At 38.0% G+C, this 144,179-nt stretch overlaps 1 protein-coding gene across 1 annotated transcript; it reads left to right on the top strand.

Annotated features, from left to right (window-relative positions):
- Positions 1–30,262: 30,262 nt before the first annotated feature.
- On the top strand, positions 30,263–138,384 carry LOC146003241 (coagulation factor IX-like). The gene is made up of 7 exons (XM_083141416.1): positions 30,263–30,406; positions 44,469–44,508; positions 55,326–55,488; positions 82,777–83,012; positions 89,444–89,646; positions 94,665–94,728; positions 137,918–138,384. The coding sequence occupies exons 1-7, from the start codon at positions 30,347–30,349 to the stop codon at positions 138,037–138,039; spliced, it is 888 nt and encodes a 295-aa protein (XP_082997542.1). The 5' UTR covers positions 30,263–30,346; the 3' UTR covers positions 138,040–138,384.
- The last annotated feature ends 5,795 nt before the right edge of the window (positions 138,385–144,179 follow it).

The raw sequence follows: 144,179 nt of genomic DNA, 5'->3' as shown, positions 1-144,179 counted from the left end.
GAACCTTTCCGGGAATATTGGAACCCCGTCGAGAACAGAAGAACCAGCGAGGAGAAGGGGGTATGATGGTCAGCAGAAAGGCGCCACCTTTGCCGTTTCTAAAGATACCGCTAGACCAGAACAGATAACCCCGGTTCTTGCACACGTAGAAGGAAAGCAAAACAGAGGTAGGAATAGGGAAATACGCAACTGCAGAAATTTCACTTCTGGCGACAAAAAACCGTTAGTCACCTGTAAGGTTCAGGGAAACGACTTCTCGCTATATTTGGATTCCGGTGCGTCTGTGAGCACCGTGTCTGTTGAGATCGCAAGAGAACTGGAAAAACAAGGAAATAAGATTAACAATAAATGTATTAATATTTCTTTGGCAGTAGGCTCTGTACAATCATGTGGGGAAATGTATCTTACAGTACATTTGAATGGGATGAAATTTAAGCATAATTTCGTCGTTCTGCGCAATTGTTTCACGGGAGTTATTGCAGGTCTTGGGTTCATAAGGAAGGCCGGCATATCACTACATTTGAAGCAGGGAGGCTACAGTTTTGAGAACACTAACGTCATTCATTTATTTTCTGCGGAGAAGAGGGAAGTGGGAAAGAGGCTTCCGTTCTCGCAGCAGGGGAGGACGTCGACTGTGGAAGCTGGAGCTGGGCTAACCGCGACGATGACTGCGACGATGGAAAGAAATGAAACTGTAGCTGAAGCAACCGCGACGATGGGAAATTGCAAACCACACCCCGAAACTGAGGACATGATTGACCGTGTGGAATGTTCGACTGACACTGTGCTGAAATCAGTTGCAGATTTCAGCGCTTTGTGTACTGCAGAAAGTGCGAAGCAAATGAGGAAGAAACAGAGGGAAAATTTGCTTCGGAGCACAAAACTGCCCATGGTTCATCTCTCTGGAAGTAAAGATATGGAAGATTCTTCATTGTTGCCATTCTCTGCCACTGAGGGAAATGAAGAATACAATTCTGAGGAGCCACGTAGGCTTCTGGACACAGCCTCCCTCATTTCCGAGCAAATGAAAGACAAGTTTCTTGCTGACGTAGCGAGGGCTACAAGGAATGAGGAGGTGGAAGGAACGAAGAAGTACAAGGAAAAGGTGAAGACCCAGGCCAAATCTTCCTATTTCGACAACGAGGGAATTCTTAGGAAAAGTTTGCCTACGGAAAAGTACAAAGAGAAGGGAAAAGGGAAAATATGGGCACCTACTTCTCTACGTTCGCAAATTCTCGTGTCGTTGCATGATAATGCATTCGTTTGTCATCCTGGGAGATTGAAAACGTTAGCGAAGGTTAGGCAACAATACACTTGAATAGGGCTAACTAAAGACGTTATCCAGTATTGTAAGTCGTGCCAGCCATGCTGCGTATTAAAAGATGACAGGAATAAGCGAGATTTCATGTCAAGTAAGGAGGAAACGAAATTCAGGATGGAAGACGCCAAGAAGAAAGCTTGTGATAGGAAACGCCGCAAATGCACGTTTCAGGTGGGGGATAAAGCTTGGCTTAAGGAACATCCTATCTCTGGTAAGGCCCGCAGAGTAACCAGTAAATTCTCGGGGAAGTCCTCTGGATCACACGCAATTGTGGAGCAAACTTCGGCAAATACTTTCAAAATGAAACACAGCGGGGACGGAAGAATATTGAGAGCCAACAGTGACCCGTTAAAGCCTTATTCTTCGCCACCTGACTTTGAAAGGAAAGTAGCCTAATCCAATTCAGCAGAGAGAGCGCACATAACTTCGGCAGGAGGAGCAAGACGAAGATATATCCCGGATGCGTTACAAGCTGAGAAACAGATTCTAGTCTAATTTCAAAGGGAGATTTTTTTGTAAATATTGTACATAGGGACTTATCTATCTTTTCTTTATTCTATCTTTCACTTATTTTCTCTACCTCATACCTCATACAGTACTGATACAAGAGTGTCGTTCCGCAGTCAATTTCATCGCGAAAGTAACGCAAAGTTAGTGCGTATTCTTTTACCGTGTAATTTCGTCGAGAAGTCGCAGTTCGGTGGCGAGTGAACGCAGTTCTAGCGCCGGGCATAGCAGTGACATCTTCGGATGTAGAGCCACTTCGATCCATTCATGTGGAAACCGTTCGAAGCGGTGTCTTCCGATCTCGGGAGGAGCGCAGACCAGTGGCGTTGCCGGGACTCGAACCAGCAGCCTTGATGACTTGGATGGATTTCCAAGAGACTGTCTCTCATTGGTCCAGGAGGAAGGATGGAAGAGATGCTGAGCGGGTAAGAATCGACGTGTGTTAACCAGCTCCAGTGCTGGGGGAAGATCGCGGATCTCGAAGTACACTTGTGGACAAAATTAGGGTGAACATTGACTGTCAGTGTCGTGTGATCTAATGAAAGTGTGTTTGTAGTGAACAGAAACTGCGGACAAGTGCCTTGTGTATATTATTATTATTTTTCTAGGTTACAGAACTTTGATTTTTCTCTCTTCAGGAAGGGGGGACTATGTAATGATGCGATCTTTACTGGATCCTTTTTTTTATGTTATAAATTGTGTATGGCTATGTATTCCTGTACTTTTGGGTTCTTGGCCGTTGGGGGAGCGGTAAGTTTCCAGTAACGGTTTAGGTCATTAGCGGGGCCTATAAATAGGAAGGGCAGGGGAGCAGTGGCTCTCAGATGTTTGGCGGAGTACAGCAATGTAAGAGGTATCTTTTTCTCTAAGGGGAGCGGCTGGGCGAGCTTTCTTTCCTTATTATGTGAATCAACGACGGGGATGTTAACTTTCTTTCTTTTAATACACACACTTGCTCTTTTCATATTATTCCAATAGTTTATTTCATGTGGGAAACCGGGTACACAACACACATACCTTCAGCCACCTTTTTTGGTACTGAGGGTTATATTTTTTTTTACTCGTGGAGCCAGTGGCTACGCGAGTCTACACACTCTCTTCGGGAAGGGGGGACAGGGTACACCGGAATGTAATTTTGTGAATAACGGCCAAGAATTAACTTCTGTAAATATAATATGAATAAACCTATATATATCTAAAAGGAAATGGGCGTTAAGTTGTAATTTGAAGAGGTACGTGTCTATTGCCTAAATTAGCATCCACAGAACTTCAGGTACTGCAAGTTTTGAATCTCGGGACAAGGATTCAAAAATGTATGGTTGTGTATATTGTGTATGTTGCTGAGAATCAGCTTAAAAGCACAAAATATACCGCTACACAGTTCATTATAATGAAACCCTGAATGTGCTGGTATATATGCAAAATGAATTGTCCTTCCCTCTGTAGTTAACTTATCATATAATCTTATTATGTAAAGTACCAATGCTGATGCCTTATATAACTTTTTATATGAAGATTGCACACTGTACAAAAAAAACACTTTTAGCATCTGTTAATATTAATATCCTTTTATCTGGAATATTATTAATGTACATGCACGATATATTCCATATGCTTCTGCCGAGAAAATAGAACGCTCTCCAGGTAGTCTAAACTTTTTAATATTTCCATTTGAAGAGTCAATAAAAGCACATCCTACTTCTTCTTTATTTTTTCATGCATCTGTTATTTTAATCTATAATTCTCCCAATTTTGTAAATATAATTGAATATTTGCATAACTTATTAATGAAACATTCCTTACCGGTATTTGATCATATGAAATTTCATAAATTGGATGTTTGCTATGCGTTATTATTGTAGAAAATAAATCTTGAAATTCTATTTTACATTGTAGGAAAGTTGAATATTGTCCCTTTATTTTGTTCTCTTGATATAAAATCCATTGGTCTGGCATAAGTTTATTTACTGGATGTTCTTGTGTTTCCCAGCACTTGAAAACGAATTTATTTGTAATCCATTTGCATCTATACTTAAAAGGTTTTTCTATGGATTCTAAATAAACTCCTACATTGGGAGCTGAATTCATGAGACCCAATGATCTCCTCAAGACTTTTCTTTCTAAACTATCTATCTTAGATAGAATTCTTTCTGTAGCATTTCCATATATGCTGCATTCGTATTGTAGCTTAGGCCTAAAAAAGTTTTTGTAAAATAAAAGCATTATTCTTGGGTGAGCACCCCAATTAGTATTTCCTAAAATTTTAAGCATGTTGAAAATTTTTTCACCTTTAGCTTGTAAATACCTTATATGATCCATCCACATTAATTTTCTGTCAAAATTAATTCCTAAATATTTTATTTTATTATGAAATTGAATACCAGCAATTTGTGTCAACGTATTTGGATATTTATGTTCACTTTTGTTATTAAAACATACAGCTGCTGACTTGTTCTGTGCAGGGACTGCAATTGAAACCTACTTTCAGTTTCAGTTTCAGTTCGGCTCGGAATGAAACATTGCAGTTCACTTTCAGTTCTCGAACTGAAACTGGAATGAAACCGGAGTATATATGTCCGAACCAGAACTGGAATGATCTGGGGTTTTAGTTTCAGTTCGGCCCGGAATGAAACCTTTCGGTTCACTTTCAGTTCTCGAACTGAAACTGGAATGAAACCGGAGTATATATGTCCGAACCACAACTGGAATGATCTGGGGTTTTAGTTTCAGTTCGGCCCGGAATGAAACCTTTCGGTTCACTTTCAGTTCTCGAACTGAAACTGGAATGAAACCGGAGCATATCTATCCGAACCGTAACTAGAATGATCTGGGGCTTTAGTTTCAGTTCGGCCCGGAATAAAACATTTCAGTTCACTTTCAGTTCTTGAACTGAAACTGGAATGAAACCAGAATATATCTATCCGAACCGTAACTGAAATGATCTGGGGTTTTAGTTTCAGTTCGGCGCAGAATGAAACCTTTCGGTTCACTTTCAGTTCTCGAACTGAAACTGGAATGAAACCGGAGTATATATGTCCGAACCACAACTGGAATGATCTGGGGTTTTAGTTTCAGTTCGGCCAGGAATGAAACCTTTCGGTTCACTTTCAGTTCTCGAACTGAAACTGGAATGAAACCGGAGTATATATGTCCGAACCGTAACTAGAATGATCTGAGGTTGTACTTCTAGTTCGGCCCGGAATGAAACCCTTCTGTTCATTTTTAGTTCTCGAATTAAAATTGGAACGAAACCGGAGTATATCTACCCGAACTGTAATTGGATGATCTGAACTTTCACTTCCAGTTTGGCCCGGAATGAAAGTTTTCAGTTCAGTTTCAGTTCTCGAACTTAAACCGTTTCCAGACCCAAATGTTAAGGATCTGGGCGCGTTTTGCTATGTTTGAGATCGAGAAAAATACTGCGTAACTTTTACATTTTCTTCATTTAAGAACTGTATCTCACATTGTACTGACAATTGTACTTTTTTGTAATTATCTGTGAAATGAAAACGAAAAGTTTATATGAATCCACCGCGTCACTTTTACATCAGTTGATTCAGTTCAAAATGGCATCAAAGAATGGGATGAAAATTAACTGTGCAAAAAGTTACGTATCTTCATTACAGTAACCAAATTGTAGTTAATCAAACATACATTTCTGAAAGTACCGTATGACATCACAGCACAATAACCAAATTGTAGTTAAACAAATACATTTATGAAAGTAGCGTATGTCATCACAGTACAGCAACCAAATTGTAGTTAATAAAACAGATACAAGTCTATGTGAGCTGTGGCTAGCTTCATAAGTATGTCCATTTTCCCGCAAAACTACATCAATAAGATTAATACACATTAGATTTTCCTATGGTTTGGTTTTCTGAATTCCTGAAAATAGAAAATTAAAATAGTGTATGAACTGTTAATTTATGAAAAACGCAATGAGCATCTATCCTCGATGGATATTTTCACACCTACAAATAACCGTGGATTAAAGAAAAAGCACTCAAAAATATGCTTCACAAACTTTGGTTGATTGTAAATGATACATGTCATAATTTTGTAGTACGAGTTCCTCCTCCTCGTATGTAACATAGTATTTGCACTTTAACAGTTATTATTTAAATTTTGAATAAAAAAGGAAATTAGGTCATACATAAATCTTACAATGTTAATCTTTTAAATGTCTTTCCAAACGAGAATTATGAAAAACGACAGCAAACATGTGAGCATGAAAGACAATGTATATTCACCTTCCTCCTCGACGAACTCGTAAACACTACTGGAGCTAATAGAGGAACTGAAAGAATTTTCATCTTGGTTTAAGGCTGGCAAGTGCTGATCAGAACGCTTTTGGAATAAAGCATTCCTCCGCAATACCATGAGATCATCAAGTGTTGGAGAGGAAAGGTTGTACCTCAAATCTGACATTACAAACTTCACACTTGAGAACAACCGCTCCACGCTTACCTGGGTGGCTGGTGCAGCCAAAACCACCGGTGTCGGGAAAAATGCGCCCGGGAAAAGTGTGCTCTCGCAATAAAAGTGGGAAAAATGCGCCCTCCCAAGAGTAACTACAATGAAAAGTAGGGAAAATGCGCATTGCACTTGCCTTCCACTTGGACAATGCCGATATGAGAATTGTTTCTTGAATTGCGCTGCAGCTGTGGTGAAAAACATGATTCCAATGTGGATTTGACTAATATCTTGTATGAACAGGGTTATTTATAGTACCTGGATTTAAACATTTTGTTGGCATGGCAGTCGGGTAGGAGGCCACGTGATTGGTTGGGAACGGGAATGCAATGCGATGTAAGGCACTGTTGGAGAATACATACTTCCTGTTCCCTTCCTACAGGTGGTGACGCAATAGGAACTGGACCGGATTGACGTAGTGACTAGTGAGTCACCTACTGACTATTTGAATCAACAATGTTATTCTTTTATGTTGTAACAATATTACATTTATTTTGTTATAATTGAAATCTGGGCTATAAAATATGAAAAATGACACCAAACACGACCAAGATATACGAATTACAAACATATTGCCACTCAGAAGTAAAAACTACGTAGGCTATCCATATTATTATGTAGCGTATTGGAAGCAATGAGTTCGTGTTTGGTGTCATTTTTCACACTTATTTCATACAATTTTTAGGTATATAAAATATTGAGAATTCAGGGGGTACACAGAAATATTTAATTATGTCAAGGGGGTCTCTCAGGCAAAAAAATTGAGAAACACTGCCTTAATGGCATTTCGGATCGTATCTATTTCCAAATATTCGGATCTGGCAGCCCCCAAAATACAAAATTGTTCACTACGAAGTTTTATTCCGAAACAAAACTTAAACTGAAAGTACAAGGAGGGTTATGGTGCACCAGAATGTAGCGAAACATTTTAGTTCAGGTTCGGGTTCGAACCGAAAGTTTTCACAATGAGGTTTCATTCCGGAACTGAACTAAAACTGAAAGTACAAGGAGGGTTATGGTGCACCGGAATATAGCGAAACATTTCAGTTCAGGTTCGAGTGCGAACTATAAGTCGAACTGGAGCATGTTTCAGTTCGAGTTCAAATTCGGTTCGCAGTCCCTGGTTCTGTGATATGATAAAGTTCATTCTCTCCAGCCAACAATTCACTTTATAAAAATTATTTTCTATTTTCTGAATACCTTCATATGGATTACAAAATGATCCTAATATACACAAGTCGTCTGCATACTGAATTATTTTTATTGTAGAATTATGAAATTGAAATATTCCTCTCATATATATATTAAATAATAATGGACTCAGTGGACTTACCCGAGGTAATCCTTGTGAAGTGGTACGGGACCCACTAAGTGTGTCCTGAAACCAAAATAATATTTTCCTATTTATCATCAAGTTCCATATTATCTTCATAATTAGTTTCGGAGTATTTGTCTGATTTGACATATCAATTAATATATGAGGATCAACGCTATCATATGCACCTTGTATATCTATAAAGTGTATGTTTCTTATACATTGCATTTTGAACATGCAATGTTAATGTTGATAATGCATCAATACAACCCTTGTTTAGCCTAAAACCGAACTGATACTAACTAACTAACTCTCTAGCCTTCTTAAACCCGAAGGTTCATGGCTGCAGCAACACAGGCCTTCCATCTTTCCCTATCTTGAGCAAGATCTATATACTCTTTTCCATCCCTACCGATTTCCTTTAGGTCCATCTCAACGTTGTCCCTCCATCTATGTCTTGGCCTTCCTACAGGTCTCTTACCATCAGGTTTCTCAACAAGAATCCTGTAAACTCCTCTTTCCTCTCCCATTCGTGCCACATGGCCTGCCCACCTAAGTCTTCTTGATTTAATTATTCTAATAATATCTGGACATGAATACAAATTATGTAGTTCTAAATTATGTAACCTTCTCCACTCGCCTGTCTCCTCATCCCTTTTAGGTCCAAATATTTTCCTAAGGATCTTATTTTCAAATACTCTCAATTTATGTTCCTCTTTCAATGTAAGGGACCAAGTTTCACATCCATATAATACTACAGGCAAAATTACTGTTTTGTATATTTTAACTTTTAGTTTCTTAGATATTAAACGAGAAGATAAAAGTTTATGAAGAGAGAAGTAACATGCATTTCCTGAATTAAGCCTACTTTTTATTTCCTCTTTAATATAATTTTCATTTGTTAATATTACTCCTAAGTATTTGAATTTGGAAACTGGTTCAAACGAGTTGTTATCAATAATTAGATTTTGATTATTACCTAACACTTGGTTTCGGCCTGTAAGCATATATTTAGTTTTCTCTTTGTTAACTTCCAAACCTATCTCTTTAGCAGTTTTGAAAAATATTTTAGCATTATTCTTAATTGTATTCACATCATCCCCCAGTAAGTCTACATCATCTGCATATGCTAACAACTGAGTCACACCATTTAAGTTTAGTCCTTGTTTAGTTTCTTTTACCTTCCTAACAGCATATTCTAAGGCAAAATTAAAGAGCAATGGAGATAATGCATCTCCTTGTTTTAACCCATCATGAATTGTAAATTTGTCAGACATATTAATACCCACACGAATTTTACTTTCTGTTTTACTGGTGCATATTTTTATCATACTAACAAGCTTCTTAGGTATTCCAAACTCTACTAATATATTATATAGTTTATCTCTTTTGACCGAATCATATGCTTTTTTGAAATCAATGAATAGCTGATTGACATTTTGATTATATTCCCACTTTTTTTCAAGTGTCTGTCTGATGTGAAAAATTTGATCTGTAGTTGATCTGTTACGTTTAAATCCACATTGATAATCACCTTTTGATTTGATTTAGTTTATTTTACTTCGCGTTTTGTGCCTCTTGGCTAATTTGCGAAGATGGGGATGAGTGATGAAATGATGAAATTGATGAATGGACATTCACAAACAACCAAGCCCGACCGGGATTCGAACCCGGGACCCTTGGCGTCGCAGCGCGATGTGCTAACCACTCATTGATAATCACCTATAATTTCATTAGCATATGGGGTTAGTCTTGTTAAAAGAATTTTAGATAATATTTTATATGTTGTTGAGAGTAGAGAAATTCCACGGTAATTATTGCAGTTCATTTTATCACCTTCTTTAAACACAGGAACAATTATGGATTCTTTCCACTGTTGAGGGATTTCTTCTTTATTCCATATTAAACAAATTAATTGATGAATTTGACATATTAATGAACCGAACTGATAGGAATAAAAATATTGTTCTTTCTCAAAATACCACTCTAATCTTTTAAATAATAATCTTTCAAATATCTTCTCAATTGTAAGAGCCAACGTAATAGGTCGATATGATTCAGCTTCTTTCGGATCTTTAGTTGATTTAAGTATAGGTAGTATCAGATGTGTTTTCCAGTTTTGTGGCACATTTCAACTTCTCAGAATATTATTATAAATATTTAAAAGTACTTTTAATGCATTGTCCGATTGATGTCCTATCATTTCATACGTTATTCCGTCGTATCCTGGAGCAGTTGATTTTATATTACTCAGAATTTCTCTTAATTCTTGAAATGTTATTTTTGAATAAAATTCATCACTGGAACTTGTATTATTTATAATCTCGGGTTTTTTATTTCTTACATAACTAGGTGTAAACTTTTTTTCAAAATGTTCTTGCCAAATTGTTGTTATAGGTGAAACTCTAGTTTTATGTCCCTTTTTAAGAATTTTTTTTTCCAAATTGTGTTTGTTTTAACAGATGGTGATAATGATTCACAGAATTCTTCCCATGCTTGCCTTTTTGCTTTATTAAAGATACGTTTTGCTTTAGCAATTACTTGTTTTAAATTTATCCAATTATTTGGCAAAGGTTGTTCAGCAAATATTTCAGACAATCTTATTCTTTCTTCTTTTGCATCTTGACACTCATCATTCCACCAACTTATAGTAGGAAAGTTGTTTTAATTATTAATTTTCTTCCGTTTGGCTACAATATCCATTGCATTCGTTATTAATTGTAAATAACGTTGACACGTTATGTTTTGTTCCTGTTTAATATCTTCCATTGAGATATAAGACTCCAAAATTACAGAATATAATTCCCAATCGATGTTTTTAACCTGCCACCTTCTAATTGGTAATGAATATATTTTAGGTACTGAGTGTGCATCATTTAACAGTGTAATGAAAATTGGCAAATGATCATTACCCCTATTCACAAAATCTACTTCCCAAAACAATTTATTTATTATATTATTTGACACAATAGTTAAATCTATGGCTGTTGGTGATTTACCATTCCATGGATAATGAGTAGCTGACCCATCGTTCATGAAATGTAATGATCGATCACTAATCCAGTCCAAAATACTACATCCTAATGCATCTCTATAATTACAACCCCATGCTTCATGATGAGCATTCATATCACCTGTGATAATGACATTGTCATGGACATAATATAATAATTCATTAAAGTGTGTTACTTTAATATGTTGAGATTTATAACTCGATGGAATATACATTGAAACTATTGTACACTCTAATGTGTTCATCTTAATTTTCACTGCTATTAATTCTACATTAAATAATTTTATCAACCCTAATGATTCTGGTAATGTTACTCTCTTAAATTTTATACTTTCATGTATATATAAACCTACACCTCTTGTATCTTTAGTATGTAAATTAGATATTACCTGGTAATGAGGTATTTGATAATATTGATGCTGTCTACCACGAAATTCGGACAAACTCAATATACCTGGATGATGCTCATCTATAATTTGTAATACTTCTAATCTTCTAGCTGTAAATGAATTTATATTCCATTGCACTATAAAAGACATACCTATTTATCCTCTTTTACAAGTTTAACTTTCTGATAATATTGCAATTATCTTTCCTATAATTTGTTGCATTGAAATTAAAATCTTCTGTTTCTTCCTGGAATCATTTAAATCACGAACTGAGTCAATCATGTCTGGTAAAAGGTCCAACAATGACTGATATATTTCCTTTTGTCTACAAGAAAGTGATTTACGATCCGAATATCTTCTGCAATTTATATTGTCCATATCTTGTTCTTGCTTACTATAAGGGGATTCTCTCAAATATACTGGATATTTGTATTTTATTTGTTCTTTTTCTGTGTCTGATGAGGATGAAGAATCCACATTCACATCCTTTTTGTTTTCCCGTGGGAGTTGTACAATACGTCTTGTAGCCGTTTTCATAATCTTCTTTGGAGGTGATGTAACAACTTTGCTGTATTGTACTCTCATTTTTTGACCACTATTCTCTTTTGATATTTTCTTTTGTTCCGCCATTTGAGTTACAAAACTCGCACAATAACTCTCTCTGCCCTCCTTGCAACTATCACTTGTTGGTGCATTCTTCTCAATCACATAACTCTTTTTGATGGGAAGGAATTCCAATCCGCTTCTTCGAACAGTTTCGTGTTGAAATTGATCCCTAAATAATTTAATTTTTTGTTCACATGATATATTTTTTGAATTATTTCCCGTCACCATACCTTTTGCTTCATAGTATGAGATGTTTTTCTCGGCCATAATAATTTGAATTTGCTTTTCATCCTGATATTTTGAGCACATTTTGTTGCAAGCGTTATGATCTCCTTTGCAATTTATACATGTTTCACTCATTTCGCAGTTTCCTTCGTGATAATCTTGGCCACATTTATATCACAATTTTTTACCCTTGCACTGTTGACCTGTGTGAGCAAATCTGAAACATCTATTACATTGCAACACTGGTTTCACACGTGGCACTACCTCAACTATTTGTTTTCCAACTGCTATGTATTGTGATAAAACTGTCCCCTTAAAGGTTACACATAGGACTTGAGTAGGTTCAAGCTTAAATGACCCATCATTCCGCCATATTTTCTTCTTCATTCTTTCCATCTTAGTCACTAGCACTGGGCTTTCTATACTGCTTTCCAAATACTGCATTTCAAATTCTGTTGGTATTCCAAACACAAGGCCTTCCTTCTCCACTAAAGATTTAGGAATTCTGGCATTTACTCCTAACTTGTCTAATAACACCTTATTTTTCACAAAGTTATTAGCTTCTTGTGACGTGTTGAATAATGCTCGAACTCTATTTCGTCCACTTTGATCTACATACTTTACTTTCACATTATTATCCATCAACATATATCCAACTTTAATTTCCTAACTGTTGGTTTCTACTTTCTATTATCACTAAATAGTGTTCGTTGGCACCTATGTCATACTGGTATATTTTTTCTTCATGATTGGTAGTGGATTCCATCCTAGATCTTTTGTTACCCATTTCATTTTGTATTGTATTGTTCTTTCTTTTATTCGGCCCATTTACTTTGTGTGAAATGTCCATAACATCATTTACATCATTTTCTTCATGTTTTGAATCAGATGATATTATATCAATATTATCACTGGTTATAGTATTATTGCATATAGCACTATGTCCGTCCTCAACAATATTGCTTCCCTTTTGATCCATTATGATAAATAAACGAGACAGTTAAAGCACATCTCTAATACAATCCAAAGGGATATTGAACGTCTTAAATTGTAATCGATTTGATTATTATCAATCAACTTTTGTCCTTTTCTATCACAATAGATAATAATCTAAACACTACTTAATCTTACTACACAAGTCCTTCAATTAAATCCACATAACATTCGATTCAATCTAGCGAATAATCTTGCTTATTGAACCAATACGCCATTTTTCACCTCCGTTACAACATCTATATAATATCTCTCCTAACAACCCACAATCAAATATTTTAAGGTTAGTCCATAACCATAACAGACTACCCAATTGAACAAAACAAATTACGTCATCATAGATAATTTACATATTAAGCACTTAAAATGATACAATAAGTGGGTGCGTATCACGTGGCTGCGATTCTTATCTGCGCATAGGTCTTGCTGGTAGCGAAAACTTGAGTCCCCGTTCATTAAACTAGTGCAAAAATATTTTTTTCAATATTTTTTCAAAAATAAACATAAGTTGGATAGTTCCGACGTCCCTGCAATTCTTTGTTCTAAAGTGTACTTATGTTGCTGCATTATAACAACACTAATAACACATAAAAAACACAACACATACCATTTATCGCCTTAGCAGACCACACAGAAGCGAATTATCGGGCAGGAGAAGTAATGAAATTAACATAGATTTTGTTAAACTAGGATTTGAGCCTTTGTCTTCATCCCTTAAGCCCTTCTTCAACACGACATATCCGCCTCTACGAAAGCAAATATGGATATTCGCCGCAGAGAGAGAGATGTCACGTTCAGAGAGCATGGACATGATGTCCATGCCGTGTTACCTCTATTGCCATGTTCTGCAGTGAGTTTACTGACGAGAAACTGGACAAACCGTTGGCTTCAAAAGCTTCCAAATGCTCTATGCGCTTGAGGTTGTGCTCGCGGTCGCTACCAGGCCGCGTTATAGCGGCAAAATACCCAAACGAAGGCACTGCATATAGTATTACAAGTGGCGTGCCCTAGGAGTTGTTACCACAATTAAAGAAATCGTCTCTTTTGAACTTTGAATCTTGCGTCATACTCTTTTAAAAAAGGGGGGAAGGATCTATCGCAACACTTCCTCAGACGTTGTGAAGGTATGAACAGGTATTATCAGTGATTACGCGATCGGACTTCGCTTAACTCCTACCACGCATTCAATCTGCTTTATGTGGAACGTCAAACTGTTTTTTTTCCGCAGTGAAATACTAATCACAAATATCAATGAGGACAAAATGGCTTTAATACAATACAAGAAGTAGCACTTATAAGGGAGGCCGCAGGATTTTCTCAGAAGGACAAAGTCATAGAAACGTTTTTTGTTTATTATTATTATTATTATTATTATTATTATTATTATTATTATTATTAGTTACTACTACTACTATTTTACATATCATAACATTCAAATTGAATTAAAAATACTTTGGTGTTGTACACAAGTTCAGACACGAGTATACTATTTAGATAGAAACTGGATTCTTCTTTCTTTTCAATAAACATCTAGCCTATCACTTTGTTGATGAACAGTTCTTTTTTTGCACTATTTCACAATGAACAGATATCAATCAGCGTCAGACACCACTGGTACCTTCATGGCACCTCTGCTACATGTTTTTACGTGCCCGAGGGTACCCTTATCTGTGGTCCTTCTGTACTGCTACCGCGTTCAGCACTTCTGTAGACATATAAACGCTACTTGTTATATTTTGTGATATTAGAGCTGTGTTTTCAGATCTGCTAAAAAATCTTTCCTCCCATTGTTTTTGGATTGGGGCTGATAAAGACTCGTATATTTGTACTGTATAGATTAAGTGTAATGTAATGTAATGTTCCTTTAAAGATTTTTATGTTTGAGGATTTTCACTAATTTAGTAACGGGATACGTTCATGCACGCTGTTGTAAACGTTTCGAAGAATTATTTGGAAGATCTCTCTGTTCACTATATTTCAACTTTTTAACTCCGTTATTTATTTTTCAATAATAGTTTAAATCAATGGCATACAGATAACACTATTGTCACATAACATTAATTCTTTTGATTTTACTAATAAGCAATTAAAAAGAACTAATTGAAACAAGAGCTGTAGTCGTCTAAAAATGATGAAGAAAGGTGATAAAATTCAAGAATAGTGTTACAAGTTTTTTGTTGACAAAGCGTCACTTTTATTTGTTGCATGTCAATGGATAGTAACTCGATTGTTACATTTTTCCCATAGTGATGAGCAGACTTTCATGACACGACTATCTGAAGTGTATCCATTATAGCTCTCAATATCTGAATTGAAGATACATGTATTTAAAAAATATGGCTCTTGAAATTCTGCCAGTATTTAAGTTGATCAAATTATCCGTTTTCTCTTTACCTATTTCGAGATTTTCAAAGAGCACAATGCACTAGCACGTGCAGTTTCCTGAGCCTCGAGTCCTTTGGAATCCATTAATTGGCCTGTATCCTCGTGCATAGACTTCCCGCTATTCTTTTTTGAATGCTTGTTGCTTACTTCCAGACACGAGTAATGTGAGGAGTTATTCTTTCCCTGTACTGCGTTATTTCTCTGCATAGTAGTACGGGTGCATGCTTCGAGAACGTGTAAATCACGTCGCTATCCTTGAAAGACCAACTGTTCACCTCAATGTGCAAATTAATCCCACTTTGCCTCAAAAAATCCCTTTCAACCATCACGTCACGGAAGCAATGTTCAAGAACGATAAATTTATGCATGAATTTCATGCAATTTATACAAACGGTAGCATACATCTCGTCCTCTGACGAAACGCTGCCTAGAGCTAATGAAATGTTCCATTTTCTCGTCTTCATAAATTTATTTCCATCCCTCTCTAATAACTTTGCTGCTTTCAAACTTAGCATAGAGGCTGAAGCTCCCGTATCTAAAAATAATACAAAAGGCTTCTTGTTTATCTTACAAGGGATCAGATGTTCGATTTCTCGCTGAAAGCTGCTCTTTTCATTCATAAAACGTCTCTTGTCTCTTCGATTTTTTTCTCGAGGTCGAGATAAAGTTTACTTTGGGACCCTGTTTACCTCCCCCTCTAGGAGCTTGGTTGTTTTTATTACTCTGTGTACAAACTTTCATTTTGTGACCCTGAGAATGGCAGGTTATTTTTGCAGAATTTTTATTTCCCTTCTCTTGTCGAAAGGTTCCATCAAAAGGGTCTCTCTTTTGTCCAAAGGTTTCACCATTTCTCCTCTGTAGCCCCGGATTGACAGAACCTAACGGTAATTGAAGGTCACACTCGCCGTGTTTTTCGCTTTTTCGGGAGGAAAAAGCCAAGTGTTTTCCTTCTGAATTGTCCGCTTCAGTCTTGCCAACTTCAGAAAGAGATAAATCAGTCTCACCGAGTGGCGAAAAGTTAAGTCTTTCTGAATACAACCTTATCAGTACAGTTGTGGCTTCTGATTCCAAATTATACAATGTGTCAAATTGCATTCCATACAAATGTCTTCGGAAACAAGGGTGTGCATGGGACAAGATATTCTTGATAAGTTCACCTTCTACTTCCTTCTGTCTTATAGAAAAGAGATTCCTCATACGACGAAATATACAGAACTAAAGGCCCCTCCCTCATCTGGAATCTATTCTTGATCAATCTCCCTGTCTCATTCTTATAATGAAGATAATAATACTCTTCCAAAAACGCATTTCAAAGCTTTTGAAATCTTTAAACGGACGTGAAAATCTATACCAATCACCTGCAGATTGTCTGAGCGAAAACGGAAGAATATTGTCAAAAAAATACTTCTTCAAAATTTCTATAACATACTTAAATTTCGCAAGTCCTGCAAATAATCATGCGGCGAAATTTGTCATCGCCCCCTGTGAAAACTGGAATCGGTAAATTTGATTTATGAAGAATTTTCTGTGCTTCTTTCTCCTCCTCCTTAACAATTTGCTGTTCATTGCGAGATAATGCAACATTACTTAACTCCCTAACAATTTCTTCCTGAGACTTCTTGCTTACATCCTGATTTCACAATAGCTGTCAAAGCAAATGTCTATCAATTTGTACTGCCATTTCTCCTACAATGTTTTTTCCACTTCTCAATAACATTCACATTCACTTCTGTACAATTTTCGTTGTAAAAAAATAAAAATCCATCTGTCCTTCAATCAGTCTATCATTCCGACCTATTGACCTGAATTACGAAAAGGAGGTTTACACATAAAATTTAAATTTTTAGTCCCTAGGTTCGTTACACATGTACACGTTTTTACAACGTCCAGGAGGAAGAACGGGAAACATGGGAGAGGACGGAGGAAATACTACGCCAAGTGATAGAAAAGAATACAGGCATCGCGCTAGGAGGAAATTCGTTTGAGAGGGTCCATCGCTTTGGCTCAAGAAGAGGCTGCCGTCCGATTGTAGCCAAGTTTCTCTCGTTCAAAGACAGGACGAAAATACTGATGAAATCTAAAAGTTTCAAACAGTGCGGTGTAGCGGTTTCGGAGCATTACTCTGATCGTGTGCGTCAGATTAGAAACGAGCTAAAACCTCATCTCGAAGAAGCCAGGAAGTGCGGTGACAGTGCGTTCCTTCGTTACGATCATCTCGTTGTTAACGGTGTGCGTTATTCCTTGCAACAGTGCGAAGAATATGCAAGATCGCGTTCCGTTGAAAGAAATATGGCAACGCAGGAAATTCCTGGAAATGCATCTGTAAATGAGAATATAAGTGTCGAACGTGAATCACGAGTGTCTGCTGCTATCCCCACCCCAACACCACGTCACCCCCGGCTATCGAACTGCGAGGATTCCAGGATGCAGCTGAGGAACCGAAACAAGTGAGTCCTGTGGAGTGGGAGATCGGGTCAAAGGGGAGGTAAGAATCCGTCGAGCAGTGACCTAGCATTAGAAACTATCACCATATTTCATAGCAACGTTCAAGGTTTGATATCAAAAGCGTCAGAGATAGATATATTTTTCGAGGAACAAAAAGAAAACAACAATGAAATTACTATTTTTTGTTGCACTGAACACTGGTTAGCGAAAGATGAAACAAAGTTTAATTATATTGATAATTTATGTATTGCATCTAGTTACAGTAGGCAAAATATAATAAGAGGCGGGTCTTTAATTTTCACTCAGAATGAACTTAAAAGTAACGTAGTTGAAATAAAACAAGCTGTTGAGTTCTCTGTAGAACAAGACTTCGAATGCACAGCAATTGAAATAGCTATTTACAACTTATGCATAATATCAATATATAGAACGCCTAGTGGAAACATGGATGTCTTCTTAAATAAGTTAACATTATTACTAAATCTCGTAACAAAAAGCTCCAAAAAGAATATTGTTGTTTGTGGAGATTTTAACATTGATGTAGCTAAAGACACTGCAGAAAAAAATAGTTTTCTGGATGTAATGAACTCTTTTGGTCTGTTTCATACAATTACAACTCCAACTAGAATCACCAAAAAAACAAAAAGTACAATAGACAATATTTTTACCAATATAAACGTTAATAAATATTCAGTAGAAACTTGCATAGGTTTTTCTGACCATGATTCTCAGCTTATTAAGGTAAACGTAATAGAAGACAAGCGAAATCATAAACCACGCGCAAAATTCAGATTTGTCAGACCCACAAACAATGATGAGAACATTTCAAAATTCAGAAAAGCTCTTAAATCAGAAACATGGGATTTTATAAACAATATGGCTGTACACGTAAGCGAGAAATTCGAAAAATTTCTTGATACTGTAAGATACCATTTTAATAAATGTTTTCCCATAAAAAAAGCACGAGTTCACAACAAAAACAATTGCCTATGGATAACCAAGGAAATTAAAAATCTTAGCAAATTAAAGCGATCATTGCATAAACAGAGTAAATATGCAAACAGCCCTACCCTTAAAGATCATTACAAACAGTTCAACAAAAATTACAAGAAAACATTAAAACATTGCAAACAATTATATGTTGATAAAAAGTTGAATAATTCAGAAAACAAAACTGCAGAACTATGGAAAATAGTTAATCATATTACAGGTAAAAAAACGAACACGAATCAAGATATCATATTAGAAACAGGTAATGTAATAGAGACAGATCCGCAAAAAATAGCTAATACTTTTAATAATTATTTTGTTAATGTAGCACTTAACCTGCAACGTAACATCAGCGTAACGGACACATACAAAGAAAAGTTAAATAACGTCAAAAGATCTTTCACGCATTCTTTTTATATGACCCCTACTACAGACGAAGAAATTTCCAACATAATTCGAAATATGAAAAACAAAAAGTCAACAGGGCTAGATTCAATGCCGATTAACGTGATCAAAGAGGTTTGCACGTACATTAAGGAGCCCTTGGCTAAATTAATTAACGAGTGTATGGAAAATGGCAGCTTCCCAGATTGTCTAAAAATATCAAAAGTAATACCCTTGTATAAGAAAGGAAATAAAACAAAAATTGAAAACTACAGACCAATTTCCTTATTGTCAATTTTTTCAAAAATTTTCGAAAAATTAATCTATAATAGGATAATAAAGTATGCAGAAGATAAAAAGATACTCACAAAGCAACAAAATGGGTTTGTGAAATCGAAAACAACAAAAAATGCCATTTTTGATGTAATTGATAATATTCTTTCTGCCATAAACAAAACGTATTCTGTTGTTGCAATTTTTTGTGATTTATCAAAAGCGTTTGACTTTGTGAATCATCACTTACTACTAGAGAAATTAAAATACTACGGAATCCGCGGTGTATCAAACAAATTAATAGAATCCTATTTATCGAATAGAAAACAGAGCGTTGCAATAAATAGCATATCCAATAATGGGACGCAAACAACATATTACTCCGAATTGAAAGATGTGGTTATTGGAATCCCCCAAGGATCGATACTAGGACCCCTGTTGTTTTTATTGTTCATAAATGACCTTCCAGCAAATGTTGATACCGCCCAAATTACTCTTTTCGCTGATGATACTACGGCTTTGGTAGATTCTGTTAACGATGTAACATTAATCCAAAAAACGGAAGAAGCTCTTACTGAACTACAAAGCTGGTTTTCAGCAAACAAACTTTCTATGAACAACGAAAAAACTAATATAATAAAATTTGGTGTATCTAGAGCCAAACACTCTTCTATTAAGCAATATAATTTCACAGTAGGGCATGCCGTTATAACAGCTACTAACAATACAAAATTTCTTGGAATATTTATAGACGAGTGTCTAAACTGGAAAGTTCACATAGATCATTTATGCAAGAGGCTAAACACCGTATGTTACCAATTAAGAACCTTAAAAAATAGTTTCAATACAGTATGTTTGCTAAATATCTATTTCTCAAACTTCGAAAGTATTTTGAGGTACGGTATCCAATTTTGGGGAAACTCGGCTCAATCGCAGAGGATTTTTAAAATTCAAAAAAGAGCATTGCGTATTTTGGCAAATGCACATAAAACTGATACATGTAAACCGCTTTTCAAAAAATTACGTATATTAACACTTCCAAGTCTGTACATACTTGAAACACTTACTTTCATACACGAAACAAAATCGAACTATCCAAGGAACATAGACACTCACGATTACAATACCAGACAAAAAGATAACTTCCACATTCCCAAAGTGCGGCTAACTGCATTCCAAACAGGACCTTTTTACTCAGGCATCCAGTTATACAATATATTACCAAAAAGTTACAAAAATTTTGAGAGAACCACAATCTTTAAAAGTAAAGTGAAAAAATTGTTATTGGAATACGCATTATATTCAGTTCAAGAATTTCAAGAATTAACTAACTTTATAAAATAAATTTAGATTGTATACACTATATAACATGTACTTTTACAGCACTAGTTCACTTCAACAAATAATTTGTCATTGTGTGTTTTACTATTATATTATGTTATATTATTATTAAAAAATTGCCAAATTGATGTATAGATATATATATGTGCGATGTCAACATGTCTTTTGTAATGTACATGCACCAATGCCCCCAGGGGTATTATCGGTGTGAAAATTGCTCAATAAACTTGCTCAATAAAAATTGCTCAATTACAGAGAGTGAATAAAAGAACTGGTAAAAGTAGTACTATTGCTCAGGGAGCTTAATTCAGCAAATCATACCATTACCTTGGAGGATTACATGGGTTTATTATACCTTGCTATTATATACATATTGACATAGTGTTTATATATGTTCACTTACAAAATCAACCAATTTCCGTAATTCAAACAAAGGCGTACCCGTACCTATGGCCAAACCATTGATACTTTCATTAACACAGAGTTAGCCTAACTATCTCTGTGGCCTAACCTCGACTTAGTTGATATTCCGACCAGTCTTGCGTTTCTTACGCATCATCCTTATTCAGCCCGCTAGGCATTATGATGCGACTCGGTAATATCTTACAGATGCAAATATTTTCTAATCTTGAAACTTGGGGATTTCAAACAGGGGTTGGCTTTACCAAACGCTACATATACGAGGGTTGCTGGAAAAGTTTCTGCAAACTACCACCAACATTGGCGCAAGTGTTCCGCTATTATAAAAATCTGAAGAATAGACCTTTTTATGTTTAAATTGTCTTTGATTGTTTGTTTAAGCCTACGCGTATATTTTTTACAGCAGTTTGAAGAAGTAATTTCGTGTGAGAAATGGAAATTTCTCGTGAACACTTTCGGGCAATAATTTCTTTATGATTTCAAATGCAGTTTCACACCAAAACAATGCATCGAGCTACTTCATTTGGCTTCTGAGGACGAAACACCATCCAATAGGACTGTGTACAATTGATTTTCCGAATTCCAGCGTGGTCGTACATTTCTCAGTGACGAATTTCGTGAAAGTCGTCTATCCACATCTGTTGTTGCCAGTAATGTTGATGCTGTGCGTGAAATCATTGAGAGAGTTCGGCACGTGACATACTGTGACATTTAGGCATCCTTGAACATGGATATGAAAGCAATACATACGATTTTGCATGGTCATCTGAACGTACGGAAACTTTCAAGCCGTTGGATCCCACACAACTTGACTGAAGCTCAAAAACAGGCTCGTGTAAATTGGTGTAACGAAATGCTCAAAAAATTCAACCGAGGCAAGTCAAATTTGGTGTACTACATCGTTACAGGGGACGAAACTTGGATCTATTCATACGAATCCGAAACTAAACAGCAATCCACTCTTTGGGTGTTTCAAAGTGAGCCGAAACCAACAAAAGTTGTTCGTTTGAGCAGTGCTGCCAAGCAAGTGATTGCTTGTTTCATCGGTTATACCGGACATGTGGCAACAATATCTTTAGACGATCGAAGGACTGTAAATGCTGAGTGGTATACAACCATTTGTTTGCCAGAGGTCATCAATGAACTGCGCAAAACAAACCCAAATCGTCGCATTATTCTTCACCGGGAAAACGCCAGTTCCCACTCAGCACACCAAACTGTTGAATTTTGTGTCCAGTAAAAATGTCGAATTAATGACTCATTGTCCGTACTCACATGATTTATCACCTAACGACTCCTTTTTGTTCCCACACATGAAAAATAAAATGCGTGGCGAGCGATTTGTGTCGCCTGAAGCAGCTGTTGACGGATTCCGAACAGCTGTTTGTGAGGTAACAGCTTCAGAGTGACAAAAATGCTATCAAAATTGATTTGAATGTATGCAAAAGTGTATCGATCTTAAGGGTGAATACTTTGAAAAACAATAAAGCCATTCCCAGAATTTGACATGTCTTTTTTCATATTGATTGCAGAAATTTTTTCACCAATGCTCGTATTTTCCATCATCTGTTTAGTCACTATAAGTGGACTAAACTTTCGAAAAAGGTTCCTTAGCCAAACTGTTAGATTAATTTCTGTCATCCGCCTAGCCACCATAAGTGGACTAAACTCTCGAGAAAGGTTATTTGGCCAAGTATTACATTTAGTTCTCAATCTTTCAGTCTAGCCACCCTAAGTGGACTAAACTTTCGAAGAAGGTTTTTTGTGGTTGTGAAGGTGGTAAAAATATGTTCTTTTTTTGTTAAGCCCAACTGGCCCTTTTTATAGTCGGGGTGGGAGTCTGTGGACGTTCATCCGGTAGCACTGGGAATTTCCACAGTAACGGTCTCTTGAAGGACAGCTCCCACAACTGGGAAGCTAAAAAACAGGGGAATATAATATCCAGTAAAAGGCACAATCAAAAATGCACATATACATGCATGCAATAACATATAAAAATACACACATGGAAACATATTACTTAACCCTACACCTTGTAGCTGGCCAGGAATGAATTAATACAATCCCATAAATCAGTAATGGTCAAATCGACCATTATACACTCAAAGTTTTTTTAAAATGAGGCTATTATTTTAAGTCATCAAAACCGTAAATATATAATACGACCATTATTTACATTGAAGCAAGGTTGAAAGTAGAAACACCAGAGTGGAAGAGAGGGGGCAACACCTCGCCCGGGTTTACATTTTATGTGAAGCCGCTCCTGTAAACAAGGTAGCCGATCCAAAGACCTCATGTAAAAAATCAGTTGTACTCTATCTAGCAGTTGTTTATTTCTAATGGCCGACTGACCAAACACACAAAATCTAGCGAAATTAAGATAATAATAAAGATTAAAGAAACTAACAGTACTCACTCTGTCCACACACTGCCCTGCTTCGTATTTCAGACGTTTTCCCCTTCCGCCGTATCGTATTATTACTGCAGTCGCTGCGCGCTTTGTAGTTAACTTCGATCCAAATATTCAACAACGTTAAATATTAGGTATATGCTTTCGCTGTGCACAGTTTTCACTTTCATCATGAAATCAAACACTTTGCACTGAAACAGAAACGAGCATTTGACAGTGTAATAATTGTTGCATGAACAGGCACACATTGAAAACACCTGACTGATCAACGATTCCCTCGCGCGCGTTGATTGACTACAGCGCCATAAGGACAATGCAAGACAATGTTCAAAACACGCGTTTCGCTTTCAGTTACCCCCTTCCTCCCCATATTTCTTGCCATGCTCGGAACAGGGTGGACGAAGATACCATAGTAATGTCCCTTCTCAAAAAAAATCCCTCGATTTACGATGACGTGTGTGTGGGCTGCCTCTAGTCCGCCACACGATCCCGTCAAGCCAATAATACTGCAAGCTACAGGGGCAACCCCCTCTCTCCTTGCGTGCTGCAAACAGCGACAGTTGAGCACACTGCGACTTGTGCGAAACCAACGCACCTCAGTCTGTAGCCGGTCGTAAATCCAATATATGATCCCAGATGGGGCGTGGAAACCTTTGATGTTTTGAAGGAGATAGTGTTCAGTGAATAAATATAATAAAAATTAATTGCATTACAGATTTATTTGGGTGTACACGTGCGAATAGGCAGAAGACGCAACTGCTTTGACCCCATCATTACAAGGCTATTTCGTTACTACTGCGGCATTTAAGAAGTGAAGTATCTTAACTTGATTTGATATCTGTTATTTAGCATCGATTTTATGTCACTTTTGGCAAATCGAGACGATAATGATGAGTGATGATGTGACGAAATTCATGAAGTTACACTCATAAAGAGCACCCATGCCCAGGTCGGGATTCGAACCCGGGAGTCTTGACGTCGTAGGGCGGTATGTTAACCACTCGGAACGGTTGTCAGCAAGAAATCAAATATCAACAGTTGTGTCTTAACTCGTTCGCGTATGATGATCCTAACTGACACCTTGCTTCGCACATAATGTTTGTATTATCATAGCAAAATATCTTGATCTGCATTCTTCATGCTTCATATGTGCTTCATAATTACTACATATTTACTTATTTACTTATATGAACACAACAGGCGAATGCCCAATTACGATGTTCTACATTTTCTGGTTTTAGTTCGTAATTTCACATGATTAAATGACAAGAAATATTCTTGAAGTAGCAGAAATGTAAATATACATAAAATATGTCAACGTTAAAATAAATACGCAACAGAAAGTATAGTTGCTAAAGAATGAGTTATAATAATAATACAAGTTAGATTGGAAACAGTGGTATTAATCAGACTATTCTGTACAAAAATAGCCTATATGAATACAAAATTTATGTTACAATATACTGTACAGTCACGGACAGTTCTGTGTTGTAACGAATGCATTGACTTTGAATGGAATTGTTACAACCTAGCAGGGTCCGTGACTGTACATTCTATTATCTTTGTACTCAATATCTCAGATATGAACCACCACACGGTGCAAAACAAAATATAAGGACATACTAATATAATTCATTATAAATTACATAAAATATGAAAATAAAAAAACAGTATAATTCAAGGATAGAAATAGTAACTTCAGGATGTAATGTAGGGGTGTGTCTTATTTACCTTCTAAACTGCAGTGAAGTAAAATGAAATTTCCTTTTGAAACTGAAGTCCGCTTTAGTCACTCCTGAGAATGTTTATGAGTTAGTATTTAACACAAAAATCTTTTGTACATTATTAACATGAGCATAATTTTACACTTCTTGTTTATTCATGCTTAAGTCCTACATTTCCTCATAGATGAAAAATAACGTGTGTAATAGATTGGATTAAACGTAGGTAATGAAACAATTCACAATGGTTCTAAGAGCATACTATATCAATTTGGTACGGTAATCAAAATACAGGGTGGCTCAATAAGTCACTTAACACCCCCAGTACAAGGCCACTGTGGCATGGAACGTGAAAATGACGATGACCAATCGTTGACTGGCCAAGGGGGAACCACATTGACGTCACCCGCATGGTCGGCAGCCATCTTGATGCCCGCCATCTTGAATTCAACTTCAGAAATTTAAATGGGAAGGGGGTCGTTTCCATGACTTTTGGTCATTTCCATTTTCACGTTCCATGCCACAGTGGCCTTGTACTGGGGGTGTTAAGTGACTTATTGAGCCACTCTGTACAATATGGGGGGCCTCAACGATGGCGTACTAGTAACGTCATCGCCTTGTAATCAAGGGGTCCCTGGTTCGATACCCAGTGGTTAAGATCTCACTTTAAACTGTAGGTCTTGTCCCGATTAGTCATACTGTGCATAAATTGGACTTAAATCACAAACTTAAACTCAAAATACATTGAAAACATTCATCACAGGTTTATATGTCAAGTGAATTGTTACTTCCTGTTGAATATTATTCTCGTTAATTGTATCTCTATTAATAACGCATCAAAAATTAATTACGGAAGAAGAAATTAATACACACATTATATGATAACAAGTCTTTACAATCTTTATGTGCTCTTAGGTGAATTACGGTACCATTTGCATAGTTTTATTACATGATTCGCAGTGACATTTTTACGATTTCATGTATGGAGGAGACAAGTACTTTCTATTTGTCGTTATACGTAGTTATAAGTTGTTCAAATCTGTATTTAAATCCAGCTTCTAAATCCCACGCTGGCATTATTGTTGTGGCATAATCATTCGTCATGTATTAGTAGTAATTTTCTAAGATAATAATAAGTTAAGTGAAATTAATTTGAGAGGAGGAGGACAGCATTTCGAGTAGTGTTGAGGCCCGATATTCCCTCATTTCGATATACTGGTTTTGCCTTATTTTATTGAATTATAGATGACTTCCATTATTCTAATGAATTTTTATTTTTCGTATTTTTGTTAAGTCTTTATTTCTGCCACCCTAGTTTCATTACAATGATAAATGTGAAGTAAATTTAAAAATTAATATTAGTGAAATGTCCATATTTTTTCCACTCATTGTCAGAAATTCAACCTATCAATTTCTTTCAATGATTCCACAAATTAAATCAAACTTTTAATTTTTTGCGCTAACTTTGTTTACGTCCAACTTTTAAGATTTAGGATGATTCGTTTCTTTTTAATACTTAAAGTAAACACAAGGATTAATATAATATTGAACGGGCCTCCCAGATGGCGTAGTCTTGTAATCCAGTGTCCCGGTTCGATACCCGGTGGAGGCACATAGGGTAAGGACGGAGCAAACGGACACCCTAAGGATATATTGCAAAATAACTATGAAAATGGTTATTGAAAAATTACAATTATGGTCGATGTAGAAAGTGTGAACATTGAGTTAACAAATAGTACAATGTATAATTCAAAATAATGAACGTTGGCTTCCAAATTGTTAAATGAATCAGTGTGTGTAGCGGTGTCCGTGTGCCCCACCATCTCGGGACAAACGGACATGTGAGAGGGGCAAATGGACAATAGCTCATTTATGAACTGTCATCACTCTCACAAGAAGAACGCAGAAAGTATGTTTCATTTCCATTCGCAACGCACTTTACGTTGAACCAGATAGAACACACTAAGCACTGCACCCAGTGTTGACCCTGCTTGTACACACCGTTGCATACACTCCACACATCTTTTGCGGTGCGTTTAACATGTTTTGCCTTTCTTGTTGTTTGATTTGCTGCAGTCAGTTTTTTTTCTTTGAGACGAGCTATGAAAGAAGGATCCGTTAATAAGTGCAATTCCCCTGTTTTTCGTTTCCTGTACGAGGTCCCAGAAGTTGATGGCAAGGGGTTGAGTTCTTGAAAACTTCCTTGGGATGAGGCATCATCGTCTGTCGCTAAAGGTTCTGGTGATAGCTGATCTTGACCATTCACTTCATGGACAGTTATAGGAATAAATGCGTGCTCAGGCAAGCGTTGTGGATTAAATGGATGTATCCCACACGCATGAAACCCATTTACTGCATTCCCCACTGTGGCCGCACGATTCCAAGCCTCTGCAAAAATGACACCAAAGGCAACTTTATTGATACCTTTCCCCGGATTTCTTCGCACGTAAACTCTACAGCCGTCGTTGTAAAATGTTTTAAGTGGCCCAAAGAACGAAACGTCGAGCGGCTGAAGTTTGTGTGTGCTGTGTGGAGGTAAACACAGAAGGTACACGTTATTGGCTACTGCCGTCTCCAGAGTTGGTGGATCTGAACAATGAGATCCGTGTCCATCAAAAATGAGCACTATAGGACCAGGGGATTTGACACTAATGAAATGGTCCATAAACTGAGCAAACTGTTTCCATTGCATTTAGCTACTATCCGAAAGAACTATTTTCGTCCCAGGAGGCATGTCAATTCCCTCGTATCTTTGACCCTTCATGATAACAAAAGGAGGTACATACTGGCCAGTTGCAGATACACATGCCATAACACTAACTGTTTCTCCCCTTTCACAATTTGTTTGGCTCACGACTTCTCCTTTGCCCGGAATTAATATGACTCGTTCTTGGTTTGTTGATCAGTTGCAAGCCTGTCTCGTCACAGTTGTATATCTTGGCAAGTTTGTTCCACATATTGTGTTCGTCTAGCAACTTTGATAAATTATTGTAAAAGATGTTAACACTTGCCTTAGATAGTCCTTTAGCGCGAGCATATGACAGAACCTCTGCAACACTCAAGCTGAGTTCCTTGTGACGAGCTAAAAATCCTTGTATCCAGTCCTTCCCTGCCATTTGCAGATCATTGTTAAAGAAATGTGGCACACCATTTGTAAATGCATACCGATATACCAAACTGCGGAGTTCCTTATAGGCCAGACCATATCCTATGGAATCAAGTTTCAGAAGGTGCTCCACCAGTTGTACCTCCACTGCATTTGAAAGCGTAGTGTGCTGGTCAAATTTAGGAATTTGCACGTTGCTACTCACCCGTCTCCGTAAAGTGTTCCGCGGAACAGACAATGTTCTTTCGGCTGTTGCTAGAGGCATGCCATCTTGTACTGATTTAACAGCCCTCTGCATATTGTCATCCGTTCAGGAACAGCGGTCTGTGGTGCGTTCACGATGTCCCTCCATTCTGTAACAAGGACACATTATTTTAGAAACGCATACATCTGAAGGGTAAAACATGCATTACATACAATTCACACATGCCCTTTCGATTTTGAGTCAAATGTAGATTAGTTGCTGAATTACATAATACCTTATAGTATTTAAATTATGTGCACTTTATGCATGTCCGTTTGCCCCAACACAAGCCTGTCCGTTCGCCCCGCCTGTAGCGCTTGGGCTTTACATTTTCGAAAAAGCCGACCAGATGACAGCAGCATGTTGACACAGGCTGAGTATGTCGAGGAAGCAATGCCGTATCCACACTACAAAGCGCAACTTTGGCGGGACCATCATAATAAGAATTCAACCGATGTTCGACACACCTCCTCGCCAACGTTCTGCTTCAAATCACAACGCCAACCGATGCACTGTTGCAAACTTCAACGCCAAATTATTCGTATTTCTCTTAGGGACTGTCCATTTGCCCCAGTGTCCGTTTGCCCCGTTCTTACCCTAGTGGTTCGGATCCCACTTTAAACTGTAGGTCCAGTTCTGATTAGCCTTACTGTGCATAAATCAATCAATCAATCTCTTTTCACTTGGTCGTCAACGTTTTCTTGTAGCACCACTTTTCAAAGCTTCGGTCAATTTTCATTCTTCTGGTAACACTCCTTTGTCTGTTTATCAAACATATCATCTGTTTTCTGTGTTTTCCATCACATATTATTGTACTTCCATGATAGCAAAATTCTTCCTATTTATCAATTCAATTCATTCAATTGACTTCATAGCTGAGCAAGGTTCAACCGTTGCTGATCTTCTCAGCCTTATAATTATATTTATTTCTTTATAACCTAGTTACTTTAAAGTGCACGAAATAATTTTGTGCTGCAGACTATTTGTGAAATTCATAGCCTATCACATCCTTACTTTATTACACAAAATGTATCTTTTCATTTCTAGCGAAAGATTTATATCAGTCCTTGAAATTCTATTCACAAAGACTTTGTTTATTGCTTATTAACAGAACAGGATTACGTTCTGTTGAAAGCAAATTAGAAAATCGTGTAATTTTATTTGAAAATTAATCCAGAAAAAGAAGTTTTCTCTCAAACATTAAACATCCATTACGATCTATTACTAAATCTGAAGGGTGTTCAAGTTCTTTTCAATCGATTTTCATGTGCTGAGAAATGTACATTCCTGCGGTAAATTGTGAAGGGTAAACATTACTTTCTGACTGAATGAAACTCGCAGTAAAACTTTTTACCTTACCATCTACTTCCTTATTAAATGAAAATTATTTAGCATTACATTGGCAATCGAATTCTTATTCGTGTTTCGCAACTCGAATACTTGACGAAAAAAAACCATTACAATATGAAAGACCAAGTTTCACGCGATTTCTTCGCCTCGATATGTTTCCCAGTTTCCTAATTCGATTCCGCCGGTAGCAAAATTGCAACAACTTATGACAATGTTAGCCAAAGGCAAGCCCGTTAAATTACAAATGGCAGCTTCCTTCAAGTAATTGCTTCTCCTAACAGGACCCTTGCTGCAGAACAATGGACAATAGTGAACTTTGAAATGACAATGTAAACCCGATTTTTACGACGGTCTATAAACTTTATAATCGTGTTCAATGATCATACGTGTCTTTTCCTCCCAAGCTATTGTGCCTCAGTTCACACAGGTGCCATGGCAGGACGGTTTTGGCTGCTGGCTGCTTCCATAGCAACCTATGTTTTGTTGACACTGGTACGTACTCTCGAAAGAAAAAAAGTAAACATGATATTTTCCCCTGAAATCGTCGCTCTAATCAAGTATTTTAATGTGTGTTTAGGTTTATCATGGAATGATACGTTTCGCTTCAGGTCCCTCATGAGCATAGAAAATTGTAGGGAAAACTGAAATGACTTAGAACTATTGGAAACTTACGAACATGACAGGTATGTCAATATCATAAATGTGCAAAGAGTTTATTTCTTTCTAATTTGGCAGGTAAAAAGCAATATGATCTTTCTAAGTGCCCATGAAAAATACGTGTTATGCAATATATTTATCTTCTGGTCTAATCGCGACGATGAAAATGAACGGATGAAATGATGATAGGAAGAAACACTCATGTGTTACATGCAAGTAATTAGTCAGTTTTTAAATTGTTCTACTGAAAATTTTTCTTCTGTTCGGGTCAAACGAGATAAATGATTAACAGCTACATGAAACAATTAATGCATAGGTAACTTCATATTGCCTTCTATGCATACAAGCAAGTTACTACATGGAAACCGTTAAGTCTCCTTGGGAGCAGAAATAATGACCATCTTATCATTAAACACCTCGTAATGTCTTTTCCATGTCTAACTACAATATAAATGTAGTCTTTATGTGATTTCCTCACTCAGTTACGATTATCAGTGCATATTCAATTCAACACCGTTAAAGCAAGGGCATAAAGAAGATGAGGTGTAATATAGCTGTGTATCAAAAGCTTGTAATATTGTCTTTGTTGTGTTCTAATTGCAATTATAGTTTTGAAATACTCCCCCGTCGTTCTTCCCTTTTCGAAAATATTGTTATATTTTCATGTAGGGTCAAATAAATTATATATTCAGTTCCTTTTTAATGGTTTCAGACCGTGTTATTCACATATAAGAATAAATTAAATGCACTATTGCCATGTATGCCCGTGTTTCATGCTCGAATTTCATCTAATCACGTTCTTTTAACGGTTGTAGCAAGATGTTTATGTAGGACCATTAGCTTGCGATGGCAAATAGTTAAATTTTGATATCATTTTTTTGTATTATTCTTAAAGATAAATATTAACTTATATGAATTAAAAACTCAATAAAATCATATTGTTTATATTACTTCTAAATTGTTAATTGAAACTGTTCTATTATTATATTTACTTGGGCTATTTTTCATTTAGTATTCCACAAATTGCTTAAATTATAATGCTTTGACAGACCAACTTCTCACATCCACATTGTCTACATCAACAGTTCTTTACTAAGTACTCAGATATTTTCATCAAGATGAGATCAAGGTAGGACTGCACAAATAAGTTGAAATAGCATCTCAATATGGCATCACCTATGAACTGTTCAAGATACTTTATTTTGTACAAGCATATTTCAGAATTTTTTTACTACAATGAATATAATCATATTTTCTCATGAGAATTATAATTAGTAGGATTACTGACGATAATTTTCAGTTATATTATATTTGGAGGAAAGAGTAAGAGAGCATATGCGAGAGTATTAAAGCGTGGAAACTGTGTTGCCAATAACATTTCTTTTCATCTTCTTCTTCCTTCCTCCTTTTCTTTTTTTTTTCCCTATATGCTTCTAGCCGTCTGAGTTCTTCAACCATCTACTAAAGTTTGTTCTATCTTGTGTTATCTTTTTAACCATTGCCTAGTGGATAACCATGGTGGTTATTCGTCACCACAAAGATTTCGTAAACAATTTAAATATTATTATTATTATTATTATTATTATTATTATTATTATTTATTATCTCAATAGGCTTAAAATTAAGCCATAGAACATTTCATTTACGACAATATTAATTCGAAAAAGAACTCATTTTTAACATCTTTGTTGAAATAGAATATAAACAAAAGACTCACTTCGCTTTATTACTTCAAATGTATTTATTAAAATAGTTCAAAACTAAAATCTCAATTCTACCAATACAAGAGTGCAGAAATAATGACTTGGTGCCCTATGTTGTAAATATATATGAATATATATATATATATATATATATATATATATGAATATATATATATATATATATATATATATATATACAACTGCTACATCTAAGGAAAATTATATGAATTTACATGAGCATGTAGAGTGTTACATAGTAGCAATGAATTGAGGAAAGTGTGAGTGTTATTAAAAAATAATAAGATGTATGGGTGTGTGGGTTTGGATATGAGTGTGTATGGAATTACTGTTTGAAAAGGATAGGCATGAAAATTTAAATACAGCGTTAGCAATTTTACATTGTAATATAATAACAACAGAAAATAACGACATAAATAAAAATTACATGCGATAAAGTGACTTACATATTTTTACAAAATAGCCTTCTAAAACTGACCTTGTTTTCAAAAATGTCTATTTGATTTGCTATATTATTTTGTTGACTGAGGAGTCCATGAAACAGAAAACGCTGGATAAGTTAAAACCTTATTTTCTGACTATAGGCGTAACTTTGCCTATAGTTCTTTAAAATTTACAAGTTACGGGTACTTTTGTTAACCTCCTAATAAATAAGAAACAAAGTAATAAATAATAATATTTGTGATTTCACAAATGCAACATTCTTTTTATTGGATGGAAAACTTTCGACTCAGCCCCCAAAGTTAGGTGACAAGTCACGCCCATGGTCCTGACCTGTGAAACGTCGAGTGCTTCAGGTGGTGCGAGCGGTACTCAAGGAGTGAATTTCCTGTAGAAAGCGGTCACTTCTGATGTTCCTATTGCCTATTTTATGTCGGAAAATTTGTTCTGAAAGTATGTGGCTATCGTGAGGAGTATGCACATTCAAACTCTTGCATAATAATATGTTTTTGCAAGTGTTTTTCTTTATGTAATCAGGTGACGAAAAATAGCCAAGAAAAATTTCACAATGGAATTTAGTCTCTAAATTTGAGCAACATGCCATAGACCAGATCGGGGAAAAGTGTTCCTTATTTATTGTATTTCTTACTCTCTCTGGTGTCGTTTCCCTGAGTACTCTTTTGAGAAATTTAATTTCTCTTGAAATTATCCTGGTTTAGTGTTTATGTTTTAGAGTTAACCTTTGTAAATTGTAAATTATAGTTGGAACGATAATAGTTTCACATATTCTTTGTTTGGCATTTTCCTGAATTATTTTTTTCCGATATACGATGTTGCTTATTTGGTTGTGTATATGGTTTGCCTTCAACACTCTATTAGGTATGCATATCTTCTTCGACTATTTCGTGTTATTTTTGCACCTAGATAATCTTGTCTATCTACTTGCACTCCTTCCCATTTCACATCTAGGATTTATTCTCCACATAACTTAATTGTTTCATGAATCATATTAACGTTCACATCAAATCGAAACATCTCATAGTATGAACCAGTGTTTGATATACAATCCTCAGTTCAAATAAACTGGTCTATAATCTTCGAAACAATATTAACAAATGCATCACTTACGTACATAATGCTAGTAACAGACATTCTCATCAGAATACATTTTATAATACTGCAACAATGACCTCATCTCTGGAGAACAAAATTTGTTCTCATTTGATTTCATACGTCTTGCCAAATAGGTTGTAATTCACGTTATCAATTCAAGCAAATTGTTGAATATCGTCACGAAGAGGAAATGATTTTCTTACATGGTTAGTGTGCACTATAGTAATACGTATCCTTTTCTTATGTGTGAAACTTATATATTTTCTCCACATTCTAGCTGGATTTTCTTATTTATGAAACTCAATCTTTCCTCCTCTTTCTGACAAGGTTTTCTTATTTGTGAAACTTCTATCTTTCATCCTTTTTCTGTCAGTGTTTTCTTATTTGTGAAACTTTTATATTTCATATTTTTTCTGTCAGGGCTTTCTTGTTTCTGAAAGTTCTATCCTTCCTCCTCTTTCTGACACTGTTTTCTTATTTATGAAACTTCAATCTTTCGTGGTCTTTCTGAGAAGGTTTTCTTATTTGTAAAACTTCAATCTTTTCTCGTCTTTCTGACTAGGTTTTCTTATTTGAGAAACTTATATCTTTCCTCCCCTTTCTAGCAGGGTTTCCTTATCTGTGAAACTTCTACCTTTCCTCTTCTATTTGCCATGGTTTTCTGAATTGTGAAACTTTTATCTTTCCACCCCTTTCTGATAGGGTTTTGCTAAATTGTGAAACTTCTACAATCATATTTCCTCGTCTTTCTGGCAGGGTTCTCGAGCCGTTTTTTAAATTTATTTATTTGAATCCCCTATCTTCTCCCGTCGTTCTTACAGAACAGGCTGCACAGTTAGTTTTCAGTTTTGTGAAATCCCTATTTTTATTTAGCATTCTGGAAGGACAGGGTTTTCTTTTCCACTTTTTCAATTCTTTATGGCTACTTCATTGACTACGATGACACAATTTTCTCCCTACCAAAATGGACCTCCTTAGTGCAGTCTTTAGTGACAAATCTTCTGTAGTAACGATAAACAGACACAACTTTATAAATTTAAATTTTACCGTAACAGTTAGTAATATTAAACATTCTTGCCATTTGTGAATCTTTCTAAGTTTACTTTTAAAAATGTGCTAACACTAGGGCTAAGTGACGTAGTACCGGGTGGCTACAATTAAAGTCGCCCTACTCAGAGTCCGTTCGAAGGAACGGATTATCGCTGAAACTTGGTATAGATGCTATGGAGATCACGTTCAAGCGAATGTTGAGGAAAAAAATAATTCCAATTTTTACCACAGGTGAAAATGTGGCGCTGAAATCTAGTGAACCCGGGAAACGCTTCGTGAGCATTGATCACACTCTCTTACGCTGACAAAAGATTGTCCACGTTCACGGGGTGCATACTGAACACTGCTGTACCGACGTAAACTTTAATTACTGGTTGTTGTTACTTCAGCGCCATATTTGCACCTGGTGGTGAAAGTTTAAACTATTTTTTTTTCTTTGTGAGCATTCGCTTCCCCAAGGTCTCCGTAGCTTCTGTACCAAGTTTCTGTTGTTTCGAAAGGGCTCCAGAGAGCTCGCAGTAGGGCAACTTTAATTGTGGCCATCCTGTACACCGTTTTAATAAAGTACGTACTTTTGAAAAAAAGAAAAAAACTGTGATCTCAATACTGGTTTAGTAACAATAAACTAAAATTCTATTGTTGAAGCAGTGTCATTGCATAGAGAAATCGATCAACACGTTTTAAGTGATGGGTTCAAATTCTTTAGATATCAACAGATTTCTGTCTGCACTATATCTTAAGATATTAATAAATGAAACGAGAGGATGGAAAGAAATAATGATCATATATCGCATGAGATAAAATTTGGTATTTTTTTGTGTGTTTTAAGTCCACTTTATGCACAGTAAGGCTAATCGGGACTGGACCTAGAGTTTAAAGTGGGATCCGAACCCCTATGTGCCTCCACCGGGTATCGAACCCGGTACACCTTGATTACAATGTAACTACGCTACTGATTTGCTGATTTGGTGTTTTAAGTCCACTTTATGCACAGTAAGGCTAATCGGGACTGGACCTACAGTTTAAAGTGGGATCCGAACCACTATGTTCCTCCACCGGGTATCGAACCCGGGACCCCTTGATTGCAAGGCGACGACGCTACCACTGCGCCATCGAGGAGACACTGTAACTACGCTACTACTGCGCCATCGGGGAAACCCATAAAATTTGTTAAAATAAGCTTTGGAGTAATAAAGGAGGAGACTGTGACTGAGTGAACGGCCAATAAGCACTCTGAGCTGCAATTATTCTACCAGCCAGATACTTTAGAGGATTGGCTAGACTCTGCCTTTATATGAAATTGGTTTCAAGATGTACAACGACCAAATGATTTTCCTTAGGGTGACCGATTTTCTAATGCTTTAATTCGATAGATATTGAATTAGAAAATATTATAACATCTATATACCTTACAGCAGATATATTAATCAAGACTTACATTTGAAGGTTCGAATTGGAGTTTCAATATGGCCCTACTTTGAAATTACCGTTATATAACTTTCAAAAATATACTTCTACGTGTTTGATAGATTCTATAGAAAATTTTCCTTGTATTAATCATTCGGCACAAAGTATTCTTGCGGTACACTCCATGAAAAAGGTGTAACAGGAAAGACTGAGATTGTATGCTGTAATCCTAAAAGTTTGGCTTTTTGTTCATTTATTTCACTCTTGGTATGGGCACATTTGTTTATACATATTGCCTCAATGTATTTCTGATAACCAGTATCGTTTTTACGCAAGAGTAAATCAAATCTTAAAATATAATTCTATACCAAAGTGAACTGATCTAAATCAGATTGATTTAAACCAATCTAAATAAATAATTTATAGAATAATGCACATAAGGATTTTGTAGACATCGGAATAACTTTTGGAGAAAGTGCATTAATCTCGTAATCATTTAATGGTGTTTATTAGGCGCTAAAATATGAAAATAAAGAAAATATATGTAATGGTGGCGTGAAGCTCATACGAATGGAATTTAAACACACATTTCTCTTGACTTCAAATTCAATATTTTTTACTGTCAAAATTAGCAAATATGTTGTGTAGAAAACTATAAAATACGTACTAATTATGTTACAGCATAAATAGTGTCATTATTAGTAAACTGTAAATAAACATTACAGCTTAAATTTTTCAAACTATCACTAAAAAATCTCCAAAATGCAGCTACAAAGACTATAAAGTACATATGCTAATATTTTAATTTACAATTGGAGAATTCATCTAGAATGTTTTATTCTCACTGGATGAAAAGTTACTAAAATTATTAGTTTGATTAACACACTCAACAAATTGAGTTGGTGGATTAAGGTGTTGTTTTTAGTCCACTTTATGCACAGTAAGGCTAATCGGGACTGGACCTACAGTTTAAAGTGGGATCTAAACCACTATGTGCCTCCAACACTCAACAAACATTTCCATAGGAGGTACAGTATCAGAAATAGAAAAATTATATTAACGTATATATCTTATTTGTTACAGGGCTCTTTGCCAAATACCATACAAGCAATTTTAAGCATGTTCTTTTTTTAAAAAATCAAAAAAATCGATTTAAATAAATGAAGATTTGATTTCAATCAAAAAATCAACAAAAATGATTATTTTAATAAAAATCATTATTCTTATCCACCCTAATCCATACCATGCAAATTTCTTTTATCTTTAAGTCCACTTTATAGGTTAATCGGGACTGTAACTGAAGTTTAAAGTGGGATGTGAACCACTGTGCAATGTGCCTTCACCGGATATCGAAACCTGAACCTCTTCATTACAAGGCAACGATATTACCACTATACCATGTACACCATGTGGAAAAAGTTGAATATTTGAAAATAAAATATTTGTTCTTGAATTTGTAAGGGATGGAGAGGTATGGTAAAAATGACGCATAAATTTGAGCAGAGAAATGTGAACTTGTTTAACATTGTTTTATTACTGTTTTTGTTAATTAAACTATTATTACATTAAACATTTCTTTTTATCACACAATTCTGAATATAATTTTTATCTTTCAAAACACGATATACCTACGTAATTAAATTTAAAAAGAATGTAAAAGAAATTCTTATGGTAAGAACCATGATTAGCTTAACAAAGACATTTTCTTCACATAATAAATTCCGCCATTAGAGTGTGTGAACTACAGTGATAGAGCGACCAAGGGTATGCAAATTGAGCGTTCATAGTACAGCGAGGATAAATAAAAGAACACGTGAGATGGATGATATCTCAATTTGTAACCTCAACCGATGCTTCTTTCTCAGGCCCTGCAGTCACCTCGCATTTTCAACGGCGCCTTCACACAATACTGTAGCGGTCATGTTTGATTACCAAGAAAATATCATGGAGCAATTTTTCTTTGAACAGTTGCAGAGTTTAACGAGCTTCGTGGAAACCATCTTATCAATCGCGTGAGAAGAAAAAATGGTGACAAATCTATATCTTTACTGGAAGAATATTCATACCGAATATACACACATTCTTATGTTTAAAACATAGTTCCACTTCCCCCACAGTTCAGCATAGAAGACATTTGTGAATATCAGCAAACATTGAAACGTGCATGGAGGAAAGCCATTTTCTACCCAAGAGAGAACCTTACTGCCACATCTATCGTTCAACAGCACGCTTCATAAATGTGGAATGCATGTTATGAGTGAAACGAATTGGTTTCTCTTTCTTGCCCTTGCACATTTCATTGTGTTCAGCAGTAAGGCATGGCAATAAGGTAGCTCAAGACGATTTCTTCGGTACAGCTGATCTCAATGCCAGTTCCTCCATTAAAGGTCTCCTACAGATTCCGGAATGTGGCAACATTTTGTTTCGTACCCAGTAAAAACACACCTTATAATTATGAATTGAAAAGATCGCTGCGTATATGAAGCATGTTAAGAAATTAAGGTTTTATAAATTTACTTACAATAGGTAATCACTTCGTTCTAAAGTGAATCCAACATCTGTACAAAAAAGTATTTAAGCGTCAAGTAGCAAAAATGTATTATATTTTGGAACCTTTTTTAATGCCAGGGAACATTAACATAGCATAAATATACTTCATAAACGTAACATTAATGTTATTTTGGTGTGACTAAAACATACGAAGATTGAAATCCCTTTTCATACCACAGAAATCTTGATTTTGGGAGTTTCTCAAAGATTGTTTTATTTTTATAAATGAAATCATAGTAATCTACGAAATTTGAGATAGGGAGAGATGGTCCCAGTATTTCAAAAATTAAAGAAACATGTCTCGTATTCAGATGAAAGTTGGTTAATCTGCAGTGTACAGATAACAGGTTGCGTTTTGTTGACACAGAGTAGGCTTTCATGTTGCACCTTGTAGTGAAAAAAACGGAGAAAAATCCAGAGAAGCATAATTAGCATGACTATTGGTGTATTGTTATATTCTGATTCCAATCATACTTTTCCCAGTCCTTGTACTGGCAAAATTTTCATAGTAGTTACAATTGCTTTGACGTGCTTCAAATAAGTTTGAAACCAAATTTAACTGTTCTGTTTTGACATTTTGATTAATACGAGTTTCGTCCGTTGTTGTTTCGTTTATAATTATGTTTTGCATAATGCCAATTTCAATAATGTGACTTCATTCAGTGTTCCATTTCGGTAACTTTGCTTCACAAGTTTCACTTTACAATTCTTTGATTTATCCATCTTCTCTTGTCCTTTCCCAACTTTTCAATGTTGTCCGCTTCTTTCATAAGACGACTATTTTTGAAATCCTAGACAACCAGAAGCAGGTGTAAAACAAATAGATTGTCCGCAATTTTCACAATTTCCTGTCGTTCCACTATTTTCACTGCCTCCATGCCATTTTCATTACGGTTTTGGGTTGGGTCTGAATTTTTTTTTTAATTATCTAAAGTATATTCATCCTTTCCCTCCGCCAGAGAGTGCAAAATATTTTCCGACCTGTTTTTTTGGATTATAACATGTTATTGTCGCAAATATAGAGAGAGCAAACAAACTGAAATAATGAGAAACTCATGAAAATTATAATATACAGGGTGTCATTTTAATAGAGCCCACGGACCACAGATTCGTATAGTGGACATTAAAACAAACAACTTTTCTCAGTAACATTTTTCTCGTTGGTGCGTCGATTCGACGCTACAGCCGTTCAGAAAAGATAGTTTTGCCGCCTGGATGCTGGCAACCCAACACAACATTTGATCGTATCTGTGACGTCATTTCCTGCTGCGAAACAGCGCATGGTAGTGTTGCAAGGAACATACAAATTTTGTGAAAAATGACAAACTACCAACCACATTATTAGCTGTAAAACGAAGCGAGAAACGCGTCCAGTAGACCGAACATCATAGCCTACCAGCCAGAAGATCAGCAGTCATCTCAGGGGATGGGGGAAGTGAACCAACGATATGAGAAATGGTAAAAAACGTATTCAAAATGAAGTGTCAACATCGGATTTTGTCTCAGCCTACACGTCAAATATTTTATTTTATTGGACTTACAGCTTACATTTAGCTGGCTGTTTGCGCTACATGTCAATTATATTTGCAAATCTCGTTGCAAGGTAGATACGTATCTACAGGTTTGTGTCCAGATGCCTTGTGGTATTTTTGTGCTGATAACGGAAGTATCCGAGGTTCACCGTGTTACATTACGGTTAATACACGTACAACCATAGTAACAATCTAATGATGAATCAGTAGCGAATAAATGCTTTGTTCACAGTTGCAATCTATTACATGTGTATCCGGTGCGTAGATGAACACAGTCGTTCGGAGAGTTTGTTTTACTACTACTTATATCCCTGTATTTATATCCATTTTTGTCACTTTCCTCACAATGCCCTGAATATACATTATATTATGTGTTGCTTAACTTTGGAATTTTGACTTCTTTCATTTCTATTTTGTCATCTGTTCAGTGTGTCACAGACAACTAGTATCAGAAGGACGAAGTGGATAGACTAGATTTTAGATGCCAGCTTGGTAACTAGATTTGCAAATATTTAACATGTAAGCTGAGACAAAATTCGATATCCACTTCAACTTGAATTCTATATTCCTTCTACCATTTTTCGTATTGTTTGTTTACTTCCTGTTAGGTTACAGAATGTGTTTGCTCGTTTTGTTTTACGGTACATAATGTGGCTGATTGTAGCTGTTATTTTTCACAGAATATGTGTGTTCCTGGCAACCCTAGAATGCATCGCTTCACGGCGGGATATGACTTCACAAATGCAATGAACTGTTGTGTGTGGTTGCCATCATGCAGGCTTTTTTGAACGACTGTAGCGCCGAAATGATGCACCAACAAGAAAAATGTTACTGAGAAAAGTTGTTTGTTTTGATGTCCTCTATACTTTTCAGTGGCCTGTGGGCGCCATTAAAATGACACCCTGTATATAAAAATGACTTACTGGAAACTAACACGTGCATACGGAATGATTGGATCTAAGTTGGCCCTAAATTTCACCTCAAGCACAAAGAATAGTAAGATCAAAATTAAACTCCACCTGTGTTCTAGACCTAACTAGCCACTGAGAATAAATAAAACACAAACGGACTGTCCCGGTCACTTCATGCACAAATAAATTAAAGTAATTATAACAATGCAGTTGCGTGCGAATTAAGAAACACGGAACAATGAAATTAATTTGTACAATAGTATAAGCGTTGCCTAGAAAAATGGGAATGTCATGAAAGAGAAAATTCACTTACAAGAAATATTCGGATTTGTAGAGTGTTAAATTACCTATCTGTTTCCGCTATGTGCCATATTTACGACAGCTCACCTAACTTCAACAATGGTAGAGGATTACAAGTTTTCAATATTCAAAGTCAGTTTTAATAAAATAACTAGTCAGCGTTGCCAAACCTTCAGCTATGAAAAGTGCTGTTCGAACTGTGAAATTATGCTAGAATGCCACCCAATTGTGCTAGGGCAGTATTATTATTATTAATAATAATTATTATTATTATTTTATTATTAACAATATATTTTATTACTATTTTCAGATGTTATATTGTATCCCACCCTAAGATCTATTTATTTTAAGTCGCTTTTTTGCTTTAGGGTCTCTGGGAGAGACAATGAGGGTGGATGAAGAACTGATGAAATGGTCTATGTACTATGGGATGGAATAAAAACATAATTACATGTCCATACCTTACCAAGGGTCGAACTAGAGCATGTGGCTCAGTAAATTTGTAAAAATTCTTCACATATTTTTTCTAGCAGATGGGGAGAGGGAAGATGACATGACACAGTATAAACGTCGTTACCTTTCAATTACTGCGGGGGGAGGGGGTGTATAATTTATGGTATAATTCACAAATATCTTTCATATACTACTGCATTTTTGTGCGTTATATGGAAGGACGTATTAACCCATTTCCACCTCCAACAAATGCTCATATTATGCATTTCTATGTTTCTAGGTAAACTAACAAGATTTCCAAAAAAAAGGAAGGGAACAGATACTCGCCAAACGAACAAATAAAAACCTCCTCTTTCTCACTCCTTTCTATATTTCTGAGCATACGACTCCCATTTCTGGTTTCAATCTCCAAGGCCTCTTTTTTTCTTTTCGGGAGTTTCACAGTTACTTCTTTTGAAATTTGTACCCATTTTTCAATATTGTTCCACATATATTTTACAAAAAAAATTAAAAAGCAGTAAAAAACACTCACAGATACACTCAAACACACGCTCAAAAGTACACTGAAAGACGCACGCACGAAGCACGAAGAATTAAAATCATACACACGAACAAAGATATTTTCGCCTCGTGAGACTGCTTCCGAAATGGTAAGATGCCGACCGAACCAAATCGAACACAAGCTGAAGACATAGATGATCAAAATTTGCCGACAAAGGAGGGCGGCACATGAGCTTTACTTGTCAATCCAACTTTCTACTAAACATTATTTGTGAAAATACAGGCACCGCATATGGCACCCCTTGTGTCGGTGCTGAGAAAGGACAAACTTTTGAGGGTGTGCCGCCCCAACCCTCCTCTTCGATTTTATGGCAGGAAGATGTAGAAGAGATGTAAGGCGTTGATGAGGGACGGAATCCCTGGGCCGATTTACTCTATTTTGTTGGAAATATGTCCACTTCCTAAAATAGAGATGTGCAGTTACTGTTATTTTTACTTCTTCAGAGCACTTTCCTTTGAGGTCAATATCTACCGACGGTTGCAGATTATGCCACAGACTAAGATTATGCTAGATTTGGCTGTTATGCCAAACACAGGGTGCTAGGTGCCAAAGATGGTTAAATTATGCTAGGTTTAGCACCATTATGCTAGGGTTGGCATCGCTGAGTCTTATAGTTATAATAGATTTATATGTTACTTATTCTAAGAACCCAAAATGAAGCATGCTCTGAGATTTTAAAGTATAAAAATCATTCCATTTTATATTTATTTTGCAAGGAAATATTATTTTCAGATTATATCTTCAATTATGTGAAGACAATGAAGTAGTCTATGTAACGCAGAATAATAACAGAATTCACGCAGTGGATTGAGAAGTTCGATATTGTCGAGTTCTAAGGTTTATCAGAAAAAATATGATCGTGTTTGACAGTTATTTCCTGGAGCCCAAATCCTCACCAAAAAGCCATTTCTAGAATTCGAATGATATCCTAAGAATGAAATATCGTGTAAACATTTTTCTGGTCAACTCTGTTTTATAGCCTACTTTCTGACAAATAAAGCAAGATATTAAAGTCGCCTTTGCATTAGACTATCTTCAGATAAAAAAATATTGCCCTTTTTTTAGAAACATTCACCATGAATTAGCTTAATGAAATAAACATTAAGCCTTTTGAAATAACTAACAACTTAGCTGACATTCACAAAAGGATTACTTTTAACAGGAATTCAGTGTTTGTAAATGAAATGACCTGTGGAAGCACAATGAAAATCACAATCACAATAAGGATAATTTCATTCTCATACTACAGAATTTGTCTTAGTAAAGTGTGATATTACATGTTGTATCAAGTACATAACATATCGAAAAGGAATAGTGCACGTTACTTCATCGATTATTACCATGGTCGATGTCTGAAAACTGACAATAAGGCTTGTTTTACTTTGACTGATATTAGCTCACAGTCTCGTAGTTAGTTACAGATGTTATTCAAAAATAGAAGATAGAAGACTGAGAACCTGACAATACTAACAGTGAAAATTAAGACTAAAAGGTATTGATTTGATTATAAAGTTATGCAGTTAAAATATGTCGTTCCATTAGACACATCCTAGTACAGAGGCTCTGTTGATTTCTACTTTCCTCATTTTACATCGATTTTTCTACACTTTTGGCTAGCCACGAGTGGCGACAATGAGAACGAACGATGATAATATGAAGGAGCACTCATAAACAAAGAAACACCATAACTAGACCGGGATTCTAACACTGGACCTCCTGTAGCAGGGGAGAGGGAGTGGAGGGAGAAAGAGCGCAACTGAACTGATGTTATTATTTATTGTTATTTTAACCTAGTGTATAATGTATTCACAATATACTATTTGTATAATTAAAATGAATATTTTCATTGTATTTCAGGGCCTTCCACGAAGTGTTCACAGAGATGCCAAAAGTTGTGGTAAGTGATTTTCTTCAAATTTTGCATAAAGACAACACACACATATACACAGGGTGCCCCAAAAATAACCGGCAAAATTTCAGGAATGTGTCTCTTGTATGTTAACAATGAAAAATATATGTAAGCCAGTGGCAGCGATTAGGGGGGCGAGGGGGGAAAGTTGCCCCCCTACTTTTCGTCATATTTGCCCCCGCACTCAGCTAATACTTGTCTATAAAGATCTTTGCCCCCCAGTTTTGGCACCTTCCTCGCATGGTTTTGAAACCCAATCGCCGCCACTGTGTGTAAGCATAGGTTCCTAAATACTGTACCTGGTTTCCGATTTGTAGGCTTTCAATACACGTGCTAACAGAAATTTCTTTACATCCTACAGGTGGTCTAAAGACACATTTCTTAACAGTACCCTAAATGATATGTTCAAAATTTCCGCCTCCTGCCTCAAGACTGGAGAAACATCTACATAGCATGGTCCGACGTACGTACACGGACCCACAATCCTGGTGTGTTTCGTAATTGTTCCACAACCTGCTACAATTCGATTGCGGAGACAAATACACCAGTGCCTTTAAATGGCCCCACAAGTATAAATCCAATGAGTTTAAATCAGTTGAGGGTGCAGGCTAGGCAATTGGTTCACCTCTACCGATCCACCGACCAGAGTACCTGCGGTGCAGGTACTTGCGGGCAACGAGACTAAAGTATGCAGCAGCCCCATCATTCATGTAGTGTATTTGTTGACGAATGTTCAATAAACGTCGACCAAGAAAACAGGCAGGTTTGTTGCAAGGAAGTGTCTGTCGCAGCCTTGTAAGTCTGTTGGGAAGTACATGGCGTCCGAATAAGATATCACCAAGAAAGCAGGCGAAGATATTGAGGGAGATCCACACTTATTGATGTGATGGAATAATTGAATTTGATTTTTTCTCTGCCTTCCACGATTTTGATTCTGGAACCTTCGATGCTTCATTTCTCGTGAAATTCTAGCCTGATTTGATATTTCACATCACCCCCTTTCCTTTGAAATTTTTGCGTTGAATTCGATATGGCGGTCAACAATATGCCGGACCTGCGCTTGACACACAAAGCTAGAGATCTCCCTGTGCCTAACATATTTCTTTCATGACCAGTGTAACTCCTTTACATTCTGTAGGCGGTGTTAAAAGACTTTTGACTCGTCATAGTTCATATAATGAGGCTTTTATCAGTCACATAGTTAAACATATTATTTTGTATCTTCTGATCCCATTGCAGTCCCAGAATGATTTTTGATATGTTTTAGAGTATGGTATGGGGGACCAAATATATTTTTTTCACGATTTTTGGTGATGACATGTTTTGAGATATTCAAGGTCAAAAGTCAAGGTCAATTGACAAAATTATATATTTATATCGAAAGGTGGGCTTTTTATATATCACTGGAAAGCTTGTTCAATTCCCTGTAAAACAAGCTTTATTTGAGCTTTCTAGGCGAAATAGTGGCGGAGTTACAGTACATTTAGTATAGCTAAGCGGGCTCAAAAAGGGCAATTTCTGCTAACTTTGACCTTGAATAATTTAACAATTACAAGACGCACGAGACTAAAACTTTTCATAGTTACTAAGTTCCATACGTAGTTTCAACTCCCCAAATTTCATGAAAATTGGAGATGGTCAGGTTGGAATTTGCACATATCTGTGTTGATTTATCGTGGAATCACTCAAATATTTTGTAAGTTTCTTCGAGTTGTATTTTACACATTTGATTGATTTTTCTGCGAGTCGTTACGATTTTGACTGAGAATTTTGGAACAAATAGTTCCTTTCTAAGCCCCATAAGTTGTACGATTTCAGTTCGTTTTGAAAAATAAGTTTATTTTTTTAAAAAAAATATGTTTAAATTTTACAATAAAAAAATGCGTTCAAAATTTTGTGAATGGTGAGTTAATTTTTTAGTTCCTTCATTATATGGCAAAGTTTTAATTATTTTCAGAATAATGTTTTGGTGTATTGGCTTCAAGATTCTAAGCTTGTAGTGCCATGAAACACTTTCATTTTTTATTTTATCTCTTTTAATAGCTAATAAAAAAGTCCGAAATGGACATGTTTGCCTTTATGTATATTTGGCCTGATTTCCAGTAAGTGATAGTGTAATTCAACATCGATAAGGATCAATAATTCATGAAAATAACCTTGGTTTTGCTATGGCGGCACTGAGTGCCGCGCGCGGGACATTCATGCTAATGTTGAAAAAAAATTCTCAAAAAAAATCGCAGAGTTTGTAACACTGTAATTTAGGAAATATAAAAGATATGGATTTGCAAAGTTGCATATTTTCGTACTTTAAGTAGCCCTTTCAGTATGCCAAATTGAAAATGAATCAAAAAATATAAGGTTAAGAACCTTGTTGATTTTACGTGGAATGACACAATTTGTACTTTTTATAGCAACACCCTGTACGCGAACGCGCGCGTGTTAGTGTGTGAGGTGGTGGGGAGGGTACCTAATATTATTATTATCATGGCAGTATTGTTTTACAAAATTCTTAATATAAATCTTTACAAAATTTGTATGTTAATAAATGTTTTCACACTGCGTTGGGCCGATTCGATGTGTTCTTAAAATCATACGTGCAGTGGCATGTCTTTAAAGTTCGTCTGTATTCCAGAATATTATATTCGTTATTCAATGGTAAACTGTTTAATTTGTTTCGGGGAGGGGATGGGGACATATTTCACGTGATGATATTTGTTTTTCGATTCTAAACTTTCTTAAGGGGGGTTCATATTTCACGGATATACCAATTCCCCTTTTGTATTCGTAATTTATTGTTTAATGTCAATGATTTTCTTAGGGGAGAGTATTCGTTTCCTCTTGCTGTGAGATTTGGTGCGAGTGGGCCATATTTTCTGGTTTATTTGCCCAGGCGGACGATTTTCTTGGCGGGAGAGTCCTAATAAACTTTGACACCGGGTTTGAAGACTCATATATCGAATTTTAAAAACTTTGCAGTAAATTCTGTCTGGGGAGAAATTATTTAACCTATTTTGCTCTCCAAATTCTCCGGATGGTTTCCCTTATTGTGGAAAACACTTTAGGAGCTTAACAAAAAAAACTCGCATACGATGTAATGTTTCCGTTGCATAACAATAGTAATATGCGTTGAGATACTCGTGTAGTACGTGGTTGAAAATACAGAATGAGAGATACCAAATAAAAGTCAGTGACTAATTTTGTGAACATATTAACCAAAGACGTCGGCAAGGAGGGGCACTTGTCCACTTGAGATATCTGGAAAAGGTTCATGTAACTTGAATGGTGAAATATAGTATATTACATAATAACGTAGTTTTCTGTGATTTACAGGTTGTAAGTTACAGCAATTATCTTCCATGTCCAACAGGATACAGAGAGACCATGTTAATCAGAAACGATAGAACCATGTCGACTGCCGTAACTACGAATATGCGAGGTGGAAAATTTATAATCGGGACGAGATTGTAAAAGGGAAATGTTATAATCCCTACGTTCGGGTCTGAAACAATTTGTTACTTCCTGACTAAGCACGGAAATATTCTGGACGAAAAATTTTTGAAATTTCCCAACGTGGTGAACATCTCGAATTCTCCACACTATTTGCTAATCTTGTGTTCTCCCACTTATGGAATTATAATAGCTTTCTAGAAATTCAGGCTATAGTGATGAAAAAAAACAAGAATTGACCACTGTTAAATATCATCCTTTGGAATTTCTCAACTTTTCAAGATCCTGAAAAGTCGGCAAATCATTGGCAATTTAATTTCGACTTTATGGTTGTATAATAATAAAAATAATTCCAATTAAATGTAAAATATAAGCTTTCATGACAGATATATTTTTCTTCTTTCCTGAGAGAAAATCCTTCGGGAGTCGTTGATATTAACTACCTTATATCAGAGCTTTTGTCCTGGCGTTTATAAAGTAGTATCTAGAATTTTGAAAGATCTTGTAATTTATTGAATTTAATCTAGTTTCGAGGTGCTGGATTTAACGATACAGATCTTTGGAAAATATTCTTGCTACGCTTGATGCAGATATTTTTACTATCATTACAGAAATAAATTCTCAAGTGACGTCAACAAGCTACGAAAAAGGATATTTTTCTAATTTTCTAAAAAAAAAAATAGCCTACAGAATGAATGGTGCAATAATTACTATTAGTCTTTTAGCTAGTTTCCAACGTCCTTAGACTACTATAATGTCGTGAATCTGACTCTAGAAGCTATTCGAAACTTGGAAACATTATTAACTTCCGTAATTCGTTTCACTAGTGTTTTACATGCTACATTAAACCTCTAGTCCAATGGTTCTCAAACTGTAGTACCTCCAGGGGACTTGAAGGGGGTACCCGATCTGCTCGGAAGAGAAATGTTGACAATATCCACACGACAACATGTTTTGCTTCAAGTGTGTAGAGAAGACTTCATTGTTTCAAACTTCATAGCTTTCACATTCAACACGAAAAATAGGCTGATTTTATTACTGACACTCCTTTCTTTGTTTCATATATTTTAAATAAAATACTCGTTCGAAAACTCTAATTGCGCAATAAAGTTTTTTTATCTCTTTCTCCACTGCATACGTATATGAGAGTGGTTTTTAATCCATTGTGTACCTAAAAGACAGGTACCGAAATAGACTAAATTTGGAGCCGACTATCCGCTTGAAAGTTTCAAGTGCACAACCAAACATCAAGAAACTGTGTAAGATTATGCAGGCATATCCTTCTCACTAGAAACTCCTAGGATTTTTAATAAAATCTCCAAAATTGTGCTTGTCAGTTTGTTTACAATCATATTTCTGATTTAACTTTTTCTAATAATTCAAGGAAAAATACATGTAAATTATAGTTTTTTATATGCTTCTTATTTTTATTTTTGTAACTACATAAAGATTGTAAACGTAGGAACACCCAATAAAATAATAAACCTGGGATTCTAATGTTTATTTGTTCACCATCTTTTCACATTAAGCCCGAATGCCAGTTTGCTTTATTGCAGATACCCGCCTCCAGCATATATAAAAAAAAACACCAATAAGGCAGATAAAGAAATTCCCCAAAACCCACTATTTGGAGTAATCCTATGATGGGGGTACATTAGACGTTTAGATACGACTAAAGGGTGCAATGAGAAAGAAGTTTGAGAACCGCTGCTCTTGTCGGTAATTATGCTACTACGGTGTAGCATATCTCACATATTATAAACGCGAAGTCTGTGATACCCGAAGCCAATAAATTCTCATTCCTGAGCAATGGTTCCACAACTAACCACAGAAACTGCATACTTAGATCCTCTGCAAGTGGTACACTTTCCTCACGTTGTGCATTGCAGCAATTCGCTTCTATATACAACGTTGTTGTCCAATCACTTGGAATGTATTTAATTGATTTATTTTATTTTACTTCGCCCTTTGTGCCATTTTTGACTAATTTGCGAAGATGGGGATGAGTGATGATGTGATGACATTGATGGATTGACACTCACAAACATCCATATCGAGGGCGGGATTCGAACCCGGAACCCCTGGCATCGTAGCGCGATGTGCTAACTCCTCCACCACGGCGGCTGGCGGAATGTATTTAAATAGGCCAAGTAGTACTACTAATCTTACACTGATGCTAAGGTAGATGAGGCAAAGGTGGCCATAGTTAAGCTTCTAGAGCAATTTACAAATCTCTAATGAAAGAAAAATTGATGAAATTAAAAAAAACCCTCCAATAACTAATTAACAACGTGCACCAAACGGATATTTCGTAACGTAACTTTTAAAAAAATACAAAAACCGTTATATCTGTTCCCAAAATGGTCCATGGATTCCAAAGATAGGCCACGGCTTATAGTTGGCTTAGAAAAGGATGCTTGTGTTGAAGAAAACATGCAGTATTCATGTTTATTCACGATTTTACATTTTATTAGAGAAAATTCTTAGTCTCAAACTTTAGATTGTTAACACGCATTACATACAGTAACGACAAATCCATAGAGGACTGGTCTGCACAGTCCCTACGACGCCAGTAGTTCCACAATAACTTAAATAAAATGGGTGCTGGCATCCAGAGACAGTTCGTTTTCTGCATGGTGCACCTGAGGGGGGCTAGATATAGTCATATGTAGCTGTGTTAAATACTAATTTCATTCTCGCACAGTTGGCCACCTTGAGAACACGGGACACCTTTGGCTCACTTACCTTATTAGACTCTAATTATCAATTGTGGAAAGTTGATTCAAATATATTGTTTTTATCAATACGTAACATTGTGATATGAATTTGGGATGTCTATTTTCGGGTAGGTATAGGAATTCACCGTGAGGGAAATTTTAATAGACACAGAAAACACAGGTTTTCTATTAGGATATGTAAAAACGCTGTCCATCCTAGAATGTAAACAATGAACCATTTTTAGAGAGGACTTATTCAAATTTATTCGAGGTGAAGTTGGATCTCTTATTTTTATTAGTTGTCCAGAAACAAAATGCGTATTGCTGTATTCAATTCTTGAAATAATGCTCAGGAATATGAAATGGGGGGACGTATCACGGAAACGGACACGTATGTCACATTGAAGTAGCTGAACTCAACCTAGTTCTAGTGATTATGCATTAATTCAAAGTACTTGATAAGGAGTAATCTTTTGTCGTTAGTAATCAGGGTTCCGGAAGTAAACATGGAGTGGGAGGATGGATCATCCGTATGAAAAACAATTTAATAACTTTTTCGTTCATATTACAATTTCACCCACTAGTTCTTTTCAAAGAGCATTTCATTTATAATTCATTAGAAATTTATTTTCTACTTTTTAAAGTTTTTCAAATATTAATGTGGGTGTAAGGGGGGGGGGGTATCCTTTCAGAAGGCACCCAAATGCCAACCTCTCTTCCACGTGGTACCCGGAATTCCACCTGGTACCCGGAATTCCACGTGGTGCCTGGAACTGCATTTTGCAGACTAACGGGTCTCCGGCTACTCATAAAAATTATAATCCTCTTTGGAACTTAGTGTTCTGTAGATGTGTGCTTTCCAGTGTTCTCTCATCAATTATATCCCATTACTATAATTGCGATTAGCCAAAAGTGACAGAAAAGCGAAGCATAATAAACAAAATTAATGAAACAATCGATAACAATAATAGTACTTGTAATGTTTGAAAGTACGAGGGCTTGCCGAAAAGTAATGCCTCCTAATTTTTTGTGACGGTGTAAAGACATTTTGGATTTTAAGCGACCATGCATTGCACTCTTCAAACCTTCCCCTTTCTCCATTCCAAGTTTCAAACTTCTATCACCAGGGGTTGCTGAACTAGAGCGAGGAAAATGGCAGCATGTAACCATAGTATGTTGGTGCAGCTGAAACTGCGTGTGGTGACAGAGTTTCTAACTGCAGAAAATATGTCACCCAATTGACTGACATTCATCAAAGAATGAAGGCTTTTTATGGCAATAAATGTGTAACGTCAGTACTGTATGATGTTTGGCTGTTCATGCTCACAATGAAAACCCCTGCCGAGGAACTCTCAACGTGTGTGACGAAGAACTTCTTAAGAGTTAAGAGTTTCTCGGCAGGGGTTTTCATTGTGAACATGAACATCCCAACATCAACATTCCTTCACGGAGAACATTTTATGTCAATGAACCAATCAGTGGTGGGATGGGATCTTTATATATTATGAACTCTCTCACTTTCGACATGGCCTTTGGCCACGTCCATTGCGTTCTCATGTTAGAGAACATCTCCAAGGCTCTTAATTGATTGATTGACTGAGTTGGTGTTTTAAGTTCACTTTATGCACACTAAAGCTAATCGCGAGAGGATCTACAGTTTATAGTGGAATGATTCCAAACCACTATGTGTCTCCACCGTGAATCGAGCCCGGGACTCCTTGATTACAAACCACTGCGCCATCGGGGAGGCCGTAATATTGGAAGAAGAGAATCAAGTGAATGTGTACAATTATTTGAATGAAAAATATAAAACCCAACGTTATGTACGTACATGCATTAATAGCTACTGTCAAAATACTCGAAATATTATTGTCTATATTTATAATAATGAACTGGAGAGACTCTTTTGCTTCTACTATCGTGTACATTTTACCATTTCAGTTTCCGCTATCGCTTCTGGTACATCCTGTATATAGAGAGGCATGTTGTACGTAAACGAATTCAATAGTTGCACCTAATTATGAAATCAATAATTTTAATTATTTTTGGTCATTCGTCGAAAATTCCCATCTTACCACTTTAATACATCAAAAGGCTCACATTTTGAAACATGTAAATTTAATTATTACTCACTTAACGTAGCTTTTCGAGGATAAATTAACCTTAATGTAAGTTTCCTAGTTACGTGAGTTTCCATGGTCAATATCAAAAATGGCGAACACTAATGTATTGTTACATCTTTACATTGTTACATATTGTTACATTTCTAAAGCCATTATTTACCTATTTCCGTATTGAGTATAGTAAGATATACCTGCTCACGTAACCTCTTTTGTACATGTCACTCTTTTCTAACTATGAATTGATTCATCTTTTTATTATTGATCTGTGAGAAACAATGTACAATTCCTCCCCCCCCACCCCAGAAACGGATGCAGCTGGTGATGTTAAAATGGAATAAGTAAGTGATTTTTTAAAATGTTCTCGGTCCTTTGGAATAATTTCATGGGTGGTTGTAATGATGCATTTTTTACCTCCTGTGCTTCCATTACGGAGAAGAGGAGAAGATTAGTAGGATTGGGGCTTTATATATATGTCGGATACATGTAGAGGTAAAGGTGGCATTATGAGCCATTCATGTATTAGGAGCCCCCCCAATAACTGTTCATGGAGTGGCCTCAGCCTGGTGGCGATTATTTGAACTGCTAATTTAGTAACGCCTTTTGCCGCCAGAGAGTTCTCGTTCAGTTGCAGCTGATAGTTTGAGTGAACGTGTTCTTTTTGTTTTCTCGATTTGAAAAAACTTTGAAAGGTAAGTGTTTTGCTTTTCATTGCAGTACTTATTCATTTAAATTCATCCTAGTGCATTATTGCATTGGATAAAGCATGTTTAAAATATTGTTTTTGTGTAGATACTATCTAATTTTGAAAGTAACAAAGATTCGTTATTCATGTTCCAATTCCAATATGGCAAGGGTTGTAAAATGAGCCCCCATCGTGCTTGGTATATGTGCCCCCAAACTTTAAGGGCTCATATTATATACACTACAGGAGTAGTTTCAACTTTGTCTTTTCAGATGCCACGAAAAGTAATAGGCCCAAAAAACAAGACCAAAAGAAAAATCTGGAATACTGAAGATATGGTTAAGGCGATCAAGACTGTAAGAAACAAAGATATGGGATTGAAAAAGGTATCAAAAATATTTCTTGTTCCAAGATCTTCTCTTCAAACACAAACTAAAAAAAAAGCATGCTGTGAAACCGAAGCTTCATCAAGATTCAGATGAGGAATCCTGTGAATCAGATATTGATTCTGGGGAAAATGTCTTAGAAACACCAATCGGAGTAGAAAGTCCCAGTGATGAAGAAGCAGTTTGTCTGTTCTGCGAGGGTCTATTTTCGGCAGATGACCGAGGAGAACTGAAGGTGCAATGTCTCATCTGTGAAATGTGGGCACACAACAACTGCGCTGGATGCGAGAAGGATATTTACATTTGCGACTTTTGTAAATATACAAAGAAACAAAATAAAACTTTTCAAATGGTTTCTTAATGACCCTTTCAATTCATTTTTAATTACCCTTACAATTGGTTTTGTAATGATTTTTTCAATGATCTTGTTATGAACTCTTTTATGGTATTTCACATCATAATATCTTTTTAAAGGTTTTGTAATGAATAAAATGTTGTTTGTATGATTTAATTTGTCATACACTTTTCTAAACCAGTTATTCTATTATTTTTTCTTAGGGGCTCATATTACCAGCACAAAACTTTTTTTCCACAAATTGACTTGTTTTGTATTTTATTTTTTTTAATATCCTTAATGTTGCTCAAATTGGTTTATATTTTAACAATAGTTTTATGAAATGTTGTAGTTAAAGTTACGTGGCCGCGGTGGCTCAGTCGGTAACGCGTCTGACTATCATGCTAAAGGTCCCGGGTTCGAACCCCGGCCAGTTCAAATCCGGGAACTTTTCTAACGATGGAAGCGGCCCCGGCGCCCACCCAGCGTCCAATAACATGGGTACCTGGGGGAAACCCTGGGGGGTAAAGGCGGTCAGGGGCGTGATGCTGATCACATCACCTCCACTCACGACCGGATCAAAAAAGTGTGGGGCGTTACCCCCACACCCCTATGCACAGGGGAGAACTTTACCTTTTTTGTACTTAAAGTTATCATAAGAATCTGAACAAAAAAGTAAAAAATCAAATTTTAAAAAATACAAAACAAAATGGGGGCTCGTAATACCACCTTTACCTCTACATATACGTATACAGGGTGTACCAGAGGTGATAGGGCAAACTGAAGTGGTCAAAACATGAGACCCCATGTTTACTGAGACTTTTTTCCTTTTACTATGGTGAACATTTCACCGTTTCAATTTGCGCTATCACTTCTGATACACCCTGCATACATACAAAGAGATAGATGTAGATAAGATATGCAAGTATTTGTATGCTTGTATGTTGGGGGAGCGCCTATAGCTTATAAAAACAATTATAACAGTCAAAATTATTCCGATTTGTTTTCTGCTTACTCACTGGTTAGTAGAATGAAGATCGAATTCAATATTTGCATGGGTATTTAGAATAGACAAAAGTTTTATACAATGAATAACCTTGATTTCGTCTCCCCCAGCATGCGGCATAATCACCACAGCGCCCAGAGTGGTGGGGTCGGCGGAAGGGAAGCCAAATAAATACCCATGGATGGTAGCCATACGAGTGCACAAGGAGCTGGAGTGCGGAGGTTCGCTAATCAACGACAGATATGTGCTAACGGCCGCTCACTGCGTCCATGAGTAAGTATTCTCAGCATACTTAAGAGATTCGAAAATGCATTCATGATTGATTGATTGAGTTGGTGTTTTAAGTCCACTTTATGCACAGTAAGACTAATCGAGACGACCTACTGTTTAAAAAGGGATCCGAACCACTATGTGCCTCCACCGGGTATGAAACCTGGGACCCCTTGATTACGACGCTACCACTGCGCCATCGGAAAGGTCCCCAAAATGCATTCATGAGGCAGGAGAGAATTTAGTTACATGGCATCCCTAGACAAAAAAATTTCAGTCACTTATTTTTAAATGAATATACTGTACCACCAACTATACCGTTGTTTCATAAATAATTGAGGGGTTAGAAAAAATATTGCAAGTAAACTCTTAAACTTTCGTTAATGAAATCAGTCCAGAATAATCGAGGAACGCAAACAGCTTGTGCGTGTAAATAAGCTGAGAGTTAACTTCCCTCCTGCAAGGCGACACTCAAATCACCCACATCACTCACAGTGTTTTGAGCAATGTTTTGGTCCTCATGATCACGGTACCTAACACCAGGTGTGATTTCTTCTTGTAGGGTTTCATTAAATACATGTTGATGCGAGTATGGCAAGAACTATACTATCGCATCGATGTGTGTGCCGTGTCACCCGTGGCGCACAGATTAAACATTTGTAGGCGTAAAAAAATCTGTTTGACTTCCTTGTTCGTTCTGGACTGGTTTCATTAACGTAAGTTCAATACTTTACTTGCAATAATCACTCAATTATTTATGAAACCACGGTATAACAGCATTAATAATAATAATAATAATAATAATAATTATAATATTAATAATAATAACAACAACAACAACACATGTGATGTGCATCATACAGGACAAATACCAGTCAGGCTAGGATTATTTTGAGCTGTGCTATCTTTGTTGTAAGTTCGGCGGTAATGTCTCCGTAGTAACGTTATTAGGTATTGTCACAATTCTTGAAATGGATGTCAAAATTTGTCAGTCGATCTTACGGCATAAATGATCGTAAATAATTATTGGTTCTCTTAAGGAGCAACAATGAGGGCTCTGCTGAAGAGTTGGTTACAGCCATTGACAAGAATATTCGCAATGGAAGTTCTAAATCAAGAAATTCTACAAATATCATCCCTCTCACCATTAACGCCATTGTAATCAACTGATATGATTCGTTTCTCGTCATTATTACTAATACTAATTATTGGAACAATAGGTTCAGATAAGTCACAAACAAATGCACCTCTATTTTTTGTACTACTAACAACATTTTGTCTTTTATGATGTATCTAACTGACTACGTTAGTGTCCTAAACATCACACTAATTTTTGCATTTATTCTAACAACATTGACTTTTTTATTACCTTTTCTTTTCCTGTTTTCAGACCAGACCCGCTGACTTCTTTATATTACTTATTTTTCACGAATGAAAAACACACAATCCCGCAACTACTCTATTCAATGTTACAGATTAAACAGAATAGCCGTTGCCAGACAGCGAAAGATTGTATTGTTGCTTGTACAATTTATGTTTGCCACGTATTCATTATTGTGGCCAGACAGTTAGCTGGGACAGTCCCTTTTTGATATTTGTAAATGTAAAACGGGACTTCCATTTTTGTGACAACCACTTATCCGCATAGCATTACTGCAACAATACACCTTCTCCACAATTACTGTGAACTATAAAAGCATTACTGCAGGTGTTCCGCAAGGGTCAATACTATCACTAATTTCATACGCCATATCTACGGCGGATATGCCTATCTTCCCACGACTATATTATCGGTGTCTGCGGATGGCACCGCCATCTTTACAAACAGTATTCACTTAACTGTGGCATGCTTCAAAATGCAGAGGTACTTGCGAGAGTACAGAAACTGGACAGAAAAATGGAGACGAAGAATGAATACATATAGAAGCGCATCCTTCCTTTTCACAAACAGAAAGAAAAGACATCCTTTAAACTTAAGGCTAGCAGGACACAATATTCCACAAGAAACAAAAACAACCGATTTAGGATTACTACTAGATGAAGGCCTTACTTATAAGGAACACATCGAAAAGTTAGCATAGGCTTATAAGGGAAACAAGGTCTTGGACAGTTGTACTCGTTGTTTAAAAAATGCCACATTACAACTAGAAACAGAACAACGCTTGTCAATCAGAACAATTCTGACTTATGCAAGCGTGGTCTTACAGCATAGCGCACCTTCACAGCAAAACCACTACAACGTGTACAAAAAAAACGCTAAGAATAATATCTGGTGCCGATCGATTTGCCTCCAACACGTAAATTCGCGAAATACTGGACCAAGAAACGTTGTACGACTACATGCAATGAGAAAGGATAAAATTTCGGGCGAAACTCCCACATCATATCAACCCAACCATCAACAACATCGGTCAAAGGGATCCTAGAAGGCGGATTTATGACATGCCGAGACTAGGTTAACTTAAAATTAACAAATATACATAGCAGAAAGGCACATAAGAAAATACATACCGCAACCGGCTTAATGTAACATAAACCACCCAGCGTCTTAACTTCACAGCATTCCAACGGATTGCCGTTGCAATATGATGTTCAATATACAACAAATAAATTCTAAACCATTTAGGACAAGGGCAGAAGAAATTCAAAAGCAAATATATGTAATAGAAAGAACTGATCAGGTCTAGCTACTTATCCTCATTCTAGTATAACTCCTGCAATGTAATAAAATGTTGAATGGCCTATTAGCACGACAGTAGTGAGAAAGGCGACAATGCCAAAAACAAAATGAAAGCAAGACAGGGGAAAAAAAGGCCATCACTAATGTTGCCGAAACTTGAACAAAGAAGCAAACTTCTGTCCTGTCCTGTCCTGCCATTGTAGGGTAGAAATTATTTCACATTCAAATGTCAACAGTGTGTCATATTCCTATTTTCTTAGGAACCTTCCCGATGGCACAGTGGTATCGTCAGCGCCTTGTAATCAATGATACGCGGTGGAGGCACATAGATAGTAGTTCTTCGGATACCACTGTAAACTGTAGGTCCAGTCTAGATTAGCCTTACTGTGCATAAAGTTGACTTAAAACACCAAACCAATAAAACAATCCTGTTTTCTTAAAATATTGAAGTATCTTCTCTAGTTACTTGGAGCATATGTCCTCGCTAAGCGAGTGTGTTCGTACATGAATAATTTGTGGACAAGCGACAAGAACGTTGAAAGCTATGTTGATTAATAATGTGAACTCTAATAGCATGTGTGTAAACTATTACAAAATGTTATTTGAAAAAGAGGGTTTAAAATATCAATGAATGACTTATAATTCTAAAGAACTGCTTGGTTGAACGTTGGAGTGTAGTTCACATCTCCCATCACATGTAAGTTATTTACGCAGTAGGCCAACTTTTTTAATTAGTTTTCAAATATGATTATTTATGACGAAACTGTTTTTATAATATAAGGTGTAGAAGACTTAGTTGGGCAGGCCATGTGGCACGAATAGGAGAGGAAAGAAAAATTTACAGGATTTCTGTTGGGAAACCTGGTGATAAGAGACCTGTAGGAAGGCAAAGACGAAGATGGAGGGATAACGTGAAGATGGACTTAAAGATAATTGGTAAGGACTGAAAAGATTAGATTGATCTTGCCCAAACTAGGGACAGATGGAAGGCTTGTGTTGATGCAGCAATACACCTTCGTGTTTAGGAATGTGTAACGACCCTGCGTGGTCATCACATTTAGCTATCCTGCGTGATAACCATATTCTTTAATATATAATTATTAATGCTTGAGAAATGCCCTGCGAGGCTTACGCTTTTGATTTATCTTTTATCTAATTTTGAGTGCATTGTTGTTAAGCAGGAAGCATATATTGTTATGGCACACACGTTTTGGTTAAAGAAAGCATGCTAAATACCCTGCGTGGTTTACGCATTCAGTTATCTTTTGTGCAGTAATTGTTGTTTAATTTGTAACTTGCATTGTTGAATCTCTTTATCTTGTAATTTCTTTAATGTAACGTGTTCAGTTTAGCACACAAGTGTTAAGTTTATATCGCCACATGCTAGTGGTTTTTACAATGCTAAACTTGATATTTTATAACGCACGAGTTGCATCTCGTGAATTGAAAGGAGTTTGCAACGCTGCAGCCGGCTTAGTTCCGATCTTCTCCACCCGCCTCAGTGCTGCCACCAAACAGTATATAAACAAAGCAGCGAGGCCCGGAGCTCAGTCGACTGCCAGATGCCGACTGCGAAAGACCTGGTTCCCAGATCTAGTCTGGAAGTTTCCCCTACTAGGATCCAATAGCTTCCTTGAGAAGGAAGGAGGAGAAAAGAAAAGCAGTTTTCCTACCTACCTGGTCTGCCCCATAAGAGCTTGATGTGCTACCCTTGGGTCGTGGCGGCCCAAGCCCAAGTCTCCTGGGTGCTTCCAGACCTACCCTTTGTACCTTGCCGTCTTTTGCTACTGACTGGACATGCCAAGGGACCGAACCGTTCCCTTGTCGTAGCTGGATTGACTTTGCGGCGTCCTTTCACACCAACACCTTTGTGAAACCGCGGGCCCCTTGGCCCGTCCCTCGCTATTGACGCTTTCGCATGTTGTCCCCAGACGGCGTGGCACGTGACGGCTACCCAGGTTCCTCTTGGTTACCTGTACTAGTTGGTTCCCCCCTAAATTAGATAAGAATACTAATACTGCCCAGGTACCTCACTGAGGAGGATTTAAGAGCGTATGTGCTAAACTGGTTATTTACATGCGTGTATAAATATAAATAAATTTTTACAAGTTGACCTTTGACCTTTCCATACTAAACTCCGCAAGCCCTGAGATACTTTGAGTCCATGTCTTCGGCTGGCTACAAGCTAGCATATATGGGTACACTTTTGCACCGCTCCGGGGTGTAGTGTGCAGTGCTCCGGCGCCCGGACGTTGCAAAAGTTTTTGGCGCCCAACGTGGGGCCCGATTTGCAAAAACACAGGGCTCGACTTGTAAAACGTGGGGTCAGATTAGTTACGTGGTGAAGCCGTATATGGACTAGAAGTGGCTCACTGGTTGTAGTGCAAGAGTTATTGACAGTGTTCGTCCATTGAATTCACGAAGATAGTGAAGTGTTTTCGGAGAAACCATACAGAATTCACGAAGGTAAAGTGTTGTGACATATACGATTGTGACAAAATGGAAAAAGAAACGTCCGGAATGAGTCTACGGAGCAGAGGGAGAAAAACCATGGAAGGTGAGACTGGGTTCGCATGCTGTGATGATTCTGGAGCCGAGATGGAGTCCTTCCAATGTTTCCAGTGTCTCAAGAATTTCCATTTGAGATGTGAGGGGCAAGAAGAGACCTCAGAGACTGATGCAGAGGCTAGGTGTAAAACATGCTTATCCGCACCCTTGGTAGCGTCCCTGCTTGAACCAAGTCTTCCAAGTAAGACCCAATCCGACCATTGGCTGCTGGAGTGGTTAATGAAAGATAAAGAGGAACGTAAGAAAGAAGAGGAAGAGCGTAGACAGATTGATGAAAAGCAAAGGAAAAGGGAAACTGCTCAATTAGAGAAAACTCGTAAGAAAGAGTTGATAGAGCTGAGACAGGTGGTCGAATCCATGGAGGAGAGGAGACTCCTTGAGAAGGAAGAGGAGACAGCCCGTATTAAAGAGGAGAAAGCAGAAGAAGAAGCTAAAAGGGCAAGAGAGAAAGCAGAAGAAGAAGCTAAAAGGGCAAGAGAGAAAGCAGAAGAAGAAGCTAAAAGGGCAAGAGAGAAAGCAGAAGAAGAAGCTAAAAGGGCAAGAGAGAAAGCAGAAGAAGAAGCTAAAAGGAAAGAAGAGGTACATCAGTTTAGGACACTGATAAAGTCTCTTGAAGAGAAAAGGGAGATGGAGAAGAGAGAAGCTGAAGAGAAAAGAGAAAGGGAGTTAGAAGTTCTCCGTGTCCTGGTGGAAAGTCAGGAAGAAAAGAGAAAGAAAGAAAAGGAAGAAGAGGAAGAAAAGAGAAAGAAAGAAAGGGAAGAAGAGGAAGAAAAGAGAAACAAAGAAAAAGAGGCAGAGAATGAAAGAAGGCAGCTAGAAGCCGAGAAAAGTAGGGAGGAGTTGCGAACGTTTTTCTCTCAGCTTAAGGTTGACCAACGAGAAAGTGTTAGAGAAGAGTTGGAGAAGATCTCTTGCCTACAGGAGGTAGTAAGGGTAGTAGAAGAACAACTAGAGCCCTTAGCTGAGTGGCGTGGAGAGATAGAAAGAGAGCATGAACAGATGAAGAGGAATCTAGATACCTGCTTAGAACTGGTCCAGTCTAGAGGGGAAGTTACTAGGAAAGAAACTGAAAGTGACGATCCCGAGAGGGTTAAACAGATAGAGGTCTCTGTTGAAGCAATGAGTTCTGTGGTAAAAACCCTTGGTGAAAGGACCGAGCAGATGGAAAAAACTGTACGAGAGCAGAAGGAGGCTGCCGACGCATTGACGCGGAATCTCCGGGAAGAAGTTGTAACAACTGCTGGAGAAAAAGTGAGCTCTCTCCGTGAAGAGACCAAGAGACTGGAAGTGTCCCTTCGAAAAGAGATCCATGAACAAACTGGAACTATAATTAGAAGAGTAGGTGAGCTGCAGGATAAGTTTCAAAGACTGCAGTTGCAAACCGAAGCCACTTCAGATGTACTCCCGGATTCTATTGAACGGGGTGGAAGCTTAAACCCGGAAGCGGTCACCTTTGAACCTCCTAGAGTAGTGCAAAGTCCCTACTCCGTCGAAAGAACAGTTCGAACAGGTAGAGGCAAGCGGCCTAGAGAGGGAGACAGTTCTGATGGATCTCCTGCTCAACGTAGAGCCGATTTCAAGATGCCTAGGATGGCTGATATCGCCCACATACCAAAATTCAAAGGCGATATCGAGGCCCAATCGGCAGAGAAGTACCTTAGAGAGCTCAATGTCAGTTTCGAGCTTATGCAGATACCTGAGCACTATAGACTTGAGTTACTTCCTAGAGTATTTGCAGGCAAGGCGGAACATTGGCTGGCGGGAAACATAGATAGTTTTGTCAACTATGCCGACTTTTGCCTAAGATTTAAGGAGGAGTTTGCCTCTGAGAAAGCCAAACAGAGACAGTTAACTGCCGTAAGAAATCGACGATATTTTCGCCCAGTCCACGAGAATATGGAGAGCTTCGCTTGGAGCATCTACGCTGCCTATCGAAACTTGAGTGACAATTTCAGCGAAAGTGAAGTGCTGAATCTAATAATAGGACAGCTGCCGAATCGTATCCGGAACCTCTGCCTTGCGCATGCTCCAAGATCAGTTGATGAATTGACCAGTTTTCTCAAAGACTTCGACATCTATGACGATCCCGATGCCTGGAGAAATAAGGAAGACCCCAAGAGTAAAGAGTCTGGAATAAATAATAAGAGCTTCAAAGTCCGCAACATCGAGACCAGAACCAGCGGTAGAGAAAGGAATGCTGCGAGGACTCCAAAGTTTTATAGAAGACAAGGCTGGAGAGGAGCGGACCGCAGCCAACAGGATGGTCAGAGGAACTTTAATCGACCTTATCCAGAAAGAGGTCGAAGCTTCCCTGATATAAGGAATTATCAGGATGGGAGTTCCCCTAGACGATACTCACCTCGGGGTGCAGAACAGACTAGAAGGCAGTCACCAACCAGAGAAGACTTGACCTCTGAGCAAGAGGAAGCCCTAGAGACAACCCGGGACTTCCTGCATAACCAAAGGTCACAGTCTAGTCAAACAAACTAGAGCCTTGTCTAGGTGCTTCGTTCCCATTTAGGCAAGGGGCCTCGGAGGAGCGACCACTAAGATCTATCCAGGAACTAAAAGTAAATTTTCAATTGTCCGAAACAGAGGAAATAAATTTGCAAAGTGATCTGAAATCTGCACGAGCCTCTAAGACCAGTTACAAATCACCAGCAGTGTCTGCAAAATTAATGGATATATCGATAAACTGTATAATTGATACCGGAAGCGAATGTTCAATTCTAAGTCATAATGTCTGGACTAAACTAAAGTATCAAATACCAGGCATTCAGGTACAAAAGGTTCCAGAAATAAGATTAGTTGATTTCTCTGGTACCCACAGAAAGCGAGTTTTTGGAAGTAGGCCAGTAGAGCTACAAATAGGTGGAATGACTTTCAGTACTGAAGTATTTATGTTGAAGGGATTTAGTACGGATCTTCTTTTGGGCATGCCATTTTTGAGGCAGCACGAGGCAGAGATAAATTTCAGGAAAAACTCTGTAAAGTTGAATTTCGGGAAAACTCCTGAACATGAGGAAAAGAATCCACTGGATATTGAACTTGTGAGGTATATCCAAAATGTCCAAGAGAGAGACAAGAAATGGATGTATAAACCCGCGGACCTCAGGGAGATGGTCGACACAGTAGATATTCTAAAAGATTCCCAGAAGCAGGAGTTGTTAAACGTGCTGATTCAATTTTTGGAAGTATTCTCAGAGAAGCCCGGAACAATGGAAAGTGCAGAGTGTGAAATCCTTCTGAAGAGTAATGAGCCAGTTCATCGTGCGCCGTATCCAGTACCGCTTTCAAAAAGGGCAGCTCTAGAGGAAGAGCTCAGCTTATGGAAGACCTGGAACATTATTCAACCATCTGTATCACCATACCTGAATCCATTGCTAGTCGTGGACAAACCTGATGGAAGTGTGAGACCATGCCTGGATTTTAGACAATTGAATGCATTGATGATAGTTCCCAAAAGTTCGGTTCCACCCATTGATGAATCCTTACAGAAGTTTAAACAAGCACGGTTTTTCACGAGTTTGGACCTGGTCTCAAGCTATTTGCAAATTCCTTTGAAGCCAGAATGCCGAAGGTATACTGCGTTTTCATACAAAGGTCGCCAATACGAATTTTTAAAGATGCCGTATGGTTTATCTAACGCTGTATCTACTTTCGTATCTGTCATGCATCAAGTTTTTGGCCCTGAAACAGAAAATTATTTGGCAGTTTACATAGATGATCTTCTAATCTTTGATGCAGATTTCAGCAACCACCTTCAACACATAAAAGCAGTATTACTCAGACTAGAAGAAGTAGGACTAAAAGTAAAACTTCGAAAGTGCAATTTTGTAAAGAGTGAACTAGTGTATTTAGGACATGTGATCTCGGGTGACCAGATAAAAATAGACCCGAAAAAGAATGAAGCCATCTTGAATTTTCCCTTGCCAAAGAACAAGAAAGATATTCGGAAGTTTTTAGGACTAGCCAATTGGAGGCGAAAATTTATAAAGGATTTTTCGGCTAAAACAGAACCTTTGCTGAAATTGCTTTCCAAAAGTGCTAAGTGGACTTGGAGTACTTTTCAACAATCAGCTTTCGACCTGCTCAAGCAAGAATTAGTAACCGCTCCTGCTCTAGCTCAGCCTGATTTAAATCAAGAGTTTTGCATACAGTGCGATGCTTCCACAAAAGGATTAGGCTGTGTCCTTTTCCAAGAACTAGATGAAGAAAAGGTTGTAATCCAGTATGCGAGCAGAAAACTGAAGAATAATGAAGTGCATTACTCCATCCATGAGCTGGAATGCCTAGCCATACTTTTTGGTGTAAGTAAATTCGAAATTTATCTCCGAGGAAGACATTTCAAGATATATACAGATCACCGGGGATTGGTCTGGCTCCAAAATTCTAGAAATTGGAACTGTCGCCTCACTAGATGGTCTCTCAAATTACAATCCTACTCATTCGAAATTATCTATATACAGGGAAAGGAAAACGTAGTGCCAGATGTACTCAGTCGTTATCCTGCAGAAGTCAGTGAGGAAGATGAAGAACCAAATTTTTTCCATGTTAATTACATTTGGCAGGAAAGAGGAGAAGTAGACAATGTCGAGAATTGGGTGCAAGCTCAAGAGCATGATTCTTTCTGCCTTTCCATCTTGGAAGTACTGAGACAGAAGGAAGATGAAGACTCCCCTGCTGAGTCCAAGGTGAGAAGGTTGTATCAGTTGTACGGAAATCTCCTGTTTAGAAAAACTACGGGCGACGAAGTCTCCTGGAAATTGTGTGTTCCTAAGAAATTAAAAGATAAGGTTTTACGAGAGAACCATGATGAGTTAGGACATTTTGGCATGGCTAAGACTTTGAAAAGAGTGAAGAACAGATATTGTTGGCCTAAATTAAAACAAGACGTAGCCAGACATATTAGAGATTGCCTGACCTGTGCGAAGACCAAGATGGATAAACTTGGGATCATCAAAGACAAATTACACATTAACCAGAAAGACCCGCATGAACTTTTGTCCATCGACCTAATTGGAAAGTTACCTATGTCTTTGGGTTATCAATACGTCTTCACCTTGGTTGATGTAGGAACGAAGTTTGTCTCTGTCTATCCCCTGAGGCGAGGCACGGCCAGAGAGATCATTAATGTGATGGAGAATGGATATTTTACCCACTTTCCTAAAGTCAGAGCCATTCTATCAGACAGAGGAACGCAGTTCACATCAGGCTTGTGGAAGGAATATCTGGATAAAAAGGGAATAAAGTATTATTTCACCACCGCTTATCATCCTAGCAGCAATACCATCGAACGGATGAATCAGGAAATAGTAAGATTACTCCGGCTATTCTGTCATCGAGAGCACCAGTCCTGGTCAAAATACTTAACCGAAATATCTTGGCTTCTAAACAACTCTGTTTCCGACACGACCGGTTACGCTCCCTCCGAGTTATTCTTTAACAGGCCTGTGCCTAATGAAGTTTTGGACCACTTCAATTGGCCCATCAATGAAGCAGATTCCCAAATATCTAAATGGAATCAGAAACTATTCATGGCAAGGACTAGGGAAAGCACCAAAAGCAAGAAAAGAAGAATTAGGGTAAAAAGAAACGCTCTTCAATTAGAAGAAGGTGACTTGGTTCTTGTCAGGAATCACAAGTTAAGTTCCCGAAAGAATAGGACTATCGCCAAATTGTTTGAGGTATACATTGGCCCCTATGTCGCCTCGGATGTTCGAAGCAACACTGCCCTGCTGTTGAACCCGACGACCAAGAACCCAGTCGACCGAGTGAATTTTGACAACCTTCGTCTCTTCAGGTGTTCCCCCGAACGGAGAAGACAAATAGTGAATGAAGAAAAGACTTAGTGATTGAAGAGTAAAAGAGATATAGACTCTGGTTTACCAAAAAATTTTCTGAAAATTTAAACTTTTTAATTTTCCTCAAAATTTTTGCCCGAGAGAGGGGCATATGTAACGACCCTGCGTGGTCATCACATTTAGCTATCCTGCGTGATAACCATATTCTTTAATATATAATTATTAATGCTTGAGAAATGCCCTGCGAGGCTTACGCTTTTGATTTATCTTTTATCTAATTTTGAGTGCATTGTTGTTAAGCAGGAAGCATATATTGTTATGGCACACACGTTTTGGTTAAAGAAAGCATGCTAAATACCCTGCGTGGTTTACGCATTCAGTTATCTTTTGTGCAGTAATTGTTGTTTAATTTGTAACTTGCATTGTTGAATCTCTTTATCTTGTAATTTCTTTAATGTAACGTGTTCAGTTTAGCACACAAGTGTTAAGTTTATATCGCCACATGCTAGTGGTTTTTACAATGCTAAACTTGATATTTTATAACGCACGAGTTGCATCTCGTGAATTGAAAGGAGTTTGCAACGCTGCAGCCGGCTTAGTTCCGATCTTCTCCACCCGCCTCAGTGCTGCCACCAAACAGTATATAAACAAAGCAGCGAGGCCCGGAGCTCAGTCGACTGCCAGATGCCGACTGCGAAAGACCTGGTTCCCAGATCTAGTCTGGAAGTTTCCCCTACCAGGATCCAATAGCTTCCTTGAGAAGGAAGGAGGAGAAAAGAAAAGCAGTTTTCCTACCTACCTGGTCTGCCCCATAAGAGCTTGATGTGCTACCCTTGGGTCGTGGCGGCCCAAGCCCAAGTCTCCTGGGTGCTTCCAGACCTACCCTTTGTACCTTGCCGTCTTTTGCTACTGACTGGACATGCCAAGGGACCGAACCGTTCCCTTGTCGTAGCTGGATTGACTTTGCGGCGTCCTTTCACACCAACACCTTTGTGAAACCGCGGGCCCCTTGGCCCGTCCCTCGCTATTGACGCTTTCGCATGTTGTCCCCAGACGGCGTGGCACGTGACGGCTACCCAGGTTCCTCTTGGTTACCTGTACTAGCTGGTTCCCCCCTAAATTAGATAAGAATACTAATACTGCCCAGGTACCTCACTGAGGAGGATTTAAGAGCGTATGTGCTAAACTGGTTATTTACATGCGTGTATAAATATAAATAAATTTTTACAAGTTGACCTTTGACCTTTCCATACTAAACCCCGCAAGCCCTGAGATACTTTGAATCCATGTCTTCGGCTGGCTACAAGCTAGCATATATGGGTACACTTTTGCACCGCTCCGGGGTGTAGAGTGCAGTGCTCCGGCGCCCGGACGTTGCAAATGCTAGAGAGTTAGTTAAGACCGAATGACACGGAACTGGATTTTTAGTAGGAATGCCCTACTTGGCGCTGGACTGGCTACCCATCTGCTAGCTCTCACCTCAAACGATTCTAATTACCATACTTGTCGGTAACTGTCCTCATTGCGCAGCAGACATTCTAAAAGTTGAACGAGCAGTTTGAAGAACGTTGTAGGAGAATTAAAAAAATAAAGTTACGGTCTAGAAATTGGCTCTAAAGAAAATATGGTAATCAATACGGGGATGATGTCTGTCAGAAACATAGTGTACACTGGTACAGTTAATCGTGGCTGTAAAAGATACGGAGCTATCAAATGATCGCCGACAATTTCCGCTCATATGTTTACAGCAAATCTGTCTTGATGGCTCTTCACAATTGTGGCACGAGGATTTTCATCGGCCCATACATGGAAACATCTCATAAAACAGGACTCATCAGTGAAAAGCACGCAGGCATGGAACTGGGGGTCGAGCACACAGGGCTGCAGTAACGATTCACAAAACACGACGCGGGGTGGGAAATCAGCTGGACCCAAGGCATGGACACACTGTGGATGGTGAGTGTGCAGCTGCTGCTCCCTCAGAACTTTCCAAACAGTACTATGAGCTTCACCAGTTTTACGTGCCACAGCCCGTGTACTAACGGATGGTTGTCCTTACACCCGATCCAGCACTGCTTCTTCAAGGTCGGGTGTTCCAGAACAACTTTCTAATAGTCTGGAGGGGAGTAATGTTTGTGTATATAAGTAGTCCTGTTTTTATATCTTGTTACATTTGTACTTGGTGCAGAGTCTGAATAAGACATTGCTAGAAGGTTGAAACGTTAAGTTTAGTTTATGTTTTATAATAAAATTAAATGACTGCCTTGGTCAGCATATTGAATGTTTACAAAAAATATATTAAATGTCTCCTCCTTCCCTCCTCTCCCAAAGGATAAATTGAAAATAAAGCAAGATATATATATATATATATATATATATATATATATATATATATATATATATATATATAAGTGATGTGTTTGTTCTCGTCATCAAGATAATTCATGATATGTGTGAGTTTACTTCACGTAGCGTGGAATATGCTGTATATTTTATTCTTAATTTCTTCTGGTTTTTCTTTGCATGCCGTTCTTGGACATAGTAAATGAAACAAAATAAAATTAATTAGAAAAAGGTTCTTTACCTTTCTCACCAATGAGAAAATATGAAATTAGTGAAGCATATATTGTTAAAGAATTTAACCTCCTATTTTGTAATCAGCGATATAATATGAAACTATTTCTCTTATAAACGCACAATATATTCATATTGTATTTTATTTCACACATATCCGCTATGCACCTGACAACACTAAAATTTCGGCGAACTCTATGGGAAACCCACCAACGTTTTGGTGTAATATGGGTTGACTAGTATAAAATGTCGATGTCTCGAAACTTCTGCTGATCGCTGTACAAAAATAGTAGTTTAGACAGTATCTTGAAATTAAAATAGACAAATTGCATGTTCTCCTACGAAGTTAATTTCTAAACCTGGATATGGCACGAATCATTCATTATGATCGGTTACCCGCATTGTTGAATTTTACGTCGTCCATGGTTGAGAATCTACCGTGAAGGTATGAGAAATAGTGTACTTTCCGCCATGAAATGAATCAAATCAGTTCTAATGTAGATGTAGGATCCCATGCTTGTTCGTCAACAAAGACAACATGAATTGCCATGTACATGAGTAAGAAAGCTATGAATAATCCTTAACGTTTATGTGTCGGGATATTTCCTGTCTCATATCGTCACTGATACGTCCAGCGTCCATAAGACCACTTACGGATCCATTATAAAATCGCAATTCATAGTGCGACTTTCAGAACCCTTTGTTGCATCAAACATGCCGACAGCGTTATTACCGATAGTTTTAAAACCTGTTTCTTTTTATGCTCGAGCATTGGAACAAAAGAGACACATGTGGAATAAAAATCGGTCTTTCATCTGGACGAGAAATAAATGGTTGCTTCATAGTTTTGTCAAAACAACGAGATTTGTTTTTCATTTTAGCTCCTAACGACACTGAACCCTTTCTTCCTTCCACTTGCCAATCAATTATTGATTACCGTGAACCGATAACTTGCTAGCGAAACAGACAAGGATGCGCTTTTATTGCCGATTCATTTGAACTCACTATTGTCAGTGATTTCATAACACTCAATGCAAAAAGATGAAGAACAAATAGGATTAGAATGTACACGGGTAGGCCTATGCAAAGAACACAGTCTACTTCCATTCTTAAGTACTGTGGTTACAGAATATTGCCCAAAAGTTTCCTTGACTGTACAGGTTGTAAGAGAGGTCCCCTCATCCCTACTTTCATGTCTCCTGCTGCGACTTTATTCAGAACTGGTCAGAATTCGGTTCCTTGAGAATAATTTCGTATTCGCTGTTCACATTCCTGCTCTGAAGATCACATAGAACGGTTCTTCCTTATCGCACAACGCGATTCCAACCTTGCGTTCTGACGTCACCGCGGAATGCCTGCATTTTTATAGCTCTTTTCAGTTCTTACGGCGGGCGCTCTAGAAGCTGACAGGGGAAGTGGGGAACGGGGAAACGACCTATCCAGCGAAGCGAGACAGGCCGGTTAGAGAGAGAGACTGCAGCGTTGCCAGAGTAGCGGGAAAGGTGAGTTGAAATCGAAAGAACCATGAAATACAGACATCCCATTGTTCGCGTATGGCCTGAGTATGCGTATTATCCCCATCTTGTGGTCAGTAGAATACCGGATATCAAGTGTATAAAAGTATTTTAGCGTTCATATCAGTATGGTAGTCATCAGACGTCGATTTTGCCTTTGGCCTGAAAACTAATGTACATTCCTGTAGAAAACCAGATTGACTGGAACCTACGCGATAAACAATAATGCGCCACCATTACCCACGGACACTTTTAAACCCCCTGTTCTCTGTTTATTGGAGCGTAATTGTGATGTTTACGTTTCATCTATATAAAAGATATAGGGCAAAGGTTCCTTATTTCTGAGAAGATGCATTTTTCGCAAAAACGTTACTCTGGCTGTAACTTTATCGGCTCTTTCCATCAGAAATCGTCTACCGTCGTTGCTCTTTTTGTACTTGCTCCCCATAGACTTCAGTATCCTCCACAACGAAACTCCCCACTGAAAGCTTATTTGTGTTTGCAAATCAAAGCGTAACTTGTTCAGTGTTGGATATTCACCCTTCACATAATACCCGAGGATAATTCTTCTTATTATGTCATTATCGCAACCGTCGATTGCCTTTGTGATACCGTTCCTTTTAATTCGTTTGCGCGGTGATTAAAATGACGTGGAACCCGGCGCCTCAAGACTGTCTTTGCCTTCCCTAACAATACGCTGCACAGTTCGCGTACTCACTCCACAAGCTTCCGACACTCTCTGTTGCACTTTGTGCACACTTACCAAGGGATCACTGTTTTCTGCTTCCTTTTGAAAATATTAATGAACCCTATTGATTATTTTCCTGCCTTGGCTACGAACTACCTCCTTCCTGTTCGCTATCGTACGATACTTGCTGCGTTGATAAACATAAAGCTCCCAATGGAATAACGAGTGTACAAATTAACGTCACATCACATGCCACATACACGTTGATCGACGAAACAATGCAGTTAGGCAATACACGACGCGACAACAATAACTCCCACGCATGTTATTCCTACATTCCGCTCATAACAAACGGGAATCAACACTGGGGCAAAACACCATCAGCAGCGCGACGAATTGGCAACACAGCAACGTGCAGAACGAGGTTAGAGTTGCAGCTTTCTCCCGCGACTGAGTAACTCTCGGCTTCACCGCTAGGTGGTCTGTTCTCTGGTTGGTCAGCGGCATGTTCCCCGCTCCCCACTTCCCCTGCCAGCTTCTAGAGCGCCCGCCGTAAGAACTGAAAGTAACTATAGGCTAAATGACTAAATTCTTGGGTTAGGTTTTTACGTTTAGTTCTCTTAGAATAAATAATATATTCGCAGTGTATTTATGCTAATAAATGAAGCCTAAGAGACCTACTCTGACAACATAGGCATTCCGCGTTTGACGTCAAAACACGAAGTTGAAATCGTGTTGTGCGAAAAGGGAGACACATATGAACACTCCCTCGAATTTGTATGTAAGTTGTTGCTCCATGGCTGCGGTGAGCGGACATAGTTACTGTGCTGAGAAAAGTCTACTGATGTGTGTGTGTGGGGGGGGGGGTTCATGAACAGAAACACAGGTGCAAACGATCTACTGTAACGTAATGTAAAGGTCGTAAGTATGCTATAATGTAAATAAATATATACACATGTTGTTTGATTGATTGATTGATTTGCTTTATTTTACTTCACTCCTTGTGCCACTTCTTGAGCTAATTTGCGAAGATGGGGATGAGTGATGACATGATGAACAGACACTCACAAACATTAATGTCCAGGCAGGGATTGGAACCCCGAACCCCTGGCGTCGTAGCGCAATGTGCTAACCAGTTCGCCACGGGGGAGTTGTAATAAATAAATGTGCCATATATATCTGGAGGTATTATGTACGTACAAAGTAATGTAATCTAGGGGATACCCTATATAAGACAGTCATATCGGTTGTCATACAACTGCCGTCAAATAGTAATCATGGCAGTTTTGAATTGTTAACGACTTGTACATATTTAACCGTAACTAATATAAATGAAATGATTCTGCTTTTTAAAATTTATTTATGGCGCACAATACTGCAATTTAAAACGTTTAGGAACGATAAAATATCCAAACTGAAATTTGAAAGTGTCTTTCTTACATATCTCAGTGCTGTAGCACAGTCCATTTTTAGCAACGTTAATGGTGTGCACCTGTGTTTAATATTCCAAATTGGTGCTGGTGCACCTTTGATTCTCAACTGGCACAGCCCATGGAAAACCCGTTTACGTTCCTTTTTTGTAAGTTAACAGGCAGACTGTTAAATTTTATAGGTAACATTTAACAGTATAGTAGCCTAGGAACTAACATGATCTGGGGGAAAAGAATCTATGAACTTCGAGAAACACAAATTCGACAAATATTTCCAGAGAGGAGAATATAAACCAAAGTGGAACAGAGGATACAAATCTGTTTACTTAAGTCAACCTAAATGGTTTCTTCTCGCATAGGCCAACCCAACCGTTCATGCAGGACGAGATGTTATTTTCAGGGTCCTTGCACTCGAAGCAAAAATAACGCAAATTAATCCAACTGAACCGTATTATGAAATTCAGTTCAAAGTGAAATTAAACTTCCATTACACTGGTAAACAATGATTTTCTTAAATGGATTATTTTTGGTGTGCTGATTCTGAATATGAAGTCAGAATTCTCTATCGCGCTCCATTTTTTGAAACACGTTTATGGTTTTCTTCTTCTTGTAACCTATTTTTGACAACAATGACATCGTTGATAAAAATTACAAAATAAAAGTTTACTACGTTCACGTAATAAAGTTTTCTTACGTTTGTTAAATAAATAGATTTGTTGGCACTAATTTGTGCATACTTTGTGTTTTAGAAATACGTTTATGGTTTTCTTCCCCTTTAAACCTATTTTTGACAACAATGACAACGTTGATAAAAATTACAAAATAATGTTGGCACTAATTTGTGCATACTTTGTGTTATATTAGTGTGTCTGTTCTGCAAAATGTCTCGTGAGCCTGTTAAAACCCAAACATTTTTCTTTATTTTATTGTTTTCAATAAAGTATTTGTGAACCAAATAAAGACTATCTGTTATATTTCTCAACCATGGCAAAATGTACACTGTTCTGATTCACATATATTGTATTAATTTTGAAGTAGTTAGAAAAAGTAATGCCACTAACCTCCGTGGCGGAGTGGTTAGCACAGCGCACTACGACGTCAGGGTCCCGGGTTCGAATACCGTCCTGGGCATGGATTCTTTTTGGTAGTCCCTTCATCAATTTCATCCTATCATTACTCATCCTGATCTTCGTGATTAGCCAAAATAACAGGAAAGCGAAATCAAATAGACTAAATAAAATCAAAAGCGAGGGTCAAACAATATAACACTACACAATATGCATGAGAATTTCTTCACTTTTCCTTGAACCTTAAGACACCTTCTCGTATGTCTTCTACTAGGTATATAATATCAAAAGACTTTTGTAATTTATTCATTTACTTATTTGACTTTTGCTTACATGGTTAACTTAAGGTTATAGTGACTTCTCTTAAACCAAACAATAGGTAGCTGGGCTGCAGGGGCGGCGCCAGAAATTTTCGACCAGGTGGGCAGAAGCTGGATATAGATAAATTAGGGTGGGCAGTATAAATGTAAAACAGTATGTGAGTTTTACATGCACACACGGCTCCCCCCCCCCTGCCCCCAATATATATATATGCACAAGCTGTCCTACAACAAATTCAACAACGGTTGGGCGGTGGTAGATCTTATGAAAACAAATAACTTTTCCTCATAAACATTACCTCGAAACCTCTTAGTTTCTGCGCTATGAGCGCTGAAAATCTAACCTGCATGTATGCAACCAAACGCTCTGACGTTGAGAGACGCGGAGCAAGGTTGCACTTGAGTTGTTTCAAGCCCACTTCATGGACATTAAGGCAAATTGGGAATGGACCTACAGTTTAAAGTGCGATCCGAACCACTATGGGCTTCCACTAGGTATCTAATCAGAGACCCCTTGATTACAAGGCAACGACGCTACCACTGCGCCATCGGGGAGGCCCTGGTTGTCACTTGAATTGGAAACAACAACTTGAGAGTCTTATCTTGGCAAAATACAAGAGAATAATTATACTTGCGATGTTGTAAGCATAGGCGTGGGCAAACTAATTTATTTGGGGGTGCCTTAAGGCTTAAGGGAAGTTTCAGTTGCCTATTTGGACAATGCAAGCCTAATTATAGTAAATCCATGTTCCATTTGCAGAAACTATTAGGTATATGAAGATGAAATTTTAATATTATAGACTCTGAACATTCTTTATCACTGTGTCGATATTTATATTATTTAAGTAATGAAATAAAATAATTGAAAATTATAAATAGAAGGCTATATCTCTACAGTTACTATCAGCTGAATCCCTTTCATGAAATACATCTGTAGATTCAGTTTAGCAACGTTTTCTAATGCACATTACTTCATAACATATTATGCTGCACCTGGTCACTCGATAGTTAATGACATGTGTTATACATCATTTTAAACCGTAGAGTTAAGATGCAAGCAAAATCTGAAAATTGATACAATTGTCTTTGAAAGAGAAGAGAGCATTCCTGATAGCCTTTTAAGTTGAATAGTTGCATTAGCAATCGAGGCTGCCCTCGGGAAAGGGATAAGTGCAATTTATAAAGGAAAAAATATATTTTTTAACACGTTATTACTGGTTACTATAGTAAACAATATCAAATTGTTTTTTGGGGAAAGAGAAAGAGAGAGAGGTGGAGGCATCTCAAATGAAACGAAGTTTTTTACTTTATACAACGGATATTATTTTCATTATTTTAATGGTAGTTCTACATTTTCATTTTATTTTTTGAGAATATATTAGGCGTACCCAGGCATCTCTAGCTCACCCCGTGCGCAATATTTACAGTATTTACAAACTGGCCAAGAAAAATAATTATTAAGAGACAGTTAACTGTCTGTTAATTTCTATACTTTTGCCACATTTCATGTATATATTTCTTTTCATTATGTGGCACATTTTAAAAGAAATTTGGTGGATCGTCCCAGTGAAGGCCAGGAGTTGCAGCTCTCAAGCTCACCATCCTGATCTAATCTTGACCACATTCTGCATAACTTTGCGCTTCCCATAAAGCCTACTAAACCTACTGGCTGTTTAAGCATACAAGGCAGCAATAGTTCACAGTTTTCGTTTCAAGAGTTTGGAAATTCCTCTCGCTTTCCAATGATAAAGGTAAGGAAATTGAAAAAAAAAATCAATTCAACGTATTATTTACTCTGACTTTCGTAAACATATTCACTAGATCAGTGTTTCGATAAAGGACAGCGAAGTTTTTTATTGAATGATAACATGTGAACTTTTTATAATATGGATAATATTCACAAGTAAAATATACATGGAGTGAACACCATAATACATATATTTAATCATTCATTCACATTTCCCCAAGTGTAAATTTTTAGTGAATTTGATTGGGTGGGCAATCGGTTGGGCACAGGATTTTTTGGGTGGGCAATCGCACACCCGTGCCCAGACCCTGTCACCGCCCCTGCTGGGCTGAAATTCTTGGAACAAATTCTCGGCTCTTCTTGTTGAATTGTTGCTATTTTAGCGAGATATTCTACCTTATAGCAGAGCTTATTTTCACAACTAGGTAACAAAAATAACGTTCAAAATATATAGCATGAAAAAATTAATAAAATTTCTTTCTTATTAGAATTATTACATCTTTCAACATAAATTAAAGGTCTTTTCCACTCTTACGGCGGCCGGTCCTAGTTCTGGCAAGGGAAGTGGGGAGCGAGGATTACGCCTCAGACCGTCCAGACAACAGCAGTGGCGCCGTGAGACACAACGTGGCGGAAGAAAGTACTACGTGAACCTCGTTGTACTGGCTGCTGCGTTTCTTATCAAGCTGGATTGGTCGCATCCCCGCTCCCCACTTCCATTGCCAGCTTATAGGGCGCCCAGCGTAAGACTGGAAAAGAGCTATACTAATTTATAACATACTTTAATTTTCTTCGGAGACTCAAGTCTTACACTGAATGATATAGCTTTAGTCACTTAAACCAAAGATGCATAACACAACTACGTAGCCGATTTGGTATTTTAGGAATACATTTTGATCGATTCCTGCGTTATTATGTAACTATACGTATATTGCTTACGTTTGGTTCTAATATCACTATATTGCATCCAGTATGTAAGAGTCTTTGTAGTAAAACGCAAATATTACTCCTGTATTTTCAATGAGAATGTCACTCGTTCGAATACCTTCAATAAAACAATGGATATCAATAAACAAATTAAATAAAGTAGGAGAAACAAGAACTCTTCAATTATTATTTTAAAGTAGGTGCATATTGAACATTATTTCAGCAAACAACATTTTCAGTTTAATGTAGATGTACAGAACAGTGGCATATTTTTTCATATTCTCTGAAAGTTTGTCTGGGTTCTCATTCAGTAACCAGTGTGCTTTTCTTTGATCAGCAAAACCAGTTTTTGTAATTGCAAGCAATGTATGCAAAATTACATTATCTTGAACTAATTACGGATCTCTAGATAAATTTATCAATTGGTTTCTGAAATAATTCGGATGCATGAAACATTTTTTCAAACTGTTTTCGAACAATAAAAATCACATATGCATCTCCTATTCAATCAACCTTTATTGTACGATCATGCAGACTTCAATTCTTTGAAAGTGATGACTGTTGTGACTAATTCACAGGCATTGCCTATTTTCATGGCATGCATTGCACACTTGTTGTCTGAATGGGTCTAACATTTGCGGAAAATAGAGCCATGTCTGCTGATAATGAATAATTCTTTACGCTTTGTATTGTTTATACCCGAGTCAAATCGTGTTCCAATCAGTGAATTTATTGGTAGCGCAATATACAATGCTCAATAGGACATGGTATAAAATAGATTTTAAACGGTGCATGTGAAAATGAGAGTTAGGAAATTAAATTGAGGAATTCCGTGTATTAATATCATGAACTGTTGCTTCAACATTATGTAGACACCTATAAAACAAAATAGTTCAAATAAATTATCACAATAATAACAGAATCGTCTGTAGCGAGAGTTGGATTGCAATGGAACAAAACGAAATAATTCATAGACCATGGCTCACTAAATGCTCCCCATCCGTAGAAAACTTGTGAACTTGATTTCTAAATGTCTTCTCATGCGATATAAAATGCATTTGTCACAATGGAGTTGCATGCTAACCTGCAAGGAATCGTCAAATAGTTTATGAAGTGACGTTTAGCAGACCTAAAACTTTGGGGGGTATGTGTCTGTTATAAACTTATGTTTGTCTTCAAATGCCTAGTAATATTTTGTTATGTACCAAGTATTTACAAAGCATTACTAATATCAAGTTCCTTGAACCTATGATACATTTTCCCAGCATGTTCCCGAGACATTTCAAAAATCCCTAACAATTACGAAGAATTACAGAAACCCTGGAATGAAATATTATTAACTTTCATTAGTAAAACTGTACTTATACCATGCATGTGGCCTTCAGTATTTAACAAATTAGTCTCCTTATCTCGATCTCTCTGTATTCTCCGCTCTCTCTTTTCTATACCTCACTCCATTTCAGTCAGTGTCAGCTGTATTTTATCTCACTCTTTTTCCATGCCCTTCTAATAAATTAAACAGTTGAAATGAAAAATAAAATCAGATCTAAATATGTGTCTTCCCTCTTTTACGTATCCAATAACCGGAGGGGCACTCACCCCCTCACACACTTTCTCAGGTAATTAAATTTAAAATTTGTTTGTTAACCTCCTGGGACCTGAGGAGCAATATACAGGGTAAGTCAAAATGATGGACCCGATTACAGAAATTTATTCTTTGAAATCTAATAAACATATGTTATTGTGAGACATGCGCTTCGAAAGGTTAAGTTTCAAAGTTGAGTTTTCACGCAGTGTTTCCACTTTCTACAGCTAGGAGTCAGCAGCAAGCAGCGAGCAGGAAAATGGAGTTCACTGAAGAACAGAGATCTTTCTGTGTGCTTGATTATCATGTGAACAAGTCTGTGATTAGTGTGCAACGGCATTTCCGTACCAAATATCGGAGAGAACCACCGACGGGGAAGGCCATTCGTAAGTGGTATGAACATTTCAGAGATTCGGGCTGCATCTGTAAACGAAAATCGACTGGCCGTCCCTCGACTGAGGAAGAGACAGTGGAACGAGTGCGCACATGTTTCGTGCGGAGTCCACAGAAGTCCACCTACTGGGCAGCGAGAGAACTTCAACTTCCACAGAAAACTGTCTGGCGGGTTCTGCGGAAACGTTTACAAATGAAACCCTACCGCTTGCAACTAGTTCAAGCCTGAAAAGACACTGATTATGCTTTGCGCGCGTCCTTCTGTGCTGATTTCCTCGCATTAATGGGAATGGATGGGTTCTCTGAGAGGTTAATTTACAGTGATGAAGCAACTTTTCACCTTTCAGGGAAAGTGAATAGACACAACGTAAGGATTTGGGGAACTGCTAACCCCCATGAATTTGTGGAACACGAACGCGATTCTCCCAAAGTGAATGCCTTTTGTGTCATTTCCCATGAAAAGATTTATGGGCCCTTTTTCTTCCATGAACGTACTGTGACAAGACTTGTTTCCCTTGATATGCTGCAACTATGGCTCCTTCCACAGCTTGCAGAGGATAGCGCAGATTTCATTCTCCAATTGGATGGTGCCCCTGCGCATTACCATGGCAGCGTTCGGGGACCATCTCAATGGGGTATTGGAACAACGTTGGATGTACCGTGCATCTCCGGAGGATCGACCTCTCCTTCATTGGCCACCTCGTTCCCCCGAATTGACCCCATGTGATTTCTTCATGTGGGGTTTTGTCAAGGATCATGTTTACGTATCACCACTTCCAACAACATTGGATGACCTGCGTGCCCGCATCAAAGGAGCCATTGCTGATATTGACCGCAAAAGGTTACACAAGGTTTGGCAGCAGATAGACTATCGGCTTGATGTGTGCCGTGTTACGCGAGGTGCTCACATAGAACACTTGTGATTTGTTTGAAAAAAACTTTGACAGTTTACCTTTCTTAGCACATGTCTCACAATAATATTTGTTTACTATATTTCACAGAATAAATGGCTGAAATCGGGTCCATCATTTTGACTTACCCTGTACTTTAGAGTATTTTTTATCATTTAGGAAATGAAACAGTTATATAGCAAAATAGTCCCGAACGCCATTTTTATGGAATGGAAAACTTTTCGATTCTGATCCCTAAAAGTAAATCCCAAGTTTGATTCAAACCCCCCACCCACCCAAAGTTAAGTATCAAGTTTTTTTCTGCCCTCGAAAGTTAAGTCACAAGTTTGATTCTGCCCCCCAAAGTTAAGTCTCAAGTTTCATTCTGCCCTCGAAAGTTAAGTCACAAGTTTGATTCTGCCCTCGAAAGTTAAGTCTCAAGTTTGATTATGCCCCCTGTCCCTATTGCCAAGTCTCCAGTTTGATTCTGCCACCAAAGTTAAATCCCAAGTTTTAGTCTGCCCCCAAAATTTAGGTCGCAAGTTACGCCCATGATCACAAGAATTGAATCAGTCACAGAAACAACCTTGTAACCATCCGTCTTGCAGACAGATACATGAAATTGCAGGAAAATTATTGTTGGGTACTGGAATAAATTAGTGACACGTTATATGAACAGGGAGGGTTTTCTGCACCGTGGAACTTCCTGTTTGAGGAAAATCCACAAGAGAAAGCAACATGACAGATGGTTTTGCTCTTCTGTGGAATTTGCTATTTCTTGGATACAACGTTGTTCATGTTACCGATTCAATTGATGAATGTGTCTGTTCTTTATTTCAGCGCATGGTGAGCATATTACCAGATATATGTAAAGAGTTTAGAGAATTAGGTACTCCATAGCCAAAATGTACCATAGGTTATGTTTAGATTTGGATAAAATAGAAAATAATGTCTATGTATACTCCATAAATACGAATATTAATAATTATATCTTATTACTATACTTTAATAACATATTAGAAATAATATTTTCAAGTTGATAAACAATCATGGATGTAATTAATAATTACTCATTACATGTGGAGGCACATAGTGGTTCGGATTCCACATTAAACTGTATGTCCCGTCTCGATTAGCCTTACTGTGCATAAAGTAAACTTAAAACACCAAATCAATCAATCAATCGTTTATTAAAAATATATTTCCGATGTGTACATTTAAAGCATAATGTACCTGCTGATACTCTTAAATGTACTACAACCGCTTCCAATTTATTAGCTAAGAGGATCATTGATTATTTTTAACTTACTGACTTATACCCTTTCCTGTCTATCTATGCAGAATGACCTCGTATAGATGCAGAGAAGGAGGGGAGGGGGGGGGCAAGAGTGAATCAGTACACGTTGCTGCGAAGGCTGGTAACTGCAGTCGCTTTCCCCCTCCACGCAATCCCGTTTCATATCACTTGGTAGAGCCGTCTTGAGTCACTACTTGCGCAGAAAATTGTTCTTGTTCCATTGCTCCAGAGATAAATGGGGTAAGACAATTACCATACTCGATTGTTGATGGAACATGCGTATACGACTCCGCAGAGAATGATCTACTATTTGAATTTGAATTTGAATTTTTGGGTGCGTCAGCACTTAAGGCCATTTTGCACCCGGCATGCTATGCGGGTTCCAGCCCCTTGCCTTACCTAAATCGTTCATTAAAACATTAGAACATTCTGATTTCGGTTAAAAGCTGAGACTGTAAAAGGACACTCGGCACACATATGGACAAAACACAGTCCAGGGTGTACTACGTGGAAGTGAGGTTGACAATTGGGTGTCCTACGTGGAAGGCTCACCCCTTACTATATCATCCACTATATTCAAAAGATTATTATCTGTTGCAAAATTGGAAACACCAAACTGTGTTTCATCTTCTGGAAGAAGTAGTAATTAGAAATGCCTAATCAGAGGATCAGGAAGACTAGTCACACATTTGTGTATATAAACCATGTCTAATGTGGATATCAAGGCTGATGTTGCCATTGTTTCAGGAACTGTTGAAAACCAACAATGTGAAAGATGGGGACGAAGCGCAAACACCATAGCCTGTTGCTTAATAAAGCAAAGATAAATTTGCTAAACTTTAGTTAAAAAAAAACGTTCAACACACTGAGGCATAATAAATTGGTATAACTATCCGGCATTCAATAACAGTACTCACTTTTTATGCCTATATATCTATGATAATGGACAAATCAGGTGGCAAATGTGCTTCATAATATTGAATTTAATTTTTTTAGATTTGTTTTAAATTCAAGTTATGCACATATCACCTAATCGAGACTGAACCTGCAGTTTAAAGTAGGATCGGAACCTTTATGTGCCTCCACCGGTTATTGAACCCTGGACCCCTTGATTGATTACAAGGTGACAACTACAGCATCGGAAAGACCAATATTGAATTTAGGGATTGAATTGATTATTCTCTGCATGGAATTTAAACAAGCACGTACTATTTTGTGCACGGTCTCTAAATGTAGTAATGTTTTTAAGATTATATTTTAATCCTGTGCACAACTTCAGTGTAAATGTTCAAATCACAATTGCTCAGATAGTCGGTAATAATATCTAGTTAGAAGAGCTGTGTTAAATGTAAAATATTCAATATTTATGCATGTTAATAGGCAATATAGTAAGCTATCAGATTCATTTTTCTGCCATTTTTGGCTAATCGCGACGATGATGATGAGTGACGAAACTGATAAAGGAACACTCGTACGCAAAACACATGCCCAGAACGAAATTCGAACCCAGATCCCTGGCATCGTAGCGCCGACCTCGGCCACGTAGGTCGGCAGAAGATATCAGAGACGTCGTAAGCCAATTAATTTGACTTCATAATTTCCTTTTGCTTCACAAATTCAAGAGTTGTCTATACTGTTGAGAAAAGAGAACTTCATCAACAAGTCACTTCCAAACTTCTTGAATTTGAGCGATTGTCATTTCTGCACTGAAGTAAAACATTAGTACCACATACAGCATGGATATTTGTGCTTATAAAATACTGACAGAAAAATATTATCTGCTGAAATTTCGTGGTTCCTCTTTCAGTCGGTTCCTAGACGACATGGACGTTGTACTCGGAGCACACAACGAGTTCCACATGGACAGCAACGTCATGACGAGGAACGTCTTGAAAACTATCATACACGAACAGTACGAAGTGAGGCCAACCCACGATTCCCATGACGTAGCTCTAGTTCTTCTGGATGAAGTTGTGGAGTTCAGTTGGAAAGTCACCCCGGTCTGTCTGCCCAGTATATCCATAGGCGAGCGAGGAGAGAAAGGTATGTAAAGAGGCATATATTGATAATTCAAATTACTCAGCACGTAGCATAAGGTTACGAAAAATAAAGTAATTGAATTGTGTTACTTTATTATTTATATGATTTTACAATCACCCAAATATGCAAATAAGAATGAAACTATGACTTACATTTCCATAAATATGCCTTAAGACATAGAAATAGATGCTAACATCAATATAAATGTATAATTCATAAATTGTAATTTCTCATATAGCTTCTTCGTGGGTGAACTATTAAACAAATACATTTTAAAATATCTAGACTTTATTTAAAATGTCAATAACATTTATGTTGTAATATTAGAATGACACAAATTTCTTCACCTCACCATCACTTTTCTTCCCCCTATCTTCTCTAGTTGGCAATTAGTGTAACTGGGAAGACGTACGCACATACATCTAAGAGTGTCAACATGATTTATGTGGAAGAAGAAACGAAATTCACATTTGAAATGGCTAAGTGTATGACGAAAGGTCTTTACATATCTTGAAAAAGCAAAACTATGTTGAATACCACCCAAACAAAATATGCTCAATTGCATATATGCAGTAAAATATGCTCAACATGTAATTCTGTGTTAACGAACGTAATAAGTCCTATGTATTCATATATGTCATGAAAAGTCATGATTATCCTATGATTAAGAGCCTCCATGCTGTAGTGGTAACATCGCCACCTTATGATCAAGAGGTCCTGACTTCGATACCCGGTTGGGGAAGAGAGTGGTTCGGATCTCACAATAAGCTGTGGGCCCAGTCCAATAAGCCTATTTGTGCATCAAGTAGAGTTAAAACAAAAACTCCTACAACTAATTATCATCTTTTCTAGTCATTTTTACTTATTTGACCTAGGGTAAACTGCAGATAAGAATGTAGGCCATAGTTGTAAGCAGTGCTAGGAAATGTCATTTGAAATGACTAAGGAGGTAAATTTCTTCAACTTCTTGGCTTATTCCGTTGCGAGTGAAGTGTCGTGTTCTTTAACTGTTGTTAACGTATTCTTGTGAATTCTGAAATGTAATGATGTGATGATTTAATGCAATTGCTATGTTGGAATTGGAAAAACAACTATGCTAGTGTTTACAGATAAAAAAAGTCGTAGTAAAATGTACTTCACCCATTCTCCATGTATCCCTGACATTATCAAATTCGACCAGTGGCGACTCGTGAGGTCTGCAAGGGGTAGGGCACATTCAAAATATAGGCTATATCTTAGAACTAATAGAAGTCATACAAGCCGCATTTAATATATATCAAATTAAAAATATGTAATACTTTAGAAAAGTTTACCTTGTTATTTCATTCATTGTATATTAGTTCTATTGTCCTATTTTTGGCTGTAGCAAGTTTCTCAATCAATGTGTCTTTTCCGTTGAGTAAAACGCACGGCAAACAAACAAAAAGAAAACGGAATTAGCTACAGGACACTCACACATCCATTCCCACTTTTCGTATATATTTTTAATAAATTTTCTTCTGTATGTTCTGTTTTTATCTTTGAACACTTGATTTAGGCAAAGGTGTGGTTTTGGCGGGCCTAATTCTTTGGCCAACAATCGGTCTTGGAAATTTAAAATTTGACTTTGCAATATCTCGCCTGATTCATTTTGCTTTACTTTCACGCGCCCGGTAACACGTCAGTAAAAAACTTACTAAATAACAGAAGTTTATGAAAACTTTTCAAAGCACATCGAACCTCGACAAGACTTCCCCACCTCCGTCTTCCAAAGTCTCCCCTTCCCGCATTCAATTTTTTTCTTTAAAGTACAAGAAATGAACCCAGCCACCATCTAGCGGGAAACCGAAAAACCACCACAAGTGTTGGGTCTCAGCTATATTGTGACCATTCGCGATGAAAACACCCATATCCCCCCGACCTCTCCCGTAGCTCAGAACGTAGGGATGATGTTAAAGCAGCGAGGCAGGAAGTCCGCAGCTAGATATGTGACCATTGCTATGCTGCCAAGTTTCGTCCAACCCACTGTAGCCATCTTCGCTCCGATGAAGACTGCTTGCGGCACAGCAAATACAAGCGTTGCAAACAAGCATAAACTGTTACAATTGTAGTTATTTTTAGATACATAATGGATGGAGGAGCATGTGACCCTGTGACCTAAGAGTAGAACCGCGCCTGTATTCAACCATTTTTCGCCACCATCAATCATAATTTATAATACATATGAATGGTAAGGGGAAAAAAACAAGAAATGTCAATTTTATTTTATTTTGAGGTTTACAGCTCATTCTATTGGTTGGAACTTGTACTAAACAACTGTACGCTACCCACTGGAATGGAATGAGAAATGTGCGTGTAAGAGACGATCAAATATTTGAGGTAGCCTACTGGGAAAGAACATAGGAAAGATTAGTACTAAATTGTCGTTTTCTCCAAAAGCTGGTTTTGTGACATTCCTTGTTTCTACCCCTTACCCATCATATATTGTACGACAAATAATGTATTCTAAGTTACCATATTCTGCTTTGATAAGTAATTAGTATCCGTGTGTAAACTTTCTCTTTTTCTCCCGTTTCAAACTTTAAAAGTTCAATTTTACTTGTGCAGCCGACAAATGGCAACTGATAACAATTGATATGTTTACTTTATGATAATATTTATTTACTTTTATTTATTACGTCTTGTTTTCCATGGTGAAGTTAAGGCTTTGTAACCTTTTCTACTACTTAAATCAACATTCTGCAAGATTTTCTAACTCAACCAAGATTTGTTTTGTGGATAGTGTTTATAACTATTATTTTCTGTGATTGAAGGCTTCCCCCCAAAAGAGTCCAATGATGATCTATTACTAAATTAATATTTTGTTCTAATAAATATTCATACACTACTTTATTCTAGCTTTTGCACAACGAACTTTTTAGGTATTATTCCCATATTGATATTGATTCTTAATCAAATGAACTTGGTTAGGTAATAAATAATCAACACACTTTTCATTGTTGAATCTTATGCCGCTATTGTTTTCGCAGAATATAGATGTTCAAGTTAATATTTTATATATTGTTTAAAAATTCCATGGAAACCATGTCAACACTTTACTTATCATGTAGGTAGAAATAATTTTTTTTGGAAGGAAATTAGTCATGAAATCTATTAACTTCGTGCAATGGGTCAGTATTTTTCCTGTTTTATGTTCTCAAGCTTGAACGACAAAACATTATTGTCATTTAACATACAAGTTGCTTCTCCTTGTTCTTCCATTTGTTTCATTTCTCTACGAATTCATCTTCCATTGGGTAGCATTAGTATACTTAATGCAGACAGGGCAAACAGTGTGTTATGTAGTCTTCGATCATTTGTGTTAGGTAATGGTGAGTTCAGAATCCCTAATCGAGTATCAGATTTTCCATATTTGATTTAAGACATCATTTTTTATGATTTTTTATTTAAATCGGATTGTTTTATTTAAATCAACTTTTTTAAAAAAAACACGCTTAAAATTGCTTGAATGTTTTTTTGGCACCATTTTCGTACATGTCAAAGGTATGTAGAAAGGTTTTTTCTAGTAAGCCACCTTGTAAAATATTTGAACAGTTTGATTAATGCAATTAAAAAATTACATGTAAATATACTTCTTTCTGTTTCTGATACTGTATATATGAACCTCCTATGGAAATGTTTGTTTAGTGTGTTAATGAAACTCTAATAATTTCAGTAACTTTTCTTCCAGTGAAAGTAGAACATTCTAGATTTACTGTATAATTGTAACTTAAAATATTTTGACAGTGTTTGTAACTGAATTTTGGCAATTTTTTTTAAATTATAGTCTGCAAAATATCAGCTGGCATGTTTATTTGCAGTTTAATGATAATGATGGTGATACGATTACAGCTTAACATGATTAGTATTATGTATATTTTTCTACACAATATGTTTGCTGTTTTTACTCATAAAAATTATTGAATTTTAAATCAAGAGATATGTAAGTATGTTTACATTTCCTTCCGTATGAGCTTCACTCCATCAATACATATATTTTCTTTCGTTTCTTTTTCTTTCTTAGAGCCTAATAAACACCATTAAATGATTGCAAGATGAATGCACTTGCACGAAAATGGCTTCTGATATTTACATAATCCTTACGTACAAAATTCTGTAAATTATTTGTTTATGGTGAGTTAATCAGTGATTTAAAAAAATCACCTGATTTAACACAATCCACCTTGATTTTATGTGAGAGGCTCTGGGGTAAAACTTGATAACCCAGAAAAATGTAGAACAGGGGAAAACGCCCTGTAGTGTGTGGGTTAGCCAAATGTTTCCACGTGTTTCTGCCAATTACCTGCTACTGAAGGATCGTCGTTCACTCTTCTTAAGAGAGAAAATTGTGTGGTAACTTAATCCAATATTAACTGGATTTCGAAAGAAGTACAACCAATCGTACTGAACTCCCTAGTCGCTCAAACATGCAGCACATTTTTTTGATTAATTTATTCTATTTGTAATAGTATTCACAATATACGAATAAATTTACTCTTGGAATTGTAATTCGTAGGTTAAAAATGGAAAAAAAACTCAGTCATAGTTCTCCAGAATTAAGAATGAGCTTTGTCTTTTCTGTGAATAACTGTGCTGATGTAAAGTAAATTTAACGTATCTTCCAACATCTGATTACCTAAAAAACCTCCTGTTTGTTCTGAGCTGGCAATTCGTAAACTAGTTCTCAAGTACCAGCTGTTAATTTTCCACACTCGCTACTATATTCAGGGGTTTAATTGAATTCACGGTTTATAAAATATAAATGAATGTGGATTAACGTGTATTCAGTAAAATAGCGAATATTTATGTACGATACCTATTGGTTATTAACTTATTTCACAGTAGCAGCAATAGCACCAATGGTGACTGACATAGTGGTTACATCGTCGTTTCCATTATTATTTGATTCGTTATTTAGCGTCTCTTTCTCAGATTGCACGAGAATGCACAAATGAATGTGGAGTACACAAATCACTCGCACAAACAGGACAAAACGAGATCCCTTCATATGACAGAAAAAAAAATTGAATTAAACTACAAACTGGCAACAGTACGTGCGTAAACGCTGCTTCCCTACTTCCCTTCCCTTGTTTTCGATTGGCACAGAAATTATTGATCAATCGCTAGCTTGAGAAAGGTAACAGATTGGACCAAAGGCCGTGTAATCGAGAGATAAAAGCATCTAATCTCGGATTAAAAATTGTTGATACTCGAGTTTAAACTACAATTTAAAATTTTCCAGTAGATCTACATAGAAGCGAGTTACATGAAAATTTAGCTTACTGAATTCTGCGTTAATCTATGCTAACCAATTTTTTTTTCGAGTATGCCTTCAATTTTTTATCGTCGTGAGGACAAAAAAGGGCCGCCTTTTTTGGGTTTTGCAAACGATCGCTCTTTCTGAAATTCTATAAATAAAAAACGGGAAGTCCGATCGTGATGAAGTTTTAGTATGGTGCAGACAGATAGGTTTTAAACACAATTTGTATTTTTCAGATTTTTAAAATTTTTCAAAAAAACTTAATTTTCAATTTTGAGAAACAACTTTTCTTAGTATTGGGTAGTCCTACAAATACCATATTGGTTAATCTTGTTTTGAAGCTCTCTGCATCTATTTCTAAAATCCATTGTCCTTGTCAATTCACATTGCTAAACCGATTTTATACAGATTTTTATTCAACCTAGTGAAGATGTACGCGGAACATGGCAACACGGCACACAGCGATGTTCATTGAACCGTGGTAATTGCATGCTGTCGCTTGGAGTCGATGCAAGCCCGTATTATTTGTAGAATTTCTAAGAGATGGATCGTTTGCAATACCCGAAAAGAGTGGCACTTTTTTTGTTCTCACGACGATAAAAATTGAAGACATATTCGAAAAACAATTTGGTTAGCATAGATTAACGCAGAATTAAATGAGCTAAATTTTGATGTAACTCGTTTTTATGTAGGTCTCCTCGTAAATTTTTAACTGGAGTTCAAACTCGAGTATCCATAATTTTTAATCCGATAGTAAACTTGGAGATTTTGTAGTAAGACAATGCTGATCGATGTTGAATTTCAACTGAAGCTCTTTTTCAGTCTTACGGCGGACGCCCTACATGCTGGCTAGGGAAGTGGGGAGCAGGGAAGCGACCAATCCAGCGCAATAAGAAACGCAGCAGCCTGTAGAACGAGAGGTACGTAGTAGTTCATCCCCTCGACGTCGTAACTCTCGGTGCTACCGCTGTTGTCTGGTTGGCCAGTTGCGTATTCCCCACTCTCCGCTCCCTACTTCCCTTGCCAGCATATAGAGCTCCCGCCGTAACAGTAGAAAATACATATAACAGCAAAAACAACGCTAGGCGTTGACTTTAACCTCACTTTTTGCATTGATAATACGAACATTGCGATGATATTCTCACTTTGATTCTAGGTATATACAAGCATGGAAGGCACCACTTGCACGTTGCCAGTTGGGGAAGAGTTTCCGACAAAGGAAAGTATGGGGCCGTTCTCATGGAAGGCAAAGTGAGGACGATGCCTACGGAGGCCTGCGTCAACAGAACAAAATACACGTTGGCGGAAATAGACGATGACAATTTCTGTGCTGCAGCAGACAGCACGGGTACCTGCACGGTGAGTTACAATCCACCTCGCTATGTATAACTTAAGTGTTAATAATATGAATAGATTTGGAAGTTACATTAAAATAATGGATACATATGATATTATTTCCAGTGATTCCCATTCCTCCCTGTTTTCCCCTGATAGTCTGGCTTTATTATAAAATGTCTCAGTGTCTCGAATTTTCCAAATATTCTGCTCTTTTTTTAAGTGTCCGTCCTTATAAGAGATCTGTAGATAACATATCTGCTGAGGGTGTCTTCAAAAAACTGAGACAATGAAAAGTTTAGCCATTGTAGAGAACCGTTTCACTGATTTCGTTTGTGCTGTGTTCTATGTCCAAATATACAGGAAAGCCAGCAAAACTGACATAAGGTTCCTAAACTGACACATCCCCGTTTCCCAGCCCGAAGGTGCTGACACCTCGCGGTAACAGGGTGATTCTATTCTTCAAGCTCCCAAGATACTCCGCAACCAGGACAACGAGCATCAGTGATGGTTGTCTTTGTGTAGGGAGATATTTTTGTTTTAGGGTGAAATTAATACTTGTGTTTATCAGTGAATAGTACTAGTATATTATCATACTGAAAATATAACTAAAGTTTTAAATTTTTGTCGTGGCATAGTTTCTCAACTTATGGGGCGCGACCCGCTGCTGGGTCCCGAGGGTGCGTTTTTGAGGGTAGCGAAGTCGGGCTCGAAAATTCATTTACTGTGCTTTAAAAACCTATTACATTTAATTCACTAAGATATACTATTTTAACAATTTAAATTCAACCCGTGTTGTGCGTAGTCTAAACTCTACAAATCTGTTATTCGCGCTCTACCATTGATTTTTACCGCCATCTCTAAATTTCAGCATGTGTGATTAGTTAGACTAGAGTAAATTAGTCTTTGAAATTACATATTTACTTTTATAGAATGAAGTATGTGTAATTTGTTTAAGCAAGCGTAAAAGAAGGCTTCTTAAAGTACTCGATGTTAGCAAATTATATGATTATAAACTAGGTGCACACCCCTACAAGTAATTCTTCCGGTGCCCATGCTTATGGGTCCCATGAAGTGTAATATCATTCAAGGAGGGTCCCGGACTGAAAAAGTTGAGAACCAATTAGATAGAGTAATGACTTTTTTTAACCCGTGGCGCAACAGCCCATTGAGAGACAGGGCGAACCTACCACTGCCAGCGTCGCTCCCACCTGCCGAAGTGGTAGATCATCAAACCAGTTACTGGATGACGTGTGGCCAGCACGACGAACCCCCGGTGGTTGTACGTTTTCCATGACCGGGTCACCCATTCGTAGCTCCAAAATTTCCTCACGATGGTGGGTGACCACCGGTCCCATACACAGGACGAAATCTCAGGAGAAATGTTGTTACACTTCCCCCAGGAGACTTGAACCTGCGCGCGTCCCGTAGCCAGACAAGACTATCTTAGAGGCTCCAGTTTGAGAAGGTGATGAGCCAGAGCCCAAAGCATGACGCCTTAGACCGCAGGGCCACTGAATAGAACTATGATTCCCAATACATATTTCCTTGAGTTGTGGAAGATGTGGTGTTTGTAGATTTTTTATGTTAATGGTATTGATAGCGTCGTTCCCTCAACCAATACAGTCAGTAATTTGGATCCATGAAGTGACGTTGACTTAATTGACCTAGCAACAGCAATTTCTCTGAAAATATTTTTATTACCACCATATTCAACACAGAAGCTGCAGCCCTTTGATAAAAGCTTTAGGTGTCCTTTATATTATGCTGAAGAAATCAGGAAGTTGCTGAGATCAAACGGAATGCATCAGGGGCGATTCCTCCATGTAGGAAGTGAGGAACTTCCTACAGTTCATGTATACTTGCTTCAAGTTCTCTACTTTTTAGGAGTTAAATAATAATGCATGTTATTAAATTATAAGCTCAATGTACGTACAATTGACTAGGTTAGCTACTGTCAAGAGTTGACTGCTGTCGCTCGCTCCAGGTACAGCCCAAAGACTCTAATCTGTGCCAAAGACGATGGGCACACAGACTTTACTGCTTCGCCTAAGGAACCTCTCTGGTATCACTACAAACAGATGGGTGAGAAGTGGAATAGGGGCAAGGGGGAGGTTGCGGTTTCAAAGAATCGAGCGAGGAAGCATCGAGGGTTTCCTCAATCAGTGATGCAAACTGCACCAAAATTGTACTAAACCTAGCACAGTTTGATCTTTGTTCGCACCTAGCGCTCTACATTTGGCATAATGGTAAAATGAAAATCTAGCATAATCTGCGAACGTGAGTTTCTGTGAGAGGGAAATCTAATTCAAAGGAACATATTTTCAAGAAATAAAAGTGAAATTAGGTCCAAATCTTATTTTTCTTCACCAGCGGAAATGTTTCAAATAAAAGGGAGTATGGTTACACAGCAACAAGCGTTTTACAACCATGCCAAGATCCATTCTCTATCTTTTCTTTATTCTGCCAGATTTTATTCGTGAGGAAATTTTATGGCAGCTGTAGACGTTTCGGGGGTAAACAAAGAATTCTCTAAAACCGTTTCAAGTCTCTTGCTCAGCCCATATCATTTGTTGAGCCACGGTACAAAATTTTTCAAACATTCGTCGGTTTACCATAATTTCTTCCTACACCCAAAAGAAGCCACGTATCGTTACTGCTCTCAGTATGATATGGAGGAGCTGCTGGGCAAATCCTAATTTAAATGGCAAGAAGGGGGAGTAGCAGTAAGTGGATTTCAAGGAACTTGTCTGTATCCATTAAACAGGAATATATGAATTGATGTTGACTTCATTGCTGTTGGTGCAGACAGAGATAGGTAAATATCTTCTCCTGGATCTATGTATCTTCAGCTCCACCTAGTTCTTTACATAGTTATTTTTGTTGCTTTATGATTTAATTCCTTCTTTAAACATGTATGCAAGTTTAGGAACCCATTTTCTTAGCTGGCATAATCGTACCTGTTTGTGAAACGAAATGTTGTTGTAATGGACATTGTTACACAGCTTATACTTGGGCATGGAATTGATGTATTCCTCCTCTTCTCTGAATTAAGGGTAAAAAACAAAATCGTATGGCGGGTTTGGTGAACTTTTCTCATATATAAAAAACACTACGGAATGAACATATCCTTGAAAGTGATAAATATTCTGAGGAATGTAAAATATAAACTAAACTATTGTGTATTTCTTAAATGTGCAAATTTTTGTGGAGTATGTTTATTATACTAATTCTATTCAAATAGTATGTAGTTGATGTGTTTATGTACTGGTTCGTATATGTATATTATCTGTACGTACTACACATAGGTGTGCGCAGAACCTCTTATTAGGGGGGTCAGAAGCCTTGATGAAAGTTCAGTCGGGAAAGAAAAACCTCATTTTATCTCACTGTTTTAGTTTCATTGCATTGATGGGTATATGTGTGCGCGTGTGTGTATGAATAATATTATTTAAATACATTACATATTCAATACATCTTTCCCATAACAAACCAACAGCAAAAATGATTATTGTCTCTGAAACATGCGCGCTCCTTTTCCTCCAAACCAAACTATTTATAGCAGCAACTGTCTGAAGTATTTAGTTGTTCTTACTTCTCTCTAATAATTTAAAATGCATTATAGAAAATAAATTGCGAGCGAAGTGAGCAAGAAAATTTTTGTGATCCAAATTTTGGCAAATTGAAAATAGTGTTGATTCAATAGGGCGCAAAAAGTCACGGGACGCCATGGCATTCTCTTTTAAAATTTTTCTCATTCAGATTGTTCGACGCCCAGAGACAACTACCGCCGCTCTGAACTTGACAAGACTGCAAAAAAAGCAGAAATTGCGAGCGAAGCGAGCAAGAAAGTTTTACGAAATTTATTTTTATTAATATAAAAGTTGAAGTCGAGGGGGCAATCGCCCCTCTGTGCCCCTCTGCAGGTGCTCCTGGCAGTCTGGAAGAAATAATGCAAGAAAGTCGTGAAAACTAATTCCATCTTGAGTCCTGCTACTCTTAGATTCTGCTAGACTTGCTTCCTTCTTGGACGCGGTGGCTCAGTCGGTAACGCGTCTGACTACCATGCTAAAGGTCCCGGGTTCGATCCCCGGCCGGTTCAATTCCGGGAACTTTTATAACGATGGAAGCGGCCCCGGCGCCCACCCAGCGTCGAATAACATGGGTACCTGGGGGAAACCCTGGGGAGTAAAGGCGGTCAGGGGCGTGATGCTGATCACATCACCCCCACTCATGACCGGATCAAGAAAGTGTGGGGCGTTACCCCCACACCCCCTATACGCCTTCATGGCTTGGTGCTAAGCACAGGGGAACACTTTACTTTTACTTTGCTTCCTTCTACTTCAATGTTTGCCCCCCCCCCAAAGAATTGATTTCCGTCCAAAATTGGGAAAAGGCAACGTCCCCTGCCCCCTTGTGAAACTGAACCTCCTTCCCCCGTAGTTGCTTTGAACTTTAATCGGCTTCAAAATACGTCATTTTCTTTAAGAGCATAATATCGTTTAATAACAGCCATAAGAAAGATTCCTCTACACTAAATTTCTAGGTGAAAGTATAATAATATACGGACATGGAACGTCTGGAAAGAGGTGGCAAGGATGGCCACACTTCCCCTTCAGAAACGAATGTTAACCTAAACGTTTATATTACACACGTATGCTTTGATTTTGGTCATAGTAATTTACATTAATTATTATGGACGCAGGAAAGCAATAATTTAAAATTGAAGTCGTGTTTTTTGAGGGGGCAACACTATTTTCGGGGTTATATGCCCTATGGAAAATTGCCTTGCTTGTCCCTTTGTGAAAAAATTGCGAACGTCCGTGATTATGGGGGCAATTGCCCCCCTTACCCTCCCGTAAGCATGCCTATGGTACTACATATATTATCCAAAGGTATTATTTGAGGTTGCAAATAAGAAATTATTTTTGAAACAACCATGAAATCTATTTTGATAATGATGTTATTAACTTAAAGTTAATTCAGTAAATATATTTAAAATATATTTTTAAAATGTATAATATCAAATGTGTACATTTCAGGGAGATAGTGGCGGTCCATTAACCGTTCAAGTAATAAGGTCACCTATAACGGTGGAACAAATAGGTAAGTTATATGTTACCAGTCCTTTAAGAAAGGTACTGGACCCTTGCAGGGTAAGTAATTCTCGAAAATTGTAATATTACACAGTGTGTCTGCAAAGTTTTAAGACTGGCTTCATAAAAAGTGTAACATTTTCTGCGAAATCGAATGGAGAAATAAATTTTAAGATATGTTGAATCGTTTTCAAGTTGTACATTAGGTACAAACAGAACCTGACAGATCGTGATTTCTTTGTGTCGGTTTTCAGCTAAACACATCCACAAATGTTGTTCACAGTAAATATCAACCAGGTTGAGCATGTCAGGTGTAATAGTTGCATACACAAGAATAATGCGTCCCTTCAACTGTCCCACATATCTTACTGGAGCTGAATAAACCTGACATTTTTCATAGCCAAGAAAAGGGGTTAACGGGATTAAATCCTGCAAACAGGATGGTAACACAACTGGCCCCCGAAACTTATCTCAATGACGATGGAATTGGTGATACAGAAGCGCAAGAACAGGTGAGGGGGCGTACCATCCTGCTGAAATAAGTCGGGAAAAGTGCCCGTTTCCTTCAAGACGCGTGTGACGATCGATCGATTCTTGCAGAATGAGGAGACAACTGCACCAGTAAAATACCATTGATAAACACTTGACCGATTGCCCGTGTATGATATAATCCGCATCACACCACGACTTCCGGTACACCTTGCATCCTGTCCGATTTAATCCAACGTTATGTTTACATAAGCTAGTGTCATTGAGCTCTTCTTTGATCAATGGCATCTCGTTTTAAAGCACTACAAGCAAAAATATAGTGTGCAATTAACAACGGCATTCGTCATCTTAAGCACGAAATAACTTAAAAATTATCCAATATATCTAAAAATACATTTCACCATTCGATTTCGTAGATTTCACATGGTTTTGATGTGTTTCTATGCCCCCACTACCATTTAAAAAATTAAGTTGAATCCACTGTGGCAGATCCAAGATGGTGGACAGGTTTGTAACATGCATGAAAAATACAGTAGTTGGTCAACCAGATATTGCATGCGATTCCATTCATGTACAGTGATATCTGTAGCATGATATGGGTGTTTCTACATTTTCAATCACCATATATACGTAGTATGTATGTATGCATGTAAGTATGTATGTATGTATATATGTATGTATGTATCTATGTACGTATGTATGTATGTATTATTCAAGACAATATAGAATATAAATTCCAACCTTCCCACTATAAACTGTAGGTCCAGTCATTAAATAATTCAATAAATAAAAACCTGAATTCTCCAATCGAATCTATCCTAAACAAACGTAATATAACTAAAAATTATTTTATTGGACCAAGCTTTCATATTCAAATCTTAGAAACCGCATTTAATGAAATCAACGAAAACATAAGCAAATCGGAATGGGATTAATGTACATTAATACAAACTAAAAGAATGAAATATGATTACCTGTAATGTAATCTGACCGTATCATACAATCTCAATATACAATATCTTTAACGATCAGGCACCTGATAATGTTTGCATGAGCACGTGATCACTAATGTATATGTTTTATATTACGTACATATTAAATGCACACACACACACACACACACACACACACACACGCACACACACACACATATTTATTCGAAAAAATCCTTGCCGGCCCCCGTGGCGGAGTATTCCGCGACGAGGCGAGGTAGAGAGCAGACGTGTCTAGCGAGCGCTCACGCGGAATTTACTTTCTACAGACAGGTGAATATAGTAAGAGCAGAGCGAGAAGCTCTGTAGCAGTGAAGTTAAGTGAAGGTATGTAATTTCTCAGATATGCCGGTCAAAAGGTTAAACACTTTGCAATTTTCTTTTGCAAGAGTGCAGCAAAGGCTGACCACGCTTGCCATTCACGAATGGTTAAAAATAAGTTGAACTGTTATTTTTACTTTTTCAATTGAAGAAGAAGTTACAAGGGAGAGGAATAAATCTTTATTGAGTATAAAATATGTATTGTGAACACCCGTATGTGAAGCGCACGCGACGCCACTGTTAACGATAACGGAAATAATGAAATGTGAATACAACGGAAAAATCCTGAACGTTAGTGAAATATGTTAGCATTAAATATAATGTTTATGTAAAACCATCGGAAAAGTTTACACCTCGAATTTCATGACTTGTTTATTCACAAAAACATCCAAACAACTGCAGTTTATTCTTAAAAAATATTACCAAGACTTCTTTAACACCTTTTCATGAAACAAACCAGATTGTTTTTAATTTCATCCCACTTAAATCACTTGTGACTTGCTAAGGTAAAAAAGTTTTTCAAAAGTTGTACTTGAGTGTCAAGTTTTACACACATCATACAAAATTTATCAATTACGAATAGCAAAATTGAGTACCAAAGACGTGCATTGGTTGTTGTCGAAACCCGATGTAATCACATAGCAGTTCTGATCAGGGTTGTTAAAGGTACTGGAACAAATAAATTGTAATGGATTATATTGGGTTCCGCAATAGAACTGGAACCTTTTATCTCTAACAATTCAAATTCGGTCCAAGTTACATATTATTTCATTTCAATACAGAACTTGGACCCTATTTAAATTGATCGGGAAAATGTTCCTGAACCGTATTTAAATTGATGCATAAAAAAGGTTCCTGGACCAAATTTTAATTGATCAGGAAAAAAAAAGTTGCTGGACCGTATTTAAATTGATCCGGAATAAAGGTTCCTGGACAGTGTTTAAATTAATCTGGAAGAAATTTCCTGGCCGTATTTAAATTGATCCGGAAAAGAGGATCCTGGACCAAATTGAAATAATTTACAGATGAAAAGGTTTACGGTTCAGAACTACAGAACCCTGGTTCAGATCCAAACTTAGATTGTAGGCCCAGTCTCCATAAGCAATCGAGAAGAGAGCTACTACGGTAGCACAATATAGCTCACTGAACGCAGCTTTATCATATTTACCTCATTCACATTATAGAATCTTGTGTAAAAGCTATGAAATTTATATATCTTACTGCGTACTTTCGACGTGGCATTTGGCCACGTCTTGTACGCTCGCATGCGTGACCTTCGGCCACGTTGTGGTCGCAATCGTGTTATAGATGGGGTTCTTCATAGATCTTAATGACTTTGAAAATGTCTGCATGTTGTATTGGATGATGGGGAACATATGTATAAGTTTGAAAATTTTAGAAAGTAACTTTATGTGTGTATGGGCTCTAATAAGGTACAAATATTCAAACTATTATTGTATATTTTCTTAATAATGAACTGAGTAAGTAATAACCGTTTCAAGATAATTAGCTGGATGTTTTGCATTTACGAATTAAATTGCGACACTAAATTGAAAATGTTATATTTACTTCTTTTGTCATTTTCACATTTTTGAACGTAATTGGATAATAACTGTTTTCTGTCATTCCCCTCTTTTGCCTACCTTGCCTCTGTAATTAATTCTGATGCTCGCATTTTGAAATTCGAAGAGTCTAGTCTAATTCCCTTACAGTAGTTTCGGGGTGAAAATAAACATTCTTTAAGTTCCCTAGCAACGTCCGTTTCCATGGACAACAACAGGCACGGCAAGCTCTAAGGAATTGCATGTCATTATACCCCCTAAACATTTAGTTAAAACAAGCACCATGTAGATATTTACGCATTGAGTATAACAATATATACGTAATTGTATCTGGGCTGAAACTCCTTATTATGTATATGTCACCCTTGTTTCAGGCACCTTTTCAAAGTCATGAGTTCATTCATCTGAGTAGTGTAAACTTATTGTTTCTACGCAACACTTTGTAGGTATGCATTTGTAGCCTCTATTTTTTATCAATTGAATATCAGTTTTTGACATATTTTGACAATTTTTTGTCGATATTTTAGCGTTTAGCGATGTTTTAGTAAAATTTCCCTTTTTTCCCACTCACACTTGGTAGGTATATCACGATCTTACGTGATATAACTTAACCTATCCGTTCTTTTTATTACGTGCTAAACTACAAGAGAGCCTCTACATGCTTTGACCTACTTTAGAGTAGACCCAAATGGACAGTTCTACGCCCGAAAGTGGAGCTTGGAGTGGGGCTCGGTGGGGCTCGACTTAAGAGTGGGCTGGAGGTTGGCATGAAAGTAGTTTCCTGGCCCGATGCGATACAGAGACACCTAGCGACATATCAGAGGACTAGGAATTCTTTTCGGCTGTCCTAAGCCTGAGGCCAGAGAACCTTCCTTCCTTCACCACCCCCTCCCCTCCGCGTGACTCCCGCAGCGAGGTTTCCAGGAAAAGGACACCCACCTGTTTCTTTTAATTCTGGTTTCGGAGGCTAAAATTTCTCCACTGGCAAAGCAATTCGCATTTCTCTGCTTGCTGGCTGACTCTTGCATGGAGCGAGACGAGTGGCAGGCTCCAGAGACAGAACATTCATGACTAAAGTTTTGATTGAATAAATTTGGTTGATTACAGGTGCTACTATAATTATGTTGAATTTTCTTGTTGAGGTTGGAATTTTATCAATTGAGAGTAAAGAAGGCGGTAGAGAATATCAGTTGAAAGAAAGTATTTTCCTTTGAAGGGGGTGTTTTTTTATACAAAATCAATATAATAATAATAATAAGGCAAGAATTAGTAACAATTATTATTTCAACTATTAACGAATCGAGTCCCTATTAGAGATGGGCAGGAGCGAAACTACCTGGAATTTAAAAAGGGGAAACGTGGACATGCGTAATAACATATGGAAAAACTGAAAAGGAGAAAGACGGACAAAACAATGTAACAAAATGTACAGTAGTAACAAAGATGTCAGGAAACAATAGTATAATATTGAACATACACTTTGATGAAGTAGTTTTCTTTGTTATGATCTGAATTAAGTCCCTTTGCACAGTTCTCATCGTTGGAGTTCACAGCAGCTTTAATCGGCCAAGATTGATTGATTTTGTTTATTTTACTTCGCCTTTCTGCCACTCTTGGCTAATGATGATATGATGTAATCGATGAAGAGACGCTCACGAAGGACACGTATGCCCAGACCGGATTCGAACCCGGGACCACTGGCGTCGTAGCGAAATGAGATAAATACTCCGCCACGGGGCCGGCTAATCGGCCAAGGGTGGGGACAAACTCTCAGTGATGATGGGAATCCCCTGTGGAAACATATGACCAGTTCCTGCATCACATTAGTTGCTCTCTCCTATTGTGATTTTTCCCAATGTTAATTGATTGCTTGCCAAGTGAAATTTCAGTCCAACTAATTGTAGTATGATCTTCAAGATCAGCACTATACGTGTTACAAAGTACTCTTAAAAAAATCCCAGTGAATTGGCCAAAATAAAGTGACAGAATTTCGAGGAGAGGCCGAGCCTCTGTGGACCCACACTTGGTTACGCCAATATACGTAAGTAAACCCGTGGTGCTACAGCCCCTGAGGGCCAGAGCCCACCTACCGACTGTAGGCCTCACTTCCAGTCCAACCAGTTATGTGCGGTCAGCACGACGAACCCCTAATCTTTGTTGTAGGTTTCCGTGACTCATTCATAGCTTCCCAATCTCCTCACGATGGTGGGTGGCAACCGGCCCTATACACAGGCCGAAATCTCAGGAGAAAAGTTGATACGTTTCCCCTAAGAGACTCGAACCTGCGCGCGTCCCGTAGACGGAGCTCAAACCATGATGCATCGGACCATACAGTCACGATGCAGAACAGCAGGGCCGTAGCCAGAATTTTATTTCGGGGGGAAGGCTCATCCCTTATCAGCAGCTGCCATCTAAGGGCGAAAAAGTGGGGAATAGAACCCCTGAAAATGAATTTCTCAGTATATTACAAGTTATTGTACAGGATGTTTAATGTAAGTAAAATTAATCACCGCTATACCCTATTTTAATTACATATTTGTAGGATTTCGGAACGGTCTTCAGCTTCACCCTCCCCCCCCCCGGTCACGTGCCTGCGGGAGAAAATATACATAAGTGCTGATCCCTTATTCTGATTGGCGTTTTAAGAATAGAATATCCTTCAGAGCTTCTCTAAGACATGGTCTTTTAAAAATCAGTTCTAGAGAAGAAACCTTGTCCAATTTACGTTTTCAACTTGTTTCCTTGTGTAGTTTTTAAAGAAGAGAAAAGTTATCACAATTGGTAATCTGCTGGACAAGATCAACGTCGAATATGTAATTGAAACAAAAATTTTAATGTTCGTACCACGATGGTTTTACTGACTGAAAAGTTTATGTTTCATAATTTTGATTGAGCAGAGGGGGCTCTCTAACTGCACCAATCGCCGCCAACCCTATGATAATCGTTTGAGTATCTTGAGTTTCTGTTTTAAGTCTACTTTATATACAGATAGACTAATCGGGACTGGATCTATATTTATAGTGGGATTGAACTAACTATTAGGCGTCCACCGGATACCAAACTCAGGATATTTTAAATTACAAGGGTCACCTTTACCATTATGCTATAGGGGATGCAAAATATATCTGAAACTAAGAAGAAATTTTGAATGCAATGTAGAACGAAGGAGGCACCGTTCACATTGAAGGGGAAGACGCCAGGAAATCCTCCCTCCACTTTCCTAACCTGTACATCTCTAATTTGATTCTCAGCGAAGGCAAGAATTTTATCCAATATTTTATATCACTTTTGTTATTTTTAATGAAGAATTCGAAGTAATAATTTGTCTTTAAATCTCAAGTTAGAAAGTCAGCAAAAATTATGTTTTTATACTAAATTTTACATTAATTGAAGATTTGCAAAGAAACGGTAAACCGTTTTGTTGGTTGATTGATTTAGTGTTTTAAGCCCACTTTATGCACAGTAAGGCTAATCGGGACTGGACCTACAGTTTAAAGTTGAATCCGAACCACTACGTGCCTCCACCGGGTATCGAACCTGGAACCCCTTGATAACAAGGCTACGACGCTACCACTGCACCATCGGGGAGGCCAGTGTAAACTTTTCGTCATTGTTCCACTCCAAAACAGATGTTTCTGTAAGAGCCACATCAAGTTTGTTTGGAAGTAGTGATGTTCTATGACACACACACACACACACACGCATATATCTCCTCAACAGGTACTATAGACCAGCAATGTCAAACTCAATTCGTGAGTAGGGCCGCATAACGATAATGTCAAAACTATCCGGGCCACATATCTAGAACCCCAACACCTTAAAATCCAGAACTAAGTGGTTCGACCCAATGGGGTCGGGGAGGGGGGGATTCCAGTGATTATTATTGCAGCATCGATATGTAAATTATATAGACCTCCACCCATATTTTTTCATGGTTATAGTATTTTACATGTTAGTTTCGAGTATAAATTGGTTACAATTGTAACTGTTTGTGTTCAATTAAAGTTTCGTTTCGCACAGATTTCACTGTTTTTTTTTTTTTTTAACAAGCTTCTCATAAGTCTGCAATAAGTTTTTTGTTAGCATGAAACTCTTAATGCAGACAACAAATGTTTTGTCAGTCATTCTTGATCATTCGGCTGTTTCATTAATCTTCATTATGGAAAACAACTTTTCACCAAGGCAAGTGCAACCAAAATTAATAAAATTTCTACAGCAAAATAGCTTATTCGAGGGTACTGCTATTGGAGATATAACAAAAATCAAGGATAGCCCACCTCGCAATATTTATTTTTCAATACGAGTTGCACTGCAATTAAATAAGTTCCATTCGAAGTCAGGACTTTCACACGCACCATCTTAAAGAAAAGGGAGCAGAGCAGAACAAGATTATTGCCCTTCGCACCCTATGAAGTCTTGAAACCTGTTTCCAACTTCATCACGTAGTATTTTTACTTTGGACAAATTATAACTTTATTAAAAAGTTTTAATATAACGGAAGACTGTAACTTTGCAAAATGGCCTCCACTTCCTTCAAAATATCAGCTCTTGTGTCACGGGGAGGAATCATTCAAGTAGTTTTACTGTCATATCGAGATAAGAATCGCATCCACGAGTGAAGAGAGCAAACCGAGCTAGCTCACAGACGTCCGTAATATCGCATATTGTGAGCGAAAAGGCAACAACACGAACAATTTTCACTTTCAATTGTTCGTTGACTAAGTAATAAATCCTCTCCTCTGATTTTTTTATTAGCGTTTCTTTTCTGCAACGTTTGGCTAATGGCGACGATGAGGATGAGTAATGATATGATGAAATTGATGAAGGGACACATACAAAGAAAACCCATGCTCAGGCCAGGATTCGAACCCGCAACCTCTGGTGTCGCGACGGGTTGTGCTAACCACTCCGCCACAGATTATGGCAAATTTATTTCGTGATAAAGAAATATTTCTGAATGAATTTACTTTATCAGGGTACAAAATTTCTACGCTTTTCAGTATTCACTTCACAACAAAAGTAAGCATTTCACTTGAAAAATCTGCATTCCTCTTCTATAGTCCTTTTCTTACTCCCACGAAGTTTGGGCAGCGATATGGTTCTCTGAAACTTTTACAGAAACTGACTTTTCTTCCAGGTAAATCCTTAAAAATCAAGAAACAGACTCATAGGCGACAGAAAGTATGCACGCTGCCCTCCCCCAGCTGGCAAGATATTTTCGTACTTCAGAAGTAACCTGTCAATCAGCTTGCTTAGTTGACACAACACCTACTCTATAAGGGAATGTATACCTGTGTAGGGAAAATTGGTCAATGTGTTGAAGTTTGGATGAGTCTGGTCTTGTATCACGAGAAAAGAGAAAACGGGATAACTACAAATGTATAGATAATTTCAAGCATGAAGTGTTAAGTGGGGCCAAGGCGGGCCGCATTAACGAATGCTGGGGCTCACATGCGGCCCGCGAGTTTGACTGGCCGAAATATCAGGAGAAAAGTTGTCACGCTCATCCACGAGACTCGAACCTGCGCGCGTCCCACCGTTGACTCACAAAGTACTACATGTGAGGTAAAACTATCGAAATGTAAAAAGAAGAAGCGTCACCACCCTCCCCGCCTTTTCTACATTTTATTCAAATCGAACACGAGGCACGTATCTAGATATATATTTCGGAGCGGCGTCCTAACGTAATGTCTCAAAATAATAATATTAATAATGTTAAATTAAAATAAGTATAATTATATTAAATTAATTAATATATTTTTATAAGATGAATAGGTAAGAAGGCGGTATAACAACAGTGATACAGTATAACATCACGTATTCATTATCTAGCTTACGTGTAGTTAAGGTCGGCAAAATTTGTAAAAAATAGAAACTGCCCTGGCAAGGAAATTAATGTCAAATAGATAAAGAATATAATATTTATTGAGTATGAAAAAATGATGTTAGAATCAGTTGACGAAAGTAATATTCCTGGTAATATTTTGCATGTTATTATAAGTAGTAATAATTCTTGCATAAATCTTCTTTGGTACTGTCATTCAAAGTCGTATTACTTTCCAATATTTTTGCGGAAATAAACAATTTGCGATTAAACAACCACCTTATTTTCATTACTTAATTGAAGTTTTATGATCTCATTATTTAATTTTTTTGTACTTGGTAAGTCTTTCGGGGGGACGTTGGGACACCTGGACCCCCCTAAATACGTCCTTCGCGGTAAGATCGAGATAAAGTTACTGTGTCACTGGTTCCAATTCATGGTAAATATGCTCTGCTTCTCTACAATCAAACATACACAAACTCATGGCCTTCCTGCTTTCTTGGTTTCTTGCCTGGGAAGAGGCAATAAATCAAACTGTGACAGCTACGGGACCTTCTGACGAGGGGACGGAACCCAGCTGTGCAGAGGATTCAAACACCCGCGCGTACTAGCCCTCACCGTCAGCCTGGGGCAATTTTGCAACAGAGGCATCTAGTGGCCAAGTGTCGAACTATGATGAATGAAATTCGGCTGAAGCGGCCGTATCTTTCGCCGTCGATAATACATGACATTTTTAAACAATCATTTTGGGCTGTGCAAGTGATTTTTTTAAAAGAAAAGCCCTCCCTAGCTTAGTCATAAAAGGATTGAGCATTACGTTAGTATGCATCATAATGGCCATTTTCGTTGGTGCTACCCACAAATCCTATAACCATTCTGTGCTTATTTACGTATTTCCTTATGGGAAATTGAAAAACAATAATGGAATTTGTGCACATTTATCGGACTGAAATTGCATAAATGTGTCATGTACTCAAAGTTTCATAAAGTAAGTTCACATCTACTGCGTGTTTTCCGGCAAATTTTTGTCCTAAAACGTTATATTCAACAAAATGCAAAAAAGCCCATGTTAAATTTAAGCACTTTCCACGGCGACCTTCGCTAAACTCCACCTCCCTCTTAATGGTTTTGTTTTGTAAGGCATAAGCCCCATTTTCTCGCAGTGTTGCCAACACCTCACTCGATCACGATCTTACGTGATATAACTTAACCTATCTTACGATTTTTTTTACGATCTTCAGTGATATAACTTAACCTATCATTTTTTTTATTTGCACACCGAACTGTAGTAGACAAATGGAGAGAGTTCACCAACCGAAAGTGGGGCTCGGTGGGGCTCGACTTAATGGTTTGCTCTTGTAAGACACAAGCCTTATTTTCTCGCAGTATTGCCAACATCTTACTCGATCACGATCTTACGTGATATAACTTAACCTATCTTACGATTTTTTTTACGATCTTCAGTGACCTATCATTTTTTTTATTTGCACACCGAACTAACTTACATTATATTTTATATAACCTTGTTGATTTTTTTTTAGTATGTGGCAATTTTTTTAGGATTTTTTTTTAAAACTGCTCCGTGACCCTCTCGATCTTCACGTCGTGGACGAAGGACTTCTCTGCGACCAGGATGACGCTGCATAGAGTATCGGCAGGCAGCACGTCATGGAACTCGCAAGCGATCTTGATGTTGGTTCGATCGTTGACCACGACCTGCTTCCGCTTCGTGGTATTGATGACGAACATGGGTCTGCGGGTTTTGAATTCGCTGGGCGTGTAGTACATGCCGACGTTTCCCTCCGTGACCCTCTTGTAAGCCGAGTACGCTTCGTAAAGTTTGAGATAATCATCTTTGGTCATGTCGAGGTTGTAATTTTTGCACGGGAACACTTCGTTCCTACCGTTCTTGAGATAAACGTTCTTGATCTTGCAGTCGTCGAATTTGCTGGAATCTTTTTCCTGATTCTTGTCCCTCCCGGTCTGAAAGAGCACTACGACGAAATCTGGCATGTCGAACTGTATGTTGTTGAACTGCGTCGTCACGTCAAATTCCATGTGACTTCCGGACGCTATCTTCTGCACGCACTGGTAACCGTGAAAGTGAATCGGCACCTGCGGACTTTTCAAGATCTCCGCTTTGTACTTGAGGGCGTAGTTCGTTTCGTATTCCACCACCGGCATTCTCAAATCCATGCTCCGGATGACGCATTTGGCTGCTTCGGGTAATGTGTTGGGCAGCGGCGTGGTGCCGTCCGGACCCAAAGTAGCGTATCGCATCAGTGCGTCGTTGTCGTTGGCCGCTCTTCGAAACGTGATCCTCAGTCCTCCCTTCCACATGATCTCCTTGTAGTCCGAAAAGAATCCCGGAAGCAGACGCATGGGAAAGAGCACCGTGTGACTTCTCGTCGATATTTTGGTCCCCGCTTCGAACCCTCCCGCTTGATAGTACGCTGCGTCCGTTTTGGATAATTTCAATGTTCCCACTGCCGTCGACGTGATGCCTGGATAATCGATTCTGTCGATGACGGTGTTGTGTTTCCTCACCTCCACCTACGAGAACAGGTGAGGCACGAAGTTGTCCACGAGTATCAAATTGGCTGCTGCTGGGGGAAACGCGTCTCCGCTTTCTTTCTTCACCACGTCGAATTGAAGGTAGAGGTCCGCTCTGTGAGGATGAACGAACCCGTCGCCTACGTCCACGTCGTATTCGATCTCCCGGTTCGCTTCGTTCAAATTGGAGAACGTGCGACGGTTCGGAGGGAAAGATTGCAACTCGTAACTTTCGATTTGCTCCATTTTCACAATGTGTGTTATTTATTATACGTTGATCTCCAGGATGGCCGTCGTCGTGGCACCTGCGAAATCCACCACGTCTCCTTTCTCGTTCGTCACCACCAACTCTATGTCGTCTATGCGGTTGCGACATACTGGAAAATAGATCGGCGAAGAGGGTGTGTAGATGATCGGTTCCATGAATTCGGAACTGGGTTTGAACGTGGCTATGATTCCCGTCTGCTTGTGACTTCCCAGCAATCCGTCGGAGGATTTCGTGATCATGCCTTCCGCTACGTTGCAGTGTACGTTCAAAGTTTCGATGGCCAAGAATTTAGGAATGTTTGTTGCCGTGTGTTTGATGCCAGCTTCGAGTTTTGGGTGATTGTTCTCGAAACCTAAAAGTTCTCCTATGGTGCCCAGGTCCACCGTCTCCGTCGCGGATACGATTTCCACTCTGTGCGTGACCGAATTTTGAGAAAGGTACGTGCCTTTGGGTAATTGAGCTTCTTCCTCTTCTTATAAGGCGCTACAGCTCTTTATGGGCTTTGGCCTGCTCAATTACATCCTTCCATTCTTCTCTACTCAACACACATTTCTTCCAGTTCTGTCTCTTCAGTTTTCTTATGTCATTTCTGACATCGTCTATCCATCTGGTTTTGGGCCTTCCTTGTGATCTTGTAGCAATAGGTCTCCAATTGTAAATTTGTTTCACAATTCTTTCTTCGGGCATTCTTTCAATATGACCCAACCAGCTCAATCTTTGTGTTTTGATAAATCTTCTTATATTCTTACTCTTTATTAATGTTTCAAGCTCTTCGTTTGCTTTTATTCGCCATATATTATTAGATTGTCTCGTTGGGCCATATATTTTCCTTAATATCTTTCTTTCAAATATCATTAGTTTTCGAATTATATCTTCTTTCAGCACCCAGGTTTCACAGCCATATGTAACCACAGGTCTTATTATGGATTTATACAGCTTTAATTTTATTGTTCTGGAAACTAGTTTTGATTGAAATATCCTCTTATTCGCATAAAATGTTCTATTTCCAGATGCAATCCTTTCTTTAATTTCTTCTTCGATTTCATTGTTTCCATTTACTATTGACCCGAGATATTTAAATGACTGTACCTGCTCTATGTGCATTGTATCTATATCCTCTTTTTGTTGTTGGCTTTTCTTCTTGTACATCTCATATACTTTGTCTTTTTTTCGTTCACTATTAGTCCATATTTCATTGCCTGTTGCTTTAGTTTCACTAGTGAGTCCACCATTGATTGCTTAGTTCTTGTAGTAATTACTATATCGTCTGCATATGCACAGATCTGTCTTAATCTTGTTGAAATGTTTCCTCTGATTTCCAACTTCTGAATCATTTCATCCATGACTATGCTAAATAAAGTTGCTGATAATGGGTCTCCTTGTTTTACTCCTCTATTTATTGCAAATTTCTGACTAAAATCATTGTTTCCTTTTACTACTGCTGTAGTGTTTTGTAATGTCAACTTTATTAATTTTATTAGTTTGTTTGGGACATTAATTTTCTTTAGACATGTAGGAATTATATTTCTATTTACTGAGTCAAATGCTTGCATAAAATCTATAAATATGTTATGCAATTCAATATTATATTCATAACATTTTTCATATATTTGTCGCAGTATGAATATATTATCAACTGTAGATCTATTTGGTCTAAATCCCATTTGATATTCACCCAATTTGTTTTCTGTAATTTCAGAGATTCTATTTTGTAGAAGAATTGCAAAGATTTTGTATACGACATTCAGAAGCGTAATTGGTCTGTAGTTATTATACTGCAACCTGTCTCCTTTTTTAAAGATTGGGCAAATGATACCATGTAGCCATTCTTGTAGCATTTCCTCTTTATTCCATATGTTGAGTATCAAATTATAAATTTTATTCCTTATCATATATCCTCCGTGTCTTATCAGTTCTGCTGTGATATTATCTGAACCAGGTGACTTATTCATTTTTAAGGATTTTATGATTTTATTTACCTCCTCATATGTTGGTATTGGAATTTCAGTATCATTTTCCAATTTTTCGGGTATTTCATCTTCAGACGGTAAGTGTTCCCAATTTAATAATTCCTGAAAGTACTCTTTCCAACGGAGTAATACTTTTTCTTTCTCAGATATTACTTCTCCAGATGCATCTTTACATAATGAAGTTGCATGAGTGTAGTTCCTTACATGAGATGCCACAGCCTTAAAAAAAATTCTTGAATCCTTTCTTCTATGGTATTCCTCAATCTCTTTGATTCTATCATTTATCCATTCTTTTTTCTTCTTTCTGCATACATTGTTGGCAATTCTCCTTTTATTCTCATATTCTTCACAATTTGCCCTTGTGTGTCTCTGTAAACATCTTTGTCGTGCAGCATTTTTCTGATTTATTACCATTTTACATTCATTATCCCACCATTCATTCCTTGGTTTACCATCTTGCTTTTGTATTACTTCAGTTGCTGTTTTCAGAATAGTTTCTTTGAGTTGTTTCCAATCTTCATTTATATCTTGGGTATCAATAATGTTTTCCAAATTTTGACTCATTTTTTTCCTATATTGTTTCAGAATTTCTTTACTATGCATATTGCTTTTATTCCATTTTATCTGTTGTCTTGGAATACTTTTTCGTACAGGTATTAATTTCTGTTTGATTACTGCCTTGACCAAAAAATGATCCGAATCACAATTCAGACCCCTCATTGTTTTTACATCCTGCACCATTTCCTTTTTATGTTCGTTTACTAAAACATGGTCAATTTGGTTGGTAGTTTTCCCATCTGGGGACACCCAGGTACCTTTATGTATCTTTTTATGTTCATACTGTGTACTCATTACAGTCATATTATTTGCAATAGCATAGTTACATACTAATTCTCCATTATTATTGGTTATCTCATGCAATGTATGTTTACCTGTTACTTCTTTAAATGCATCCTCTTTTCCTATTTTTGCATTTAAATCTCCCAACAGGACTATCAGGTCATGTCTCGGGGTTTTATCTTGCACTACTTGCAGTTCTTCATAAAACTTATCTTTAATGTCATCATCTTTCTCTTCTGTTGGAGCATACACGTTTATAAATGTCACATTACAGAACCTTCCCTTCACTCTAAGTTTAGATATTCTTTCACTACACGGTTCAAATCCTAGTACCTGTTTTACCATTTCTCTCTTTACTAGGAATCCAGTTCCATGCTGACCCGTAGTTTCTTTACAACTGTAATACACAGAGTATTTATCTTCCTTGATTTCTCCTTGTCCTCTCCATCTTACTTCCTGTAATGCGACTATCTGCAACTTTGTTGCTAAGACTTGGTCAGCTATTTCTTGCATTTTTCCAGGTTTTAGCATAGTCATGATATTCCATGTTCGTACACAGATTATATCTTTCTTATTCCTTTTCATATGCCTAGGTCGTTTTCCATTAATCCATCCGGCTTTCTGTAATTGAGCTTTTTTAGCGGAAGGTTATTTTTATGAGACCAGGGTGCTGGCCTAGTGCTCAACCCCCATTTCTTTGGAGGACCAGGATTTTCTGTTAGGTTTTACTCCCTTAGCTGATAACATCCAGTTTAGGCGCTGGATACTCGCCTTCACCCTCCTCCGTCTGCTACAGCATCGGCCCGCCGAAGCGGGCCGTATGATCTTTTTTTGCTGCATTGCCCAGGGGTCACGCGGCTAACAGCCTTCGGGGACGTGGAGGTAGGATTTGTTGGTAGTATTGGTAGTTGTTATACACAATGGCGTTCCTCAGTATTTACAGAGTGTTCATATCAGCATCTCAACACTCCCTGAGACCATACCAACCTTTGACCCCCGGGTAATTGAGCTTGCAAAGTAGAAAGATTGTATTGGCCTGGCGTGACGACGATATGTTCGCTTCCGACGCTAATTTTGTTGTTGTGCTGCGTGACGTTAGGTATGAGGTAGATGCTGTAGAATGCACGCAAAGCTACGGATTTAGGATAGACGATGTCGTCGTGCAGCGTGAGTTTCAAGATCGAAGATTCGCTCGTGAGATGGAACACGCCCATCGTGATGCTGTTTCAGGTTCCACAATGCTTTCTGGAAATCTTCCACCTGGGGCTTATTTATTTTAGAGAGAAACGCGAGCATGGAGAGACAGAGATGACCGCAGTTCACGTTTTGAATGCGTTCGTCGTTGTAGTATATAGAGGTTTTGTTCGTTTTCAGATAATGAACTAAATTTGTAGGTGGAACACCTCCGAAAGAATCGAAAACGAATGCTTTATCATTTTTGTGGTAACATATCCAATGCGTGCCTGGATTTTCTTGACTGTCCAAGTTGACTACTCCGCATTCTCTATTTTTAACGGTTGAAGGTAACGAGTCGGACATGAAAACGCCTCTGAAGTGTTTGATTTGTAATGGTTCGATCAGAGATTCAATGTCTCGGTTGGTGAGTACTGTTTCTTTTTTTTTAACTTCCTCATGACGCCCTTCCCCCCTTTCTTCTCCATGGCCAGGTTGTGACGTTTCTGTTCTTCCAATTCCGCCTTGTTCTTCTTCGAGTCGATGACGGTTTTCGCGATGGCGGCGCTTCCGCCGGCCAAACTTCCAACGGCCCCCAATGCTGCCAGGATGGCCGGGATGCTGAATATGAAACCTCCGATCTTTTGCTGTTTTCGCGAACGCTGCAACCGTCTCAATTGTGGAGTGCTGAGCAGCAATTTCATTCCGTGTCCTTTCGTCAAACAAGAACGTTTCTTCTCGCGTTGTTTCTTGGTGAGTAACCCATCGAGGGCACCCAGCGTTTTCAGATTCGAATATGGTATCTGGTACACGACACCCTTGGGCTTCATGTTGATGCTCTATATGTTATTTTTTCACGGTATGTTATTTATATATATAAATGTTCTGAGATTTTTTTTTCCTCTCTCGTGTAGTTTTTTTCAAGGTATGTTATTTATATATATATATGTTCCGAGATTTTTTTGTTTCGTGTAGTTTTTTTTTCAAGGGATGTTATTTTATATACTCCGCAGCCGTTAAACAAATTTTATTACGTGCTTCGTTTTCTTACCAAGAAGTTACTTTGTCCCCTTGTACACGATTCGAGTTTTGTTCTCGATTAAAATAGATAGCTTCTCGTCGGATAACATGTTAGCGTATCGATCTGGTAAAAATAGACTGTATTGTCCGTTGAGCAACAGACGCACCTTGGGACCATACTGGGTAGAAACAATTGAACCGGAAGTTATCGTGTAAGGTTTGTCGACTTCCAATTCCTGAATTTTTACATATTCGACTGACAAATTGAGCATTTGTTTTAATGCTTGGAGGTCACTCATTTTTTTTCAGTCATATCGAAGAGAAATTTCAGGGTGTGTTAGAGAAATTTAATTTTTTTCACAATGTGTGTTATTTATATATACCGAAGATTATTTTTTTCACGATGTGTGTTATTTATATATCAAGTTTTGACACGTATATATATTATTATTTTTTTTTAACAGAGGAAGAAAGTTCGTGCTTCGGAAAACGCAATGATGTGCGTGATGATTTCTTCGGTCTCCTGTTTAGACTTGCGCCAATCATCCGTGTATCGTCTTCTCCCCTGCCTCGCCTCGTGCAGTTCGTCCATTCTCTCGTTTAATTTTTCCCCTGCGGCCGAAAGAAGAGTGTCGAGATCAACGCACCTCATGCCACTAATCTCCCGAAGATAATCCTTGACAACCATTTCACAAGGGATACAAAATTCCGGCGTCGTTTTTTGCTATGATTAAAAGTTTCCCTACATCTCCGTTTACTGCGTGTTTGAATATTTTACATAGCAGTTCGGGCGGTAAGTCGGTTATACAAGACATGTTTTTTTTTAACTGTATGTTATTTATACACCCCATCCAAATTTTTGTTTCGTGTTCATGACGATGGTGGTGCCCAGTGCGGCGACCCGTTCACCCAAAGAAGCGTCTCTGCTGACGAATCTTTCGAAAGCGGCATGCTCCAATTTCTTGTCTGCTTCGTGACGTGCATCCAGATCGGTGCAAGTGTTGTTGTAGGCGATGTCGTGATCTTTGCATGCCGCATCCAACGGATTCACACCCTTGTCTCCTCTCTCCAATCTTTTCTCGAGTTTGGTACCCGGTCCGCAGTACTGGTAGCCAGGTAAATGCATCTCGAAAGGCAATTTGTTCATGATGTCGTTCACGAGTCCCTTTCATTCGGCCACGTTCCAGAATCTCGGAGGCAGCGTGTTGATAATTTTGATCAGGTAACCTATGCCCTTGTCGTCGTTCACGATGAAGTTGGAAAGTTTCGTGCTGATCATGTCCACGATGCCAACCTTCTCGTTGTAAAAATTACGATTGCCTGCATTCTCTTCGCTGGCTATCACCAACAATCGGTCCACGAGCTTACTCACGTCGTCCACCCAAACGAATTCTTTGGGTAACGTGTTGTAGCGTTTGACGCCGCTTCCACTCTTCACCTCGTTCCAAATCGGTTTGATGAGATTCCTGTACTTCTCGCCGCTGCTCGATTTCACCCTATTCTGCGAGGCATCGTTGTTCTGGTACATGACATCCGTCATGATTAGAATTTCCCTGTGACTCTGGTAATCTTCGTCGGTGTAATCTTTCGGCTGCTTTTTGGCAACGAGTTCCCACAGTCCCACCGTACCCGGCTACCTGGTCCAACTGTTCTTCTCGCCTAAATTAACTTTAATGTCGTTGCCTTCGAAGGTGACTTTCGATTTTCCAATCTTCCACACGACACCCTCGTTGGTTTCCATGCTCGGATACTATCCGAACACTTCATTCTTGTCGAATTTCCCCGTGCTCAGGTAGTCTCGTGCCAAAGGTCCCAACTCGATCTTATCCGAAGACGACGACGTGCTACCTATGGCTTGACGTCGTGGTACGTCCTTCAGTTCGAACGGTGTCGAAGGAATGCTCGAAATGGGCGTGGGTACAGCGTAACTTTTAGCTGCGAGTGGCACGAGTTCGTTAATCAAATTTTTTATTTTGTTCCGTGACGCCTTTAATTTCTTTACCTAGACCGCTGATGGCGTCGATCACAGGTTGATCTTGACGTTTCTTCTCCTCGTAGGATCCGCGATTCTCGGATTTCCAACCTTTGAAGCGTTTCACTAGATATTCCCGCAACTTGAGATTGTCCTCTTCTTGAAATTGACGTTTTGACATTTTTCTATATACGTTGAAACGTTTCCGAAACGTCGAATTCTCAGCCTATACGTTCGGTTCTCGTAGTTTTCTTGCCGTCACCCGCTTGAGACTATCCACTTTTCTAACACTCACTTTTTGTTGTAATGGTTATTTTATATATGCTTGTCAGACGTTTGAAAAAAAATAATGTTTTTTTTTCAAATTTTATTTTTTTTGGATTTTTTTCTTCTCGTTGCAAATCTGAAATTTTCCTCTTGTTAGCCTCAGGGTGATTAATATACTCTGAGACGTCTAGATAAACGTTTATTTTATTCCTATACTTTCCATGGTTTGCTTTTCGAGTCATGTCAATGGTCACGAATCCGAAATCGTCACTGTTCCAACAGTGGGAGCAGAATTTAGAAAATAGATTGTAATTCATGTCAGCCCCTACGTAATCATCGTGTGCATGTTTTCAATTGGTGTAGTCTTGTCGAAACAAGCAAATAAAATTAGCATTATCGCGTAGCAGTTGTTTCGGAACCTTGGAAAAAGTTTGTGCCAGGTAGAAACAATCTAATCCTTTGTGACGACCTCGAGTGAAAAAATTACGATTCTCGTTTTGATTTTCCAAGATCATGTCGTCGAACACCACAACGGAATTCTCGAGACAATCGTCCAGTGGAATGATTTCAGATGCGAAAGTTGCAATGCCCAGACGCTCGTACAGTTTCATAAGTTGCTGGTATTTCGGTTGTTCGAGACTTTTCGAAAATACGTAGAGGTGTCTGTTTTCCCAGTCTAACCAATTGAGTGCGAGGATAAAATTATCAATGAGCAGTGTCGTCTTTCCGCACCCCGAAGGTCCTACGATCAGACATCGTATGCTATCGGGGAGCAATTCGCCGTTCCTTTTTTTCGTTTGATTTTCCGAATCAGGTAAACGTTTCACAACATTCCACGTACTCATAGAATCACTTCGTTCGAATCGATCCAACTTGTTTCCGGAAGTCCCAGCCATTTCACCAAAAGTTTGTCACCTCTCTTACGCAAAACTTTTTCGATAAGGTACGTGTCGGGGTATTTAGTTTTCGAGAGTTCCTCCTCGTAGAAGCGCCCCAATAAAATTTCACCGCCACTGTCCTTTATTATATACGTGTGACGGTTCCCGGGTAAAACTCGAACCACGGTAAAAAGTTCCGTGCTCCAGTTTCGTGTGAAACCCCTGTCGAACGTTCGCTTCAATTTACTGATCCTCACCTGGTCTCCAATTTTGTATTTAGGTCTTTTTGTCGTCGGTGTGTACTCTGGACAGTAAACGGTGGAAATTAAACGCTGCTCGTCGGACTTGGTAACGTCAGCTGGCTTCATGCCTATCGTTCTGTGCACCGTATCATTATAGGTGTCGACGAGTTCCGGCAAGATGTCGACCCATTTGTAATTTCCCCGAAGCGTGGATCGTTTCCACATGTGTGTTTTCAGAGTGCGATTAAATCTTTCCACGATGCTGGCTTTGATGTGACTGAAAGTCGAATAATGTCGAATGTTATGTTTTTGAATAAACTTTTGGAATACGGCATTGTAGAATTCCTTCCCGTTGTCCGTGTGCAGAAACCGAGGTCGTCTGCCGCTTTCGCGAAAAATTAACTTGAATGCTTCCGTGACGCATGTTCCCGTTTTCGCTTTCAAAGGTAGAGCCCATGCGAATTTCGAAAATGTGTCTATGACGGTGAGGAGGTACTTGTTGCCCTTGTTCAATTTATGTACGTTTTTCAACTTGCCGCTGCTCATCTCCACGAGGTCACTTTCCCAGAGGTCGTCGATGCCCTTCGTTACCACCGCTAAACGTTCTTAGTTGCGGCGTGCAGGTTTATGCAATTCTTCGACGGTGGCTTGCCTAGACATTTTTTTAGAGATTACGTTTGAAGAGAAGCACGAGAGTGATGGGATTCAAAGCGGGTGGTACCTCACCTGTGTTTTGAATGATCAGCTTATCGCCGGCACTCACGTCGAAAATGGTAAGATCTTCGTCTTCGTGTATTTCATATATGTTGTGCGTTTCGTTCCAACGTGCCAGAGGAATGTTTCCTGCTTTCTGGACACCACGATTTATTATCAAGGTCATGTTGGGAACGCTAGCTTTTCTGCCGTGAGACCAGAACGAAAATTCGTTTATCTGAATCGTGCCATCGAGGAGAAATTTGTAATACGGATGATAAGGATGTAACATGTATAGTTTGTTACTTTCGACGAACGTGGAGATTCTCTGTTGATTGGGTACGCTGTTGATTTCAATGGCTTACAAGGTGAACAATTTGGCGATTTTAGTGTCGACGCTGAGCAGATTACTGTGAACGTGTCCAAGTTTATTTTCAATAGGCAACAAATGCTCGACTATGGTATCCGTTACGGCAGAAAATGACGGTTTGATTTTCACTTCCACGTTCAACTGCTTGTAGTTTTCGTTCAGTTCTTGCAACTTGGCACCGAAAGAGGCCAGCGTCGATTCCTGCGTGGATTCCAGCACTCCAACTTGATCTCTGATGTTGACGACAATATTCTGAAGGTTCTCAACTTGATTCAATTTCGAGCTCTTCTCGGTAAGATCGTTCACGATGCTTCGCATCTCTGTAAACTGCGTGTGAAGATCCGTGACGCTCTGCGAAGTGGGCAACGTGGACACCAGCGAAGTAATTTCATCTCGTATCTGTTCCACGTTTGCCGTTTCCGTTTCTAGTCGTTTCAGAATTCGAGATATGTTTTTTTCAAAGCGTGTAATTCTTTGGAGGTGGGGAGATTGGCCACCCTACTCTCGAGATCGCTCAATGAACTTTTGATGTCGCTCGAATCGGATAGTGTCGTCACCGCCGTTTTCAATTTTTCCAAATCTTCCTTCGAAGGTACGCTCGTCCGTAACGATTCCAAGTCACCCTGTATGTTGTCCAGTACGTGATGAAAATGAGCAAGGTTCGATTCGACGTTCAAATTGTCTAAATATTCGATCTTCTGCTGAACCGTGCTTAACGTGTCTTGAATGCTCGTCAACGCACTTGCTTGAACGTGAATATTTTTAATTTCTTCGTTGATCAACTCCAAAGACGCCTGAAGTGTAGCGATGGTGGTTTGAATGTGTTCGAAATCTTGATAAGCCTCCAATTGAATTTTTATGTTCGCGACGCTTTTACCGATGACCTGCAGTTCGTCTGACGATGGTAGGTTCGTCATGGTGTCTTCCAAAGTCTGTAACTTGGATTTAATTTCTTCCAACGTGCTGGTGAATTCTTCTTGTAATTTGGAAACGACGACATGCAAGCGTTCTACATAGATATCATTCACGACGGTTTGAAGTTCAGAGAAATTATTTTCAATTGCGGAAGTTCGTTCTTCGATTTCAAGTTTCAATTTTTCCAAATCTTCATTTTTCGATTGAAATTGCTGTAATTTGGCCAAATCATTTTGAAGCGAATCCACGCTCAACTGTGTATTTTGAACGTTGTCGTAAGAAGGTACGTCAACATAATTTTTTATGAGCGTTTTCAGTTCGGAATCGATTTTCAGAATAGGATCGAGACATTGCGTTTGGAGCGTAGCGATCTCCGACTCTAAACTTTTGTTTAAGGTCTCCTGCAAAGCGATCAAATCGCTCCTCAACTTTTTAACTCGAACGTCCAGCATGAGAATCTCTTCTGCGTGGTCTACACGCTTGGTGTGGCCGAAAATGTCGTTAGGCATTTTGTTAACGGTTATTTATAATAGGATAGACGATTCGTAATTCTACGAAGAGAGGAATGAGTTTGTCGTAATCTCCTAGGAGTTCCACGTAAAGACAATCTCCTGCAGAAACATCGTACGACATGTTAGAAAGCATCTTGTCGTGCTTCATTCGAAAAATGTTCTTGCCGGTAGAAATTTTGATTTCGCCTGCGTTCTCCGGATTCACGATGATTTGAAGTTTCCCGCCGATCGGAATTTCGTAAAAATGTAAATTGTTGTTGAAGACGTAAAACATTTTACCCACATCCTCGTCCAATTTTGTCCAAATGCTGTTGAGGTGAACAATCAGTAGACCGTTGAGTTTAGATAACATGGAAGGTAGAAATTCATGATCTGTCGTCGTGCGGTGTACAGTCTCCATGGTTTGCTTTCGGAAACCAAAGAGATTCATTGTCCTTGATAGTTATTTATTGTGTATGTGAGATAGTTAAAGTTTATTTTTTTTCATTTGCATTGCCTACAATTTTTACTAATTTCTAAACGATAGTGTCCCCAAGGCAACGTGTGGATTCCACAAGACAAAATACATCTTTTATCGTCATGCGGATCTAATGCTACTTTCCTAACTTTGTTTGTTGTAATGACATGGTCTACACTTTGGATTCTTTGTTCTATACTTATTATCGTCAATTGTGAGTAAAGGCAATCGATGTAATCGTGGAAGGTGAGTTTGTTCTCCACCGTATTCTTGCACACACCTTTTGCTTTCTTCGTGACGCTACTTTCTGTTCTCATGGCATACATTTTCGAACGCAAACCCGCGAACTCGACAATAATATCACCGTTACATTCATCTTTCAGTTTACCTAGGACTTTATTGTTGAGGGAAGGAATCCCAAATCTGTTTGGTTGAGGATATGCAGAAGTATCGAAATACTCAAGCATGAAAGGATTTTTTATGTCTTCATAGAGGTTAGGTGTTTGTATTCTGTAAATGAAGCTGTCGGTGTCCGTGTACAAAAGTGACATCTTATCATTGAAGAAGGGTTTCATCACGTCGTAATGAAATTCGAACATGTAAAGTTTCGACAAGTCGAGAACCGTTGCGCCAACGTAAATTGGTTTTCTGAATTTCATCAATTTTATATCTAGATTGAAAAGTGCCAAATTCTCATTGTAAATTTTTCTCGACTTGAATCTAGGATCGGCCACCCACTTCATGCATTTATTTTTATCTGAAACCAATTTCACGTCTATATGATTCCGCACGTTTTCCATCGTCTTGCCATACACAGCGTTATTCATCAATTTAAAAAAATCTTTGTCTAAATCGGAAGTGGCAACCGTCCTATGTTGCGTGTTTGTTTCAATGTACGGTTTGAGCCACTCGGAATGTTTAAACCTGAGGACTCTTCTAATATTCGCTACCTTAGCACCCTTCCCGATCAAGAATCGGAGATTCGAGTAATGAACAACGTATCTCTTTTTGCCCTCTAGTGTCAATAAAAGCTTGCATTGATTAGAATGAGGCGAAGGTTTGAACTCGGATGCCGGTGGTAAATCGCTGAACAGATCGTGTAAATGGTCGGGGAATTCGATATCCACCTCTGCGAAGAAGCCATACTCACTATCGTCGAAATTTTCTACATCTATTGATGCCCATTCGAATCCCCCGTAAGGAAGTTTCTGTACCATGGCATGTCCGTAGAGATTATTAACGTCGGCGTAGAAGATGTAATTCGATGCACGATTTGAATCATAATCTTCTTTCATGTGCACGTTGTTGGCTTTTGCATATCTCTCCACACATTGTACCATCCCGCCCCGAATCCCCCTCTCGATGAAAAGTAACATGTCCACGTCCGATATCAGTTCCAGCTTGAGCCTTGTCTGGAATAACATTGCCGACCACGCTAATCCCGGTAGGCTGTAGAAATACGCTGGATCTAATTTATAAATATTCGTTGCCGTTTTCCTGAACGCTTGAAAAACATCCGCGAGTATCGTTACGTCTAATTTTAAGTAGGCATCGTGGTAGTCTCCGAGTGTCCTACATTCTAATATCTCCCACATGAGTTGCGCGTGTTGGTATTCTTCGTCCGTAATTCCTTTCTCTCTGAGTCTGCTGTAAAATTCTCTTGGAAGTGGGAGAGCGTCGTCATTAAATTTAGAATTATCACTAACATATTCGTAAGGATAAATCCCTTTACGTCTAACGAGTTCTATGTCTACGTTGGGAAAACTAGCTTTGGTAATTTTGAATTGTTCGTCTAAAAGTTTGCTGGCAAGAGCATCCAGGCTGGCAGAGAGAAATCTGTACGAATCCAGAAACCTCATCTCGATGGTATTTTTAGTCTCAGGAATCATAACTTTCTTACTTATAGACATGTATCGTTCTTCGTTTTGAGCAAGAATATCTACTTTTTGTGTGTCGTATCCGAGTTTCCTAATTAAGGGATGAAAGTCGTAATTAGAGCCATTGTGAAAGAATATGGGGACGAATTTTGGTTTTTGGATTTTGAGGTTGCATGCATTACAGATTCCGCTTATGAAGCGACCGTCCGTATGCGAATGGTGAAACACTTTACGATTGTCGTCCGTGAAGTGGTTATCGCACACAGGACACTTGACAGTGTCATAGTAATTTTGAAGTTCGATAGCAGATAACGGAAGCATCGGTTTCGATGTTTGCAGCATGCATCCAATTTTCCCAACCTCCTCGACCATCTTTTCGAAGAAGCGTTCGATTGCATCGGGTCCTCGGTATACGTACGGTTCATCTATTTTATCCTGTCGCACGACAACGTAACCGAAACTGTTTGGTTCGTGAAGTTGGTAAGGTGTGGTGGAAGAAACTTCGGGATCCGGATCGCAGTATGAGAGTGGTTTGAGGAACGCCTCGAAATCAGCAACGATGATGGCCGGATGTTCCGACAATGCCTTGTGCATATCCATGCCAATTTTAAACTTCCTGTTGATATTGCTCTTTCCAAATAAGCAATCTAAGACGTAATAGTAATACACAAGACTTGGGATTCCCTGCCCTCCAAAATAATTATCAATCCCGCTACCTGAAAATCCCACTAACTTCATTAATCGCCCACCATAATTTCCATATCAATCTAAGGCTCCCCACTCCAAAATTACTTATTACCCGTAACAATTCCCCTTACAATCTACAAATTACTATTTGTATAACAGCAATGGCTAATTGATGACGTAATTCAACTTGGGCCCTGTTTACTCAGTCAAATTTCCATCACAGTCTGCGCCCCGCTCCTGATTTAGAACTGTGACAAGGTGACAGGTGTAATGTAACTAACAGTTAAGTGTTAGGAATGGATGCATGTGTGCTGTGCATTTGAATTCCATGTGAATCAAATCTGTTCACTAATGTGAATATTAATATTATAGAATATAATATAATGGTTCAGGTGTGCGAAAAAGTAACCATGAGGACCTCAAGGTATCAATAAGAAAGAATTGGAAAGTTAAGTTGCATACGGAGATGTGTGTAATTAGTTTTGTTCTGGAATGTAGAAAAGGACCGGTTAAACCGTGCTGGGTTTCAATACTGTGTCCACCCGCCGTTGGATTCAAGCACTGCATCTAGTCGACGAGGCAAGGATTCCACGAGCAGATGTTTGGTCTTCTCCTTAAACTCTTCCGGACATCAAACACGTGAGCCAGTAGAGCTTTCTTTGTTCTCAGCTGTCTAGGTTCCCAATCTCTCACCATCAACGCCCAAATGTTTTCGATTGAAAGACTTCGCTGGCCAATCTACTCTTGAAATTCCTGGCTGCTGATTAAACCAGGTGGTGGTCGCTTTCGATGTATGGACGCTGCTGTTGTCTTGATCGAAAGTCACGTGAGGAATCTCATCTTCAGGGTGTCTCTCTCGCACGCTGGGAAGCATGTGGTTTTCCAGCACTGCGACGTATTCCTGTGAATTTATTCTCGAACACACTTCCACCAATCCATCCCCACACCGCCACGGATATCCTGCCGCTCCTAGGATGGGTAAAAATGTTCTCGTAGCCGTAGCGAGTGTTGTTGCGCCTACAAACATAAACCTGACCATTTTCGTCGCTCAAAATTACGTTCTGCCAAATTTCTTCAGGAGCTGGTAAATATTGTAAAGCAAAACTGATCCGTGCTTCGTGATGGAAATGCGTCATTGCTTCATTCTTTGCCGCTCGACGGTGTCGAACTGTTGCAGCATGGCACTCCAGTTTCAACTCTTGGCGAATCTTCGTTGCAGCCATGAAGGGATTGCCCTCGCTCATCTCAATGATGCCTGCATCTTCTTTCCTGGTTGTCTTCCTCGGCCGGCCTTTGTTGGGTCTTGACCTCATTCCTTGGTCACCTTCTTCCTCGTAACACCGAATCCAACGCCTGACGCATGAATCGTCCACACCTTATCATTGGTGCATGTAGAGTTTCACGCCCATTCTGATGCAAAAAGTTTCATTTTATAGGTTCCGTTGCAAGTGACATGCTCAAGGCGTAGATACGAGTAAAACTGCTGCAGGATCTCGAACGAAGCACCCACCGGGGCTCGAATTAAAGCCAAAGCGTGGTGCCAAAGGCAACCGTGACGTTACTGCATGGGAGATTTACGTCAAGCAGGGCCTGCGTGGTGTGTGCAAAGAAACTCACGCTTGCTTTAGAAAATAAGGATACTATTGAATCAATGCAATATAAACCGTAAAATATACATTATTATTGACTCATGCATCCCCTGAAAAAAATTGCATCGTTTTCTCTCACATTTCTGCCTGCAATGAATATAAATGTATAATCTATTAAATTAAGCAGGTGCATGCAGATTTAAAAATATTGATAATATGATTCAATTGAATTGAATTGAATTGTTGTTTTTTAAGTTCACTTTGTGCACAGAAAGGCTAATTGGGACTGGACCTACAGTTTATAGTGGGTTCCGAACCACTATGTGCCTCTACCAGGTATCTTACCCGTGAACCCTTGATTAAAAGGTGACGACTCTACGACTGCGCCATCGGGGAGGCCCTAGTCCTCTCACGGAGATAATTCGTTCAGAGCAATAGGAATGTCCTATCAAAACAATTGGGGAATATTATTTTCAATGTGGATATTCTTCGGAAAATATGTTTCTAACAACAGTTTACCTAAATAGTGGGGACGTGGGGTGAGAGATAGGGACGGAGTTGGAAGAGAGAGAGGGAAAGTACACAATTTTCTGTTCAGTGCGAACCTTTGGGATTGCTTTTTCCTAGCGCACCAAAAACACAATACGTATAACCCAAATACAACCCAAACCTTCAATGAAGAAATTGTGAGTCAATCACTCAACTGGAATAAAAAGTACGGATTTAAATCTAGCAGGCCAGAAGATAGTTATTGCGCTACCACGTGCTAATACAAAAAAAATCACTTTGCCCGCGAGAATTGTCATGCCTGAGTGACATGTAGTTTACGTTAGTTGTGAGAGTTGCTTCAATTCCATTGCCTGCCAAGAATAATGATAGCGCTGAAAGCGTAAAATACGTAAATGTGCATCTTTGGGGAGCTATGAGAAAAGTAGATCCTTGTGTTTTTTCTTTTCGAATTTTACTCATTTTTATGTCAACTTTTACATATAGCCAATGGCGACAGAGGATGAATGATGGATGCTCCAGGGAAATTGATGAAGATTGAAGAAACAACGAAAAAGAAAAACTCATAATTATCAGAGGCTAGGACCCAAGAACCCTGGCTACGCAGCATTTATCACGGATTGCTGCTAAATCCTTTCTTAGATATTTGAAATGAATGAACCCCCGCCCCCTCTACGAGAAAAAGAAAGACTATAGGATGTGAAACATTCACAATGTAATTGCATTGCTTTACATTGCTCTTGGCTGTATTCCAAATGTAGTAAGAGATCAGCAATGAGTTGGATTTTTTTTCAAGGTATAAGTGTATTTGAGCGCAAGGGCTACATATTTCATCATTTAAAAAGAGTTAATTTCGTCGTTACACTAGCAACACTAGCACCAGTCACGAATGCATGAATTTCTATTTCGGTTATTTTTCATCACTCTTCTTCCTCTTGAGTTAATCGCGATAATGCGGATGAATTATCAATTTATAAACTTGTGACGGGACAAACTCAGTGATACATTCATGCCTGACCAGATTTCGAATCTGGAACATATGACCTCGCTTCGCTAAAAAGGCTGGCAGAAATGTATCGGAAAAATATAGGAGCACCAAGAACCGGTTTCACTCAGCACAGACGATGAAATCATTTACAGAGACTTGCTGTGGCAGTGTTGCTCGCCACACCCTCCCCCTCGCTCGCAGGTAGCCTTCTCAGCACCCACATGCTGATGGAAGAGTACGGTCAAAAGCTGCACCTACTTTTCGTTTCAAGCATATTCCGTCTGGAAGGTTTCTGGCACCCCTTCGCCCCCTCCCTTCCCACCATGGTTAATGAATGAGACCCTTGCACTTTCAAAACCCTTATCGCAAGAAAAAGCTGGCATCAATTATACACCGCCATACAATAAGATCTACACGGGAAACATTTCCTAACATATTTTCTTGATTCGGACTAAGGGCAAATTAAAAATAGTCAAAGGAATTATACACAGGAGAATTAAATTACTGAAAATATGGAAAAGCGCGACACCGAATCTGTAATGAGTGCGAAGGGAAAAGAAAAGGAAAAAAAGTATAAAAAGTATTTGAATAACCAGATTAAGAGAGATAGTTATCACGGCTCGAACAATGCAAATGAAAAAAACGGAAAAAAACCTAATACGAATTGAAATATACGACAATCGGGAGTAGGCTGAAGGAAACAAATTTTAATAAACGTGGAAAGAAAACATAATCAAAGGAGCGCTGGTTCGATTCGCGACGGAAGCTCATATTTGTTGTTCGAATCCCATTCCACACTGTATGTCCAGATGCATTTACACTTAAAACAAACTTCGTGGAACTTTTTCCAAAACAGATGTCGCCAAGCATTTAAAAGCAAAAAGAATAACTCTGAAGAAAAAATGCCGAAAGGGTTATTGCAAAAAAAAAAAATGTGTAGGTGGTTATGGGGGTCAGAATCTTCTCTTTGGACTTACCTATGGTGGCAGGACCAACGAGAAAAAGATCTCGAAAAGAATAACTGCAACAATGGAGTTATTCTTTTCGAGTGATGTAAAAACCAATCACAACTTCCACGTCATTTTACTTTTGCCTTTCAAGGGTTGTTCCGAGCACACGTAAATTTTTAAGAAAATTTTTTATTTAAATTTATGCACAGATACATTAATGGAAACGGAACTTATGATCTAGAGTGGTGGGCCACCAGTGGGAATTGTATCTAGGACAGCTTGATTACAAGGCGACTTTAGGCTATCGGAAGGGACTTTTTTTTTTTTAATTGATAACAGAATTAGTCATAATGCTATCTTTTCGTCTGCAGGACTCTCTCATGGGAGGTGTCTAGTATCTGAGCTATAACGAAATCTGAGATACCTTCTATCTTCACATATTAGTTTGGAAGTGGTAAAAGAATAATAAAAAACTCAAGCATAAATGTTAATAACACTTGTTATTATTACCAGAGACATTCTCAAAATAAACTTGTTGTCCGTTGAAATCAAATCAAGAGGAAAGCAAGATCTCCACCCGGTCGTGTGAATCTGTGGCTAGATTCAAGAGTTGGAAACACTACGTTTCTCGCGAGCTGCTCTTCCTGGCAAAACTAGATGATATAAAATTCAGGGTTGCATAACCGTAAGGGGGGGCTTTTCCTTAGATTCCCAGTGTACTTGCGAACGATTTTTCCGAACACCGTCTACGACAGCCACATTCTGAACGAATTCACGTGGACGACCCAGCATCGTTTCCACACGCATTACTTTCTCAGCTGGGGTCTGATCTATCGATTTTGCTGCATCATCCCAACCTTCTTCATCATACACTGCAACATCAATTACTTGGTTCTGCATTATACGGTTTTGGAAAACAAGTTGAACGTCCTGAAAGATTTGTATCAGGACGTAACCGAAACTGATGCGTTTAAAACTCAATTTCTGCGCCTCCTGAGGACGGAAAAGAGAATATCGACTCAGTACAAAACCTTCGAACGGACGATCCTGCCCGATAATTTTCGTTTCCACCAGATTGTAGAGGGTAGCGAGCAGCAGCACCACGTGTGGTCTTGGGCCACGTACATCGATTCTCTCAACCTGGACGCAAGCAAAGAACGCTATTTCCCCAAAAAGGATTCTGCATTCGTTCGGGAGCGTATCAGTAGTGTAATTGATGATACAACCAGCACAGGAAAGTATGAACACCCCTCTGGCAGATTTGGCTACACTTAAAACAAGCTCAACATGCCCATATGAGCTTTTTGCTCAAGTGTGGAACCCTGTCTAATCCAAGATTTTTGTAAAAATGCCCTCGGGAATTTCCTGAGAAAGTATGACCCCCCTCAGATTGATTTGCCCACACTTATAAAAGGCACTTCTGTGAGATTGTTGTCCATAAATTTGTTAAAAATATGCCCCTCTTGATATTTTTTTTGGATACACTTAAAACTAAGCCAAACGTATTAACACACCCACACCCACCCACACCCACACACACACACACACACACACACACCCACCCACCCACACACACACACACACACACACACACCCACCGACCTCCCCCCCACCCGCACACACACCCACACCCACCCACACCCACACACACACACATACATATTTATTTCCGGTTTAAGTTCAATTGGGCACCAGGCTCAACTTGTATATCTAGTATTCAGATAATGTAATTCTTCTAGAATTGCTCTGTGACTCTCTCATTTCTTACATCATAAACATATGATTTTTCACCTATGAGAATAACACTACATATGGTGTCATCAGGGAGTGTATCGTGGAATTCACATATAAGTTTAATGTTTGTCCTGTCATTAACCACAACTTGTTTCCTTTTTGAGGTGTTGATGACAACATGGGTCTCTGTGCTTTGAATTCATCTGGTGTGTAATACATGTCAGTATTGCCCGAGCCTGGCTGATATTTCTACAGCACTGATGAGCAGGGATTTGGAACTGCATGTAAAACAATTCAGGAAATTTGTTACACTGATGAGAAGATCCTATTAAAAATTAAACTTGTTAGAATTGATTACTGACAAGAATAATAATTATGAAGAAACACAGTCCATATCTCTGACAGAGCTATGCTGTTAGGTACTGGCTTCAGAAAATTATACCCAAGCAGATTTCAACTACAAATATCTTGCCTGTTCCTACACACAGACCCGAGCCTGGCTGATATTTATACAGCACTGATCGACAGGGATTTGGAACTGCATGCAAAACAAGACAGGAAATTTGTTACACTGATGTGAAGAGCCTATTAAAAATTAAACTTGTTAGAATTGATTACTGACAAGAATAATAATTATGAAGAAACACAGTACCTATCTCTGACAGAGCTATGCTGTGATGAGGTACAGGCTTCAGAAAATTATACCCAAACAGATTTCAACCTTGCCTCTTCCTGCATACACACAGACCCGAGCCTGGCTGATATTTCTACAGCACTGATGAGCAGGGATTTGGAACTGCATGCAAAACAAGACAGGAAATGTGGCAGATATTATTATAGTGATGGCTGCAGAGAGAAGCAAGATTGTAACAAGAGAGACTGAAAAATACAGAAACATAACATCTCATATATCCAGATTGTTGCAGGTTGTCATATCTTATATAGGTTTGTTCCGAATATAATTATATTTTATTGATTATGACTAATGTAATAATTATGAAGAAACACAGTCCCTATCTCTGACAGAGCTATGTTGTGATGAGGTACAGGCTTCAGAAAATTATACCCAAGCAGATTTCAACCTTGCCTCTTCCTGCACACAGACCCGAGACATTTCTACAGCACTGATGAGCAGGGATTTGGAACTGCATGCAAAACAAGACAGGAAATTTGGCAGATATTGTTATAGTGATGGCAATGTTGCAGAGAGAAACAAGATTGTAACAAGAGAGACTGAAAAATACAGAAACATAACATCTCATACATCCAGATTGTTGCAGGTTGTCATATCTTATAGACGTTTGTTCTGAATATAATTATATTTTAATGATTATGACTAATGTAATAATTATGAAGAAACACAGTCTATATCTCTGACAGAGCTGCACTGATGAGCAGGGATGGAACTGCATGTAAAACAAGACAGGAAATTTGGCAGATATTGTTATAGTGATGGCTGCAGAGAGAAACAAGATTGTAACAAGAGAGCCTGAAAAATACAGAAACAATAAAACATCTCATACATCCAGATTGTTGCAGGTTGTCATATCTTATAGAGCTTTGTTCTGAATATAATTATATTTTATTGATTATGACTAATGTAATAATTATGAAGAAACACAGTCCCTATCTCTGACAGAGCTATGCTGTGATGAGGTACAAGCTTCAGAAAATTATACCCAAGCAGATTTCAACCTTGCCTCTTCCTGCATACAGACCCGAGCCTGGCTGATATTTCTACAGCACTGATGAGCAGGGATTTGGAACTGCATGCAAAACAAGACAGTATATTTGTTACACTGATGAGAAGAGCATATTAAAAATTAAACTTGTTAGAATTGATTACTGACAAGACTAATAATTATGAAGAAACACAGTACCTATCTCTGACAGAGCTATGCTGTGATGAGATACAGGCTTCAAAAAATTATACCCAAGCAGATTTCAACCTTGCCTCTTCCTACATACAGACCAGAGCCTGGCTGATATTTCTACAAGGCAGGGATTTGGAACTGCATGCAAAACAAGACAGGAAATTTTTTACACAGATAAGAAGATCCTATTAAAAATTAACCTTGTTAGAATTGATTACTAACAAGAATAATAATTATGAAGAAACACAGTCCCTATCTCTGACAGAGCTATGCTGTGATGCTATTATTAGGTACAGGCTTCAGAAAATTATACCCAAGCAGATTTCAAACAAATATCTTGCCTCTTCCTGCATACAGACCCGAGCCTGGCTGATATTTCTACAGCACTGATGAGCAGGGATTTGGAACTGCATGTAAAACAAGACAGGAAATTTTTTATCACTGATGAGAAGAGCCTATTAATAATTAAACTTGTTAGAATTGATTACTGACAATTATTGATTACAGATATGTTTGCATCGATTATACAATTGTTAGAGCATATAATCATAGAGCATGTGGCAGAGTGATGGCAATGTTGCAGAGAGAAACAAGATTGTAACAAGAGAGACTGTAAAATACAGAAACATAACATCTCATACATCAAGATTGTTGCAGGTTGTCATATCTTATAGAGGTTTGTTCAAGAAATTATACCCAAGCAGATTTCAACTATAAATATCTTGGCTGTTCCTACACACAGACAAATTTGGCAGATATTGTTATAGTGATGGCTGCAGAGAGAAACAAGATTGTAACAAGAGAGCCTGAAAAATACAGAAACAATAAAACATCTCATACATCCAGATTGTTGCAGGTTGTCATATCTTATAGAGCTTTGTTCTGAATATAATTATATTTTATTGATTATGACTAATGTAATAATTATGAAGAAACACAGTCCCTATCTCTGACAGAGCTATGCTGTGATGAGGTACAAGCTTCAGAAAATTATACCCAAGCAGATTTCAACCTTGCCTCTTCCTGCATACATATGTCATATCTTATAGCATACGTTGTCATATAAGATATGACAACCTGCAACAATCTGGATGTATGAGATGTTTTATTGCATTTATATTTCTGTATTTGTCAGGCTCTCTTGTTACAATCTTGTTTCTCTCTGCAACATTGCCATCACTATAATAATATCTGCCACATTTTCTATGATTATATGCTCTAACAACATATCTGTAATCAATAACTTGTCAGTAATCAATTATAACAAGTTTAACTTTTAATAGGCTCTTCCTGTCTTGTTTTACATGCAGTTCCAAATCCCTGCCCATCAGTGCTGTAGAAATATCAGCCAGGCTCGGGTCTATGTGTAGGAAGAGGCAAGATATTTGTTTGAAATCTGCTTGGGTATAATTTTCTGAAGCCTGTACCTAATAATAGCATCACAGCATAGCTCTGTCAGAGATAGGGACATTGAGTATAAAATTCTTGTCAGTAATCAATTCTAACAAGTTTAATTTTTAATAGGCTCTTCTCTTCCTGTCTTGTTTTACATGCAATTCCAAATCCCTGCCCATCAGTGCTGTAGAAATATCAGCGAGGCTCGGGTCTGTATGCAGGAAGAGGCAAGATATTTGTTTGAAATCTGCTTGGGTACTGAACAAACCTCTATAAGATATGACAACCTGCAACAATCTGGATGTATGAGATGTTTCTGTATTTTTCAGGCTCTCTTGTTACAATCTTGTTTCTCTCTGCATATCTGCCACATGTTCTATGATTATATGCTCTAACAACTTATCTGTAATCAATAATTGTCAGTAATCAATTCTAACAAATTTAATTTTTAATAGCCTCTTCTCATCCGTGTAACAAATTTCCTGTCTTGTTTTACATGCAGTTCCAAATCCCTGCCCTGTAGAAATATCAGCCAGGCTCGGGTCTGTGTGTAGGAACAGCCAAGATATTTATAGTTGAAATCTGCTTGGGTATAATTTCTTGAACAAACCTCTATAAGATATGACAACCTGCAACAATCTGGATGAATGAGATGTTATGTTTCTGTATTTTACAGTCTCTCTTGTTACAATCTTGTTTCTCTCTGCAACATTGCCATCACTCTGCCACATGTTCTATGATTATATGCTCTAACAATTGTATAATCGATGCAAACATATCTGTAATCAATAATTGTCAGTAATCAATTCCAACAAGTTTAATTATTAATAGGCTCTTCTCATCAGTGTAACAAATTTCCTGTCTTGTTTTACATGCAGTTCCAAACCCCTGCTCATCAGTGCTGTAGAAATATCAGCCTGGCTCGGGTCTGTATGCAGGAAGAGGCAAAATATTTGTTTGAAATCTGCTTGGGTGCCTGTACCTAATAATAGCATCACAGCATAGCTCTGTCAGAGATAGGGACTGTGTTTCTTCATAATTATTATTCTTGTCAGTAATCAATTCTAACAAGTTTAATTTTTTATAGGATCTTCTCATCAGTGTTACAAATTTCCTGTCTTGTTTTGCATGCAGTTCCAAATCCCTGCTCATCAGTGCTGTAGAAATGGCTCGGGTCTGTGTGCAGGAAGAGGCAAGGTTGAAATCTGCTTGGGTATAATTTTCTGAAGCCTGTACCTCATCACAGCATAGCTCTGTCAGAGATAGGGACTGTGTTTCTTCATAATTATTACATTAGTCATAATCAATAAAATATAATTATATTCGGAACAAACCTATATAAGATATGACAACCTGCAACAATCTGGATGTATGAGATGTTATGTTTCTGTATTTTCAGTCTCTCTTGTTACAATCTTGCTTCTCTCTGCAGCCATCACTATAATAATATCTGCCACATTTCCTGTCTTGTTTTGCATGCAGTTCCAAATCCCTGCTCATCAGTGCTGTAGAAATATCAGCCAGGCTCGGGTCTGTGTGTATGCAGGAAGAGGCAAGGTTGAAATCTGTTTGGGTATAATTTTCTGAAGCCTGTACCTCATCACAGCATAGCTCTGTCAGAGATAGGTACTGTGTTTCTTCATAATTATTATTCTTGTCAGTAATCAATTCTAACAAGTTTAATTTTTAATAGGCTCTTCACATCAGTGTAACAAATTTCCTGTCTTGTTTTGCATGCAGTTCCAAATCCCTGTCCATCAGTGCTGTAGAAATATCAGCCAGGCTCGGGTTTGTGTGTAGGAACAGGCAAGATATTTGTAGTTGAAATCTGCTTGGGTATAATTTTCTGAAGCCAGTACCTAACAGCATAGCTCTGTCAGAGATATGGACTGTGTTTCTTCATAATTATTATTCTTGTCAGTAATCAATTCTAACAAGTTTAATTTTTAATAGGATCTTCTCATCAGTGTAACAAATTTCCTGAATTGTTTTACATGCAGTTCCAAGTCCCTGCTCATCAGTGCTGTAGAAATATCAGCCAGGCTCGGGCAATACTGACATGTATTACTCACCAGATGAATTCAAAGCACAGAGACCCATGTTGTCATCAACACCTCAAAAAGGAAACAAGTTGTGGTTAATGACAGGACAAACATTAAACTTATCTGTGAATTCCACGATACACTCCCTGATGACACCATATGTAGTGTTATTCTCATAGGTGAAAAATCATATGTTTATGATGTAAGAAATGAGAGAGTCACAGAGCAATTCTAGAAGAATTACATTATCTGAATACTAGATATACAAGTTGAGCCTGGTGCCCAATTGAACTTAAACCGGAAATAAATATGTATGTGTGTGTGTGTGGGTGTGGGTGGGTGTGGGTGTGTGTGCGGGTGGGGGGGAGGTCGGTGGGTGTGTGTGTGTGTGTGTGTGTGTGTGGGTGGGTGGGTGTGTGTGTGTGTGTGTGTGTGTGTGGGTGTGGGTGGGTGTGGGTGTGTTAATACGTTTGGCTTAGTTTTAAGTGTATCCAAAAAAAATATCAAGAGGGGCATATTTTTAACAAATTTATGGACAACAATCTCACAGAAGTGCCTTTTATAAGTGTAGGCAAATCAATCTGAGGGGGTCATACTTTCTCAGGAAATTCCCGAGGGCATTTTTACAAAAATCTTGGATTAGACAGGGTTCCACACTTGAGCAAAAAGCTCATATGGGCATGTTGAGCTTGTTTTAAGTGTAGCCAAATCTGCCAGAGGGGGGTTCATACTTTCCTGTGCTGGTTGTATCATCAATTACACTACTCGTATCGAACGCGTAAACTGGGTAAAGATCCCCACACCGTGGGTCGATTTCGTGCGAACGCTTTTTTCTTATTTTCACATGAAAGATCGCAATTTCGGAGCCCGGCAATTTGGAACAGAGGCAAATACCGTGAAAGCGGTCGTTTCTCCAAAATTGGGATTCAGCTTGATCCTCGCCCAGATCGACCAGCAGGAGAACGAAGCGTGCTTGCTCCATTTCATCCCAGGCGTTCGAATTGAATTCTCCTGGTGCGACGTACCGGACTCGTGCTGCGAATTTTGCCACACGATGTGTTTCCTGCAAACACAACCCCAACGCTCATTTCTTCGGATTTGAAAGTTATACTCGTAGGCGCCGAACCTTCCTCTTTGCAACCCATCACGAACTACAGAGTGTGTAAAAAATGCCGTGCCTGGTTTAGATCGTCGTCCGATGTCGATGCTGCAAATTAAAAAAAATGATAGGTCACTGAAGATCGTAAAAAAATCGTAAGATAGGTTAAGTTATATCACGTAAGATCGTGATCGAGTAAGATGTTGGCAACACTGCGAGAAAATAAGGCTTGTGTCTTACAAGAGCAAACCATTAAGTCGAGCCCCACTGAGCCCCACTTTCGGTTGGTGAACTCTCTCCATTTGGGTCTACTACAGTTCGGTTTGCAAATAAAAAAAATGATAGATTAAGTTATATCACTGAAGATCGTAAAAAAAATCGTAAGATAGGTTAAGTTATATCACGTAAGATCGTGATCGAGTGAGGTGTTGGCAACACTGCGAGAAAATGGGGCTTATGCCTTACAAAAGAAAACCATTAAGTCGAGCCCCACCGAGCCCCACTCCGAGCTCCACTTTCGGGCGTAGAACTGTCCATTTGGGTCTACTCTAAAGTAGGTCAAAGCATGTAGAGGCTCTCGTGTAGTTTAACACGTAATAAAAAAGAAGGATAGGTTAAGTTATATCACGTAAGATCGTGATATACCTACCAAGAGTGAGTGGGAAAAAAGGGAAATTTTACTAAAACATCGCTAAACGCTAAAATATTGACAAAAAAATGTCAAACTATATAAAAAACTGATATTCAATTGATAAAAAAAGAAGCTACAAATGCATACCTACCAAGTGTGAGTGGGAAAAAAGGGAAATTTTACTAAAACATCGCTAAACGCTAAAACATCGACAAAAAATTGTCAAAATATGTCAAAAACTGACATTCAATTGATAAAAAATAGAGGCTACAAATGCATACCTACAAAGTGTTGCGTAGAAACAATAAGTTTACACTACTCATCTGTGTGCTATTGATCTGTGAGAAATATAATGAAGCAAGACAATTAAGAATTGAAGGAAACAATGTGTGCTGCAAAAAAAATCCGTGGCAACAGTTGCTAAGGACGTAAGAAAAGGGCATTTTTACCCTTAAGAAAGGGCCGATTGTGTGATTTTTGAATTTTCTCGGCCTTTTGGGACAATTTCATGGAGGGTCGTAATCGGACATTTTTCTCCTCCGCGGCTTCCTTCATGGAGAACATTTATGTCAGTGAGTCAGTCAGTGGTGGAATTGGGGCTTTATATACTGGGTTATTTTTTTAACCTGAATCATTTGAATATCTTTAAAAAAATCATCCTACAAAAAAATGTTCCAAATAAAAAGTTGATAGTTTGGAGGGGGAAGTTTAGTGGTGCAACAAAAGAACACCCCCTCCCCCTCTTGTAGGTGGGGCGGGGGGCAACTTTGAAATTTCAAATAGAAACCCCTATTTTTTATTAAAGATTCGGATTTTACGGAAAAAAAATACATAAGTTTTGTCTGAAACATTTTTTCGATTCGTGATAGATGGCGCTATAATCGACAAATTTTCATTTCTTGAATGTTTACACTTTAAAGCCAATGTATTTCATTTCGCAATTTATTTAAATTCAAAAAATAAAACATTTTTGTTCCAGGACTTGAAATTGTTGTAAAACAAATAAATTTATTTTGAAAATACAAAATTACTCGACAATTCTTAGCTCTAGATATCTCGATGTCTAGTAAACTACATTCACTTCTCAATTACATTAAGTGCTCAAAATGGCGACCTTCAACTTCAATACATTTATTGATCCGCGCTTCGAATGAATGTACACAACTCAAAAGTACCTCTGGTTCAATTATGGCACAAGCGTTTTGGATTCGCTCTATCATATTTTCACGAGTAGTTGGAAATTCTCGATACACTTTATCTTTTAGGTAACCCCACAAAAAGAAATCTGGTGAAGTAAGATCTGGTGATCTGGCAGGCCAATTTACAGGACCAGCTCTGCGATCCATCGGCCATTGAAGTCACGGTCGAGTACTTCACGTACTGCTCTCGAATAGTGCGCTGGACATCCATCCTGCTGAAACCACATGTTCTGTCTCAGTTTCAGGTTAAGATCTTCAAGTAATATTGGCAGTTCATCTTGAAGAATGTCGCGGTACTGTTGACCATTCAAATTTCCATTAATGAAGTAGGGACCGATGAGTTTGTCATCAATAATTCCACACCACACGTATACAGTCCATGGACGCTGATGCTCAACTTGGCGCAGCCAGTGCGGATTTTCGACACTCCAGTAATGCATATTATGCCGATTGACCGTTCCGTGGTTTGTAAAAGATGACTCATCAGAGAACAATACCAGACGAAAGAAATTTGGGTTTATTTGTATTTGTTCACGTGCCCACTGACAAAACGTCACTCGATTTTGAAAATCATCGCCATGAAGTTCTTGATGCAATGACACATGATATGGATGATATTTATGACACTGTAAAATCTTCAAAACACTGCTCTGGGACAATCCGGAATTTCGAGCTACTTCGTGAGCTGACATGAGGATCATGGCCACAGCAGCTAACACATTAATTTCATTTTCTTCTCCAGTTACTGTTCTTCGACGGGTCCTTTGTTTAGGTTTAACACTTCCTTCATTAGTAAATTGATTGACTGTACCTTGAAACGAAGCGAAAGAACGCACCCTGTCTGGAAAACGCTAAGCATAAACAACGACAGCTTGACGGAGATTCCTGCCAGATTCTCCATACACGAGAACCATTTCAATTTTCTCTTCTACAGTTAATACATCCATTGATGTTAAAAGTATCAACAGCTTAGTCAAATTAATCGCTCGGAGCATTCTTGTGATCTAAAAAACAATGATAAACAAACAATGATTTAACAGGAAAAGTCTAAAAAGGAACTGTTTCTTGACATTGTTTTATTTTTTTATTTTTTTTTTCTGTTGTAGCTTTGTTAAGCATCTTTGACACAACATTAAAGAAATTAAACAAATATCGAATCTAACTTTTAAATGTTGTTATCAAGAATTCGTACACAGTTCATGCAAGAGAATGTTTTACTTTTTGAATTTAAATGAATTGCGAAATGAAATACATTCGTTTTAAAGTGTAAACATTTGAGAAATGAAAATTTGTCGATTATAGCGCCATCTATCACGAATCGAAAAAAATGTTTCAGACAAAACTTATGTATTTTTTCCCGTAAAATCTGAATCTGTAATAAAAAATAGGGGTTTCTATTTGAAATTTCAAAGTTGCCCCCCGCCTCATCTACAAGAGGGGGAGGGGGTGTTCTTTTGTTGCACCACTAAACTTCCCCCTCCAAACTATCAACTTTTTATTTGGAACATATTTTTGTAGGATGATTTTTTTTTCAAGATATTCAAATGATTCAGGTTAAAAAAATCACCCAGTATATTGGACAATTACAAACAACTGAAGGCCATGTACAAATAACTAGTTTCGCTCCTACCTTAAATTCAATATTCGATAAAATAGTTCAAAAATTGATTCTATGAAGTATTCCGTGATTCAAAAGATAATTATTTCATATGTTTGTGCATCTATTGCTTTTGCATGTTCCAGAGAAAATAATACATAATTGTAACAGATTATTAAAACGGACAAGGATTTAAAAACTTATCATCATTTTAACTTACCAAGAACACATTTACTCGTAATTCAATTATAATAATTGATTCTATGAAGTATTCGTAATATTAGTCAAGAATTTAAATCATACTTTGATGTACGTACGTGTTTTGGAAGGGAAAATAAAATTTTAGTAAAGATATAATTAATACGGGTTGAAAAGGTATTTACGACATATGATTTTACACATATCCACAAATGTTCTTGCAAGGTAAGTCATATTACTCATTTCAATTCGAAAACGTGCAATATTTGGATCGCTTCACAAAAAGTGTTTTTTGAAATAACTTTTGTAATTACACAAAAACGTTTAACACTTTTCGTTGATGCAAATTTGCGCCATTTCTCTCTCGCATTGTTGCTACGCTACATATGTAACAATATAATAGTATTTGTAATTGCTAACCGAGAATCGAAGTGGGAATTAAAATTCATCATTATTATTGAAGAATATATAAAGGAAATATAAGTATTTTTTATTTCATTAAAATACTAAGAAATATTGAAGTTTTTGGTTAAAATTATTTCACTGGATCCTCGATACTCAAAGATTAAATGCAATAAAAATTAAATGCAGACATTAGACTGATATTGTGTAGCACAAAACAAGAAGCGTATTGATTGATTCGGATTTCCGTTCTGGGTAACAAATAAGTACTTATTAAAATTTAGTATTATCACTAGCTTAACCCAAAAATATTGCCTTTGTCATGTTTTCGTTTTCTTGTATGTATACTGCTTTCAATGTACTAACATCTGCATAGTCATCATGCAGGATGTTTCACTAGCTTTCTGCCCCTAATTTTTGTTTATAAATATCCAACTATTGATCATATTGCAATGAAATTTGCTACGGACATACCTTGGTGTATGAGAATCATGGTGACGTCACAGCGAGTGTTGGAAGTTTTCGCCATTAGCATCAATGCACGTCTGCCTGCACACGGCCATCCATGTTACAGAAGGCAGCCACCAACACATCAGGAGTCACAAAGTCAATTTCCTGCCGAATGCTGTCTTTCAGTTCCATGATAGTCCCTGCCTTGTTGCGATAGACCTGTACTTTTCCAGTACGTGTAAACGATAAACACACACTGTTCCGCTGAGTAGACTCATACTCTACTACTTTGTCACTGTAGTGTAATCATGAACCACAGATCGTAATCACGAACTTTCAACTGATCCCAAACAAACACGAACCACTATTACTCGCTTCACAACAGCAGGACCAATAACTCAGACTGAAAGCACACGTTCGTACGATTGACATTTAAAGGACAGAATCGCCCAGATGCACTCACTTGCCACACAAGGACTAGAGAGACTGTGGCGCCATATCCAATGACGTCACCATACTACTCATACACCAAAGTATGTCCGTAGCAAATTTCGTTACATTATGACCAGTAGTTTCATTTTTATAAGCGTATATCGGGGGCCGAGAGCTAGTGAAACATCCTGTATTATTCTCTGCATTCACTCTTATATTCTGATTTCCAGGTATCGTATCTTGGGGAGTAGGTTGTGCTGATCCCGAATATCCTGGTGTGTACACCAACGTCACACAGTACTTGGCCTGGATACTGAACAACACAGCAGATGCGAAGTACTGCAAGTATTAAAAGAGACAATAAAAAATATTAGTGAATACCACATATTAAAAAGAAAAAAAACATTACGTGTGTCACCTGATATTCAGCTGCTGAACTCCAACTGACGACCATATTAAGAAACGCTGGATATCACAACGTGTAAAATGTTACGAAGCGTAATATTTCACTTAAACCTGAAACCGGTTTTAATAGTTTATCACATTGTATAAATATAGATTTCTTTCTTCCTTTTTAACACGTACACATGAAATATGAACATGATTTAGTGTTCAATTAGTCTAACAATCATTGTAATAAAATTATGTAATTAGTATGTAATTGGTTTATATATGGATCAATAAATACTTGCGTGTTTTTTCTCTCTCTTCATTTATTAACACCTAACGTATATGAAGAGTATGACAAAAATACGACGGATTGGTTAGCACATCGCGCTACGACGCCAGGGGTTCTGAGTTCTGTTTGTTAGTATCCATCCATCAATTTCATCATATCATAACTCGTTAACATCGTTGCAAATTACTCAAAAGTGGCACAAGAAACATAGTAAAATAAAGCAAATCAATCAATCATAACAGAAATACATGTGCAATTTGAAGGCTTGTGCGAAACTGTAATAATTAAATCGGATTATTAAGGCTAGTTGTGTAAATGGTTCAGAAATGTTTTAAATATCGTTATCTTTGAAGATTAACAGCAATGAACATTTCCACTTTGACATGAAAAACGTTTTAAATCCATTCATCTTACGGATAATGACACAAAAATGAGATGTGCCAAAATCGGCGATATTTGTTTTCGTTCTCGAGAAACACGCCTTCGAACACCGCTGAAATTCACCTCCTACGTCACTGACTTGAAACTGTCCTCTGCACAGACTAGAGTTGCTTTGACATCATCACTTAAATATGCGTGCATATGCTTCTCTTTCCGTAAACATAGCATGGGCCGTGAAGGCGACACCAAAAAGTCATTTGTATAAAACAAGTATCTTATAACTTCCAGTGCAAAAATGTGTGCTCCATTTCTGAGATGAAATATGCCCTGACAGTATCGTAGTATATTTTACTATAATTCAGTCACTCGGTAGAGGGTTTTCCCATTAGGCTGAACACATGAATAGCCTTGTTCATTCCCAATACTTAGGTTGGTTCTGACTGGCAAGAACTTTTTGTTACAAGAATGCCTTTTCTGGAATTACAATTATTTTAGTCATAATATTTTCTTCGCAAATTTTAAAATAACAATATGTTTAGGACAGTATGGTTTACAAGCCATTTTTTTAATATAAGATGTTATTTGGTTAAAAAGGTAGGCGGAGTTTATAAATTTCCTGATATAAACGACAGTTTTCTTCAGTTAATATATATATTGCACATTTATATATTTGTCCTACTTTTACGTCGCTTTTTCGACACTTTGTTTAACCGCAACTGAGAACGTATGGTTATTATGTATCTTCTCTAACGTCACATTTCTTTCCACTTTTGGCTAATTGCGACAATGAAGATGAATGACTACAAGCAGTATTGGAAGTCGGGGTGCGGGTGAAACTCCCCCACCACACACACACACACGCACTACCTCCACCACCACCAACCAGCACAATCTAAATATCATGCAACCTTCACACGATACGAAACGAAACGTTCGATCTGTCCCGTCTCATTTCGAAAACATTCGCTTGTTCCGTCTCCATTTATGAAATGAAATGGGAAATGTCTAGTCTCGTGAGCAACACTAACGTTAACAATAGAAGCAATCCCTAGCTGTCCTTAAAGTCTCTAGAAAACATCCCCCAACTTAACAATATCCACTTCAATGAAAGGACATTCACAAAGGAACAGCTATGCCCAGGTAGAGAGTCAAACCTGGAACATGTGATAAATCATGAATTTTGTGTATACTGCTGGACAAAAAAAACCGGACACTTGCATTTTTTGTGATAACGCATAAATTCTGATTCGAAGGCTAAGTAAATGTTGCAGAAATTATTGGAAATAAGAAATCCTGAATATATTCAACAGAAAGCAAATTAAAATTTATTGTTAATAAGTTAAATTAGAACATAAACGAAAGTTACAGAAAACTACCAAAAAAAATCTTAGCAATATTTTTTTTTTAATATTGTTAACTGGTACTGGTGGGGTCTAATAGCGGGTGTTACCTCCCCTGCCATCAATTACAGCTTGTAACCGCCGTGGCATACTTCGAATAAGGTTGGCAATCACTTCTTGGTCCAATTGCTCCCATTCTTCTTGAATAGCACGTCTTAGCTCTTCAATTGTTTCTGGAACTATTGCGCGGTTTCTGATATGTCGTTTCAGTTGATCCCAGACGTACTCTATCGGATTTAGGTCCGGACTTTGTGGTGGCCATTCTAATCGCGTAATCGCAACTTCGTCCAAGTACTCCGTGACAATATTCGCAACGTGAGGACGCACATTGCCATGCATAAAAACAAAGTCCGGGCCTATGAATGGTGCATATGGTACTACATGATCTGCCACACATTCTGTAATATACCTGCAAGCTGCCATTGCCTCATTATCTACAAGAACCAACTCTGTACGTCCTTGTAAAGAGATACCTCCCCAGACCATGACACTACCACCTCCAAAGGGTGTTATTTCAACGAAACAACATTGTGCATAACGCTCATTAGGTCTTCTATACACATGTTCAAGCCCGTCTGATGAACGTAGGTTGAATTCTGACTCATCAGAGAATAAAACCTTTTCCCACTGCTCCACATTCCAACGTAAGTGTTTTGTAGAAAATTCCAGTCTTCGCTTCCGGTGACGTGCTAACAACCTGGGACCTGCAGCCGGCCTCCGAGATGATAAACCACTTTCATTCAGTCTTCTACGAACTGTTCGTGAAGAAACCACAGTTCTATGAACATTTCTCAAATGCTGTGCCACAATATTTGAAGTCGTACGACGGTCTCTTAAGACTATGATACGCATTAAACGATCTTCCCGTGCTGTTGTGCATCGTTTCTGACCAGAACCCGGTCTTCTACCATAGGAACCGGTTGCGTCATACCGTCTGAGACCTTCATGGATAGTACTTCGTGCTATATTTAGCACCCTAGCAATATAGTGTACACTACGACCATCATCGCGAAGAGCTACTGCTTTTACACTACCTCTTCACGTCTCATTTTCAAGCTAGCAGCAAACTTACAATACACTTGCAAGAAAAATACCAGCAATGACAATGTCAATAATATATGTTACTATGGCTACTATGAACCAAAATTCATGCCTCTCTAGACATTAAACAAAATAACATCAACAGGAATTGAAAATCAATAAATTAAAACAAAATTGCATGAAATTAATTTTGAGCCTACTAAGTGTTCCAAATAAGTAAATACGAGTAAATAAATAAATAAATAGATAAATAATAAACGGAAAACTGTGGAAAATGTTCAATAATGAATGTTCAATTGTTCAATACTTAACTGAGAGCGTAATTCATAAGTAATTGCAATTCAGATGTCAAATATTAAGGTGTCCGTTTTTTTTTGTCCAGCAGTATATAATAATTACAACGCCAGTTCATTCGTGGTAATTCTGAATCGGCGGTTTGGTTTGCATATATATGCAGGATAATATTCAGTTTTCGAGGACTCGTGGCGTCGAAACAAGGAGTCAAACAAACAAACCAAAATAATAGTAATAATAATAATTAAGAAAAGTTTTTTGTCTTTATAATCCGTACGCACTGTAAAAGTTTCTACAGTAACCCTTTGCATACGTTGTAAATTCTATATTTTTCGAGACTTGAGACGAGAACAAAGATTGCCCTCTGAAACCGAGACGAGAAGGAGACGGATGTTTATTAATCGATACGAGACTGTCAACGAGACATTTACAAATAAACACGAGACAGACATTTACAACTCTCAACTTTCAACTCTCGTGATGTTGTGAACCAACGAATTAATGCTTTCCGGGTAAAGAGATGAGGAGGTTTTTTTTTTGCAGTACAAAATTCAAAATGTATCGTACCATTTCAGTATGGGATATAATGTTATACAAATTATTTCCTTCTAATAATTATACATAAACCAAGCATTGATATGTACTGTGCAACTTATGTAATGTTCTCAGTGTATTTTCTCTTATCTTCACAAAAATATTTGATCATAATTTGCGCAACAGAAATGAAACACAAACTGAAATTGCTTTATGGAAAAGAAAGTTAAGTAGGCTTTATAAATAAAGTGAAGAATGTGAAAATTATTATTTTGCACTACATATTTAACGGTAAATTTCGATAAATAAGTTTAAAATATATTTTTTGAAAATTTGGTCAGTAACCCATTTTACAAGCAATATTTTTCGCATGACCTGAACCTTTTCATTTATCTTGCACGTGAGCAACAGGAATATTTAATAAAAGTATGATCATTACAAAGCATATCTATCCATCCCACTATCGCTCCTTCTTCTATTATTTAAATCTGTACTGATTTGTAAAACTGCTGCACACGTTGGCTCTCCGTGGCAGCCCCCAGTAAACTGGACGCTCGGAAACAGACGACAAAGGAGCTCTCACGAAGTAGTGACGTATTAACATGGTGGGGTGTGTTTTTAGCGCAACGCTAGCCTCGCAACTTTGGAAGTCTCCTTTTTGCCTTAAATTGAACGCAGAGAAACGCGAGAACTTGCAGGGATCATTTTTCCAGAGTGTAGTTTTTAAAATTGCTATAAAAAAATTGAGTGGAAATGTCCATTATGAGTACCGTGGTAATTGTATATTAATGTTGATGGCATATTTTGTACATTTCATAAAAGAAGACTTCCAGACCATTTTTCCTGTTTCAACGTTACCAGTTTCTTAAACTTTAACTTATTTAACCTAAAAGCTTCCATACATCCATTAATAACAGGAACATACTATTTATTTGTTTTTCATTACAATATGATTACTAATTTTAAAAAAAACTTCTACACAAAAAGAAAGGAGTGGAGAGACATTTCACATTCAATATACTTCCAAATCCCACGCAAATATGAATGCATGTACACACATTTACTTATGTTGTTTTTCTTGTTTACAAGAGGGTCGCATATGTCGACATGCCGCTCTCTGGCTATAGGACTATTTCATGTGACATCTGTGTGTTTAACGTCGCCATGTTTGTGATCCACTGCTTCCATTCTATACAGGGTGGTGCAAAATTCCGTTTACAACGCGGAAGAGGTGAATCGCCAAGTGAAATGAAGACGAAAATGTAAATGGAATTTTGTCGAATGACTCACCGTGTCAGAGCTAGAGGATGCCGAAATTGTGTTTAAATGGACTTCACACCTCAATATCCGGACAAATAGTACTAATAAAGAAGATGCGGCACGATATCCCCAAAGAAAACACACCTGGGCTAGCGAATGATGTACAAATCGCGTGTCGAAAATGAATGCGGTAGGGATTACGTATGTCCGACATGGTCACTTGGTCCTCGGACGAGGCGAAGTTTCACCTATCGGAATTAGTAAATTTTCAATATTCCCGTATTTGAGCAAGTGAAAATCTCATATGACGTGAACATAAATTACATGTATTTGAAATCAAAATTCTTATGAAAATATTGGACCTAGAAGGGATGAGGAGACGGTTGAATGGAGAAGGTTACTTAATGTAGAACCAGCACAATTTGTATTCCTGTCCAGATATTATTAGATAAATCAAGAAGACTTAGGTATATGACCCGAATGGGAGAGGAAAGAAGAGTTTACAGGATTCTTGTTGGGAAACCTGTTGGTATGATACCAGTAGGAAGGTCAAAACGAAGATGGAGGGATAATGTTGAGATAGACCTAAAGGATATCGGTAAGGATGGAAAAGATTGGATTGATCTTACCCAGGATAGGGAGAGATAAAAGGCTTGTGCTGCCGCAATCATAAACTTTTGGGTTTAAGAAAGCTAGAGAGTTAGTTAGTTGAAACAGAACGACCACTTCGAGCCTGCCCAAATACCCTGCGACCTGCCCCATAATATAGCTAGTGCATTTCTTCATTCACCTGGATGTAGCTAACGAATTCGCAAGTGGTTTTGTCCCACTCCAGGTCCTCAGAATGTGTATATTTGTGCACTGCCTTGTTTTGAAACTTGTTTCTTTGTTCGAACATTTGAG

This window comes from Lepisma saccharinum, chromosome 20 (genome assembly GCF_977018435.1).
Source record: "Lepisma saccharinum chromosome 20, izLepSacc3.1, whole genome shotgun sequence".
NCBI lineage: Eukaryota > Metazoa > Arthropoda > Insecta > Zygentoma > Lepismatidae > Lepisma > Lepisma saccharinum.
The sequence above is the reverse complement of the archived record's forward strand: the minus strand, read 5'-3'. Positions and strand labels throughout refer to the sequence as shown.

Coding starts and splice junctions, on each gene's coding strand:
- LOC146003241 (XM_083141416.1), top strand. CDS start 30,347: ATGGCAGGACGGTTTTGGCTGCTGGCTGCTTCCATAGCAACCTATGTT. Junction 30,407..44,468: donor CCTATGTTTTGTTGACACTG/GTACGTACTCTC, acceptor ATTGTATTTCAG/GGCCTTCCACGAAGTGTTCA. Junction 44,509..55,325: donor CAGAGATGCCAAAAGTTGTG/GTAAGTGATTTT, acceptor CGTCTCCCCCAG/CATGCGGCATAATCACCACA.